The sequence below is a fragment of the Oryctolagus cuniculus genome, chromosome 5 (genome assembly GCF_051225735.1).
Source record: "Oryctolagus cuniculus isolate XC-2025 breed Fujian yellow rabbit chromosome 5, ASM5122573v1, whole genome shotgun sequence".
NCBI classification, from domain to species: Eukaryota; Metazoa; Chordata; class Mammalia; order Lagomorpha; family Leporidae; genus Oryctolagus; species Oryctolagus cuniculus.
The window spans coordinates 133015171-133143529 of record NC_142871.1 but is presented as its reverse complement, the minus strand read 5'-3'; the positions used below and the strand labels follow the sequence as shown (position 1 = coordinate 133143529).

Sequence of the window (128359 nt, the reverse complement as noted above, 5' to 3'; positions counted from 1 at the left end):
GAGAAGCGGCCCCCTGGACGGCTCCGGCACCCGTCTGCCAGGCTTGCTGAGCCTGACTAGGGTGCACGTGCCTCCTTTGCATTGTTGCGCTCCTGTGCTGTGGACAGGAAGCTGGGACACAGGTTTAACATGAGTCTAGCAGTCCCCGTTTGAGCTGAAGGGATCATTGAACCTCCCTGGCCTTCGCTTACAGATAAGAACACGGACCAGCAAGCTCAGACTTGACCGAGGTTGGCCAGCTATGAAACGGTGGCCGAATCCTGGGCCAAGGCTTTCCTTTATTTGAAAGGCAGAGTTACAGAAAGAGAGAGGGAGATGGAGAGAGATCTTCCATCTGCTGTTCACTCCCCAAATGGTAGCAAAGGCCAGGGCTGGGCCAGACCCAAGGTAGGAGCCTGGACTCTATCCAAGTCTCCTACATGGTTGACAGGGGCCCAAGCACTTGGGCCACCCTCTGCTGCTTTCCCAGGCACATTAGCAGGGAACTAGATTGGAAGTGGACTTGAACTGGGGCTCATGTGAGATGCTGGCATCCCAGGCGGCAGCTTTACCTGCTATGCCACAAAGCTGGCCCCTATTCTTTATTCTTTTTAACTTAAATTGGCTTATATGATTCTGAATTCCAAAACTCCTCCCTTTTTGTCTCCAGCCTCACCAGAGGCAACGAGTTTTAGCAACTGCATATCTAAGTTTCCAGATATCTTTGAATATAAGCTGGCACGTGTGTGTGTTTGTGTGTGTGTGTGTCTGTGTGTGTGTGTCCCCTTTTCCTAAGATGAATGGCAGTATACTACTCACATTGTTTTAGGCCTCTTTGAAAAAAAAATTATTAAATATCAAGTAGATACAAAAATAGTGCTTCCCTAGTACACAGAAATTTTAAACACACCCCGATACCATAAACCACCAGGTACTCACCACCTGCTGCAGGTACAGTCATGGGCCTTGGGAAATCTACCACGTGCCCCTCCCCAAGCCCACTCCCCTTCTAAATTTTATCTTCAATGTGATGCCTCGCTCTTTACTCTCTCTTAAGAGCAATATGTTTAATACATCCACAAGATTTCAAATAAAAAATACACATCATTCTTGCTACATGTTTTCAATCTCTGGACAACCAGAAACATGGTACTCAAACTGCATGCTTTAAAAAGAGGAGCCTGAAATCCCATTTTTGACACAAAGATGGGTTAATGTTGAACCACTCCAACCTCAGAGGTCCTCACCGCCCCCCCCCCAAAATGCCTCCGCACCTGCACACCAAACGCTGCCTCCACAGCTCTGCTGCTCTGCTCAGGACTGCCGTGGGGGCCGGTGCTGTGGCAGAGCACATAATGCCGCCACCCGCAGTGCCAGCATCCCATATGGATGCCGGTTCTTGTCCCAGCTGCTCCACTTCCTAACCAGCCCCTTCCTGGAAAGCAGCAGAAGATGGCCTAAGTTCATGAACCACTGCATCCATGTGGGAAACTCAAGATGGAGTTTCAGGCTCCTGGCTTTGGCCTGGCCCAGCCCCAGCTATTATGGCCATTTGGGGAGTGAACCAACAGATAGAAGATTCTCTCTCTCTCTCTTTCTCTCTTTCAAGTAAATAATTAAAAAAAAAAAAAGACTTGATTAAAACAACCCAATATTTAGAGATGTGTCATTGAATGAGAACCACTACAATGTGCTGAAAATTAAGCCCAGCCTGCTTACTTACTGAATGATTTTTTGTAAAGATTTATTTGGAAGAGTTACACAGAGAGAGAAGGAGAGGCAGAGAGCGAGCGAGAGCGAGGTCTTCCATCCACTGGTTCACTCCCCAGTTGTCCATAATGGCTGGAGCTGTGCTGTTTCTGAAGCCAGGGGCTTCTTCCGGGTCCCCCACGTGGGTGCAGGGGCCAAAGCACTTGGGCTATCTTCTACTGCTTTCTCAGGCCACAGCAGAGAGCTAGATCAGAAGTAGAGCAGCCAGGACCTAAACTAGTTCTCATATGGGATGCCGGCACTGCAAGCGGCGGCTTTACCTACGCCACAGCGCCGGCCCCACTGAATGTTGATAGAGGAGAGGCTGCCTCAGTTTCACCCTCATCACTCTGATTTTAGACAGATACCAAGAAGCGCCCCAAACATTAGTCACAGACGGCAGACTCTACCAGTGCTCTGGAGACAAAACCACAGACAAGCACCAGCTGAGAAAGTTAAATGAAAACAGGGCTTAAACCGTACATACAGTATGATTTCAACCTGTGAAAAACAACCAGAATGTGTCCTAAAAAAGACTGAAAGGAGATAGCTCAAATTATTAATAGTGACTATATTTAAGTAGTGGATCTACAGTGATCTTTCTGGTCTTTTCTAGGTTTTTCTCTGAGGGCATTTTAAAACTGTTAATTACTGGGCCAGTGCGCTGCAGTGTGATGGGCTAAGTCACTGCCTACAACACTGGCATCCCATGTGGGCACCAGTTCAATGGCTGCTCCACTTCTAATCCAGCTCCCTGCTAATGTGCCTGAGAAAGCAGTGGAAGATGGCCCCAGTGCTTGAGTCCCTGCACTCATGTGGACACCAGGAAGAAGCTTCTGGCTCCTGGCTCCTGGCTCCTGGCTTTGACCTGGGCCAGCCTGACCCAGCCTGACCCAGCCATTGGGGACATCTGGGGAGTGAACCAGCAGATGGAAGAACACACCTACCCCCACCACACCCCTGTAACTCTGCCTTTCAAATAAATATATTTTTAAAAACCTGTTAGTTACAAAAACATGAATCTGAGAGCAGTACTGAATTTGAAGTAATGAACTGCAGCCGAGCCTATGAGAAAGGATTATGTGCATTTATAAAATCAAGGGCGCATTCCCCCTGTTAGGAGGGGCCGGGCCCTCCTGCAGCCAGGGGGCTGGGCAACAGATTGTGCCCGCGAAAAACGCCACGAGCTCCACGAAGGGACAGGAAGAGAATTAAGCATAAGGTCGGCTCTTTCCTCCTATTTTCTGAGCGTAAGTCAAATGAGGAGGAAGCAAAATGCAGCTGGGTCCTCCTGTTCTCCGACATGCTTCTCGGAACGGCAGGCATTGCCCTTCGTGGTGCGATGCTCGTCCCTGAACCTCCCCAACGCCCAGCGAGGCCAGGGAATGCTCGTGTGCGGGCCCGCGGGGCGCGGCGTAAGGCTGCACCCCTCCCTGCGCGCAGTTCCCCGCGCTCCCGCGCCACCCGCTGCAGACCTCCTCCCCCTGCTGCTGGGGGCCTCCCGGATCTGCGCACACGCCGGCAGCGCTGTCACGGAGACCCCTGGCCCCCAGGGGAACCTTGCGCAGAGTTGGGCTCTCGGCACAGGCTGGGCCGGAGACCTGGGGCGGCGCGCGAGGACTCCCTGCGCCAATCCCGCCTGGACTCTGCCGGGCACTCTTGCCCGTCCCGCTCAGCCTCGTCCGGGTTCCCCGCAGGCCCGGTCGCATCGGGATTCGCCGCGGGCCAGGCGCGGCTACTTTTAAATCCTGCTACTTGATTGTGATGTGCCATAAGAAACATATAGTATCACACATAACATAAGCATTGTCATGAACGATCATACTGGATGGTAGTATATATATATGTGTGTGTGTGTGTGTATATATATATATATATATAGTATATATAACAACATCTTCTTGCGCTTGGAACGGCGTGGTCGGGCTGCGTCCCCAGGCGCGGTGGTGGTTGGTTTGCTTCGCTCTTGTTCAGCAGTGCGCTATACGCAGGTGCCGCGGCTACCTTTTCATCGCACTAACGGCTTTGGGTTGTGTTCAATCTTTTTTGCCTTCTGGAACGGCCCTGGTGTGGATGTCCTTTTATTTCTCCTGGTGTGTGTGGAGTGGGGAGTGGGATTGGGCAAGGATTTCTGTCCCTAGGCAGTGGCCTGTCGTCCCCGGTTGGATAATGCCAGTGTTTTCCATGAGGGAGTGGGGCCGTCCACACCTCCGCCACCCCACCCCCAGGCAGTGTGAGCGCCCCTTGGCCAGTGTTTTAATTTTCCAGACTCACCCGGGTGACACTGCAACCCACTGTGGCTTCTGCGCTCAAACGTGACGGGTATGCGGGGATGGCTCCCGTCCCAGGGCAGAGGACGTGCCCGCCCGCCTTTCCTGGCCGAGGCCGTCCCACGGTGTGGGTGTGGAAGCTCCGGCCCGGCCTCTCCATCTCGACAGACAGACACAGGGATGGCTGCAGTCTGCGGTGAGCGACTTTCTGTGTAGCTAGCTCGGCGCTTCGGCACGTGGGGTGTTTATGTACAAGCAAACCTCGTGAGAACAGTGGGTTAAAAGTTAAGCTGAGAAGCAGGTGATGGGCGCACCGCTAAAGACGCTGCTTGGGATGCCGGGGTCCCCCATCCAGTGCCTGGCTTTCACTCCGGCTCTGCTCCCGATGCCAGCTCCGTTAATGCGCACCCTAGGGGACAGCAGGTGATGGCTGTAGTGCTTGGGTCTCTGCCACGGATGGGGGAGACCTGGATCGAGTTCCCTGCTCCCCCACATTTGAGGAATGAACCAGTGGATGGGTGGTCTCTCTGTGTCTCTCAAATAAGATAAAATTAAAAAAGAAGTCTATTTTGGTACAAAAACTGAAATCCATGCATAAATCACATTTTCCTCGCATTTAAAGCATTTTTATTATGTATTTGAGAGGTGGAAAAGCAGAGACAAGCTGGCGGTCAGACCAGCTCCTGTCCACCAGTTCATTTCCCAAATGCTTGCAAAGGCTGAGGCTGGGCAGGAGCACAATGCAGGCCTCCCATGTGGGCGGCAGGAAGGCCATGGCTTGGCGTCACCACTGCCTTGCCGGGAAGCTGGAGGCAGGAGCTGGAGCTGGGACTTGAAGCCAGACACTCCCTCGTGGGAGGCGCGTGTCCCGACTTCTGGGCTAAATGACCACTCCTGCACGAGATGCTGAGACCAGGGAGTCTGTTGCCCCAGCAATTCTGCTGCACACTTGGGTTTGAGAACTGCTGTTTTCATCTGCGTAAGGAGGCACAGGCCGGGGTACAGGGGTGCGGGGCTCAGCAGGGCGGCACCCCTTCACCAGAGCGGCACCCCTTCACCAGAGCACCCAGCAGCTGGTCTGTGCGGTTTTGCTCTGGGAGGAAGCATGGACCGTGGTTCTACAATACACTCAGGACTCCCTCCTTGCCCGACTCTGCTGGGACCTGACGTGTTGCAGGCGCAGGCACTCCCAGGGGCCACGGGCCTTGGGCGTTGCCTGTCAAAGGAAATGATAAACTTCTCGCAACCTCTGGGAAGTCGGGAAGCTGAACCCGGGGTGTGGGAAGCCATTAGCTGGTTAAACAGCTGCAGAAACCATTTCGAGCTACGTGCTTGAAAGCCATCCGTCTTAACCTCACCCTGGTCCAGGGGTGCTGGAGGCATAATGACACTGCCATGCCCCTTCCACGCACAGGCTGAGCCTCAGAGAGGCTGAGTAACCTGAGCAAGGCCACGCAGCTGGGACATGGTAGGACTGGAATCCGCGAGTCTGTCTGATGCTAGCGCCCACACGCAGTGTCCCTCTCCCTCTTCCTCCCTCCCTCTCTCACTCATACATTCTGCATTTGTGTGGCCCCCAAAAGGATCCACATAACATTCCTCTTCCTCCGAACAGCTAAGGCTATGAGTGTCTTGTAGCTAGCTTTGGAATAGTTTGCACATACATAAAGAAGTACATTCCACAAATATTCTCCTACACTTTTTTTGAACAAAAAATGACAGCATCCTAAATGTATTATTTTGTATCAGATTTTTTTCCCCTTCACTCTGTTATTTCTTGTCAGTCTTTCCATGTGGGTTCTCTCTCTCTCTTTTAAAAAATATGTATGTATGTATTTATTTATTTGAAAGGCAAAGAGTTACAGAGAGGCAGAGAGAGAGAGAGAGAGAGAGAAAGAGAGAATCTTCCATTGCTGGTTCACTCCCCAAATGGCCACAAGGGCTAGAGCTGGGCCGATCTGAAGCCAGGAGCCAGGAGCCAGAAGCCAGGAGCCAGGAGTTTCTTCCGGGTCTCCTACATGGGTGCAGGGGCCCAAGGACTTGGGCCATCTTCTACTGCTTTCCCAGGCTACAACAGAGAACTGGATCAGAAGTGGAGCAGCCGGGACTTGAACCGGCACCCATGTGGGATGCCCGCACTGTAGGCGGCAATTTCACCCTCTAAGCCACAGCACTAGCCTCTCCATGAGGGTTCTCTAAGAGCATCTCATCTCTCTGCTTGGTAATCTGGGTATTCAGGCTGTCCTCTATTTGGTGGACGTTTAGGGGGCTTCTGACTACTTCAGGTAGAAACTGTTCCTGTGACAGCCTTGACCTTGGTCATCTTCGTGAACGGGTGCCTCTGTTCTATAAAGGCTCCTGGAGGGGAACCAGCGAGCCCCATCGGCACTATTCTACATACTCTCCCCAGATCCGCTCCCAGACTTAATCGTAAAAATATCACTTCCTCCTGTAGTCTCACTCCCTCACATGCTCCTCCCACAGACAGGACAGGGCATCCCCCTCTGTGCCCAGCACACAGCATGCCACTCAACATAGGTGAGCGACACACACACACACACACACACACATTTGCCTCTAGGGCACATTTCCTCATTTGGTTCCCAAATTAGCCTGACAGGAGTGATCATACCAAGCCAAGGCTCATCCTGATACCCTTGACCATACCTGACCTTGGACTCAGGCTGGGGAGGAAACCCAGGGTGCCACACTGCCTCCTAGTGGCTACTGTAAAGCAATCGTCCAAGGAAGGGGCGGGCTTTCAGCTTCATTCTGTCACTCCACACATGGAAACACTAAAGGCTCAGGGCCTTTACTTGTTGCTACAAGGATGAAATAGAGAATATCTAGCTGGCGTATCTTTTTTATTTTTTTTTTTACAGGCAGAGTTAGACAGTGAGGGAGAGAGACAGACAGAAAGGTCTTCCTTCCATTGGTTCACTCCCCAAATGGCTGCCACAGCTGGCACTGCACCGATCCAAAGCCAGGAGCCAGGTGCTTCCTCCTGGTCTCCATGCAGGTGCAGGGCCCAAGCACTTGGGCCATCCTCCACTGCCTTCCCGGGCCACAGCAGAGAACTGAACTGGAAGAGGAGCAACCGGGACAGAATCCGGTGCCCTGACCAGGACTAGAATCCGGTGTGCCAGCGCCGCAGGCGGAGGATTAGCCTAGCGAGCCGCGGCACCAGCCTACCTGGCATATCTTGTGTCCTCCCAGCATTGCAGTCAACCCTCTGTACACCTCTGTGCTCACCTGCTTCTCAGGATCAGCCAGGTTGGGGCTGCTATGACCTCGGGCCTACAGTAAGGAGCAGGGCTGTGTTCAACCCTAGGAAGAGCCCATGTTCCAGCCCCTCTACTCCATTGCCTCTCAGTCATTCGCATTCAATACATGACCCTGATAAATGATCATGATCCACATCATTTCAAACCTCTGCTGAGACGGTGGCTCTCTGCCTGATACGGGGCCCGAGATGATACAGGAAGGTCCTTCTGTGCTAAACTAGACTCCATCCTGCCAACTAAGCATTGCTGATACTCCCACCATGACAGCCCTCGGCCTTTGGCTTGCAGCTTTTTCTTTTCTTTTCTCTTCTTTTCTTTTCTTTTTTTAAAAAAAATTTTTTTGACAGGCAGAGTGGACAGTGAGAGAGAGAGACAGAGAGAAAGGTCTTCCTTTGCCGTTGGTTCACCCTCCAATGGCCGCCGCAGCTGGCACACCGCGCTGATCTGAAGGCAGGAGCCAGGTGCTTCTCCTGGTCTCCCATGTAGGTGCAGGGCCCAAGCACTTGGGCCATCCTCCACTGCCCTCCCGGGCCACGGCAGAGAGCTGGACTGGAAGAGGGGCAACCGGGACAGAACCCGGCGCCCATATGGGATGCCGGTGCCGCAGGCAGAGGATTAACCAAGTGAGCACGGCACCGGCCCCACTTTCTGTAGTAGTTATTATTATAAAAACAAAAGGGCTTCCTCAAAATGTAACATTAAGCTGCCCTCTTGAAAACGTCTTTTCAGACTGTACCAACTCCTGCCTCGGTGCCAGCTGGCCTCCCTGTCCCCTTACCCGGCGGGCTCTGCCCTGCTCTGGCCTCCTGCTTCTGTGCCCTCCTCTCCCCCAGGGATCTCCTCTTCCCTGGCTGGACCCCCTCAGCCCAGGGTCACGCCCTGCATAGCATCTACTGTGAACCCTATGTCCTACTTGTTTCTCTGCAACTGCGCTCCGCTTCTCCCCATGGAGCTGCACAAGCCAGTGGCCGCCGCCTTTCCACTGCCCTCTGTCAACCCTCACCCTCCTCCTTGCCCAGCCCCCTCGCACAGTGCCTTCCAACCTCTGTCTTGCCTGGGCCCCACCCCCATCCCGGCCTTGCTGCTGGGACCACTCAGAAAAACCCCAGCGCAGTTAACTCCAACGCTCCACCCACCTGCTGGCTGATTTTGCATCCGGCCATCCGCCCCACTAGAACAGCAGCCCCTGAGCGAGCACAGCAACCATGTCATTGTCCCCTGCCCCATCCCAGCACCTGGAAGAGGGCCTGGTGTACGTTGGTGCCCAGTCATTGCACATGCCTGTTTGTGGAAGGAGTTTCTCTCTGGGCATGGAGAAGGCTCTGAGCACAAAGCAAACCCATGGTCACATCTGGAAAGCAAGTGGGGGGCAGAATTGCTGGGCCCTGGGGCTTTGTGCGGGGCTGGGAGTGGGGGCAGGGAGGCCAAGGCCAGGGGTTCCCGCAGTTGGCCCCAGGACGGTGCTGCTGTTCCTTCCTCACTAGCTCTTCTTGGTCTGGGGGAGGAGCTTGGAAGAGTTCATTCTCAAGTACAGGATTTGACCTTTGCAGACCTGTGGCTTCCCGCCGATCTCAGCCACTTCAGCCTTCCGAGCAGGCATCTGGGTGGCCGTGGGCACTTCGTGCGGCTGAAGCCAGGACTGACCTAACCCGATCATGTCTCCCAACCCAAGAGCGTTCCAGAGGACTGAGGCCCAGGGAGCAGAAGGGCACATGGGCGCTGGTGGTGGAACCAGGACCTGACCCCACAGCCCGGGCTCCTTCGCCACTGTGTGTTGTGCTGTCCCTCCCTGCTATCACATGCAATCTTCTACGGAGGAGGCAGGGGGTCCTCACCCTTAAAGGAAGCAGGAAAAGCCCTGCAGGAGAGATTGAAGATCCGACCAGGCTCCAGTGACCCCACGGGACGTGCTCACCATGGGACAGCACAGTTCTCTGTGCTCTGCCCCAGTGCCTGCTCAAACCCTCCAGCCAGCGCGGGCGGTGGGGCTGCTGCTGGTTCACTCCCCAGATGCCTGCAACAGCCAGAGCTGGGCCAGGACAGGAGCCAGGAGCTTCATCCAGGTCTCCCACGTGGGTAGCAGGCACCCAAGTCCTTGCGCTGTCTTCTGCTGCCTTTCCCAGGCCATTAGCGGGGAGCTGGATTGAAAGCAGTGCAGCCGGGACATGAACCAGTGCCCATAAGGGATGCTAGCATCTCAGGTGGCCACTTCACACACTACACCTCAGCGGCGCCCCCCTCTCTGTGTGTCTTAAACACCACACCAGAGTGACTTTTCAATTAAGGCACACTTCCAGAGTGTTGTGGTGTAGTGCATTAAGCTGCTGCTTGGCACACCTGTATCCTGTATTGGAGTACAGGTTCGAGTCCTGGCTCCTCCACTTCCATTTCCGGTTCCTGCTACTGCCACCTGCACTGAAGACCCAAATGGAGTTCCTGATTCCTGGTTTCAGCCTGATCCAGCCCCAGCCTGTGCAGGTATTTGGGGAGTGAAACAGTGTATGGAAGATTTCCCCCACCCCTCTCCGTCTCCCCCTCCCTCCCCACTGTGTGTGTGTGTGTGTGTGTGTGTATGTGTTTCTGCCACTCTGCCTTTCAAATAAGTAAAAATAAATCTTTTTTTTAAATAAAAGCACACTCCCACACTCTAAAGGTTTGAGTCCTGTGGAGAAGAATTCGATCCTTATGGAACAGGATGACGACGGGCAGGGTAGATCCTGCTTGTAGAATTGGATACTAGGGGGTCCAGTTCAAGACCTGGCTGCTCCACTTCCGATCCAGCTCTCTGCTATGGCCTGGGAAAGCAGTAGAAGATGGCCCAAGTCCTCGGGCCCCTGAACCTCCCTGGAAGACCCAGAAGAAGCTCCTGGCTTCAGATTGGCCCAGCTCCGGCCATTGTGGCCATTTTGGGAGTGAACCAGCAAATGGAAGACATCTCTTTCTGTAATTCTGCCTTTCAAAAAAAAGAAAAAGGATTGGGTGCTGGCTGCATATGTGCCTAGAGAAGCCACAGGGATGGTAGCAGAGGGGAGGGGGAGGGAGCCCAGACAGACCGACCCAGTCCATGTAATGCCCAGTGCGCAGAACCTTCGCTCCGCCTGATTTCCACAGTGGGCCTGGGTCATGGGACCCTGCAGCTCCTGGGTGGTGGAAGCAGGACTGGGACGGACGCTTGCTCCTCCATCAAGGGGTCTCCCAAGGCTTGTGTCACACAGGACGGGATTAAGCACAACAAATCAGGTCCTTTGGGTTAACGATGATCCGTGCGTCCAGCAGAGGTGCTGGCCACCTCCTTCCTCTTATTCCTCGAGACCTGAGAACGGTGTACAGACTGGGCTTTCCACGAGACGGCTAAATGTTTGAACCAACTCATCGCCAAGTTTGGACTAAAAAGAAAACTTGTTCTTAAAAAAAAACCCAGAAGTTTGGCCGGCGCCGCGGCTTACTAAGCTAAACCTCCGCCTTGCGGCGCCGGGACACTGGGTTCTAGTCCCGGTTGCTCCTCTTCCAGGCCAGCTCTCTTCTGTGGCCAGGGAAGGCAGTGGAGCGATGGCCCAAGTGCTTGGGCCCTGCACCCCATGGGAGACCAGGAAAAAGCACCTGGCTCCTGGCTCCTGCCATCGGATCAGCGCGGTGCGCCGGCCGCAGCGCGCCGGCCGCGGCAGCCATTGGAGGGTGAACCAACGGCAAAGGAAAACCTTTCTCTCTGTCTCTGTCTCTCACTGTCCACTCTGCCTGTAAAAAAAAAAAAAACAAAGTTTGACTTTTATTTATTTGAAAGGCAGAGACAGAGAGAGAGAGCGATAAAGAGAGAGAGAGAGAGATCTCCCATCCTCATTCCCATCCCTCTGGGCCAGGTTGAAGCCAGGAACCCGGTTCTCCCACCTGGGCAGGCAGTGGCCCACACACTTGGGTCATCCCCCTGCTGCTTCCCAGTGTGTGCATTACCAGGGAGTTGGATCAGAAGCAGAGGTGGGACTTGGTCCCAGGCACCCCGATATGGCGTGTGGGCATCCCAGGCAGCAGCAGGTTCACCCACTGAGCCACAATGCCCACCACCCAAGAGCCAACTTGCCAAACCTTAAGTGAAACACAACTTTTTAAGCTGAATGTGCTCCAGGATGCCCAGTTTGGCCCTCTTTAATGATCGGAGGACTCACGCGGGCATCTGGACAAAGGCGTCCTGGTGTGACAGAAAGAACCACGGCGTGGGGGGTCAGGCCTCCTGCTTCTGGGCCCAGCTCTGACTTGGGCTTGCTATGTCACCTTGCGCTGGCCACTGCCCAGCTCTGGGCCTGTGATCCAGCACCACTGACAGGAAGGGGTCCAGGCCGGGCAGCTCTTGGGCCCCTCTGTACCTGAAGGCCAAGGACCGGAGCCGACTCGGAGCATGGGCGCTGGAACCCCTAGTCCACTCACTAGCCCGTGAAGGGATAGGTGGGACAAGCTATTTACCTGCTCTGGGATTCAGCCTCTTCATATGCAAAGTGGAGATGGCTCATGGTCCTAAGGTTGCAACACCAGGATAGAAGATTCAGATAAGAGGCTTGGTGGGGAGCCAGCGCAGACAGCAGACGGGATGCACGCGGGACAGCCAGTGCGCCCTTAGGGATGACCAAACAACCAGACAGGCGGAGTCTGAGCCGCCGCCAGCAAGTGCTTACTAAGCGCATGGTCGTCATCTCTTCATTTGTGGTGAACCCTTCCCCCTGGATTCCAAACCATTCCCAGGCCCTTCTGCCGAGACCTTTCCCCTCCCTGCCTTGTTCTGTCACGCGATCAATTTTTTGGCTGTGAAAAGGAAGCTGTTGAGTGGAAAGGCCTTTGTCCCCTGCTAAAAGAGACAGGCATAAGAGGAGAGTCTCTCTGTGGCCCTTGCTGTTTCTTCCTACCCCAGATATGCTATTTGGTGTTGTGGCAGCAATCTTGTGACCATGAGGCACAGTCCTAGGGAAGAAAACTCAAGAGAGCTGAGGACCATTATGGGGAAAGGCTGGAAAGAACCTGGGTCCTGGGTGACACTGCAGAGCTGAGAAACCAACCCCAGCAGGCTGTCTGTGCGGCTTCTTGCTCTGTGAAGAGCCAGCGTCGCCGGCGCTGCGGCTCACTAGGCTAATCCTCTGCCTGCGGCACCGGCACACCGGGTTCTAGTCCCGGTCGGGGCGCTGGATTCTGTCCCAGTTACCCCTCTTCCAGGCCAGCTCTCTGCTGTGGCCAGGGAGTGCAGTGGAGGATGGCCCAAGAGACCAGGAGAAGTACCACCTAGCTCCTGCCTTCAGATCAGCAGCGGCCATTGGAGGGTGAACCAATGGCAAGGGAAGACTTTTCTCTCTGTCTCTCTCTCTCACTGTCCACTCTGTCTGTCAAAAAAAAAAAAAAAAAAAAAAAGCCAGCGTCAGCCTCTGAGTCATGGTAGCTGAGTCCCTCCTGTCTGAGACATCACTCGACCAATGCTCTTACGTTTCTCCTGGTGCCAGGCGCTATGGTGGGTGTTAGGTTTACGAGAAGGGAAGAGGCATCATTAAGGGATTTTACAGTCTCTGCAGCTGTTCTTGTTGTTTTGATGCAATAAAAATGTAACCGATGGTATAATGGAAGTCTTTGCAGTCAGCGTGAGGACATACGTGAGGGAGGGGCCAGACTTCTCCTTCTAGACTGCAGAGACCTTGAGAACAGGTGCTTTGCTTTGTCCAGCACGTAGCCTAGCGCGTAGCCTAGCGCACAGCAGATGCTCTGCCGTTATTTGCTGAATGCGCTGTTCCTGCTGCTCACCGAGCACCAAGGATGGTAGCCCGGTTGGGCCCCTTCGAAGTCAGCTGCGGCTGTGTGACCTACCCTCACCAGAGGGGCGTGGGCACGAGGGAGACGCGCCTGAGCTGGTTGATGCACCTGTCTCGCTTCCCTTCCTCCCTGCTGCTGTGGCCACGGACCGTTCACTTGATACCATGACCTCCAAAATCAACCTTTGTCACTCGAAGCTACTAGGAGCGAAGGCTGTTGGGTACTGCCGTAAAACGTGGCTGCAGCTGACTACTACAGTGAGTGGATGATTGGTTACAGGAATGAATGACTACGGTAGTGTTGGTGATCACTTTAAGGGGCTGCACAGTCTCAAGGGGGCAATTTTGAGGCGGACTCGGCTGGCTCCGTCCTAATGGACCCTGCCCCTTCTCCGCCTCTCCTCCCTCCTGGCACTGCCTGCATCTCGCTACAGAGGTTGGAAACACCAAGTGATGGCTCTCCCAGCCTCCCCTGCAGCTGTGATGGACACGTCGCCCAATCCTAGCCGGAGGACCCCCACGGAAAGTCTTCTAGAAACGATTTTTCTCCCAGATTTAAAGAATACTTCCCCCTCGTGGAAGCTGCTCCCTGCTGAGGTTTCTGTTGCTTGCATCCAAAAGCATCTGACCTACACCATGCCGTCAGCCACACCATGCAGTGGTCCACGTGAGACACAAGGAGGCCTCCAACACAGGCCATGCCCACAGGGGGACAGCCCAGAGACAGAGCTGAGGGGAGCTGGGAACAGGACAGCAAGACTTACTGAGCGACTGGGTTTTGGGGCTGGATGCATCAGGGCTGGACAAACAACGTCTAAAAACTCAGGCACTGATGCCAGGAGCCCAGTGGAAGAGATGGCAAGGTTTACAAAATGCACCTATTTATTTAAGAGAAGGGGAGAGAGAGAGAGTGAGCTTTGCCCTCTGCTAATCTGTTCTCCAGATGCCTGGGGTGGCTGGGGCGGGGCTGAGATGGAAGCCAGCACCCAGAGCTCAACCCAGATCTCCCACGTGGGTGGTGGGGAGCATCCATGCTGCCTCTCAGAGTCTGCACTAGAAGGAAGCTGGAGCCAGGAGCTGGTGCCAGGAAATCAAAGCCAGATCTTCTGGTATGCGACGTGGGCGCCCTAACTCCTGGGCTGAGCGGGACAGGTTTTTAATGCGAAACCAGTCCCACCAGGCAGCCAGTCCAAGGACTGCAGGGTGCTGTAGGAGGTGTGAGGGAGGGAAAGGGGGCAGAGGAGTGAGGGGCGGCCTGTGGAGCGGACCTGGAAGATGGCTGCACTTGGGCTTAGCGTGATAGGGACGCCCCCCCGACCCTGAGTGTCAACCACGCGGCACAGCAGCCACCTCCGAGGGACTTTTGCCTGGCAATTTGTCACCATTCACCATTCACCATTGAGGTTGTGTCACTTCAACATTATGTCACCATTTCACCAGTCGGCTGGAAGGGCAGCAGGTGCACAGCCTAGCTCAGCACAAAATAGGCTTTGAGTGTCAACATTTACTTTTCAGTATGTATTTTAATATTGTGTAAATGCATCTTTTAAATATTTACACTTACAGGATGGCTGCTGAGTACAGAATTAGGTGCCTGTACCCTACAGATGGTGCCAGTGTTCCCCTGCTCTCACACCCGCGTTCCCAGTGCTTGGCTATTCGAAATGGTGCTGTGGTGAGCTCTTTGGTCAGAGTTTCTCCTATGCTTTTAAGTCATTTCTTTTGGATCAATTTCTGGAAATGAGATCACTAATACTGAAAGCAATGAGTCTCAAGACCCGACTGTTGACCGGTGCCGCGGCTCACTAGGCTAATCCTCCGCCTGCGGCGCCGGCACACCAGGTTCTAGTCCCGGTTGGGGCGCTGGATTCTGTCCAGGTTGCCCCTCTTCCAGGCCAGCTCTCTGCTGTGGCCCGGGAAGGCAGTGGAGGATGGCCCAGGTGCTTGGGCCCTGCACCCCATGGGAGACCAGGAGAAGCACCTGGCTCCTGGCTTCGGATCAGCGCGATGTGCCAGCCGCGGCGGCCCTTGGAGGGTGAACCAACGGGAGGAAGACCTTTCTCTCTGTCTCTCTCTCTCTCACTGTCTAACTCTGCCCGTCAAAAAAAAAAAAAAGACTGCTCTTATGTTTCAGAAGCAGCCCCCTGGTTTCCATCATGCACGGGAACGTGTTTTGCTGAACACTTCAAGTGCAAAGCCGAATCACCCAGGACCAAGAGAGTGAGTCTGGGCATCATTTCCATCTGGTGAGCTCGGCTCCCAGCCTGGCCCTTTGTGCTGGGTACTCCCAGCCGGGAACACTGCTCCCATTCCACAGTCACACGGCCTGAATTCAGAGCTTACAACATAGACGCCGCTCACCGAGCTGTAACAAAGCTACATACTCCTGTACTTCTTCTAAAATACAAAATCACAACCCTTTCTATAAACCGCCAAACCCAATAACCATCAGATACCCAAGTAAATAATCCGACGATGTGAATTGTTTTAAAAAGTAGATGCCTGGGTTTAAGTAATACTTCTGCTGCTTGAGAAGTAAGTGCTCCTGTTCTTTCTCCGTGAGTCCTCCTGAATTCTTCTTCCATCACAGCCTATCCCCATGCCCGCCCTGGTCCTTGCACTGATTACAAAGGCTGTTCTACCTGGAGCAGGGCTGACAAGTCTGCAGGGCTGGGGGTGACCACTGGCCTGGCCAGCTTGCTGGAGCAGGAATCCGTTATTACAACCATCGGATCTGCTTAAGCATGACCCTTAAAAGGCAGAGTTTCAGAGAGAGGAGGAAGAGGAGGGAGGGAGGGAGGGAGGGAGAGAGAGAGAGAGAGATCTTCCATCCATTGGTTTACTCCTCAAATGGCCTCAATGGCTGGGGTTGGGCCAGGCCAGAGCCAGGAGCCAGAGCCAGGAGCTTCTTCCAGGTCTCCAAGCACTTGGACCATGTTCTACTGCTTTCCCAGGTGCCTTAGCAGGGAGCTGGATCAGAAATGGGGCAGCCAGGTCTCGAACCAGCATGCACATGGGATGCTGGCATTGCAGGCTGAGGCTTCACCTGCTATGCCACAACATCGGCCCCAACCCTGGCCCAAGGCCTGACCCTTAGGCCTAGGCCTCTCCCAGGGGGCTGAGACCTCTCTGGGCCCTTGGTGAGTGGACAGGAGGGACTGACCATGGGGTCTGTGCCGCCACTTCTGTCTCCATGTGGCACAGGCCAGAATGGTTTGAAACAGATCAGAAGGATAGTCAAGGGGACAGCAGGGGCTTACCTCCCGGGGTGCCTCACTGTCACACAGTGCCCGAACAATGACCTGCCACCTCCCCCAAACCCTGGGGCTCTCTGAGCGCTCTCTGAAAGCGGCTGAAACCGGCAGCCTTTTCATGAAGCGCAGTGCCGGTAACAGCAGCATGGCAGTTGGTGGTAACAAGTGTTCGTCTCAAATGCTGAGGGTCACGTAAAACTCCTGGAGTCTTGCTGAAAGGCAGGTCCTGGCTTCCATGGCCCCGGGGTGGCCGCTGCTCACACACCACACCTTGAGTAACGGAGTTTACCACAATTTGTAAACATGGATATTCCCAATGTGGATTTCAAGGCATCCGTTTGGAGAATCGTCTGTTGTAGCCTGCTTACTTTATGGCCCAAATAACACATGCCTTAAGTGTTGCAGAGATTACATAATTGAGTGGCACACACTTAGAAGGGAGAAACTAGTGTCCACACAAGGTTTTCCTAAGGTGCTTGATGTGACTGGGGTGGGCGTGGTGCTGCAGCAGGTTAAGTTGCTGCCTGGGTTGCTGGCATCACATATGAGTGCTGGTTTGAGTCCTGGCTGCTCTGCTTCTGATCCAGCTCCCTGCTAATATGCCTGAGAAAGTAGCAGAAGATGGCTCAACCATCAAAGAAGGAGGTACCTTTCTCTGAAGGGAGGAGAGAACTTCCCACTTTGATTATGGCCTTGTCTAAATAATGTCAGAGTTTGTGGACTCAAGAGGCTTCCATAGCCTTGGCAGCTCATGACAAGAGCCTCAGGTGATTACTGACGTCATAAATAAGAGTGTCAATTGTTAAATCAACAACAGGAGTCACTGTGCACTTGCTCCCCATGTAGGACCCCTGTCCTTAATGTGCTGTATATTCGAATTAATGGTAAAACTAGTCTTCAAACAGTATTCTATACTTTGTGTGTCTGTGTGGGTGCAATCTGTTGAAATCTTTACTTAGTATATACTAACTTGATGTTCTGTATATAAAGATAATTAAAAATGAATCTTAATGAAGAATGGGATGGGAGAGGGAGTAGGAGACGGGATGGTTTGTGGGTGGGAGGGTGGTTTGGAGGAAAAAACTGCTATAATCCAAAAGTTGTACTTTCAAAATTTATATTTATTAAATAAAAGTTTTCAATAAAGAAAAAAAAAGGTGATGGCCCAAGTGCTTGGGACACCGAGCTGGTGTTCCAGGCCTGTTGTTTGGGGAGCGAACCAGTGATTGGAATCTCTCTCTCTCTCTCTCTCTCTCTCTCTCTCTCTCTCCCTCCCTCCCCTCTCTCTCTACTTCTGCCTGTCAAATAAATAAAATTTTAAAAAGATGTGATCACATAAATTTGGTGAACTTTGGACTTTGGGTTAGACAAATTAAGCCAAGTTTTTAATTTTAGAATGTTATCACTTAAAATGCTTGCTGTCCCATGAGTAACGTAAGAACCCACATTTGAAATTGCTTAAATAAGCACATTTCATTTTTCCAACATGAGCACTCTGGCAGCAGGGAAGTTCCTCACTTAGCTAATCCGAGACGAACGGGTGTGACTGGTGTCTCTGTACTTGATTAACTCCGAGTAACATCATCTCCTGCAGCTCCACCCACTTCGCTGCAAACGACAGAACGTCATTCATTTTTATGGCTGAATGTTACAGCATTGTTTGTGTGTGTGAGGTCCCCACAAAGTTCACAGAAAACGCACATTATGAAAAAAAACTATGCATGCATTTCTTTTTTTTGTAAGATTTATTATTTTATTTATTTGAAAGACAGAGTTACAGAGAGAGGTAGAGACAGAGAGAGAGCGAGAGAGGTCTTCCATCCGCTGGTTTGCTCCCCAGATGGCCGAAACGCTGGAGCTGCGCCGATCCAAAGCCAGGAGCCAGGGTCTTCTTCTGGGTCTCCCGCGTGGGTGCAGGGACCCAAGCACTTGGGCCATCTTCCACTGCTTTCCCCGGTGTGTTAGCAGGGAGCTGGATCAGAAGTGGAGCAGCTGGGACTAGAACTGGCGCCCACATGGGATGCTGGCGCTTCCGGCCAGGACTTTAACCTGCTCTGCCACAGCACCGGCCCCCTGTGTATGCATTTCAACATTTTTGCAACATAAACTCACACTAACTTGTGATCATGTGTCTGAACAGGATCTAGTTTAAGTCATCACCTGCATCCCAGATCAGAGGTCTGGTTGGAGTCCTCACTGCTCTGATTCCAGCCTCTGTGACTGTAGACCCTGGGAGGTAGCAGGTGACGGCTCACGTGGCTGCCTCTCGGCCAGCTATATGGGAAATCTGGATGGAGCTCCTGACTGCTGGCTTCTGCCTGGCCTGGCCCTGGCTGTTGCGGGTATTTGGGGAATGAACCAGCAGATAGGAATTCGCTTTCTTTCATTCTTTCTCCTCTCTGCTTTTCAAATAAATCACAAATAATGTATCATTTTGTCACGTGGGATTTTTGTGTTCCAGTGAGTGCTACTCAGCCATTTGTTAGTCTCTTCTTAAAATGTGACAACAGGGGCCGGCACTGTGGCATAGCGGGTAAAACTGCCGCCTGTGACACCAGCATCTCATATGGGTGCTGGTTCAAGACCCGGCGGCTCCACATCCGAAGCAGCTCCCTGCTTGTGTTTGGGAAAAGCAGCAGAAGATGGACCAAGTGCTTGGGCCCCTGCGCCCACATGGGAGACCTGGATGAAGTTCCTGGCTTCAGATTGGCCCAGCTCTGACCATTATGGCTACTTGGGGAGTGAACCAGTGGCTGGAAGACCTCTCTTTTTTTGTTACTCCTCCTCTCCCTGTAACTCTGCCTTTCCATAAATAAATACACTTTTTTTTTTTTTTTCAAAAAAAATAAAAAAAGCAACAGCAGCATCTCAGAATTCCCCGGCTCACTTCTTCTGTGCCACTGGCCAGCACTGTGGTCCCTGGCGGTCTCTGATTCCCCTTGTGCCGGGGCCTGCTCGCCATGGAGGACACCTGCCCAGCAGAGGGAGAAGGGAAGCAGGGTTTGGAAGCCAGGCCGATGCCTGTCCTCGCCTCACCTGCAGGATTTCTCAAGCGTGCTCATTTGATTAAGGAAGCCTCTCCCCCGCGGGTGGGAGTCAGGGCTGGGCCGGGGTGGGGGTGGTCTGGAGGCTGCTAGGCCAGAGGCCATGTTTGGGTCGCCACTGTGGAGACTCCGGGCTGCGCTGCTGTTCCCAACTCAACAGCTGCTCCCTGAATCACAGCTGCGGTTTGGACTCAAACTCGGGGTCTGGACTCAGCGCTGGAGCACACACCCCTCGGCGGCCAGGTGAGCGTTGTCACAGTTTGGAGAAAACTCCCAGAAAGTGGGTATCTTGTGAGAAATCCAAGGACAGGTTGCTGTCCTTGCGACTACAGCTAAACTGACGGCTCGGGACTTGGCTGTGTCAGTTATCTGCGCTCAACGAGGCCGAGCGAGTGGTGACTTCCTTGGGGGTTGTTGTGTCACTGGTCATCTGAGTCCTGGAAGTAGGAGTCCCCTCCAATGCCATTGATCATCCACTGAAGATAGTGGGCGCTTAAAGAAAAAATATATTGGAAAGATGTATAAGTACGAGGGGGTCTTTAAAGACTTCATGGAAGGTGGGTATTATAGAAAAAGCAACACATGATTTCAAATCTTTTTAGAAAAAGACGTATTTATTTATTTATTTGAAAATCAGAGTTACAGAGAGAGAGATGGAGAGAAAGACAGACAGAGAGAGAGAGAGAGAGAGATCTTCCATCTGTTGGTTCACTCCCCAAACGGCTGCAATGGCCAGGGCTGAGCCAGGTGGAAGCCAGGAGCCAGGAGCTTCTCTCAGGTCTCCCACGAAGATGTCAGGAGCCGAAACACCTGGACCTGCTTTCCCAGGCCATTAGCAGAGAACTGGATCGGAAGTGGAGCAACCAGGACTTGAACCAGCGCCCATATGGGATGCCGGCACTGCAGGCAGCAGCTTTACCCATTACGCCTCAATGCCTGCCATGTGATTTCAAAATGTTTTTGCACAAAAGTAAACTTATCTTTAATTCCATTTTCCATGAACTTTTTGAAGTAAAGACCATTTTGAAGAAGAGCGAGCCACCCCTCCCTCCAGTCACACTGTGGTTTCCATTGGCTGGACCCTCTCCACGTGCCCACGCTTCTATGGTCTGTGTTTCCTGCATTCTAAAGTACCCAAGGTTTAGGACTCAACACTGATTTAGTAAAAGCGTTTTAGAAAGCTAACAAGCAAACACCACAGGAGCCTGTGAAGAACGGCCATTGGTTCTAAGATACTTCCCGATAGCAGAAACCTTTAAACGTGTGGGACTACATACAGGCTTTAGAAGGGAGGACCGGGGCCAACGTTGTGCTGCAGTGGGTAAAGCCACTGCCTGCGATGTCAGCATCCCATATACGGTGCTGGTTCGAGTCCTGGCTGCTCCGCTTCCATGCTTCTCTCTCTCTTTCACTTTGAGTTTCAAATACATAAGTAAATCTTTTTTTTTTTTTTTAAAGGCCAGCAGTAGAAACAAGATGCTTACTTTGCTATGTACAAGAAAGTGTTTTACACTATTTAAGTTTTGGCCCAGAAACATATTCACGTGGCTCAACATTCAGAGGCTACAAAAGGATCATCAGGGACTTGCCTCCCTCCTGCCTGCCACGTGGTCCCCTCCCTCGGGGCCACCGACATCTTTAGTGTCTTGTGTGTCACCCCACATGCTCCTATGGGCAACTGAAGTCTTGCTTTTTTGCTCCCTTTTTTATATAAAGAATAGAATATTCCTCACCCTCTTCAGAGCCTGGCTTCTTTCACTTACAAGTCGTAAAGATGGACTCACATCAAGTCCCGACCTTTTTTCTTTCTTTTGTTTTTCTAGGTTACATCACATGCACTTCTCTCCCGCTGGCTATGAAATGGTTTTTGTTGTTGTTGTTGTTGTTGTTGTTTTTTTTTTTTTTTTTTTTTTTTTGACAGGCAGAGTGGACAGTGAGAGAGAGACAGAGAGAAAGGTCTTCCTTTGCCATTGGTTCACCCTCCAATGGCCGCCGCGACTGGCGTGCTGCGGCCGGCGCACCGCGCTGATCTGAAGCCAGGAGCCAGGTACTTCTGATCTCCCATGGGGTGCAGGGCCCAAGGACTTGGACCATCCTCCACTGCACTCCCTGGCCACAGCAGAGAGCTGGCCTGGAAGAGGGGCAACCGGGACAGAATCCGGCGCCCTGACCGGGACTAGAACCCAGTGTGCCGGCGCCGCAAGGTGGAGGATTAGCCTAGTGAGCCGCGGCGCCAGCTATGAAATGGTTTTAATTATCCGTTTCAATGGCGGCGTTGTGCGTTGGGTGTTGTGAGCTGACGGGACCGCAGCGCACTATGGGCAGCGACACTGTTCCTGGGGTCGTGCAGTGAGAGAGCTCCTCAGTGACCGGAGACCCCTGCTTGGTACCAAGGCGTCTTCCCTCAGGGGCTTACTTACAGTGAGCAGGGGAGAAGCCATGGAAATAACCCAGCCCCCCAGGGAGCCCCAGCACAGCCAGCGCCCACAGCGGGAAAGTGAGAGGGGTGTGGGTGGATGCACACACTGGCCGATGTGAGCGCAGGCGTGGATCCCGATGTCTGCATCGCGCCTGTGAGCCGCCCACGTGCAGCCACCGCAGGCAGACTCAGTCCCCGCTCACTAATCATGCAGGGCCCCTGCTGAACTCACAAAGATGAGAAAGAGACAAAGACAACAACACAACGTGGCTGCTTCCTAAACACTGCCACGTGCATTTTCTAGACGAGAAAAGGAAGGCACAGAGATGGTAAATAACTCACTGCAGGTGCAAACGACAGAGCTGGGGGTGGGACCCTGACGGCGCTCTCGGCTCGCTCCCTCGCCAGCTGGCAGCAGCTTGGGGGCACATTTGCCTCTGCTCTGTGGGTACACGCCCATCCTGCGCCCCTTCTCCTTCTCACTTGTGGGGTGAGCGCCTGGAACCCTTGAGGGTGGGCTCACCCCTCTGGATGGAGGAGCTGAGTTTCGTCCTTTCCTGGCCCACAGTGCAAGGGGCTGAGAGCTGGGGGGAGCCTGGCCTCGGGGCTCACAGAGCTTGATCTTGGGGTTCCAGGGGCCCAGCAGGACCCTCTGGGCTCCACCACCTCCTCCCCTCCCCCACCTCAGCCAACCTTACCTCTGTCCCACAGACATTCCCAGCCCCCAACCTCAGCCCCCAGGCGGCAGCAAACCTGAGTCTCACCAACCAGGCTGACACCTGCAGGTGAGGGACTGTCCCCTAACCCGACTCCCGCCCCCTCACACGATCCAATTCTCCTTTGCTATTGGACAGAAAACGCTCTTCAGTATGCACATGCCAAAGCAAATGGCAACTACAGGAAAACGAAAACATGACTGTCCCAGCAACCCCGCCTCGCCTCCTGGAGTGGTGGTGACAGTGACCACGGCTCGGGACACTGGCGTGGGAAGTGGGCTGCCCTCCACCCTCCAGCCCTGGTCGCCCTCCCCAGAAGTGAGCGCTCTTGGTAATCCGATTTCTGAAGTGGCACCTGCATAGGCACGAGCTGTCTCTGCTCTGGGACAGAAATGCTAGCACACTCTACATACCGTGTGGGGCCAGGCTTGCTCTCCCTGTCCCCCTGCTGATCGGAATCTCCAGGAGAACTTTGCCCACAGGCACATCCGGGTCCGCCCTATTCATTTCAGGGGTGGCCGATGACCCCTCTGCGTGTGGCCAGCTCTCCCCTGATGACACTTCAGATTCTTCTAGATCTTCGCTATCACAGTTGGTGCTGTATTTAAGAACCCTGTGCATCTACTCCTGGGAGACTTGAACCCAGGCCCTCCAATATGAGATGTGAGTATTTCTACAGGATAAATTTCTGCAAGTGCTGATTTTTCAATAGATGGCACAAAATTATCAAATGGTAGCTTTTCAGTAGAGACTGAACAAATATCTTAGGCTTGATGTTTAAAGTACTTACAATTTTTAAACCTTATTTAAAAATTATTTATTTAGGGGCTGGCACCATGGCTCACTTGGCTAATCCTCCACCTGTGGCGCCGACATCCCATATGGGTGCCAGGTTCTAGTCCCAGTTGCTCCTCTTCCAATCCAGCTCTCTTCTGTGGCCCAGGAGGGCAGTGGAGAATGGCCCAAGTGCTTGGCCCCCTGCACCCGCATGGGAGACCAGGAGGAAGCACCTGGCTCCTGGTTTCAGATCAGCGCAACACCGGCCATAGTGACCATTTAGGGGGTGAACCAATGGAAGGAAGACCTTTCTCTCTGTCTCTCTCTCTCTCTCTCTCTCTCACTGTCTAACTCTATCTGTCAAATAAAATTTTTAAAAATTATTTATTTATTTGAGAGGCACAGAGAAAGAGAGACAGACAGGCAGACAGACAGAGAGAGCCTCCATGTACTGGTTCACTTCCCAAATACCAGCAAAGGCCAGGGCTGGGCCAGACTGAAGCCAGGAGCCTAGAACTTCATCTGAGTCTCCCATGTGCGTTACAGGGACCCAACTACTCAAACCATCACTTGCACCTCCCAGAGTCTGCATAAACAGGAAGCTAGAGCCAAGACTTGAACCCAGGCCTCCAATATGAGATGCGGGCAAGGGGTGTTCTAACTGCTGTGCCTGACACGCCTGCACCTGGAGAACATCTTAATGCCTTTCAAACACAAAAACATAAACTGTAGAGGAAAGAACGATACACTTTCTTACTTTACAACCTTAAACTCTTGTACCATGGGAGACCTCACTGAGGTATTTTAACCTCACTGAGGTTAAAAGACAAGCCACAGGGGCCGGCGCTGTGTAAAGCCAGGTAAAGCGGGTAAAGTCACTGTGGCATAACGGGTAAAGCCGCTGCCTGCAGTGCCAGCATCCCATATGGGCACCAGTTCGAGTCCCGGCTGCTCCACTTCCAATCCTCTGCTATGGCCTGGGAAAGCAGTAGAAGATGGCCCAAGTTATGGGGCCCCTGCACCCACATGGGAGACCCAGAAGAAGCTCCTGCCTGGTGGCTTCAGATTGGTGCAGCTCCGGCCATCGTAGCTATCTGGGGAGTGAATCAGCGGTGGAAGACCTCTCTCTCTCTCTCTGCCTCTGCCTCTCTGATAAATAAACCTTAAAAAAAAAAAAAGCCACAGAGCAGGAGAGGGTATGTGTAAGGAGTTCAATGACACTAACGGTTAATGCCAAAATCTCCACGGTTTTTTTTTTTTAATGCCCATGCCCATTTAATTAATACAAATTTATGGAGCCAAGTTAAACAGATAAGTCATTTAAAGTCTCTTTAACATCTATAAAATATTAGAGATTTTTATTTTTATCTCAGTTAAAGACTGCCTTAGAACAGGAAGCTAACAGTCTCTATACAACTGTTCATAAATTTATGAAAAGAGAACTGCTTCCTTAAAATGCCTTTCTCTTTATGAGAAATAAAATATTAAAAATGATTGCCAGTCAAAATCTCCACGTTGTTGACCAAAGACCAATACCCTCCCCACCCCGAACAGGAAAGGGCTCGGAAGGAGCAATCCAGAGAAGAGGCCAGTAGAATAACCCACGCACCCAGGGCTGACGCCGCACCCACAAATACTCGGGAGTACTGGTTAAACATGAGAGAGTCCACACCCCTCAGATAGGCAAAAAGTGTCTCGTGCCAGGAGAGGTGACACAGCCTCTCATTACCTCGCCGTGGGAGTGTCAACTGGCAGAACCACTCCGGCCAGCACAGGGACACCCAGGCACGGCGGCTGCATCCTCCTGTCCCCCACTCTGCTCCGGTGGCCTCGCTGCCTCGGGAGAGACGGCCCCTCCCGGAGAAGAAGCTGCTCGGGTCACCCACATTCTGCGTTCCAGTCCTGGCTCCTCTTCTGATCCTGCTTCCTGCTACTGTATTCTGGGGGGCCAGAGATGATGGCTCAAGTGCTTGGGCCCCTGGGAGACCTGGATGGAGTTTGGGGCTTCTGGCTTCGGACTGGCCCAACCTTGGCTGTTGCGGACACTTAGGGAGTGCCCACGGATGGAAGATCTGCCTGTCTCTGTCTCTGTCTCTTTGCATTTCAAATAAAAATTAATTAATTATAAAAATTTGGGGACCTCTGTTGTGGCACAGCCATCCCCTGCAACTCTGGCATCCTCTATGGGCCCTGGTTCGAGTTCTGGCTGCTCTATTTCCAATCCAGCTTTCTGCTAATGCACCTGGGAAAGCATAAGAGGATGGCCCAGGTGCTTGGGCCCCTGCACCCACATGGGAGACCCAAAGGAGGCTCCTGGCTCCTGGCTTCAGCCTGGCCCAGCCCTGGCTGTTGCAGCCATTTGAGGAGTGACTGAGTGCATAGAAGATCTCTCACTGTCTCTGTCTCTTCCTTTTTTCTCTCTCTCTCTGTAATCTGCCTGTCAAATAAATAAATAAACTTTAAAAAAATTATTTCGAAGAAAAAAATTAAAAAAAATTTTTTTATTTGACAGGTAGAGTCATAGACAGTGAAAGAGAGAGACAGAGACAGAGAGGAAGCTCTTCCCTCCGTTGGTTCACCCCCCAAATGGCCGCCACAGCCGGAACTGCGCCACTACGAAGCCAGGAGCTGTGTGCGGTGCCATCCTCCACTGCCTTCCCGGGCCACAGCAGAGAGCTGGACTGGAAGAGAAGCAACCAGGACTAGAACCCAGCGCCCATATGGGATGCCGGCACCACAGGCGGAGGTTTAACCAAGTGAGCTACACCGCCGGCCCTTGAGGAAAAAACGTTTAAAGGCTGTAGATCATGCCCTCCCCTTGAGCGCTTATTTGGAGGTTTGAGCACGGGAGCGCAGCTACTCCTATACCCTTGATGAAGACCCGTCCTCCTCTAGTGGGGAAGGTCGTCCTCTTCGACCGAGCGCGCAGCTTCGGGAGGGACGCAGCGGGAGCGGTGAGGGTGGAAGGGGACACCCGCCTAGCCAGCCAGCCAGATCCGCCGAATCAACCCTGGCAATCAACGGGGTGACAGGTGTCGCAGCCAGACCACCCTGACATTCCTGCCCTCCCCTTCATCCTGTCTGCCCCATGTTGTCCTGTATGGCATAGAAATGTAAGTAATAGAATCCTTCAAAGGCATTAACCTGTCCACGTCATAACCCCGTCACCTCCACACGTTAAAATTCCACGGGTACGGTTCATACTCCCACGCTATGTGCTGAGAAATTCCCAGCCAGGGCAAAGCGAGGTGTGCCCAGGGTGCTCACTGCAACCCTGCCGGTGGTTACTGCATAACACTGGCAGCATCCCCAGCTGGGAGGGCCATAAATGCGTCATCCCACAGTCTCATAACGCGTTATCAGGAAGCAGTCAGAGTGGAAAAGGCTGGAACCATGTATCATAATGTCAAATAAAAACAGCGCATTGCAAAATGAATGCAATGTGTTTGTTTATGTAGAAGCTTAAGACATTTATAAAATAATGCTATATGTTGTTTACAAAATATATCCATGTAATAAAAGTATGACAACACGGAAAGGAAAGAATCTCACTCATGTGGGACATGGTCTCCCAGGGGAGGGGGCATGAGAGGTAAGATCAGGAGAGGGTCCCTAGGAGGCTCATCTGTTATTTCTTTTCTATAAGACCAAAGAAATATTTGCCTGAAATGTACTAAAACATTAAGAATTGCTCAAGGGGCTGGCGCCATCGCTCACTTGGTTAATCCTCCGCCTGAGGCACAGGCATCCCATATGGGCACCGGATTCTGTCCCGGTTGCTCCTCTTCCAGTCCAGCTCTCTGCTATGGCCCAGGAGTGCAGTGGAGGATGGCCCAAGTACTTGGGCCCCTGCATCCGCATGGGAGACTAGGAGGAAGCACCTGGCTCCTGGCTTCGGATCGGCGCAGTGCGCTGGCCATAGCAACCATTTTGGGGGGTGAACCAATGGAAGGAAGACCTTTCTCTCTGTCTCTCTCTCACTGTCTAACTCTGCCTGTCAAAAAAAAAAAAAAAAAAAAGAATTGCTCATGCTAGCTAAAGGGTGCGTGGGTGCTTGCTGTACTAGTTTTAGTACTTCATTCTCTGAGCCATTTCATAATGAGAGGAAAATCCTATTAGGGTGCATGGATGACCTCAAGGTCATTGGGCAGGTGTGTGGTGCGGTGGTGGACACTGCTTGGGACATCCATATCTCATACTGGAGTTCCTGGGGTCTGCCTGCCATTCCGGCTTCCTGCGAGTGCACAGCCTATGATGGTTCAAGTAGCTGAGTCTCTGTGGTTCACATGGGAGCCCTGGATTGAGTCAGCTCCTGACCCAGCCCCACCTGTTGTTGGGCATTTCGAGAGTAAACCAGCAGGTAGATCTCCCCCCTTCTCTCTGCCTTTCAAATAAATAAAAGCAGTAAGTTAAAAAAATTAAAGATAACATTATAGAAAAACAGCAAGCTCCCTCCCCATCTCAACTTTGTCAGATTTTCTTCTCTCTCCTTGTATCTTCTAAAATTCTCCACTTTTTAGTAGAGGTTTGAACACTTGCATGCCACAGAGGCTTGTTGATGGAGCAGTCACAGCTTCAGCCACACACCTCGAAGGCAAGTGCAATCTTAGGGGCTGTGCAGTTCTCTATCAGGACCCCATTTTATTTTATTTATTTTTTTGACAGACAGAGTTAGACAGTGAGAGAGAGAGACAGAAAGGTTTTCCTTCCATTGGTTCACCCCCCAAATGGCCTCTATGGCCGGCGTGCTGCACCATCTGAAGCCAGGAGCCAGGTGCTTCCTCCTGGTCTCCCATGCGGATACAGGGGCCCAAGCACTTGGGCCATCCTCCACTGCACTCCCTGGCCACAGCAGAGAGCTGGCCTGGAAGAGGAGCAACTGGGACAGAATCTGGCGCCCCAACGGGGACTAGAACCCGGTGTGCCGGCGCCGCAGGCGGAGGATTAGCCAAACGAGCCTCGGCGCCAGCCAAGGACCGCATTTTATTTTCCAGGAAGGGCGGGGAGGAGGGCAGATTCTACTTGTTGGCATCTGACAAAAGCAGTAGTTGGTAAGCTGCTCCTGGAAGGTTCACATGGCATTTTTCAGAGTTTTCATGCATGTCCTGAATTTCATTTCACCTACAGAAACAAAGTATCTATACCTTAAAGTATTTCTTTAGTTTATACTAAAAGCGGATGGCAGGGGTGAGCATTGTCCTAGCAGTTAAGTTGCCTGAGTCCCAGGTTCTGAGTCCCAGCTGCGTCCCACATGCCAGCTGCCTGCTAATGTGCACCCTGGGAGGCAGTGGGTGATGGCTCAAATGCCTGGGCCCCTGCCACCCATGTGGGAGACCCAGACTGGATCTCCAACCCCTGCCCCTGCCCTAGGCCAACCCAGCCCTGGCGGTGGCAGGCATCTGGGGAGTGAGTGGGGGGATGGCAACAATCTTCGTCTGTTAGTCGCTCTGCCTCTCAAATAAATAAAACTCTTGGAAATCAAAGGGCATATTTTATTTGTTCCTTTTGAGATAAAAGCTATACTTTTGCAGAAATGTTTAATAGTTCTTGCACTCAGCAGCAAATATCAAGTGGACAGTGCTTAATAAAGACATGAATTACCAATATTCAAGATATCGTCTATGGGGCCGATGCCGTGGCACACTAGGTTAATCCCTCGCCTGTGGCACCAGCATCCCATATGGGCACCAGTTCTAGTCCCAGTTGCTCCTCTTCCAGGCCAGCTCTCTGCTGTGGCCCAGGAAGGCAGTGGAGGATGGCCCAAGTGCTTGGGCCCTGCACCTGCATGGGAGACCAGGAGGAAGCACCTGGCTCCTGGCTTTGGATCGGCATAGCTCCGGCCGTAGTGGCCATTTAGGGGGTGAACCAATGGAAGGAAGGCCTTTCTCTCTGTCTCATTGTCTGCAACTCTACCTGTCAAATAAATAAATAAAAAAATCTTAAAAAAAATACTGTCTGCAGTAACAGGCAGCACACACACAAGCCATCTGGGGTTTGGTGCAGTCACTGAGCAGGTTCACACAGACTCCTGGCCTTCCTCTTCCATTCCCAGAGCACTAAGCGGCCTGCAATGCAGCTGTCAATCAGTCCCACCTGGTACTCACCCCTCCCATGCTTCACCAGGTTGGTCTGTGTGGTCTTCTGAGATCATGTTATAAACAGACTGTGGCTTCTGCCTTGGGTTCATTCTCTCTCTCTCTCTCTCGCTCTCTCTATTTCGCCTTCTCTCTCTCCCCCTTGCATTTCTCACTCTGAAGAAAGCAAGCGGCTATCTCGTGAGCAGCCTCATGGCTCAGCACATATGGGAAGGCATTGGAGCCTCACTGCCGTTGCTATAGCCGGCTAAGAACTGGCGCCCACCACCAACACCGAGAGTGAGCTTGGCGTGGATTCTCCTGCTCCAGTGAGCATGCCTGCATCCCTGGCTGTCAGCTCGAACCGCATGAGAGACCCTGAGCCACAGGCACCCAGCTGAGCCATTTTAAGGTTCCAGATTCTCCGAATCGTGTGAGATTATATGTGTTGTTGCAAGGTGTTAGGTTTGGGATGATATTTATGCAATGACAGGAAACTAACACACTCTGGGGTGCGCCAACATGGCCATAGTGCCCGGCGCCACGTTCATCAGAAACCACCTGGCCCGCTTGCCTTACTTCTCCTTGCCCGGAAGTGGGTTGCACACTACCCTTAGCCCCAAAGGAGGCTGGGAAATCGAGTGCCAGTCCTGTTCAGCTGCCCCGCAGGGAGGTAGGCAGGAGGCTGTGAGCGACGGTTCCTGCAGGGCCACCCCACGTTCCCTGCTTGTCCCATTGTCTCCGCGTGGCGTCACTGACCTTGTTTCTTTATATGCAGAAGTCAGGTTCAGGGTCAGTGTTATTGGCAAGAACCTTCACGGTGATGTTCTGACCTTCACGCTCACCAGGTCCGTCACTCAATAAAACATTTCAAGGAGGGTGGTACACCGTCAGCGGAAAGCCAGTATGGCTTTGTCCCCAAGAACAGACCTGGCTGGCTTCCCAGCCCTTGCAGGGCTTCCGGGTTCTCCTGCCGTCACTGTGGGTGGTCGAGCTGGAATCCTTCAGGGTGAGTGGGCTCTGATGAGTCACGCGAACTGGGTTAACGTGGGTGAAAAATATCCAAGATGGCTTTAAAAGTCACGAGCAGAAGCACTGGAAAGCGATCCTTCCTCGCGCCGTTCGCCTGCAGGAGGGAGGAAAGGGGGAGGATCTTCCCAACCGTTAGCCCCGAGGCACGGGGCTTGGCAGCCATGGCGCCATGTTGGGGGTCAGCTCCGAGGCGCCGGCGACAGCTCTGCTGGGGCTCCTCGTCCGCAGGCTGGAGTTTCTAGCCCGCTGGCAGAGGGGGAGTCTTGCATGGCTTTGGTGTCCACAGAACTGGGCACTCGCCTGGGAGACAGCCAGGCCTGAGAAGGCGGGGACGCCAGAGCCCGTGGCTGCACAGGTGCCCTCCTGGAGGCAGGGTGGTCCCTGGCGTCCTGAGGCTGCCACAGCCCGTGTGGAGCAGGCGACCTTGCTTCCTATTTCACGGGAACCACAAGATGACCCGGAAGGAGACGCTCGTCCCTAGCCGCCTTCCCATTCCCTCCGTCCCACCTAACCTTCTCTGCTGCCTCGGTGGCAGGGGTCTGTGTCCCCTGCGCCAGAGCCATCCCCGCCCCCCCCCCCCCCCCCCGTGCACAGTGCCAAGCTCCTGCTGTCATCGCAGACACAGCTTGGAAGGAGCACCAGCCCCCACCCCCTTTCTCAGGGCCGGCCCAGTTCCCAGGAGTCTTCCAAAGGCGGCCCCGCCCTCCTCTGGAGCCGTCAGCTGGGACTCACCCTGCCCATCCAACCAGTCCCTGGTGCCGCAAGCCCTCTGTGGCAATGGCTGCATTACCTGTCCTCCTCCAGCTGCCAGCCTGGGCTGGCCACCCCCCGCCTCCTGTCCTGTCCTCTGGGCCCAGCCTCATCCCCCTTGTGAGCTCACATGTATCACACCCATATCAAGCCTTCCTCTGCCGACCCCACCTTCTCCAGGGGGTCCAATGGTTCCAGAACCCTAATGATGAGGGACGCATCCCATGCCAGGCACTCTCAAGCCATTAACTGGCACAACTGCTGTGAAGCAGGGTGATTACTGTCCCTTTCACAGAGGAGGAAAACTGAGGCCCAGAGAGAGTACCAGGTCACAGTGCCTGTAAGCAGCAGAGCCGGGCTTCACACTCAGGCCTGTGTATCCAAAGCCCTTCATCTGTGAACCTGCGAGGCCAGCACACCCCATCCCTCCTCTGCAACGTCCCCAGCTTCCCCATGTCCCCCAGCCCTCAGCCCTGTGGCGTAGCATCTCTGATGGTCCCAGCCCTCACTGCCCACTCTCATCTCTTAACTTCTCTGGCAGGAATCCCAGTCCCACGCCACACAGTCCTGAATCGTGGCTGCCTAGTGCGCCTGCGCTGCTTCCCAGAGTCGCTGGGATCTGAGTGACCGGACTGGGGGAAGGCCTCTGTTGGCACCAAAGCTGCCCAGGCTCCACTCCTGTCACTGCCCACCCCACCCTAGGAGTACACTGTACACACACGGTCCCTGCTACACACACATCCAATCAGAAGCTCTCTTTTCCAGCGGAGACAGTGAGATGCCTGGGACCAGCTACCCAAGACAGAAAACTGCCGCCTACCTGGAACCCCGGGCCCTCCCCACGCAGTGGAATTCCCGTGGGGACTGGCCAGGTCCCCGGCACCGGTGTGAGCTGCCCAGGACCAGTGATGTCAGAGAGGGTGGAGCTGGACCAGGCGTTTGGCTGGGGACTTGGAGCCTGGGTTCTAGTTCTGCCTCGGGTACTGTGTGGGGAGATGTGGTGAGGCTGGGGGGCTGTGGCCAGGACTGCATGGGCAGCTCCCACAGGTGACCCCTGGTCCCAGGTGTCCCCTCCCTCACCAGATGGCTCCCTGCCCTGACCCTCACCCTGTTACGTTCATCCTTGGGCTGAAACAACCGCAGCTGTTCAGCCTAAGGATGAAACATTGCCGTCTCAGAGTGGGGAGCACGGCAGATGTGGGAAGGCCCAGATACTTAGAATGATCTGGATTTCAGGCTGAGCTCTTCCTGGGTGCTTAGGAGAGTGAGTGAGGGCCTGGGCTCAGTGAGAGCCGTGATGAGCAAGAGTTAAAGGGTCAGGGAAGGGGCCAGGAGAAGAGGGGGTGCTGAGCGGGACCTCAGGGCCAAACTTCTCCTGTATGATTTTGCCCTTGGCTGGTCCTGACATGTGTATAGACAAACAAGTGAATAAGCAAAGGGAATTGTGCAAACACATGGTGCACACGGACACGGCCTGGAGGAGCCGGGGAGGGCGTGGCTGTGGGAGGCCCACAGGTGCTGTGTGCTGCCTTTGAGGGCCAAGGCCGCCTCCTCCGGGGGAGTCCCCTCCCCTCAGGGGCTGGGCTGCCTGATCCCAGGCTGCTGCGGCCTTGGCTTCGGATGCCTCTCAGCTGAGGGTTCAGTGGTGCCGGCTGCTCCAGGTACGGCCTGTGCCGGGCGCCACGAGTGCTGCCTGATGTGCCGAGGGCTGAGGAGCCCGCGCCGGAGATGAAGCGAACCAAGCAATGATGCCAGCAGCAGCTTGGGGACCAGGACCCTGCTCACACCCCCGGGGCCTTCTGTGCCGAGCCCACGCCCCGGGACCTGGGGCCCCTCACCAACCTTTGGGGCTGCCTCCCGGAAGAGTTTAGCAGGCCCAGGTGGGCAGCGGCTGCCTGAACCCACTGCGGAGTTCCCAGCAGCCTGGAGACGGCTCCATTCCAGGCTTGGGCTGGCCAGGCAGCTGGGCAGCAAGTTCCAACAGGAGCGGCGGGCCCCAGCTGGGGCAGGCGAGCCTGAAGGGTGCTCCTGCTCCCAGCGGGGGACCAGAGGCGGACGAGATGAATGAACAGGTGTTTAAGGGGGACCCGGACACCCCTCATTCCATCTCCTTCTCGGGTAGCGGGTTCCTGTCCTTCTACCAGGCTGGGGCTGTGGACGCCCTGCGGGACCTGGCCCCCCGGATGCTGGACACAGCCCATCGCTTCGCGGGGACATCGGCAGGGGCCGTGATCGCCGCCCTGGTCATCTGCGGGATTGAAATGGGTAAGACCTTTGTTCTGGGTTCTCTGGGACATCTTGGGGGGGTGGGGCGGGGGGCATCTTCAGAACAGAGCCCCAGGAAGCTTGGGGAGGGGATGCTTGTGGGGCAAAGCCAGGCCTGGGTGGTGGGGAAGGTGGAGGCGGGTCGGTGTCAGAGAGAGCTGCCCTGATCCTAGGCCTAGGAGTCAGAGGGCAGGGTCTCTGCAGAAGTGATACCGGGTCACGGTCAAGGGGCGGGTACAGTCGTGGGCGTTGTGCCTCCTGCCTGTTTTTTTTTTTTTTAACATGCAAATAAATGCCAATGCCTTTGGGCAGGGCAAGGCTTCAGCTCTCCATCAGCTTGGCAGGGTTGGGTCTGTCCACCTGGCTTCCCGGGTGGCTGGAAAGATGAAAGGAGGAAACGAGAAGGGAGGGCCGAGGGTGGGAGACTGGGCCATCCTGGCTCACCTTCCAGCCTCCTGGGCCCGAGGGGGCTGTGGCAGCCTGGGCAGGGGAACAGCAGCCATGGAAGCATCTCTGCTGAGCACCCCATTGGGCGCGATGGCAGGAAGCGGCGGAACTGTGCAGGAAAGGCACCAGGAACCCCGTGGGGCCTGTTTTAGAAGGGTGCTCAGGGAAGCTGTTTCCAAGGTGGCCGGTGGAGACCTCAATAACGTGGGAGGAAAAGCCCCTTGAAGACACAGAGAGAGGCCCTGCCTGGCAGAGGGGCAGCCAGCAAGTCTGGGTCAGGGGCTCCCGAGCCCAGAGATGCCAGCTGAGACTTCAGTCGGAGACGTGGGGGAGGGGAGGGGACGCAGGCGGCGTGGGGAGGTGGGGAAGAGCAATGGCCCCATGGACGGACCTCGGCTCTGTCTTTTCACAACAGGGATGGGACTCCCTGTGCCTTGATTTTTGTTGCTAAAGGGTTATCCGCACCAACACAAGTGAACTGCCAGTGGCACCTGTTGGGCTGGTGGCACCTGTTGGGCGCCCCCCCGCCCCCTGCTGGGCAGAGCGGATGGGGGCGCTGAGCAGGAGGCTGAGGCTTCACACAAGGAGAGCCTGGGAGACTCCCCGCAGGGCCCCTGAGCTCAGCCAGCTTCCCTGCAGGTCCCGTCCTGCCACGATGTCCACACTGCCTGCCAAGTCTTTGTTGTCAAGAGTAACAGTCGGGCCCTCTCGCTGAGCACCTCTTACGTACAAGACGCCTTTTCTTGCTAAACATTTCACAAGTGACGGGGCGGGCATTTACCCCAGCATTTGGAACGCCAGCTGAGATGCCTGCATCCCACGTCGGATGTGCCTGGGTTCCATGCCTGATTCCTGCTCCTGACTCCAGCTCCCTGTAAATGCAGGCCTTGGGAGGCAGCAGGTGGTAGCCCAAGCACTTGAGTCCCCACCACCTATGCAGGAGAGCTGGGTGGAGGCCCTGGCCCAGCCTCAGCCGTGTGGCCTTTCTCTTTCTCTCTGTATGTCTCCTTTCCTCTCAAAGGAAAGGATGGGATTTTTATTTTTTTAATTTAAAAAATATTTCACAAGTAACACATTCTTTCTTGCTCTACAAAATTCAAACAATGTCAAGCACATAGAGTAAAAAGAAAGCCTTCCCCACGCCACCTCCCCAGGCCCTCTCTCCCTCCTGTAGCTCAGGGCTCATCCCGCATCCTTCCAGGTCTTTCTGTGTGCTCAGAGTCCTTTGCCAGTGACACAGCAGTTAATGCCTTCAGCACCCAATGACCTTCGGAACCAGCTGGGGCGAGACCCCCAGTGCTGTCATGGAGTCAGGGAAATCCCACTCTGAGGTGCCTGGCCCCTGGGAGGAGCCCCTTCCCAGGAACCCATGGGGGTCTCCTATTCCATCACTCCCAACTCCTCTGTCTTCAAGGGAAAATTTTTTAAGATTTTTATTTATTTTTTTGAGTGGTAGAGTTTGAGAGAGAGAGAGAGAGGTCTTCCATCTGCTGGTTTACTCCCCAAATGGCCACAATAGCTGGAGTTGGGCCCATCTGAAGCCAGGAGCCAGGAGCTTCTTCCAGGTCTCCCACGTGGGTGCAGTGGCCCAAGGACTTAGGCCATCCTCTATTGCTTTCCCACACCATTAGCAGGGAGCTGGATGGGAAGAGGAGCAGCCGGGACACAAACTGGCGTCCATATGGAATGCTGGTGCCACAGGTGGAGCCTTAGCCGACTACGCCACCGTGCTGACCCCAAGGGAAATTCTTAAGATAGACGACGAAGTCAGTGGTGTCTTCACCCTCTGACATTCAAAGATGTTTCCGAATTAATCCAGTTCGTTCAATTTGGCGGCTGTTCCTGGGAACCTACTTGGCCAGGCTGAGACCAGCATGGATGGTGGGGTGGGGAAGGTGCCCAGAGGGACTCATACCCGTGACAAGGACACCTGACTGCGGAGGCAGGGTGCAGAAATCAGGGCCTAGACTACCAAACAAGTTCAGGGGTGGGGGAGGTGCGTGGGGACTCTGTCCACTCAGCAGCACGTTCATGAGGCTTATCTGTGTCCCTGTCACCTGGTTCAGTCTCGTTAACTCCTGCTAACTAGCACTTCCTTTATATCAGACTCTTTTCTAAGTCCTGGGCGTATTGACTCATTCAGTCCTCACAACAGCATTCCCAGGTGGAAACTGTCATTATTCCCATTTTACAGCGGAAGCAACTGAGTCACGGAAGGCTTGTATAACCTGCCTCCAGTCACGCAAACAGCACACAGGATAGCTGGAGTTTGAACCTAGGCTGGCCAGAGTCTACACTCGTACTCCTCAAACAGCCCTGCTTCTTGACGAAGCAGTGACATGCGCGTGGGGGTGCTGGTGTGTGGTTAGTGGGCTCCGGGAAGTCTCTGTGGAATTGCAAGAGGGGGAGGGGATGAGCTCAAGGTGTCTGGGGGAGAGCGGTCGATGCAGAAGGAGTGGAGACTGCAAAGTCCCTCGTTGTCAGCTGGAAGCAGAACAAGCCCCAGGACCAAGTCTTCTGATGTCCCCAGCTTCTGAATTCCCGTAGGACAGCACCACAGGGCAGACAGCTGTTCCACTGACAGAATTATTAGTCTAAACAATACGGCAGTGAACAGCCATGCCCACTTGGAATACGTAGCCTATCATTCTAGGGTGTGTATGTCGTAAGCATTGCTCAATTAGTCTCCAGAGTGGTTGTACCTCTGGCCCCACCAGCAGCAGGGACAAGCCCCAATTTTCCCACAGTGCCTTCAGCCCCGGGTACGGTCAGACTTGAAAGTTGTATGTCAGTCTGCAAGTACGAAGCTATATCTAATTTATTTTGCTTGCTTAGTCTGCACGGCATTAAGCATCTCTGTAGCTATCTACTGACCGCTCTGTGCCCTCTCTGGGACTGGCCTGCCCAGGGCTCTTGCCTGTCCCCTGCCGAGTTCTCCGTTGTTGGATGATCTTCGTATGTTCTGCACACCACCCATTTGTCAGGTACAGACCTTGCACCTGTCTTCAGCCACTCTAGGGCTTCTCTTTATTTTGTCTAGGAGGTTTTTTGTAACTCAGAACATTTTAAAGTTAATGCAGTCAGATATATCAATTTTTTCTTATGATTTGTGGGTTTAAAAAAAACCTATTGATTTATTTATTTGAAAGCCAGAAGAATATAGAGGGAGAGGCAAAGAAAAAGAGTTTCTACTCGCTCACTCCCCAGATGCCTGCAATGGTCAGGACTGGGCCTAACCAAAGCCAAGAGCAAGAAACTTTATCCCGATCTTCCAGATGAGTGCCAGGAGCTCAGAGGGAACGCAATCCAGGTTTCCAAGTGGGTGGCAGGAGCCCAGTTACATGAAGCATCGCTGTCTGCATGGCGGGAAGCTGGAGTGAGGGGCTGCAGGCAGGAATTGAACCCAGGAACTCCAATGCAGAATGAGGGCATCCTAGCCACTAGGCTAAACGCCCACCCCTAATTTGTGTTCTAAAAATCTGTCTTTATTACAGTGACTTCTTCTGCATGACCTTTCAACAGTTTTAAAGTTTTGTTCTCTCAGAATCAGGTTCACTCCTCTGGAGTTGATTTTGTTGATGGGTTGAGGCAGAGACCTAATATTTTCAGGATTCGCCGTCCAGTAGCCAGTTAGAGGCAGCCCTCTCCATGTTTGCTTGCAACGCTGCTATATTCGAGTTCCTGCCTTCTTAGGAGTCAGTCCTCGGAGTCCCTCTTCTCTTTCGTTGGCAGATGTGTCTATTTCTGCATCACGTCACACCAGTTCAGTCATTATAGCCTTGTAAGGGGGGCACACCATGCATGGAAGCCCTCCTCCCCTTTTTCCTCTTTAATTATTGCCTCTATTATTCTTTTTTTAAAAGATTTATTAATTTACTTGAAAGTCAGAGTTACACAGAGAGAGAAGGAAAGTCAGAGAGAGAGAGAGAGAGAGAGAGAGAGGTCTTCCATCCACTGGTTCACTCCCCAGTTGACTGCAATGGCCAGAGCTGGGCTGATTCAAGGCCAGGAGCCAGGAGCTTCTTCTGGGTCTCCCATGCAGGTGCAGGGGCCCAGGGACTTGGACCATCTCCCACTGCTTTCCCAGGCCATAGCAGAGAGCTGGATCGGAAGTGGAGCAGCTGGGACTTGAACTGGCACCCATATGGGATGCTGGTACTGCAGGCGGCAGCTTTACCCGCTACGCCACAGCACCGGCCCTGCCTCTATTATTCTTAGCTTTCTCTTCCCCCATATGAAGAGTTCTGTTGGGCTTTTGATAAAATGACACCTCCCATTTAGAAGTGCAGTCTCTCTCTTATGGTCTTTTATCAGATGCATTACTGAGGGGCTTACAGTTTTTGTTGCCACAGGGAATGGAATATTCTTTTCCTTGATGTTTTCTAGTCTAATAGATTATCGCTGATACAAAGGAAAGCTTGTGGCTTTGGCATATCGATCTCTTCAAGCAACTTCTCTGAACATTCCTAATAGTTCTAAAAGTTTGTTAGCGGTTCACCTCCTACTTTGTGTGTCTGCATAGAACCAGGGATTTGTCTCTTTAAGGAAAAAACAATCCCCAGGGCCTCTCTCCTCCAGGCCACGCCCTCTCCCTTAGCTGCCTCAGGGCTTTTCTGTCCTAAGGTTGTGTGTTTTATTCTCCCTGAGAGCTGAGGCAGCAGACGAATCATTGTTTACTTTTTTTTTTTTTTTTTTAAGATTTATTTATTTGAGAGGCAGAGTGACAGAGAGAGAAGGAGAGGATCTTCTATTCTCTGGTTCACCCTCCACATGCCCACAGCAGCTGGGCAGGGCCAGACTGAAGCCAGGAGCCAGGAACTCCATCCAAGTCTCCCACCTGGTGGCAGGGGCCCAAGCACTTGGGGCATCATCTGCTGCCTCCCCAGGCACATTAGCAGGGAGCCGGACTGGAAGCAGAACAGCCAAACCCAAACTGTGCTCTGATGTGGCATGCCAGTGTCACAGGCCATGGCTTAACCTGCTGTGCCACGTGGCGGTCCCTCACCTTCTGTAGGTATGCCTGGTTCTGTGAAATGGCCAATTTGGAGGCAGGTGCACGCAAATGTTTATAAAAGCACTTACTACAGTGCCTGATTGCCATTAAAGAAGTGGTAAATGTTTGGAGAGGTGGTCCCCATGACAACCAGTAGGGGATCCAGAATTTTCAATCTGGTTCCAAGTAAGCTTGGAAACTTACCTCAAAGGTATGCTGGGATATTTTGGGAAATAAAATTGTTTCTTACCAAAGAATGGAGATTTGGCAGACTCAAAATGCCATCTCCACTTTCTCCACTGCTTAATACCTTCCGCTAGGAAACGCATGGCAAGTCTGTCCTCCCTCCCTCCCTCCTTTCCTCCCTCCCTCCTTCTCTCCCTCCCTCTCTGGGGTTCACTGAGCACCTACGGGGTCCTGCACAGGACACAAGCACCTGATGCTCCCCTCAGGGAGCGCACAGTCTTCTCAGATTTGAAGGCAGCCACCGAATAGTTACAATGCAAGGAAGCTCCAGTTGCATGCTAGCAGACCAAAAGGCGTAGGAGTGAGCACACCTCGAACCATGGAAGGCCTCTTGGAAGTGGCAGTTAGGCTAGCGCCTGCAAGGTGACTAGAAGTTGGACAGGTAGAGACAGGTTGAGTAGGAACCAAGGTCTCTCGCAAGGATGAGGCAATGACAAGGTGACAAAGCCACATCGACAGCCGAGGGTGGAGGATGATGCAGGCTGACGGATGTCAAGGGCGGATGTGAGAGTCTCGGAGGGGCAGGTGTTGGCTCTGTGAGCTGCTATGTCCAATATGGGGAAGGCTCTTCCTGAAGATGGGGCCTCTGCCCTCGAGCCGGAGTGCACCCCCTGGTTGTCCCTGCCTCAGTTAGTACTTGGATTGCAATGCCCCAGAATCCGAGGTCTCCAGAAACCCACAGTAAGAAAGAGTTGGTGGGGGCAATGCTGTGGTGCTGCAGGTTAAGCCCTGGCCTGCAGCACCGGCATCCCGCATGGGTGCGGGTCTGAGTCCCGGCTGCTCCACTTCCAATCCAGCTCTCTGCTAATGTGTCTGAGAAAGCAGTGGAGGTCACCCAGGTCCTTGGGCCCCTGCACCCATGTGGGAGACCCGGAAGAAGTTCCTGGCTCCTGGCTTCAGATTGGCACAGCTCTGGCCATTGCGGCCATTTGGTAAGTGAACCAGCAAATGGAAGATCTCTCTCTCTGTAACTCTGGCACTCAAATAAAAATAAACATATATTTTTTAACTTTTATTTAATGAATATAAATTTCCAAAGTACAGAATATTGATTACAATGGCTTCCCCCCCCATAACGTCCCTCCAACCCACAACCCTCCCCTTCCATTCACATCAAGATTCATTTTCGATTCTCTTTATATACAGAAGATCAGTTTAGCATACATTAAGTAAAGATTTCAACAGTTTGCTCCCACACAGAAACATAAAGTGAAAAATACTGTTAGAGTACTAGTTATAGCATTAAATCTCAATGTACAGCACACTAAGGACAAAGATCCTACATGAGGAGTAAGTGCACAGTGACTCCTGTTGTTGACGTAACAAATTGACACTCTTGTTTATGGCATCAGTAATCACCCTAGGCTCTTGTCATGAGCTGCCAAGGCTATGGAAGCCCCCTGAGTTCACTGACTCTGATCATTTTTAGACAAGGCCCTGGTCAAAGTGGAAGTTCTCTCCTCCCTTCAGAGAAAAGTACCTCCTTCTTTGATGACCCATTCTTTCCACTGGGATCTCACTCACGGAGATCTTTCATTTAGTTTTTTTTTTTTCCCCCAGAGTGTCTTGGTTTTCCATGCCTGAAATACTCTCATGGGCATTTCAGCTGGATCTGCATGCCTTAAGGGCTGATTATGAGGCCAGAGTGCTGTTAGGACATTTGCCATTCTATGGGTCTGCTGTGTATCTTTTTAAAAAATTTTGTATACTGGGATCCAGAGTTACATAAACCTAAATACAGGTTCTGGGGTAGAACATTTGCCACCCTCTGTGCTGTAATTGGGACTTCTCTTCTTGTCTTTACTCTTTACATTTTTTTTGTTTTATTTTTAAAAGATTTGTTTATTTACCCAAAAGGCAGAGTTAGAGACACACACACACACACACACACAGCACTCTTCCATCCTCTGGTTCACTCTGCAAATGGCCACAAAGGCCAAGGCTGGACCAGGCTGAAACCAGGAGCCAGGAGCTTCATCTAGGTCTCTCACGTGGGTGCCAGGGGACCAAGCACTTGGGCCATTCTCTGCTGCTTTCCCTGGGGCATTAGCACGGAGCTGGATCGGAAGTGGAGCAGCCAGGACTCGAACCAGTGCCCATATGAGATGCTGGCCTCGCAGGCGATAGCTTTACCCACTACGCCGCAGCACCAGCCCCTCTTCTCATCTTTACACAGTGCTCATCGGGAGCTGCTCCATCACAACAGTCCTTAGTCTCGGCTGCAGGGCGGAATCACCGCGGGAAGCTGTTGGAATTGCCACTGCCCTGGTCCCCCCCTCCCCCCAGGTGAATGAATCAGGCTCTCTGGGGTGTCAGACACCAGCGCTTGTTAAAGCTCCCCCAAGGGGTCCCACTGTGCAGCCCAGCGGAAAGCGCACGCTGGAGAACGCAGGTGTTATCATCTCCAAGCTTAGGACCAGGTGGGGCAGCAGGCCGAGCATCCCTGTGGAACCCTGCAGGAGGCCTAACACAGTCCCAGGCCAGCTCTAGCTCTGTGTCTGAGTACGCATGGGCAGTGGTTTGTTTTAGGGTAGAGAAAACCAGTTTCACTGCCGTGATTTCAGGCTGGATCACTTCCTGTGGATTGCTCAGGCTGAGCCACTAACGAGGGAGACCGGCCCGGGGTCAGGGGCTGGTCTCTGCGCCTTCCCCTGAGCCCTCCCCAACACCCAGCTGACTTGTCCACTAGGGAGCACGTGCCCAGAGCCTCTTGTGACTGTCTTTCTTTTCAAATCATTTCTCCTTTCTAAAAAAAAATTTAAATATGCAGCTCAATGGCTTTTGGTATAGTCACCGAGCTGTGGGGCCACTGCACAGTCAGTGGCAGGACATTTCACTGACCCCCCAAAGAAATGCTCCACCCCTTTTTCTGCCATCTTAAGTCCTCCATATCCCCCCCCCCACCCCACCCCCGGTAGCTGCTAATCTACTTTCTGTCACCTCCGATTTACCTATTCTGGACCTTCCTTATAAAGAGACTCACGATGTGTGGGCTGTGCGTGGCCTCTCTCTGAGCACAATGTTTGCCAGGTTCATCTGTTGTGTGATCCGTGCTGCCTCCTTTCCACGGTTTATTGAGGTTCCATTGTGTGAATAGACGCCCGTGGCTTATCCATCCTCTACATCGTGGGTGCTTGCGTTATTTTTATTTGGGGCGGTTATGAATGGTGCTGCTGTGAACATTTGTGTACATTTAAAAGGCATTCTGGGGCCCGCCTTGTGCCTGCATTGCCAGCATCCCATGCGGCTGCCAATTTCAGCCCTGGCTGCTCTATTTCCCATCCAGCTCCCTGCTAATGCTCCTGGGAAAAGCCGTGGAAGATGACCCAAGTCCCTGGGCTCCTGCCAACCGTATGGGAGACCTGGATGAAGCTCCTGGCTTCAGCCTGACCCAGCCCTTGCTGTTGCGGCCATTTGGGAAGTGAGCCAGCAGGTGGAAGACCTCTCTCTCTCTCTCTCTGTAACTCTGCCTTTCAAATAAGTAAGTCTTAACAAACAACTTTAATACTGAAAAACTTCAAGTATATTGCCAAGGGCAATAAAGCCCTGTGTTTTCATGGCACAGCTGTTATCATCAGCACCTCAGTGTGCCAACCAACGTCCACCTGTCTCCTCCCAGCCCCACATCATCAGAGCTGTGTGCTTTGTTAAAAATGTCTATTTATTCACTTACTTTTATTTTAAAAGCAGAGAGACAGAGATCTTCCATCTGCTGGTTCACTCCCCAAATGTCTGCATCAGACAGAGCTGGGCCAGGCTGAAGCCAGGAGCCAGGAACTCCAACCAGGTCTCCCACTTGGTGACAGAGGCCCAAGTACTTGAGCCATCACCCACTGCCTTCCAGGGTGTACATTAGCGGGAAGCTGGATTGGCAGAGGAGTAGCTGGGACTCGAACCACTTACTCTGATGTGGGATGAGGGTGTCCCAAGCAGCAGCTTAACCAGCAGTGCTGTGGCACCCTCTCTGGGTTGTGGGTTTTAAGATGATCTTTACCCTGCAGTCATTTGAAACTCACATGGAAGCTGCACATACCCTTCCCTTGGCGGCCCTCTCGCATCCACTTTCTTTTTTTAAATATTTTATTTATTTATTTATTTATTTGAAAGGTAGAGTCACAGACAGTGAGAGGAGAGAGAAAGGTCTTCCTTCCATTGGTTCACTCTCCAAATGGCAGCAATGGCCGGAGCTGCGCTGATCTGAAGCCAGGAGCCAGGTGCAGGGGCCCAAGGACTCAGGCCATCTTCTACTGCTTTCCCAAGCCATAGCAGGGAGCTAGATGGGAAGTGGAGCAGCCGGGACTTAAACTGGCACCTGTACGGGAGGATTAACCTACTGCGCCACGGCCCCAGCCCCCATCTTCTTTCTACTCTGTGGATGGGAGGGGGCATAGGCTGGTTAGCGTCACAGGGGAGCCAGGGGAGGGGAGGGGCAGAGACAGAGCATCTGCTGGCCGGGCTCAACAGGTGGCTTTGCTGTGCCCTCTGCACGCCGCTCTTTCCCAACACCGCTCACCTTGCCCCTCTGCCCTCAACACCCAGGCCCCACGTGTGAAAGATGCAGGGTTCAGGAGAAGGGCCATGCTGAGGGTTAGGGCAGGGCAGGGGCTCTTCTGCTCACCCCCACGGCAGCCTCGGGATGCATCCGTCTCAGTGCCTTTGCCCAGGCTGTCCCCTCCCCCAGGGATGCCACCCCTGCCTGTGCCCCCCACCCCGAGAGCCCTCCCTGACTGCCACTGGGCACCGACCCTTGACCCTCGGTGCTTCCACAGCCCCTGCCCCAGAGACCAGGGCCCCCCTTGGGGAAGCACAGTGATGAGGAGCCCTGCTCCCTGGGGTCTGAGAACGAAGGCCACAGGAGCCTCCGTCGGCAGTATTCGGAGCCCGGCCTGCCACTGGTGGGCTCCTCCCGTGGTCTCTTAGCGGGTAGGGGTGGGTATGGAGGGTGGTCAGGCCCACACCAAAATCTCTCTCCACCTCTGGTCCCAGGAATCCACTGGGCCAAGTCTGCCACCCAGAGCCACAGCTGAGCTACTGGGCAGAGGGAGAAGTCGGCTGCCCCCCCATCCCACAGCCTCACCCTGGGGCTCAGCGGGGTCCCCCGGGTGTTGCACACACCTAAGGGCTTGTTGAGAGAGTGCATCGGTTGGGATAGCAGAGGCTTTGCCGAGACAAGAGAGGACATCTTGCTCCTCACCATCCTTGGTCCCCTACAGCTGGTGTGGCCCCTCCCTGGTGTCAGGACCCAGGCCCCGCCCATTGTGCTGCTCACAGGCGTGGCCTCTTCCTGTGGTCCCAGAGGGCTCCGCGTCATGTCTGCCTTCCAGCGAGGTCCACCTCTCCCCTTATAGGGGAGGACCTGGAGGTGACCCCCATCCTATGGATGGGAAGCCAGCTGCGTGGCCACGCCAGCCTGTGAAGGAGGCTGGAAGAGGTATGCTTTACTCTGGGAGGCCGTGTGTCCAGCTGCACATCGGAGGCTCCATACCAAGGAAGGAGAGAGTGGATGAGTGGATGCGGCGACCACTTGGGTCTCTGCCTCCATGACCGTATTTGCGGATACAAGGGTGCTGGAGAAGCGACCCCTGGCTTGGGACCGAGACCATGACTCCATGTACACAGGTTGTGTCCAGTCTGTTGGGCGGGGAGGGTCTCGGTGGTGAACCACCAGAAGGCTGCTTTCCTGGCCCCCAGGGACACGGGCATCTCAGTGCCGTGCACCCCAGCACCCACGGGCTCCCTGCCTGCAGGGGCCTTCCCCTCTCCAGAGATTTCACCTCCTCCCAGGAGAGCCTCCGTGTCACCCTGCTCCGTCTCCCTTTCTGTGAGGTCTAGTTTGCCTGTGGAATCTGAGTGCCTGTTCCAGCATGGGGTGTTGTACTGTCTTAATTGTTTCAGATGGTCTGTCTCATGTCATCGATGGGATTGCAGGAAGCATCTGAGATCCTGCGAGTCCGGCGGCCCCCACCAATGGCTCGTAAGACAGGAGTTACTTGATCAACTCCTGATGACGGCCACCTGTCAGCAGGGGTGGTGCTGAATATGTCTGTAGTTTCTATTTGGGGTATTACCTAACTCTTAGATAATTTTCCAAAGCCATGGATGTGACTTGTAACGCTAGAATGTTGCAGAATGGCCTTACTTTAAGCTGATGTCCTTACCTTATTATTTTTTTAAGATTTATTCATTTTACTTGAAAGGCAGAGTTAGAGAGAGGCAGAGGCAGAGGCAGAGAGAGGTCTTCCATCCGCTGGTTCACTCCCCAGATGGCTGCAATGGCTGGAGCTGTGCCAATCCAAAGCCAGGAGTCAGGAGCTTTTTCTGGGTCTCCCACACAGAATGGTGCAGGAGCCCAAGGACTTGGGCCATCTTCTACTGCTTTCCCAGGCCATGGCAGAGAACTGGATCAGAAGTGGAGCAGCCGGGACTTGAACCGGCACCCATACAGGATGCCGGCACTACCGGTGGCTTTACCCACTGCGCCACAGCGCCGGCCCATTTCACTTTAGAGATAATTGTATTTCGCCCCTGGGAGAGGGACTCACTGGTTGGAGGTGGATCTCACTTAAGTTGATGGCTTCCAAACTGTGTTCCAGGGAGCCCCGGGCTCTGTGGCTGTAGAGGGAAGGTACTCTAAGCCCCGGCTTCTGCTAGCCAGCTCTGCTATTGTCTCTCTGATACAGGAAGGATCTTGCTAAAATTCCATTTAAAGAAAGTCTCCCAGAAAGATTAGTCTCCTAATCCCAACAAGCTGCAGACAAAGAGGCGGAGGAGCAGACTCTGGCTGAACAGCTGAGATGCTGATGAAATGGACCGGATCTGGCTGTGAACAGCGCAGCTGGACGTCCAGCCTCGGGGAGCTGACGTCCTCTGGTGCAATCCAGCCAGAGATGCACAGGCACGCAGAGAGGGTCAGCGCGGACGAGCAGGCCGTGCAAGCGCGGGCGAAGCTGTCGTGGGGCAGCTCGGGGTGGGCTGGTCAGGGAAGGCCTCTCTGGCCGTGGATGCAGCCGAAGGAGAGCCACCTGCAGTTCAAGGGAAGCGGGTTCCAGGCTGAGAGGTGTCAGGTGCGTCCGTCCTGGAGTCTCAGAAAAGGAGGCAGCTTTCCTGGACAGGAAAACGGGTTTCCAAAGGACATTGTGAAGCACATGCGAGGGCCAGGGGAGCCCCAGGGGCCCCAGGCCCACAAATGGGGCACAGCAGGAACCAGCATGACTCCTCCTGTGGAGACGGGGGATGCCACAGGTGCCTCCTGTTCTTATCTGACTCCCACACCTGGGACCAGGGCTCCTGCCAGCCCCTTGGGCCCTGGAACCATGGGTCGCTGGAGTTAGTGTCACTGGCAGGTGGCTCAAGGTATGTTCCAGGCAGCAGACCCTCTGGCACTCCTGGAGCTGGCCCTGGGAAGACGAGATAACCTCCTGGGGACCTGGGCTTTGCTAACTCCTTTCCTTGGAGTGTACCCATCTTTGTCGCTCCAATGCGGGCCGACACTGCCAGGACTGGAGGGGAGCACAGTTTCCTGGAAGGTGGGGGGGCTGCACTGCAGTCCCAGCTGTGGGTCCTTAGCTGGGAACCTGCCTTACGCTGCGTTCCCACCTGTAACTTGGGGTGGGAACACACACCGCCAACATGCCGGTGATGGACAAGAGAAGCCATGTGGATGTGTTCCTGGCGCTGGGGCAAAGATTAGTCACAAAATAAGACTTTGATGAATGAATGTTGAGTGGATGAATGACTAAGTGAAAAGAACATTGTCTTGAAATAGAAAAGCAAGGTAATGCGGTGTTTTTCAAACTTTAACTGAAGAACATCCAAGGAACTTATTTTTTTAAAAACATTTATTTATTTGAAAGGCAGAGTTACAGGAAGGCAGGAGAGAGAGAGGGAGAGGGAAATACCATCCATCTGCTGGTTCACTTGCCAGGTGGCCTCAATGGCTGAGGCTGGGCCAATCTGAAACCAGGAGCCAGGAGCTTCTTCTGGGTCTCCCACACAGGTTCAGGGGCCCAAGGACTTGGGCCATCTTCTGCTGCTTTCCTGGGCCATAGCAGAGAGCTGGATAGGAAGTGGAGCATCTGGGACTTGAACCAGTGCCCATATAGAATGCTGGCACTGCAGGCGGTGGCTTTACTAGCAACACTGGCCCAAATCCAAGGAACTTATTAGAACAAACCAACAAAGACGCCCAGCATCCGGGGAATCCAGCCTGGTCTGGTGAGCACTTGCAGTGCTTGACTGTGCGCTCATCTGCAAGAGGACTTGGTTTTCCTGCGGGGACTCTGGTAGCCCAGAGGTGGGAACACCCCTCTGGGCTGGCGTGGTTGACCCCGGCCAGCACCCCAGGGTTATCACCAGCTTGCCTCCAGTTGACTCCAAAGGTTGTTAGTAACCCAAGTTCTAAACTACAAGGAAGGCAGACTTGGGGTGTGGGTTCCTTTTTGGCATGGGAGACTGGGTTTTTCCACCCAGCGTGCCAGGCAGACACGGCCATGGGGATTTTCAGTGGTGCAGCATCCTCCGCGGGGTCCTGATGCTAAGCATCCCAGCCTCCCCTGGCTCCTGGTCGGATAACTGTCCCCATGGCCACCACGACGTCACCAGCTGGACTTCCCCTGGCCCTGGCGGCCAGGCCGCCCCTCATTTCTTCCCTTTCTTTCTTGTGAATTCAACACGTCCTATCCTTTTGCTTTATATTTCACCCCGTGGTTTTGGTTGGTGCATCTGTTCCAGAAGCTGGAGAGCTTCGTCTTCAGCTTGGCCACTGTGTCACTAGAGCCGTGACTGACAGCCTCTGCTTTCTCCCGTGGTGTGTGTGTGTGTGTGTGTGTGTGTACACGTATGCACATGTGTGTATGTGCTACCCAGATGTAACTTGGGTTTCAGTCCTGGCTCCTGGGCACACTTTCAGAATCAAAATAGCTTTATTAAAAATCAGTGCTGGAGCTATTGATCTGCCCGAGGCGGCCGTGTTTTGGGGGAAAAGGCGTTTCGCTTGGATCCACACCCGGCTCTAATGCTAATAATGCTTGCAGCTGTTGGCCAAGCTCTCCCATGTGCCAGGTGTGGGCAAAGAGCTTTACTTCTGTGCGGCGTCTACTTTAATCACCCAGAACCGCAGGAAGTGGATACTATATTTATAGTCATTTTACAGATGAGGAGACAGGGATTTAGAGAGAGCGGATAATTTCCCCCGGTTCATATCACACAGCCAGGACTGGGATTTCTCTACATTTCTACGCTTGTGATTTCAATAGTTGCTTTGCAAGAAGCACAAAGGCTCTCTCCCGACACTCCACAGGCCAAGCAATCGCACATTGATTAGCACAGTGAGATCAAATGGCTTGGCAAATGCAAAGAAGAACTCTTTATAAAATGCTGTCGCAGTGGTGTCACCGTGTGGTCGTTGTAACCCGCGCTACCATGTTGGGCTCCCTGCCGTTCTACTTTCTCAATGGAACTTGTGTTGTACATGCTTAAACTTCCCCAGCAAGTGGATAAAGATTTATTTCCCAGAATAATCCTTTGGGCTTAAAATATTTAAGGGTCTGGGCTGGACGGAAGCTGGGAGCCAGGAACTCAATCCAGGTCTCCCACAGGAGTGGCAGGAACCCAACTGCTTGAGCCGTCACCACTGCCTCCCAGGGTCTGCACTGTTAGGAAGCAGGTGTCAGGAACCAGGAATCAAACCCAGGTGCTCCAGTGGGGAACACAGGCAGTTAAAGTCTAGGCTAAACACATCCTCCTCCTTTGGACATTTAGGTGAAGGAGCACTGATAAAGCCCAGATGTGCTGGTTCCTAGGGAGGAAAGTCTCTTTGCCAAACAGCTCACGTAGGTGTAGGTGACGTGCACTAATCCATCCCCCTAGCACCAGCAGGGGTTCACAGAGCCCCTCCTACGTCCTAAATGCCTTGCCTCATCTGTGTTTTCATTTAACAGCAAGCTTCTAACTTTGGAGTGACGTGAGCTTTACAGGAAAGTGGCTCAGTGGATACAGTCACTTCTGTACTTCCTGCACCAGGTTTCCCCTGAGGCTAACACTGACAAGACCAACGCTGAAACGTCGGCATGGCTCCATCACTGTGAATTAATTCAGACATAATTAGAATTCACCTGTTTGTCTTTTTGTTTTGTTTTGTTTTTAAAAAAGAAGACATATTTATTTACTTATTTGAAAGACCTTTAGAGAGGTCTTCCATCCACTAATTCACTCCCCAGATGGCCGTGACAGCCAGGGCTGAGCCAGGCTGAAGCCGGGAGCTTCTTCTAGGTCTCCCATGTGGGTGCAGAGGCCAAACACTTGGGCCATCCTCCACTGCTTTCCCAGGCCACTAGCAGGGAGCTGGATGGGAAGACGAGCAGCCGAGATCCAAACCTGCACGGAGAGGGGATGCCAGCATTGTAGGCAGTGGCTTTACCCGCTACGCCACAGCGCTGGGGAACTCATCCATCTTTCTAATGTCCTTTCTCTGCCTCAGAATCCAACTCAGGTGCCCACACTGCATTTGGTGGACCCATGTTTAAGCTTTGTTTCTTTGCTTCACTTTGGAATTAAGTTCAGGAGAGACAGTTGAGCCCTGTTCCTGATTCTATAAGGAAAGCTCGCAAAGTGCAGCCACATGTGGCTCCCAGTGCTCTCCGAGAGTGCCCCTCTGCACCCTGCGGGGACCCCCAACCACCCTTGTGAAACCACCACGCAGGGAAGCTTTCGGCTCAGTCCCAGCCCGGGAGCTCAGGACATCCACGCGGGGCAAGCGCAAGAGAAAGGGCGGAGGCAGCAAACTGCCCTGCGGTTTGCCCACCAGACTCAAGTGTGGCTGGGCCATGGAAGAATCCCACGTTCCCGATTAGAAAGACTCCCGCCAGCCCAGCAGAGTGGAGGGTCCTCCTCGGTCCCAGCTTCAGGTTATTCCTTCTCTCCATTCATTCCTTGTTGGCTTATTTAAAAATTTATCAAGTCCCTACAGGTGCTAAGTTACGTGCTGGAAAACAAGATGGAAATAGTCTTGGCTTTGGGAGGATGAAATGGCTCATTTATGCATTCTTAAATAGCTTCTCAGCATTCGACACTGGGATAGGCAATAGCGGGGCGGGGAGGATGTATTTTTCATGCATAAGGTCTCTGAGTTAGCGTTTTCCCACTTCACAGTGCTACAGAAGCACCACCATTCGGTTTTTCGCTTTCAGCACAATACTCCATAAATTACCTGAGGTATTCAACACGTTATTATAAAATTCACTTTGTGTCAGGTGATTTTGCCCCTTCATAGGCTTAATGTAAGTGTTCTGAGCACATGTAACGTAGGCTGTAAGTAAGCTATGATGTGCACCAGGTTAGGGGAATGGTTTAATGCATTTTTTAAAGATTTATTAATTTATCTGAAAGTCAGAGTTACACAGAGAGAGAAGGAGAGGCAGAGAGAAAGAGAGGTCTTCCATCCACTGGTTCACTCCCCAGTTGGCTGCAATGGCCAGAGCTGCGCTGATTGGAGGCAGGAGCCAGGAGCTTCTTCCGGGTCTCCCATGTGGGTGCAGGGGCCCAAGGACTTGGGCCATCCTCTACTGCTTTCCCAGGCCATAGCAGAGAGCTGGATTGGAAGTGGAGCAGCCAGGACTTGAATCGGCACCCATATGGGATGCTGGCATTGCATGCAGCAGCTTTACCTGCATTTTTGACTTTGAATATTTTCAGCTTTCAATGGGTCTATAGGAAGCTGACCCCATCATAGGTTGAGCAGCATCTGGGGCCCTGTCCTGAAGGTGCGCATCAAGCAGAGGCAGGCAGTTGGCTTGGGGCAGCCTGGGTAACTCATGAGCCAGTGTCACAGGCAGTTATTCAGGGGCTGGGGTGACCTAAGAGCAGGGTGAGCAGGTCTGGCTTCCTGGAGGAGGCAGCTCTTATACTAGGCTTTAGGATAAGGTCTGGAAAGGTGGCAAAATTAATAAATACATAAAAATAGAGGAGGGGAGGCAGAAGTTTTCAGGATGCGTTTATGGGCCAAGACGGGACTGGCCTGGCTGGAGCAAGGCCTGGGGGACAGGGGAGGCTCCATCTGGAGATGATTTGGGTCTGCTGGCGTCTCCCAGGGGTAACTGAGCCCTCAGGAGGGAGCGGGGAGGAGCCAACTGACCCTGCCCTGTCGCCCGAGACCAGGGGTGTGTCCCTGGAAGCAGACTGGCTTGGGCGTCCTGGGGCTTGGAGCCACCTCTGCTGTGGACCTTGGACTAGTGACTGAGCAGGCCTCAGTGCCTCAGTCTGTGAGGTTGAACCTGCAAGACGGGGAGGCACCAGGCAGGTGCAGAGCCATCATGACTGTTAGGGGCAGGAGACAGCTGGGGCGGGCCCAGCTCCCAGGGCTGTCACGGGGCCCTGGAGCTGCCCGTGACAGACAGAGGCCTCTGTAACAGGTCTAACCGACTGAAGCCTCAGACAGCGGCGGGCCGGAGCCTCGGTCTTCGATAGAGGTGCAGGTCTGGCTGGACACGCAGTGTGCCCTAATTAGAGCGGGTCCCCAGGGAGGAGCTGCTGCCCGACAACCTTGTCTCCTTGTCAGCTGGGGTTCACCTGGAGCCCCCCCACCACAACTCCCAGGCCTTGGGGTGGCTGGTTCTTTGCTGCAGCCTGACCCCAGGGTCCCCTTGCTGCACAGGGAGAGGCTAGGGGGGTGGCATTGCCCGTGGCCTTGAAGCAGGATCGCAAAAGAACCTTCTGGGCCCTCCAAAGGAAACAGAGGGGCAAGAGCCGGAGCAGTGGCTCTGTGGACATTGTGAGTTTTCAAAGAACTTTCTAGACACACTGCCTCTGCTTGTTTTATGTCAGGGTGATCAGTACAGGGCTCTGGGGGAGAGGCACACAGGGCACACAGGGCAGGTGGGGGCTGGGCTCTGGGGGCCTGGGCCTGATGTGGGGGGGGGGGTGGCTTGTCAGCTCTGGCGATGGGTGGGCAGGAGCACTTGTGTTCCCACAGCAACTCGGATCCTACAACCCAGCCTTTTAAGCCTGAGTCTGCAGTGAACTCTTGGGGTTAGAGGAGGTGTGTGTAGCCTGGTTACTCTCCATCAAAAATTACCATTTGGTTTGGTTTGAAGTGCAAACTAGGTCAGGGTTTCTTGCTGTTGGCTAAAGCCTGGAGTGCATTCAGACCAGAGCAGACGCATGGTGGGGGGGGGGGGGGGTTGCGGCACGCTCGGGTTCTGCCCCCGCGGACCGTGTGGCCTGTGCTACACCCCAGCCTGCTTTCACTCCCAGCCCAGTGGTCTGCGGGCCACTGTGCCTGAGCCTGCCCTTTTCCCCAGGCAAGTGTCTGTCTGGGCTGCTGTCTCTGACCTAGCCTCCCACAACCCCAGCAGCTTTAGGGCGGTGAGCTGAGAGGCTCCTTCCTAAGCTAGAGGGAGGCAATGGGCCCCCACCTGGCTTTACCTCGGAACAGCCATGCTCTTAGCTGTGTCATAGACTAGGTTTCCATTTAAGATTCCTTCTGCGGCCAGCATTGTGGTGCAGTGCGTGAAGCTGCTGCCTGCCATGCTGGCATCCCACATGGGCACTGCTTTGGGTCCTGGCTGTTCCACTTCCAATCCAGCTCCCTGCTAATGCACCTGGGAAAGCAGTGGAAGATGACCCAAGTGCTTGGGTCCCTTCGCCAGCGTGGGAAACCCTGATGGATCTCCAGGTCCCTGGCTTCAACCTGGCCCAGCCCCAGCTGCTGCAGCCACTTGGGGAGTGAGCCAGAAGGTGGAAGATCTCTCTGTCTCCCTCTCACTCTGCCTTTCCAATAAACGAGAGCCCCAGAGGGCCTCTGTGGATCTTCCAGTGACAACACTGTAGCGTCCAGCCAATGGCGCTGTGGCATGGGGCACACAAATAAAATGACTAAATCGGGGGTCACTGCCCCCTCAGGGGCTTGCTGCCACTGTGAGGATAAACTGAGATTATAGATAGGAAAGACTTTCTTGAGGAAGCCACTGTTGTCATGATAATAATATTAATCACCATTATTATTATGGTGGGGCTGGGTTGTCAAGATATACCCACGGGAAAGCGCAGCCTAGGATGCAGCCTGCAACCTGGGGCCAGGCAGGAGCGGCAGGCTCCCACGTGCTCCATGCAGGGATTCCCAGGGTTGCCAGGGCTTTCCTGGGAATGCTGAGCTCCCCAGCCCCGGTGCCCCGCCCCTCCACTACCCCCAGGAGCTGCTGCGCCCGCCCGGAGTTCCCAAAGCAGGGCCGCCCGCGGTGGTGCCGTGTGGTGATTGGAGGAGCTGGAGGCTGTTGCTAGGCTACCAGTCGGTGGGAGACCGGGCCATCACATCCCTGGTGACAGATCCATCCCACACGGCAGCGGACCTAATTCCATGCTGGATCCCAGCAGCTTAAACTGTCAGCCTCCAAGGGCCCATCTTTCTAGGACTTCTCACATAGCAGGAGGCCGTGGGGGGGTGGGGTGGGGGGAGAGCTGCTGTTTTCACCTGGCTGCTCCTCTCCCTGAGCCTCCGTGTCCCCCTCGACGTCTGCAGTTCCTCGGTGTGTTCATTATTCACGCATGCATTTGTGTTTATCACAAGCCTATGTGTTCCAGGCTCCATACTGAACGCTAGGGACGAAGGCAGGAATAAGACAGAGACCACGCTGGCCTCCCTCCGAGTGGGGGAACATGCGCATTTAAACAAATGAGATAAGCGCATCGCCCTTTCCTCCTCCCTCTCCTTCAGGGTTCTGCCAGCTCCCTCTCTCCTCCAGAGCCTGTTGACAGGAGAGGCAGCGTGGGGCCAAACAGATCAGCACTGCAGCCTGGGGGCGCCCTCCCACACAGGCCCTGCCCCTTTGCACGCACCTGTGAGCCCACATCTCGGTCAGAAGGCGGGCAGGGACCATGTGCCCTGTTCAGATGAGGAAGCCCACCCTGGTCACATAGGGCACTGCTGGCAAAACCGAGGTCGGGCGCTTGTTATACGCAGGCGTTTCTGAAACTGTCTGCCTCATGACGACACAGCAAGGTGGATGCTCTTTTCCCCTTTCTTTCTTTTTTATTTGTAAGATTTATTTATTTATCTGAAAGTCAGAGTTACACAGTAGAGAGAAGGAGAGGCAGAGAGAGAGGTCTTCTATCCACTGGTTCACTCCCCAGTTGGCCTCAATGGCTGGAGCTGCACCAATCAGAAGCTGGGATACAGGAGCTTCTTCTGGTCTCCCATGCAGGTGCAGGGGCCCCAGGACTTGGTCCATCTTCTACTGCTTTCCCAGGCCACAGCAGAGAGCTAGATTGGAAGTGGAGCAGCTGAGACTCGAACCGGTGCCCATTTGGGATGCTGGCGCTGCAGGTGGCGGCTTTACCCACTACACCATAGTGCTGGCCCCTCTTTTCCCCTTTTCTACAGGTGGAATAATAAAAGCTAACAAAGGTCATGGAGTCAGCCCTTGATGATCCAGATAGCATGCGGTACAGCTGGGATTTGAACCCGGCTCTGCAACGGACACAACCACAGATGAAACTTTCTCTGAGTAGCTTAAGCGGAGAGGCGACTTCCAAATGCCCTTCAAAGTCTCAGCCCCGGCATCCTATTCACTGAGGTTGCTGCTCAGGTTCTTGGCACAATAGGCTCATAAAACGCGGTCAGTTAGCCAGGGTAATCCACATATATAACCTGCTTACCTATCCATCCAGGGGCACCTCTGTCTTTCTCGGGTTTTTATTTTCCTTTGTTCACACACAGAGCAAACACTGAGCGCTCCCACTAAGTGCTGGGGAGGCTTGGTGGAGGTGGGGAGGGTGGTCCATCTCCTACAGGGGAGTTCTCTGAAGACCCTTCTGTGGGCAAAGCGCAGCAAGAGCGGAGGAGGGGACCAAAACCTGGCCACCAGAGAGCCTCCCTGAGGCACACGACACTTTGAGCCTGTGGTGCAATTTTTTTTTTTTAAAGTTTTTATTTATCCTAAAGTCAGAATTACAGAGAGAGGGAGAGACGGAGAGAGAGATTGTCTAACCACTGGTTCACTCCCCAGATGGCCACAATGGCTAAGGCTGGGCCAGGTCGAAGCCAGGAGCCAGGATCTCCTTCCAGGTCTCCCACATGGGTGCAGGGGCCCAAGCGCTTGAGCCATCCTCCACTGCTTTTCCAGGCCATCGGCAGGGAGCTGGGTCAGAAGTGGAGCAGCTGGGACTCGAACCAGCATCTAAGTAGGAGGTCACATCGTGGGCTGTGGCTTTACGTGCTGTGCCACGATGCTGGCCCTGTGGTGCCTTTTTAGAGTTCCACCTTGTGGTGGTCCCTGTGGGTCTAGTACCACACAACCTGGCGGTCTTCATGCAGCTTGGAAGGAGGCCTTTGATGGGAGAAGGTGCTGGGAGAACAGAGATGCGTAAAGAAGGAACTAGATTTATCCCTCCTCGCACACCCAGCAGCTACTGTCCTTGACGCTCGACTGTCCTCCAATGACGACTTGTTTAACCAGAATATTCTCCTGAGGGTGGCCAAAGAGAGAGAAAGGATGAGAAGCGAGAGACAGAGACTCAGGGAGACAGAATCTGCATGCAAAGATGCACACAGAGACCCAGAGATGCAGACACAATGTCACCCCGTGCTCTGCAGCCCCAGGACAGCAGGGATTGAGTTTTGCATGAGGCCTGAGACTGGGAGGAGTCAGACATCCCCTGCCTCCTCCTTCGCTGGCCACACGATGCTGGCGGAAGCACGGCCCGTTTCCAGGGCAGATGTGAGCACCTTGTGGGAATGGCCACATGATTCCCATGATTGTGGCTGCCGCTCTGTCCCGGTTACTCATCACCACCCTGGAGACTTGAGAGTCAACCATAAATGAGTAATACACAAAAGCCACACGTAAAGGCAGCATCGCCAGATCCTACGTACGCGTGCCTTGGCCTCTGGCACGCCCGCTTCTAGGAATCCACTCTAAGAAAAACAGTTAAGGACATGGGCAAAGAATTTAGAGGGAGTCTTTCCACAGCCGCATTCCTTTAAAAAGCGAGCAAGGAAGCACAATTTTTGCCCCATCCCTATAGAGGACCTCTAATAAATAATGATATCCCCTAACAATAATCTCAAATTCTACTTTGAAAATTAGCTTGTGAAGGGGGATTTATTGACTGTGCAAGACACATTAGGTGAAAACAGTAAGTCACACATATTGTATAAATAGGATTCCCTCTAAGTAAGAATAAAAAAAAATAAAGTCTAAAAAAGAAAATACATATATAAAGTCGAAAAAGATCAAATGATAACCTTCGGGTGGAAGACATCCAAGCCGGTTTTTTTCTCTTTTTGCTTATCTGCATCTTTAAAACTTACTTCCTTCACGATGTGCGTGTGTAATAAGAACAGATGTCCGTGCCTCCATCCCCACGGGCCTCCTGGTGGAAGTGCAGGTGCTTCGGGGAGGCTGAATCCTGTGCTCCCCGCCCGAGGCACGGGGAGAGGCCCCCGCCCTTTGCCAGGCTCAGGCTGCTCGTTAAGAATTGCAAAAACTGCGAGTCGGTGCCCCAGTTCAACTCCTCTTCCCAGCTGCTCTTGCAGGCGGGACCTTGGTGACCCAACACCTTGGTATTCATCACTCGGTTGCTTCAGCGCCTGCTAGTAGGCTGGCCGCCACCCTCCCTGGAGGGCAAGCACTGTCTACACACCTGGGCCGATGCGAAAGCTGACCTTGCTGAAACTGCAGGGCCTTCCCGCCTCCCAGGGGCACCTGCCTGCCAGCAGGGTCAGGTTGGGCCCCTCTACTCAGAGGCAGGTGCAATCCTGAATGCTGGTGAGAAGAGGCCGTCACCATGGCAACCCAGGCTCGCTCAGCCTCTTCAGCCCCGGGCTCAAGTCCAAACCTCAGGGAAAGAAAGTGATGGCTGGAGCCACAGAAAGGGCTGCCTGGCCCTCTGATGTCAGATGACGCCCTGAGCTTTTCTCTGCCGGAGTTTCCACATCTGTACAATGTCCTGAAATGGCTTGTCTCCACCCCACCCCCACGCCCGACCAGGACCAGTGTAGAATCATCTGTGAACTGTAAAAATGAGAGGAAGAGAGTATTCCACACCAGCTTGCTGGTGTGCGATTTTGGGGCAAATCACATGGCGTGAGGATGGCCTCGGTGGCTGTTTTGAAAGGGAGAATAAGGCACACAGGGATCTCTTCCCAGATACGCAGCAAGGCGCTGTGAGAATCCCAGAACCTCAGAGATGGGAGGGCATGCTAGTCCCAACCACCCATGCAGAATCCCTTTAATAAACCCGGGGCCGGGCACCTGTCCACCCTCTGCTTGTTTAAACCGCACCTCCTCTTCCCCACGGCGGCTCCCAATGACACAACTTCCCCATGGCTCCACGACACCAGCTGTAAGAAAGCTCTTCCACACAGGATGTTTTGCAGTCAACGACGTCCGTGTCTAAGAATTTAGCCATCCTTTCCAGAGCCACTTCCACTCCGGAGTTTTCCCGACGGCTTGTGTAGGGCAGAAATTCGCATGGTCAGCAAGAAGCGGGCTCAGGCCCCAGCTCTGGAAGAAGCTCTTGGCTTAGCATAGTAGAAGCAGCGTGGGTTCTGGGGTCACACACCCTAGGTTACATCTCACCTGCTCCATTCACTTCCAGCATGGCGAGAACTAAGCAAGACAGCTCTTCTTGCTAAGATTACAGCCCAAACCTCCCCGGTGGGCTGCTGGGGGCTTGGGGAAGGCCTAGGCGTTATGCCCTGCTCTGCCCCCTCCCTGAGCTGCTCATCTGCCCGCCAAGGCTCTGGCACCTGTGAGCCCTGACATGCTCCGGATGCCAAGGTCACCTTCCTCTTGGGCCGACACCGGGGCCATAAAGGAAAAATGATGCAATGGCTCCGGGTCAAGGTTCAGCTCCTCCTAAGCCTCGCAGCCAGCGCACCCCTCCGCGGGCCCCGACTCTTGGTACAAACCCGCAGCTGCTTCCGTGTGTGGCAGGAGTCTCTGGGAGACCCTGGGAGAATGTGCTCTGGGGTGGGGGGGCCCTCCAGACACGGCCACGGAAAGTAGGGTTGGGAAAATGACCGTATCCTGTGTCCACTGGCGGCCAGGGAGTCTGGAAGCCCGGGGCCAGCTGTGCCATCGCCCGGCGGGGTCCTCTGAGCCGGTGACTTCCTGCGTCGGTACCCTGCTCTCCTCGGGGGCGGGTGCTGAGTGAGGTGGCAGTCACCATTGCCCTGGTGGCGCCGACACCCCTGCCCTCTGTCTGCTCTGCAGATGAGTACCTCCGAGTCCTCAATGTGGGCGTGGCCGAGGTGAAGAAGTCCTTCCTGGGGCCGCTGTCCCCGTCCTGCAAGATGGTGCAGATGATGAGGCAGTTCCTGTACCGCGTGCTGCCCGAGGACTCCTACAAGGCGGCCACCGGGAGGCTGCACGTGAGCCTCACCCGCTTCACGGACGGAGAGAGCGTGGTTGTATCGGAGTACACGTCCAAGGAGGAGCTCATCGAGGCGAGGGGGCTGGGCTGGGGTGGGCAGGGGCCAGGGGTGCAGGCTGGCAGCGGGGCTTGGGGGCTGCCCCTGCTGTGTCTCCACAGCTCCCGGATGGGCCCCAGGTTGCCCCTCAGCCTGCTTCGTGCCCACAGTCTCCCTGTGCTGGGTGCAGAGTAGACCAGGAGGGGTTGCAGAAACTCGGGAGGAGTCAGAGGTGGCCGCCATCCTCACACTTCAGCCCCTCCCTCCACTCTGTCTTGCTGGCCTCTGGACCAGTCCTGGAGCTTCTCAGGGGCCCGGGGCTGCTCACAGGGGTCCCACAGCTCCTGGAGAGCCTCCGAGCCTGGGCAGCAGTGGCTGCTCCCCACCCCCTCCCTGGCCCTGAATTACTCCCAGTCTGTGGCGGGGTGAGGGGAGAGCCCCCCCCCCCCCCGGCCCTGACAAAGGCCTGCATGATTTCGCCCAGCCAGTCTGTGCACAGCTGGAAGCTTGAGCCACGGGTCACTGTCGCTGCCGGGGTGGGTCTGATTAAGCTGCCCTGCTTCCAGTCTCCTCCCCACCCCCAAACAGGGCCTCGTCCCATCCTCACAGCCCCAGCACTTGGCCTGAGCAGGCTGCGGACATGCGCTCAGGGACCCTTCCTCTCCTCCCACCTGCTGCCCTCCTCGGTTTATTAGCTCCCAGTTCTTCACCATCCACCTCCTCCCGCCCACCCCATGTTGCCACTCCACTTCCACTGCTGCAATGTTCTCTCCCCACACCTCTCCCTCCCATCAGGGCAGCCACAGCAAACCCTACCCAAACTGGACCCAGGCCGTCCGCACCTGCTGTGCCCTCGGCCAGGGTCCCCTCCCCCCTTCCCATCCTACTTCCTCTGCCTGACTCCTGCCCCAGGACCTCCTGTATCACTGCCCGCCCTGCTGCCCTGCACCCTCCTTTGGGGTCACAATGCCCATGCTCTCCTGCACCTCCAAAGCACCTGCCACCCTCTGTACTGACACCCACTGCATCTCACCCCTCCTTCATGTCCAGAGCCTGCCCAGGACAGATCCCAAGAATGGTTGCTGGATCACTCTGGATTTGCAGAAATTAGGGGTCTGAAGGGACCGTGGGATACTGAGGCCCTGTCTCTCCTCAAAGCTGGGGCATCAGACCCAGATGAACCATGCAGTTACCAAGCACCCACCTAGTTAGGGCCAGCTCCCAAACTGGACTTGGGACACTGCTTCCAGGGTGAAGGCCTGGGCTGGTGGCTGGGCTTGGGGTCGGCAGTCTCAGTCTTGCTCTGTCTCCCACAGGCCTTGTACTGCAGCTGCTTTGTCCCCGTGTACTGCGGCTTCATCCCCCCGACTTACCGCGGTGTGGTGAGTGCTGGGGGAGGAGGACAAGCCGGAACCAGGACCACCTGGGGATCCCCAGGACCCACATCCCGGACAGTGGAGGGGAGGGTCTTGGGTTGGAAAGTTGCATGCTTGTCTACTCAGAATTCCCACTGTGGGTAGACTTCCGGGGCTGTTGGATGAATGCCCCTCCCCACCCCGGCGCGGTGGGGGAGTGGGCTTCTCTCTGAACCCATTACTGAGCCTGGGAATCAAGGCTGCACAAGCGCACAAGGTTTTTCAGACTGGACACCAAGAGCAGAACACGAACCCTGGGCTTAGACCAGCGCCACCCAATCATTCCTGTGCCCTTGAACTCCTGGGGGTCTGGTGCAGTAATGCAGACCTGAGCCAGTGGATCCCGGGGTATCTGTGATTCCAGGCCGCCAGCCCACCCCCCACCCCGGCGTGGGGAAGGATCCGCATGTGCTGGTCCCCAGGCCACTCTCTGAGCCCGGCTGCCCAGCCCATGCCCCTCCTCTTGTCTACCTAGAGAAGATAAGCTCCAGGAGGAGGATTTGGGTGGAAGAGCCCCTATTGTGCATGAGCTGGGTCCGTGGCGGCTGAGCAGGGGCCTGGGCACCATCTTCTGCCGTACCTGGGGCAGCCCCAGGTCCAGGGCCTGAGGGTCCCCGTCTGGGCACCACGACCTGGCTGAGGGGGCAGAGTGAGGACAGAGCAGGGAGGGCCTCGGGCTCACACTCGCAGGCTCTCCGGGGGCCTCAGCAGACACGCCTCGCTCCGCCCACAGAGGTACATCGACGGCGGCTTCACCGACATGCAGCCCTGCTCCTTCTGGACGGACTCCATCACCATCTCCACCTTCAGTGGGCAGCAGGACATCTGTCCCCGCGACTGCCCCGCCATCTTCAACGACTTCCGCCTGTTCAACTACTCCTTCCAGTTCTCCCTGGAGAACCTCGCCCGGATGACCCACGCACTCTTCCCACCGGACCTGGTGGTGAGAGTGGGAGGGGCGCGGGCGGGGGGCGGGGCCGAGCTCCTTCCACGCCCCTCCCCTCACCCGGCCCTCCCTGCTCCGGCTCCCCCAGCGTTTTAAAATGGTTTGCTGGCGGAATGCCTCGGCTCTGACAGCCGATGCACCAGGCCGCGGCCCAGGGACTGAACCCAGCTTGTGGCTTGGTTTTGTACAGCCTGGAGCTAACAGTGGGTTTTCCATTTTTAAACAGTTGTTAAAAAAGGGGGGGAGGGCAGAGACTACATGTGGCCAGCAAAGCCCCAAATATTTATTCTCTGGCCCTTTTACGGGCCCCTTCCACTGGCCCCTTCCACGGGCAATATCTCATGTGATCCAGCAGCTGCCACTGCCATACACCCTGTGACTATGCCCATTTTACAGATGATGTTGAGGCGCTGAGAGGTTACAACCAGTAGGTGGCAGCACTAAGATTTGAACCCAGACTCCAAACTGCTACTTGTTTGGTCCAAATGTGCCTTCTCTGGTTCCACCATGAACATCTCACCCTCCCACGGTGGTGATCACCGTGAGTGATGTCACACGCTAACGCAGCCTTCCTGGGACGTGGAAGCAGAAACGGTCCCCAGCCCGTCTGAGCAGATAGCGAGGGCTGGGACACTGCGTGGGTTGGGAGAGCCTCATCAGAGTTCAAGGGCAATGAAAAGTGCTGCCCTGGTGGGGAGGGGGCTGTTCCTCTCGGTTAAACTTTCCCTGTGTTCCCTACGCCCAGATCCTGCACGACTACTACTACCGAGGGTACGACGATGCGGTTTTATACCTGAGGCGGCTGAGTGAGTTCCCGTGGGGACCCTGGGAGGGGGAGGGCAGGAAGTGGAAGGGCCCAGTGTTGGGCGGCTGCCCCCCAGATTTGCCACCTGGAGAGCTGGACATGGGGGTGGGCACCTGGCAGCCTGCATTGTCTCAGGTAGGCCGCAGAGGGCAGAAATTAGGATGTCCGTGGAGAGGGGGCTTTTGGAGGTGGGCCGGCGTGCAGGGCATCGCCATGCACATATCTGTGTTTTTTGTTTTTTGTTTTTTGTTTTTGACAGGCAGAGTGGACAGTGAGAGAGAGAGACAGAGATAGGTCTTCCTTTTGCCATTGGTTCACCCTCCAATGGCCACTGCGGCAGGCGCCCTGTGGCTGGCGCAACGCGCTGATCCGAAGGCAGGAGCCAGGTACTTATCCTGGTCTCCCATGGGGTGCAGGGCCCAAGCACTTGGGCCATCCTCCACTGCACTCCCGGGCCACAGCAGAGAGCTGGCCTGGAAGAGGGGCAACTGGGACAGAATCTGGTGCCCCGACCGGGACTAGAACCCGGTGTGCCGGCACCGCTAGGCAGAGGATTAGCCTAGTGAGCCGTGGCGCCAGCCATATCTGTGTTTTAAAGCCATGTTGAGAAAGTACCTAGTTCAGAGCCCCCTGGTGAAGTCCATTCTGTGTCATCCCATTCTCTTCCATTGTAGTCTCTCTCTAATAAGACCGTGTTATTGATGTAGAACAATATGTGATTAGTTTGTATTTGCATAAGACTTTGAGTGACATACAATTCAGCCAGCTAGAGAAGGGGGCTCCTTGCCCAGTGCTAGGTCAGCAGGTGGGCGTTGCCTGGCATCCCCTCTGTGCCCCATGGCAGGGGAGGGAGAGAGGGAGGGCTTTGGTGGCACTTGTCACGTGCTCTGGGCCACAGAGGCCAGGGCCACAGCTTGGTTAGAAGAAATGAAAAAATCCATTTTCCATATTTAGAATTTGAATTCCATAGGACTGCCGGGGCGGCGGATGTTTGGCTGAGGTTACGTGGCACACTGTTTCCCACGGGGCCACGCGCATGGGTGCCCTTCCTGGCAGCTCTGCAGTGTTCCATCGCGGCCGCCCATCAATCCCAGCCTGCCCGCTGCTTTGCGTTTCCGGGGGTTTGCTCACCTGAGTGAGGCTGGGGTGACTGCTTGGTGCTCGCAGCGTTAGCAGCCACTTTGGGGGCGAGGGTAGGAGTGGAGTGAGATTCTCTCCCTAGCACAGGTTCACACATGACTTCAAAATCACTTCCTGCTTCCCCCAGCTCCCAGGTCCCACCCCTTGACTTTTCTCCAGGCCCTTTCTCCCAGGCACCCCACCTCCCTGAGCTGTGTGACCTTGGGGAAGTCACTTCACCTCTCTGAGCTCTGGCTTCCTAGTGATTAAATAAGGACTGGCTCCTAACACTGACTAACCCTGTGAGCTCGGGCAGGAAATTAACCTGCTGGCGCCTCCATTTCCTGATCCGTAGAAGGGGCTCATCGTGCACCTGCCTCACTGCTTCCTGATGAAGACTAAAGCGCAAAGCCTTGGTGCAATGCGCTAGCAAACGGTGGCCTTCTGGGGAGTGCCAGCCTGCTGCGCCTAACCCACCACCCCTCCAACCCCAGCACGCACCTGTGGGCAAGACAGAGCCCTCCCAACCCCAACGCTGGAATCTCCCCCATCCCCCACAGCCGCAGGGGTGGAAGCTGTAGGAACCCAGCCCCAAGTGTCTAGCAGGTGGACCCCCTGAGTGGAGCACTAGGAACGGGGTCCTTTTGGCCATTGGCTGGGTGTTAGGAAAAGAGTTGCAGATTGGTGCCTCCTCGCACGGGGCTCTGTACATGTTAGGAAAAGAGGTGCATAATAGAGAGGAGGCAGTGTATGAATTTACAGCCAGGCTGAATTTATTCAGAGGAAATAAATCCGTAGAGGTGGGTGACCAACTGCCCGAGTGCACGCTGATGGAGCGCGTGGCAGAAGGAAGGCCCTGAGCCCAAGGACTGGGCCTTTTTATATCTTAGGAGGGCTAGGGCTGGGGGTGGGGGTAGGGGACAGCAGGCGGAGGGGAATTCCTGGAACTGGTCTTTCAGGTGGCCGTGGGGGCGGGTAGGGTAGGAAGGCAATAGGGTGTGGGACCCAACTGAGAGTCAAGGGCAAGACATACATTCCAATGTTTATCTCTTCTGGGCAGTGAGCAAGAGTGGCTGAGGCTCTTGTCTTTGTTCCATCACTGGGAAGCCCCCCTTCCTCCTCATGGGTGGGGTGGGCTCTGCAGGACCCCCTGACCTGAGACTTGGGTCTTGGGGCGGACGTCCATTCCCTGGCCCAGGAGGGCCCTCTACAACTAGGGGTGTGGAGGGAGGCCCCTCTACACTGTCTCCCCTGTATCCCTTGGCTCTCCTCTGGAACATTTTTCTCTTGGGGCAGGTCCTGGGGAGAGGTACAGAGTGGGGTTAAAGGTCACTCATCCCAGCAGGGGGCGGCGCAGCCAGAGCCCTCTCCCCCTCCCCCACAGCACACGGCACGGCGGCGTGGGTGGCTGCCCTATGCTCCAAGCCTCGTGGTGGCAGCTACTCCCGCTGTTGGTCCTTTCTCTCCTGCACTGCCCTCACCCCTACCACGCAGACACTTGGGGGCTTGATGGATGGAGTTTTTCTCCCGGCACCAGACAGGAGCAGGAAGCCCCACCCCGAGAGGTCTCCCTCCCGAAGGGATCTCCTGCACCTCACTACTCCTGCGTGCCCGGCCGCCCCTGGCAGCGGGAAGGGCATGCAGAGGTGCCTGAAAGTCCACATTCCCCACGCTGCTGCTCCGGGAGCCGGGGCGCTGGGGGAGGCTGCAGCTCCGAGCAGCTAACGCATCCTTCTGACAGCAGGTGTGCCCAGCCACGCCTGCCTTCCCTGCCTCCCGCCCTCCGCCCTGGGCAGACAGCCTGTCGCCCCCTCCCACCTCCCCTTGTCCCCTGTTCCCAGGCAACCCGGACCTGCTCCCCTTTGTTCTCATAAATTAATTTACATTATCTAGAGTTTTTGCTAAGTAGACTTTTTTGTAGCAAGGATTATTTCCCTCGTTTTTTTTAAAGATTTATTTTTATTAATTCGAAAGACAGAGTTACAGAGAGAGGTGGAGACAGAGAGAGTGTGAGGTCTTCCATCAGCTGGTTCACTCCCCAAATGAGCCGATCTGAAGCCAGGAGCCAGCAGCTTCTTTGGGTCTCCCACAGGGGTGCAGGGGCCCAAGGACTTGGCCATCTTCTACTGCTTTCCCAGGCACATTAGCAGGGAGCTGGGTTGGAAGTGGAGCAGCTGGGACTCGAACCAGCACCCATATAGGATGCCGGTGCTTCAGGCCAGGCCTTTAACTCACCAAGCCACAGCACCAGCCCCATTAAGTAGACTCTTAAAGGTACAGACTCTTTGGCTATCTGGTCTCCGACTCCATGTAGCTATGCTGAGGCTGGTCCAGGCTGTTGCGTACAGAACTCGTCCATGCCTTTGCACTCCCATCCCGCTGCGGGAGCAGCCGCTGCTCATGTAGCTGCCCACCTGTGCAGGGCCACACAGGCTGCCTCCGGACTGGGGCTATGACCGGTAAAGCTGTCGAGGGCACTCATGACTTAGGTCCATGTAGGCGCATGTGCTGTCCTTTCTCTTGGACAAATAGAACACTATGACCGCGTTGTATGGGACGTGTGTGTTCCACACACAGAAACAACCAGTACATATTTCAGTTGTGTTATCACATGAAGGTTACCAGCGCAGCCATCTGTAAGTGGGCAGCTCCCTGGTGCTGTCTCTACCGGTGTTACTGTGCCACCAACCTCTAGAACTCTCATCTCGCAAAACACACTCTACCCATCAAAGGACGTCTCCCCCTTCCTCCTCCTTTTCCTCCACTTCCTCCTCCTCCTCCTCCTCCGCCTCCGGCCCCTGGCAACCAGCATTCCGCTTCCTGTTTCTGTGAGTGTCACTGCTTCAGATACCTCGTATCGGTGGAGTCACACACCACTGGCTCCGGTTGTGGATGGCTTATTTCACTTAGCAGAGCATCCTCAGGGCCCACTCAGGCCGGGCCACATCGTGTGGCCGGATTGCCCTCCTTCGAAGGCTGACCAGGATTCCCCACGTGCAGATGCCTCATCGCCTTTCTCCATTCGCTGGCGCCTTGGGGGCTTCCACCTTTTGACTATTGTGAATAACGGCTGTGGTGACCCTGGGGGTGTAAATCTCTTTGAGAGCCTCTTTTCAATTCTTTTGGACCTACAGCCAGGATGTATGTTTGACTTTTTAAGAAACTGGCAGATTGCTTGTGCCATCCACACTCCCACTAGCAGCGGATGCTGGTTCCAGTTTCTCTGGATTCTCACGAGCACGTGCTATGCTTGGCTGTCTCATCCCAGCCACCCTGTCGCTCCCCGTCTTCATGGAGGAACGACACTAAACCCTGCCTAGGCTTCATATCCGAGTCACGGCACCATTATGTCGCTCCCCCTCTTCGTGGAGGAACGACACAGGACCCTGCACTGTTCTTTCATCTGCTCGGCCCTTCCCGGGTTTGCTGCTGGTTCTTCCCGGGTTGTCTGCCGTCCCTTCCACCTCCGTGGAAGGGCGGTTCCCCCTGCCACTTTCCCCACTTCCACGGGGGAGTGGCACACCGCCGGCCGGCTCTCTCGGGGGCTGCACAGGTGTTCCTTCAGATAGATGTTCCCCTTAGATGTTCCTGGTGCATGTTGTCTCTCTCCTCCTTTATAGTCCTCTTCCACCAATCCCAACTCTGCTACCCACACGCCGAGTACGCTGCTCTCCTCCAATCAGGAGTAGGTCCTACAGTTTATTGGTTGAACTGGAGGCAGCTGTGTAGAAGCTGTTTCTCCCTTCTCAGCGCCATATTGTGGGAGAGCAGATGCATAGAATAAGTCTTGATTCCAGTAACTTAGTCTAGTCCGAGTTGCTCCCCACACACCCTTGCAGGCATGTGGTGGTTTTAGCTTGCTTTTCCCTAGCGATCGATGGTGTTGAGCCTCTTTGCCGGTGGTCACCCTCTGTCGTCAAGTCTCTCGCCCATGTCTCACTCCCCAAACCTTTAATATGACACTAGTTTTAGATTCCCAGGGGAGTTGTGGAACAACACAGGGAGTTCCTGTGTGCTCCACACCCACTTCTCCCTATCGCTGGTGTCTCACGTGGGTCAGGGGTTGTAGGGCGGCACAGGTGTAACGCGGCACACAGGATGGTGCATCTGTGACGTTGATGATGTGGCCCACTGCTGCTGACTGCGGGCCATAGTTCATTAGCTGGAATTCTCTAGATTACTTGTGCAGACAATGCCAGCCTCCCCCATGGCATGCTCCAAGAGTACAAGAAACATCACAGTCATTTTTCCTCACTGTTAATTCAAGTAAAGAAAGACCACTAAATAGCACCAGTCTTGTTTATGACAGTCGCCGGGGAATCCGTGTTTTAGCAAGTGCCAAGCTGGTGCCAGGAGCCAGCAAGGCCACCTGTGACCCCTGCAATTGTCTTTCCTAGATGCTGCCTACCTCAGTTCTCCCTCCAAGAGAGTGATTTTTCCCCGGGTGGAAGTATACTGCCAGATCGAACTTGCCCTTGGCAATGAGTGTCCCGAGCGCAGTCAGCTGGACCTCCAAACACAGCAGGTCCGTCTGGAGGAACCCGTACGTCACACACAGTGGGCTCCCAAAGGAGACGGGACGGGTGGCCCCAGCCCGGCCGCGTCCCCACCTCTGCAGACTTCCGAATCCACGTGTGGGTGTCCTGTGGAGTCGCCTGTTTCCCCAACCGTGTCTTCATTGGAGCAGTCACCTGCATCCCCGCTGGTCTCATCACTGGCATGTTCTCCAACTGACTTGCTCCCTGAGCCACCCACGTCACCTCCAGATGTGCACCTGAACTCCAGCTCAGCCCCTGGCTTGTCACCGCCCATCACACCACCAGGGCTGCAACCCATGTCACCTCAGCGGCAGGTCCACATGCCTGGATCACCACTCAGAGCCCCTCCCTCCCAGTCATCCACATCACCCTGTCTAGCCCCAGGGCCCCCAGCTGTGGGGCCATCTCAACCACCGCCCCGCGATTCCTCTCCAGAACCACCTGCACAGCCACGTGTGGAGGAACTGGGACCAGAGAAGCCCCCAGGTAGGCCGTTTTCTGGGTTCTCCCGGCGTCCCCCATCTGGAGTCCCCTAGTCCAGTGTGCAACAGCATGGTGCAGACCCTTGTTGCTTTAGAGGAATGGAACAATTAGCCGGCAGCTCTCGCAGCTCTGCCTGCTATGAGAAAGGGCACCACAAGGGGGCAGTGCAACTGAGGTTTATTCATCCCTTAGCTCACGCCGAAGTGTGGTCCCCACCAGCAACAGCAGCCTGACTTGGGAACTCGCTAGAATGACAGCTCCCAGGCCCCACCACAGACTGAACAAAACACAAGCTCTGGGGCTGGGGCCCAGCTGCCCCGGGCCAGCCTCCTGCTGTCACTCACCCACGTTTCAGAGCCACTGTTGCCGTAGGCTCGCTGTGACAGCCGCGGTGTGGGCAGTGCTACTCAGACTGGGCCTGCGCGGGGCACATCTGGCCTGTGCTCTCAGCCCAGGGGGATTTTGCTCCAAGGACATGTTTCGCAACAACTGCAGACACTTCTGATTGTCCGTCTCCTGGTGGGTAGAGGCCGGGCATGCTGCTAAATATCCTCTAGTACGCGGGGCAGCTCCCCCCGCCCCATTCCGCAAAAGAGTTATCCGACCCTTGATGCCAACAGACGTGAGGCTGCTGCCAGCCTGCAGCGGAGCCGCAGCAGCAACACTCCAAGCCACTCCCCAAGGTGGGAGATGGGCAGCAGAGGGAGGGGTGTCAGTCATTTAATGATGCCCTGGGCAGTGCATGGGGGTGGGGGTGGGGATTGCCAAAGCCCTGACTTGGGCCTGAGTGTGCAAACTGAGAAACAGAGAGAGAGAGAGAGAGAAACAGCTCCTATTCACTGGTTCATTCCCACAGTGCCCACCCAGGCTGGGGCTGCACCCAGGCTACTGTCAGGAGCCAACAGCTAGAATCTTGGCCACTTGGGTGCCACCTGCTGGCGACTGGAATGAGGGGCTGGAGCGGGCGCTGAACCCAGGCACTCTGGCGTGGGATGCAGGCTGCCCATCCGGTACCTAACTGGCCCCTCTGCTGTTTTTAACCGCTATGCTCGATGTACTGTTGTGATCTCGAATATGCACGAAGTCTCAGGTCGCCTCTCTTTTCACCTGCAGCTTCCCCTGCCTCTTCTAGTCCCAAAGGCACAGCGCTGCGGGTTCAGCCGAAGGAAACCATCAGCAAGGCATCAGCACCGTACGTCTCCTTCTCTGGCTGGGGCGAGGTGGCCCAGCTCAGCTCAGCCGGCCTGGGAACCCTGGACTGCTTCCCCAGTTTGTGTGATGAAGTCCACCTTGTGACATCTCACAAGCCATGGGGTGGGAAGGAGCCTGCTGGGGTGACATCTCGTTCTCAGGCTCCCTCCCGTGCATGCTGGGAAGGCACCTCTGAGTGCAGTGGGAGAGCGTGCGTGCTTGCCCGGTGTCGCTCTGTGGGGCTGGGGGGCCATCTGCTTCCTGGCCTGCAATAGCTCCTGCCTGCCAGGTTAAGGGAGACTATGGAAGATCTTCCTTCATCCAAGTTATTTCCACTAGCAGGGCAAGAGGCTGGTGGTCCCGCACTCTCGGTTAGCCCCAGAAAACCACTGCTGTGATGCCCATCTGTTGTCTGGCTGTGTGATGTATATCCATGGTCATCTTTGCAGGAATACGAACGGCCTGAGGATGGCTATTTCTTTCAAGTTCCCTGGCTCACTCGCAGGCTGGAGGCCATTGGTTTAGCAGTGGAAGGCGCCAGCAGAGATCAGAGCACGGGTCGCCGGCTTGTCTCCCCCATTCCTTGCCTTGCCACACTGCGGCACCAGGAGGGCAGGGCTGGGGGCAGTCCCACTCCGGGGACCTGCACTCCAGCTCATATCAAACTTATTAAAATGCGCCCACTTTCCACGTGACCTCCGATTTGAACTATAAAACTTTTTGAAAGAGTTTGTATAAAGTTGATGCTTTTTTGTTCACATGGTTTGAGCTTTTTTGCTTTTTTGTACATGTGACTGTGAGTTTCAGCTCCTACCTGGCGTGATGTTACTAAGATCGATTATCCACTGATTACCAAACAAGCCCACATAGTAGGGGAGCATGGACCCCCAGCCAGGGCCGAGCATCGCGGTGTTCCCGTATCTGCCTTCTGGGCAGGAGCAGGGCCCTGATCCTGAGGACAGAGGACGGCCAGTAACAAAGCTTTCTCCCTCCCTAGGGACCACCCTGCCGGGGACTCCTGCTGGGTGACCAAGGTATTCAAGAAGAGCAAACCAAAGACAAGCAGCCCCAGAAGAGGCTTCCCAAGACCTCCCAAAAAGCCAAGCGGCGACATGCAGTGAGCATGACCTTCTGGGGGAAGTGGGGCTGGCAGGGAGGCTCCCAGGAGAATAAGGGGCACCAGGAAGGAGGGAACTTGGGCTTTGGAGCCAGACACACGCGTGGCCGGGGCACCTGGTCTCTCCAAGCCTCCGTTTCCTGATCTGTAAAGTGGGGAGGATCCCAGTTCGGAAGGTTGGGAGAGGTGAATGCCACTGACTACACGGATTGATAGCTGTATCGCAGCACTCAATAGTTAGCAAGTCTAATGGTTCTACAACTCTTGCGGCTTGGCCAGCTACCTCTCAGCTTCTGAGTAGCCACTCCTTAAGAGCTAAACTAGCGGGATGGGTGCTTGGCCAGGAGGGTAAGAGGACCTGGGCTCCAGCTCTTGGTTCCAGCCCCCTGCTGATGTGCACGTTGGGAGGCAGCGATCAGGGCCCAAGTAGTTTCCATTACTGCTGCTCCCGTGGGAGACGTGGATTTCACACACACCCAGCTTCAGCACCCTGGCCTTCGCAGGGTTTGGGAGAATGAACCAGAGGATGGGACAACTCAAGCGCTCTCTCTCTCTCTCTCTCTCTCTCTCTCTGTCTCCCCTCTCAAATAAAAAACTAAAACCTGCAAACTAGGCGTGTGGGTACCTACATGCCTACTAGAAATCTCACCTCCCAGAAGTTCATATTTTGGTAAACATCATTCCATATTTTTTAAGCACACACAGACATATTTTTAAAAATGTTTTAAAGATTTATTTATTTAATTGAAAGTCAGAGTTACACAGAAAGAGGAGAGGCAGAGGGAGAGAAGAGAGGTCTTCCATCCACTGGCTCACTCCCCTGTTGGCCGCAACACCCGGAGTTGCACTGATCCAATGCCAGGAGCCAGGAGCTTCTTCTGGGTCTCCCACATGTGTGCAGGGGCCCAAGGATTTGGGCCATCTTCTACTGCTTTCCCAGGCCACAGCAGAGAACTGGATTGGAAGTGGAGCAGCCGGGTCTCGAACCGGCACCCATATGGGATGCCGGTGCCTCAGGCCAGGGCATTAGCCCACTGCACCACAGCGCCAGCCCCATATTTTTAAATTTTTATGATGGGACCTTGTGCTGTGGTGCGGTGGGTTAAAGCCCCCGCCTGCAGTGCTGGCATCCCATATGGTACCGGTTCAAGTCCCGGCTGTTCCACTTCTGATCCAGCTCCCTACTAATGCACCTGGGAAAGCAGTAGAAGATGGCCCAAGTCCTTGGACCCCTGCACCCACGTGGGAGACCAGGAAGAAGCTCCTGGATCCTGGCTTTGGATCGGCGCAGCTCTGGCTGTCGAAGTCATCTGGGGAGTGAACCAGTAGATGAAAGACCTCTCTATCTATCTCTACCTCTCTCTGTAACTGTCTTTCAAATAAGTAAAAAAAAAAAAAAAAAAAAAAAAAAACAACTTTAAAAATTTTTTATGAAAATGGTATCTTGTGCTACAGACTGTTTTGTAGCCCAGTTTTTTTTTTTTTAAAGGAGCAATCTGGTTTTCTTTTTTAAAACATTTGTATTAATTTACTTTCATTTTCTATGAAGGGTAGACAGAGATCTTTCATCCACTGGTTGACTCCCCAAATGCCTGCAACAGCCAGGGCAGGCCTAGGGCTGGGCCATGCTGCAACCAGGAGCCCAGAGCTTAATGCAGGTGGCAGGGACCCAGGAATGTTTGCAGTCACCTGTTGCTTCCCAGGATACACCTTAGCAGGAAGCTGGATGGGAAGTGAGGGAGCCAGGACTCAAACCAGGCTCTCTAAGTTGGGATGTCGGCATCCCAAGCTGGCACCTAACCACGGCGCCAAATGTCCACCCGCTGTAGCCGGCTTTTTAACTGCAGACTAATGGCATAACTCCCCTCCATGTCATATCTACACTGTAATAGCCATGGGTGGTAATAGATCCACCCTATCTCCTCGGTGTGGATATACTATTTACTGCCTCAATCCCCTACTGACGAACATTTAGTCTGTCCCCCACGTTTTTGCTATTATCAACGTTACTGTGACAAACACTCCCCAAAATGCATCCTTGTAGACACACCCCAAGTGTCGTTCATTCGGCATTCTTTTCCAGAACTGGCATCGCCGGACCAGGTCTGGTGCTTGGTGCCAAACCGCCCTGCAGGGGGACTGCGGTGCCCTATACCCCAGCAGCAAATGAACGGCGAGAGACCCCCGCCCGCACCACTCCCCGACAGCGGGCAGTTCAGCGCCCCCCCAACACACCCGCAATTCTGAGATCGAGGAAGCTCTGAAAAACAAACAAACAAACAAACAAACAAGGCAAAAGCCTCTTCGAGGCAGGCATGGAGTTATTTATGGCCATTAGTACCCCTGTGGCACACATTTCCATGTCCTTGCCGAAAGTCAGGCTGGTGTTGCATTATGGGGTGTTTCTCACTGGGGAAGTTACAGACATATGATAAATGCACTGCATTTTTCTAAAATCTGAAAAATTCTGAATTCCACAGCACACCAGTCCTCAAGGGCTTCGGATAAGAAACTGGGGGCCTGTCTCATCTTTTAATTTTTTTAAGATGTATTTATTTATTTATTTGGAAGTCAGAGTTATAGAGAAGGAGAGGCAGAGAAAGAGACAGAGAGAAAGTGTTCCATCTATTGGTTCACGCCCCAAATGGCCACAACAGCCAAGGCTGGGCCAGGCTGAAGCCAGGAGCTTCATCCAAGTCTCCCATGTAAATGCAGGGGCCCAAGGACCCGGGCCATCTTCCACTGCTTTCCCAGGTGCATTAGCAGGAAGCTGAATCAGAAGTGGAGCAGTCAGGACTCAAACCAGCGCTCATATGGATGCTGGCGCTGCAGGTGGCAGCTTTACCTGCTAGGCCATAGCATCAGCCCCTCACCTTCTCATTCATTGCAAACTGATGGGTGACAACTAACATTTCCATAAAATAGGTGGCCAGTTATCACAATGCCATGTATTAAGTAAACCTTTTCCTGCTGACTTGAAATAGCACCTGTTTTATGCAAAATTTCTCATCATTGTTGGGCCTGCTCCATTGCCTATCCATTCCTGAGTAGGAGCAAAGTGTTTATTTGTTTTAAAGATTATTTATTTGATTATTTATTTGAAAGGCAGAGTAAAGACAAAAATCTTCCATCTGCTGATCCATTCCCCAAATGACCACAACAGTCAGCTATGGGCCAGGCTGAAGCCATGAACCAGGAACTCCATCCAGGTCTCCCATGTGGGTGGCAGCGCCCTAAGCACTTGGGACATCTTCTGCTGCTTTCCTGGGTGCATTCGCAGAGAGCTGGATCAGAAGTGGAGCAGCCAGGACTCGAGTGAGCACTCCAATATCATATAAGCGGCGGCTTAACCTGCTGCGCCGTAACATCGGCCCCAGTACAGTGTTTTAACTGCTGAGCTTTTCACTGGGTTGAATGTCTGGGGGGGTGGGGGGAGCAATGTATTTCTGGTAAGATTAGGATTCCAAAAAAGCTTTTGATTGGCTTAATATCATGCGCCAGGACTGCACTTAATAGTCTTTAGCCCTCTGGGCTTAGAGAAGTGAAGGCACCATCAAAATCACACAGCAGAGCTGCACGTGCAAGACGAGATTCCAGGGCATTGCTTCACTCTGGCCTAGCTTAGATGGCACCTGGAGTACAAAACCCAACCTTGAACTTGACACTTGTAAGATGTTTGCTCAGGTAGAAAGGCTGACTTTATATTTAATACATGTCTGTATCAATTATACTGTATAATGCCTTATGTTCCTATATGTAGTTATTTTCCTTACATAGCACCCTTGGATTCAGTCACCAATGTCCAGTTCATCGCTGGACCCTGGGGATACAGCAGCCTTCTGTTTGCCCTTGGATCCCGGGGAACAATCTCAAAGGGGCTGCCAGGCTCAGCAACTGCAGCATCGCCTGGGAGCCTGCTGGGATCCAAGTTCTTAGGCCCACTCGGAGCTACAGAATAAGAAGCCGAGGCTGAGGCCCGGTGGTCTGTGCCTCCCCTTGCCCACTGGGGGACTTTGCTGCTCACTGGAGATGACCAGCACTGGCTTGGGATGGGACAAGAGCCAGAGGAGAGAGGGCCGACGCATCCTGTTAGTGGGAGGGTCTCCAGGAAGGCTCCCTGGAGGAGCAGGAGCTAGGCAGACTGGGGGTGGGGGTACAGGAGGGTGTTCCAGGTGCACCTGTCACAGGGAGGTGCTGGGGTGAGCCTAGAGCCGTGGCTGGCGTGGGTGCCCGGTTCCTCTGTGGTGCCACAGATTCCATAACCGTGGAGATTTGAAAATAATCCAAGAAGGTGTCAGGCCCCGTCCCAGCAGAGGTGGGTTCTTCCTCCACTTGCCCAGAGAGGCAAGGGATGTGCCAGAGTCACACAGCAGGTGGAGGTGGAGGGTGGAGGTGGAGGTGGGCCTTGCAAGTCCCAGGTCCCACCTGCGTGTCCTTTCCCCTCACGTGTGTGTCCTCATTCAGGTCTGCGCCCTGCCCACTCAACCTCTCCCTCCTCTCCACCTCCAAGATGGTGTGGATCTCCTACAGACCCCACCCCAGCCGGACCCAGGAACACAGCTGCCCAGAGGTGTGGGACTCCCCTGCGGTGTCCTGGGGGTGCTGCGGGGACCCCTGGGCCTGTCCACCCACCTGCCACTTCCTGGTCACAATCAAGGTCAACTCGAGCGCCTGCCAGCTGCTGGAGTATTTCCTAATGTGTCAGAACAGGGGCCGCGACTGCCAACTCCACTCTAAGACGTGTCTGGTTGTGTGGCACCGTGCCCTTGGACAGTGCGTAATCTGTACAACCGTCCTCAGCGACCTGGAGGCCACTGCACCCTTGGCTCCTTCCCCAACAGCCAGGAATCCTTTGAACTCTTCTAAACTCCGTAATGTTTCAGACACCTTTCAGCAGGTCCCAGCAGAGAATGCCACGTGCAGGACCCTCGTCTAAGAAAGCAAGTCCTGGATAGGCCTTTGGTGTAAATTGAGATTTGCCACTCCCACACCTAGGGTTGGCTGTGGCAGGGGGGCCGCCCGAGGTGTCTGAGTTTGTAAGGGAAGCCCTCCGTGGGGACCCACACGTGATGCATCTGTGTCCCACTCCTTAGGAAGCCGGGAGCCGAGAGCGGAAACCTGAGCTGCCTGCGGTCGGGGCCGAGCCTGCTGCCTGCGCCTGTCTGATGCCGTCCCTGACCCCGGGCGTCTGAGTGCCAAGGGTGACGCCCACCACCCTTTCTGAGGTGCAGAGGACCTGCGTGGCCCGGACTCCTTCAGCCGCTTGCACTGCCCTGCTCTGGACGCCCACACGCTGCGCAGCCCCCCAGCGCCGGTCCACGGGCACTGCCTCTGTATGGCCCACGTCTCCCCGGTACCCCGGACACGGGCTAGCCCAGGACACCCCCTGCCGTGTCCTGTGCTGTCAAGAGACCAGGTTCTTCCTTCGTCCTCCTCAGCGTGTGCTCAGGGCTCCCCTGGGAAGGGGGGGGCCCGTAGGCGCTGGGGGGCCTGCTGCCCGAGGACAGGTGCCTTCATGCGCGGCCGACGGCCCGAGCCTCTGCGAACACCCCGCAGGAGCGTCACCTCCGTTTTTCCAGTCCGTCCAGCAAAACGAACCAGCTCCACTGCTCCGCAGAGAGCCGACAACCTCCCAGCCCCAGCCAGGCCCAGCTGCATTTGTTTAGCAAATTCTAGAAGGCAAAGCACAGAGCGCATGGGCGGCGGAGGAGGGCAGTGGTGGACTGGACACGGGAGTCGGAGGGGCTGGGCTGGGACTGTGGCAACGCAGCCCCCGGGGGAGCCCATGCGGAGCCCCAGGGTATCAGGGCGGAGGGGGGTGCAAACCATACCTTGCGGGCCCTGAGAAGGATCGGTGCGGGGCTGGGGTGGGGGGTGGGGTGCACCCTCTGCTGTTCTGCGAGCTCTTGTCCCCAGGTCCGGCCAGGGAAGCCTCTGGGCGTTTGCGGGGTGGGGAAAGAGAGGGGTTCAGGAGCGCCCCTCCCTGGGGGCGGGCCCAGAAGTCCAAGCCCATCCAACCAGGAGCTGGGCTTCCCTTCTGCGCGGGTCCACAATGCTCACTCCCTGGCTTCGGGGGACTTCCCAACAATCATGTCTTTTGACGCAAAGCCCCCGCTGAGCTCCGGGGCTGCCCACACCAACTGTAAGCGCCGGGCACGGCTTGACCTCCCTTCTCTTCAAGGTCATGAAGAGGATTGTTCTCGCCGCCGGTGGAGGCTAAGACGGAGGACACTGGACACCTTGTTAATCTGACGTTCAGATAAACAGCGAATAATCACTTAGCAGAAGCATGTCCCCCAGCCTGTGCTGCCATTATTTGCTGTTTCTCTGAAATTCAAATTTCACTGGACTTCCTGTATTTTTGTTGGGTCCATCAGACAATCCCAACTTGTTCTTGCCAATTTATCTTTTTGTATTATTGTTATCCTGTTTGTTTATTTGAAAGGCAGCGAGGCAGGGCGAAATCCCCTATCTGCTGGTTCACTTCCCGAATGCCTGCAATGACCAGACCAGGGCCGGGAGCCAGGAGCTCCATCGAGGTCTCCCATGTTGGAGGCAGGGACCCAAGCCCTGGGCCGTCACCAGGGTGCGCAGTGGCAGGAGGCGGGGTCGGGCGCAGAGTCTCAAGCCCAGGCACCGTGCTAGGGCAGGCGAGTCCTAACCGGCATTTTCACCGGGCTCGGACCGAACACCTGGCTGCTGTGTAGCCTTTTTTTTAAGCAACACTGATGGATCGTTTTTCAGGAGCCGGCCACTGTGCTTTGAAATTGGGAGGCTCACTGGTGCCAAGGGCAAGGCCGAGGCCGGGACACTCTTGTCTTCCAAATGAGCAGCTTTGGATGCCAGCCCCTCAACACCCCGCTCCCACTTCTCTGCTGAACCCACTGTGTCTGACTCACCCTGAGCCTCCTGACTTCTCAGAGGGAGGAAATTGGGTTAATACATCAGGATGTCCCTTGCCCGCCTTTTTTTTTTTTTTTTTAAGATTTATTTTATTTATTTGAAAGACAGAATTACAGAGAGGTAGAGAGGGAGAGAGGTCTTCCATCTGCTGGTTCACTCCCCAGTTGGCCGTGATGGCTGGAGCTGCGCCGATCCGAAGCCAGGAGCCAGGAGCTTCTTCCGGGTTTCCTACGCGGGTAAAGGGGCCCAAGGATCGGAAGTGGAGCAGCCGGGACTAGAACCGGCACCCATATGGGATGCTGGAGCTTCAGGCCAGGGCTTTAACCCGCTGCGCCACAGTGCTGGCCCCTGCCCGCCTTTTAAAGCAACAGGATCTCCCAGGCGCCTCAGACAAGCCTCTGTACAAGCACTCGTGGTGGTCCCCTCACATGGCGTCCCAGCCCACCATGTTCCTACGGGGGCAGAGTCCCCACAGCCACTAGGACTCCTGGGCATCCAGAGGGCAGGGCCAAGGGCTCTTGAGTCAGAGTTAGGGTCATACCTGGCACATAGTAAGTGCTCAGTGCAGTTGAATAAATGAGCTGATGGATTAGAGAGTTGGGAGCGAGCACTGAAACAGGAGTCCTCGGAGCCTGCTAGCCAGGGTCTATCTGTAGCTGGCCCCGTGACCTTGGACGAGGCGATTCCCATCTCTGAGCCTCAGTTTCCCCTCTGTGAGGAGAGGGTGATGATGCCACCTTCTCCTGTGCCCTCCTGTGCCGGATGTAGAAATGTGCTTTGAAAAAAAAAGACGCCTGAGAGCCCTCTACAAGATGGGAGAGGAGTCCAGTGCCTTTCCATGGAGAGCATGTTGTCTGAACCAAAACCTCGCCCCGTATCGGGACAGCTTGTGCTCTGCTTCCTAGGGGCAGCATTTGGGTACCAGAGGCCAGGGGCCAGTAAGAGATGATGTTGAATCCAGCTTTTCCTGGACGTCTGTCACCTCAATGTCACACCATTGTAGAATGAATGGCAGGTCTGGAGGGCAGGTGTCCAGTCCCCAGGGTTACCCAGACTGAGTCCTGGACTAAACCCCAGGACTCCTGCCGCCACGCCCAGGGTGCTGGCACCCAAGGACAGGACCCCTGGAGAGGACCCAGAGAGCCCCAGGCAGGGATGAGGAGGCTGAGCCCACCGCCCTGCAGGCACCAGACTGACAGCCGGGGCAGGTGCACGGCCCTGTCCCCGCCATTGTGAAGAGACATATCATGCCTTGTGCAAGTCTTTATTTGCTCCGACAGCACAGCACACGATTGAGGCTCAGATACCAGCCTGGGGAACCTGTGCCAACTCCTCACACCACTGGAAGAACACCAGTCCCAGGAGCACACCGAGTACCGAAGGTTCCCGCAAGCCAATCCACGGCCTGTGTCCTGCCTGCTGCCTGGAGGCCGTCCACCAATCACCCTCCTCTCTCCCTCCCCTTGCACAGAAGCAATAATCAAACGGAATGACTTTCAGAAACCCAGCTTTGCTGGGGTCTGAGGCCAGTCCTGTGGAAGTGCCTCAGGCCTCTCCCCGCCTGGCCCCAGGCTCAACTGGCCATCCGTGTGCCTGGTGGTAATAAGATTTTGTTGGCCATCCCTCTCCCCTGCAGCCTCGTGTTCCAGGCTGTGTCCAAGGGCGTCGGACACCTGGGGGCAGCACCGCCGGCCCTGCCCCGGGGATATGGCCTGGCTGACTCCAGCTTTTGAAACCTTCAGCTGTGTAGAAGGCACAGCTTCTTAGACCCCACCTCAACCTTTGTGCTAATACAAAAGGAAGTCGGCTTTTCAAGATCTATACTGCCATCTGCTGGAAAATGATCGTCATAACTCTACCAAGCCCGCAATGCCCTGGGTAGGACTAGCACCTCCAGGGCTATGGTGCTCTTGAGCAGTGCACGCCTGTGTAGCTGTCCGGGTGGTCACCTGGAAATCGTCCTCCACTTCCTGAAAATTACTCTGATGTCACTACAATAACAGCAGACATGGGTGTGGCATCATGGAACTTGCATTTTTTCTGAAAATAGATGGGAGAGGTGCAAGGCGGCAGCTTCATTTCTCTGATCGTAGAATTGTAGGACACAGGATGCTGAGCTCAGGGGTCCCAGGCCTATAGGTCTTCCCCCATCCGGGGGCCGCGGAGTCTCTGCGAGGCATCAACAGAGCATGAAGCAGTATTGGCCATTATCTGTTTGAATGCACACAGATATGCTGGCTGGAGATTAAACCAGAAATTATTTTTTATGACTAAGATTCATTAAAAACTACCCACGAGGAAGGATGTCAGCGAAGACAAATCTGCAGGCTGGCCTGGAATGCAAGATCCGGAGAGGAAGGGGGCACATGCTGGGTGCAGCGGCAGGCTGGGGGCAGGCGCTGCAGGGGGCGCCATGCTCCCCTAGCCCCCGGGGGCCCGTGTGGATGTCCCCAAACACAGCCTCCGCGGGTAGCTTCGCGGGAGGCGCCTGCGCGTGTTTGCCCACAGCTCCGGTCTCCTGTCCTCTCCGTGAAGCCTGGGGTTGGGACAGCAGGAAGCAACTTCGGGGGCCCTGGCTCACACCGTGAGCTGTGTGGCTGAGTGTCAGGAGCTCTTTTTTTTTTTTTTTTTTTTTTTTTTTTTAATTTGAAAGTCAGAGTTACACAGAGAGAGGAGAGGCAGAGAGAGAGAGAGAGAGAGAGGGGTCTTCCATTCAATGGTTCACTCCCCAGTTGGCCGCAATGGCTGGAATTGAGCTGATCTGAAGCCAGGATCCAGGAGCTTCCTCCGGGTCATCCCACATGGATGCAGGGGCCCAAGGCCTTGGGCCATCTTCTACCGCTTTCCTAGGCCACAGCACAGAGCTGGATTGGAAGTGAAGCAGCCGGGTCTCGAACCGGATGCTGACACTTCTGGCCAGGGTGTTAACCTGCTGTGCCACAGGGCCAGCCCCGAGGCAGGGCTCTCAATCTGGACTTTGGCTCTCAGGACTCGTGATGTTCTGGGAGAAGAAAGAGAACGTAGGTTTCAGCCCCAGCCACACCCCACACCCGCTGCACCTCTGCCTGGGCTCACACGCCACCTCCTGCCCCTCCTTTCTCTGCAGCTGCAGCCCCTCCCCCAAAGGTCACACTCCATGCCCACCTCCTCCTGGAAGCCTCCCAGGATCACAGAGCCTTCTCATCTACCTCAGCCACACGTTATTTTGAGATAGATCCTCGCTATGTGTGTGTGATTTCAATTTCACGACAGCTGGAGCTGGGAGCCACGCAGCAGGAGCCGTGAAACCATAACCAAAAAAACGTGAGTGCACGTGGACCACAGAATCTACCAGATTCGACCTTTTCATTCCATTTCCACGGACTTTTTGAAGTTCCCCTGTAGTAGCCCATCCAATGTTCCGTGACATCCCAAAATGGGATACTGTACATAGATTTTGGAGACCAGAGTCAAATAAAGAAGTGCTAATTGTCATAAGGTACGTGTGAAGCCAGCGAGGGTTCAGACAGGAAAAGGGCCCTGGTGGCTTAGGGTTGTGTCTCAAGGCCTGCAGGGAGGTAGCGTTTGAGCTGGACTCTGAACTTTCTGACTCAGCCGGGGAGGGGCGAGGACAGTGGATCCCACTGGAAGCTGCCTACCAGTCGTGTCACACCCTCCCCTGTGCCACCGGCTCTCCCACCCTCTCTTACCAGCTGGCCCTCCGTGTGCGGGAAGTGGGCATAACTGTGTTGGCAGCAGTGGCCCCTGGAGCCCATGAGTCTGCAGCTGGCGTGGCTGTGGTTGCCAGCAAATTTGTTAGCCAAGCTCAAGGCAAACGGGTAGGGTTTCCCGACGAGGCTCCGAGCCGAGCCGGGGGAGGGGGCCTCCTGGCTGCGCAGGGTGGCCACCAGCGTCCTGAGAGAAGAATCTGGAAACTCATAAAAAACCATCTTGAGGCTAGGGTGCCGCCTGATCTGGAAGCAGAAATAAAGACGGCCCATCAGGGTTGCTGGCAGGGGCCCCACCCCCTGGGCACCCGCTGGTCCCCAGGATGGGCTCCGCTTGTTAGCAGAGGCCTCCCCCAGGGGCCTGAGCTGCTCTCTGTGGAGGGCTCAGCATAGAACAGCCCTGGGTGGGTTCTAGTTCCCCCCGAACGTGCCAGGTGGGCTTGTCCCCGGGGCAGCCCCACAGACGAGGCCCTGGCATGCTTAGTCTGCTTTTGTTAAGTGACCCTAGGAAGGGCACAGGTGGAGCTTACACACGGGGAGCCAGCACAGAGCCCCTACCTTGGAGTGACACTGCCCAAGGGCTAGGGAGCTGGGGTCTTTATGCAGGGGAGGGCGGTGGCCCAAGAGCTCTAGGGCCCCAGGCAAAAGGATGCAGGGGCTGGCGGGTGGGAGTTGGGCTGCACTGGTGAGCGGGCAGCACACCCCCTGCTGGCGGCTCTGGGTGTGTCTCGCCAAGGGGCAGGCAGCCTTCTCTGGCAGGCAGGGGAACACCTCCAGCCATCAGAGAGCTGAGGTGTGTGGCTGGCAGAGAGGAGGGAAGAGGAAAGGCCGGGCGGGACGGGGTGGGGCCAGGCCTAGGCTTCCAAGGAGGCGGGCTAAGCTGCAGTGGGGGATTTGGAGGGAAGGGGTCCTGGCTGGCTGCGGATGCCACCTGCGCATTACATCATTTGAAGCCAACATTTGCCTTATCTGCCACGTATCCAGCATTCTCTGTGCATGCACTAAGTAGGCCGTGAGTCCCCCTTTTGCCAAAGAGGAAGCTGAAGTTCAAGGAGGTGCAGCGGCCCCCAGAGAGGCAGATGTCTGAGCTCAGATGCGGGGTCTGGACAGATGAGGCCCTGGGCGGGGCTGGGCAGGAGGGGGCGCCACTCACCTGCTTCCCCAGCTGGCCATCCCACGCTTGGAGAAGGGCCACCAGCTCCCGGACCAGGAGCTCCTCTACGGCAGAGAAGACGGAGTTAAGGGACTGAGTGATGCCCCGGTCCACCCCCGCGACACCTGCTACAACCGCACAGGACGGCCTGCAGCCACACTCAGCTGCCTGTGGCAGATGGGGACCTCCGTGCCAGGACTGAGACGAGGAACAGCAGACCTGCCATGGCTACTGACACAGCAGAATGTGCCCGCCCCGCCCCCTGGGTTGGACTTGGCCAAGGTAGAAATATGTATGCTCCAGCATTCTGCACACCCTATGTGTGGGGCCTTCCTCCCTCTGCACACCCCCAGCCTGCCTGCCAGCACACCACTGCCCTGGAGACCAGGGCCAGCCAGGATGTCACTGGAAACCTTCAACACGCCAGTGGGGTGGCCAGCACACTGGTGATTTGCAACCCTTGAGCAAGCCACTGCCGCCCCATCCAGCGACAGCCCACGGAAGGCACAGGTGCGAGCTGCCCACGAAGGAGCCCCCACTCACAACTCTGCTCCCACAGCCCCCATCCAGAGGCCAGGCCCAGGGCCCCGCCCCTATTCTAGAGTCTTCTGGGGTACTGGCCAGCGGCCCTCCCAGCTGCCCCCTTGGAAATGTTCCCCGTCCACCCTGGGAAAGCACCCAGGAACTGTCCTAAGCAGAGCAGGCGGGACTCACTGGATCCATGCGTTTCGTCCAGCGGATGTCCCCCTTCGGCCTTGTGGCTTCCGGCCTGGGGAGCTGCTTCTGAGAAGCTAGCTGGAGCCCTTGCTGCAGGCGAGCGTGCCTGGAACTCGGGGTCTTCGGAATCTGATGAAAACAAAGGTTGGGTGAGTGTTTCGTGCTGGTCTCCAATGCACACGTGCAGAGCTGCGTCTGGGCCGGAGCAGCTGCTGTTGGGGGCACGGGCAGGAGAGGGCTCCAGGCTTACGGGCCCCACACAGAGGGGCCACGGTGCTCTCTTTTCTCCTCTTCAGAAATCTGGCTTTCGTCCAGCGCCCCCTCTGCCTCCCACAGCCCGAGAGTGGGGCAGTGAGAAAAGCAAGCAGGGGGCAATGGGTCCCACCAAGTAGCCCGTTCCCCCGTCCCTCCTCAATGCTTGCTGAGCCTGTCCGAGCCTCACTTCCTCCATCTGTCTAATGGGAGTCATGAGATGGACCTCACAGGGTTGTGAGCCGGTCAGATGTGACAACATGTGTCAAAGGGGCCCGGAGCCAAGTGTCAGGGGGACCGTGGACGCCAGTGGTTCTCACGCTTTGATGCAGTAGAAAAAGCAAGCAAACAAAAGCATCAGAGAGAGAGGCCCAGGTCTTGTCGGCTGCTTTAGTTTCCCTGCTAGCTTCCCAGGGGGTTCTCTCTAAAAAAAATATTTTTTTCATTCATTCATTCATTTGAAAAAATTACAGAGAGAAAGGGGAAGACAGAGAGCTCTTCCATCTGCTGTTCACTCAATGGCTGCAGCGGCCAGGGCTGGGCCAGACTGAAGCCAGGAGCAATCACCCAGGTGTCCCACGTGGATGCAGGGACCCAAGCACTTGGGCCAGTCTCTGCTGCTTTCCCAGACCATTAGCCGGGAGCTGACTCGGAAGTGGAGCAGCCGGGACTCAAACCAGCACCCGTGTGCTGGTTAGGCACCAGCTTAACCCACTGTGCCACAGCGCCTTCCCTCCAGGGGGTTCTGACAGGTGCGGGGATCTCACACCAGGTGTGTGGAGGGAGGGAGGAGGACGTGTGTGGGGAGCCCTGGGTCCTGCCTTCAGCAGAACCTTCTCTTCTCCCTCTCTCTCTCCTCTGCCTCGCTCTCCCCGCGCTGCCCACAGCTCAAGGCAGAAGTCAAGACTCAGCCACCCTGGGGCCACCCCTGCCCTGGAGGAAGCCTCCGTTACCATGGCAATGCCCTTCTCACCCTCCCCCCGCCTGCTCACCAAAGCTGCCGGACACGGAGGGCCGGTGGCCTCCAACACACAGGGGCAGAAAGCCGGGCCTCTTGGGCGGCCGGGGGTCCGGGCTGCTGGCAGCTGCGGCCCCTGCCCTCTTGGGCTCCTTGGAGCCATGCCTCTTCTGAGCGAAGGCCTTCTTGCGTGTGGACTTTTTCTCGTGAGATGTGCTCCTGCAGGGCGGGGCCTCTTGGACTTGAAACCGCTGTGGGGAGATGCGAGAGGCTGAGTCAGGGCCCCACCTGGAGGCTGCAGGTGAGCTGGGGGAAGAGAACACTTCGGGCTGGAGGGTGCGACCCAGAGAGGAGAGTGGCAGGTGCTCGGTGCCCGGGGGGGAAACCAGTGCAGCCTTCAGGGAGCTGGGATGGAGGCTGGCTCGGGCGGGGCACCGAGCAGAAGGGGGCAGGGGAGCTATTCTGCCAGGCAGGGAGGGGGCTCCTCACCTCTGCCCCCTGCCCCTCCACGTCTTGAAGGAGGGCAGTGATCTTCCGGATGAATTCCTCTACAAAAGACCAAAGAACTCGCTTAGTTGCAGCGCTTGGGAAAGCTTTGCAGCCGGCCGTCTTCGTGCGGAAGGACAAATCGCCTCCATGGGTGGGTCTCCCAGGCCGTGACCCCTGCCCTCCTGGGCGCTGAGGTCCTGCAGCTGGCTCTCTGGGAGCTGACTGGGGGCGGCCGCTAGGGGCGCCACTCCGGCTGTGCGATGAGCAACGTTAGCCTCCCGTTCACATTACAGGAAACCAAAGCCAGAGAAAAAGTGAGTTGCCCCAAGTTCGCACAGCTCCCAGTGGCCAGATGCAAACCCAGACCTCCAAGGTGGCCGCATGCAGCGAGCTCTGTGCGGCCAGCACCTTCACCAACGGCCTCGTGACTGGCTCAGCAAGGCCGGCGCCGTCACCAATGTTGCACGCCGTTTGAGGCTCAGGCTGAGACAGACGGGCGGGGAGGGGATGCTCTGGGCCCGTGTTGCTTCCCGCCCGAGGCTCTCAGGAGAAGGTGAGGACAGTGCAGGAGCCAGGCATGCAGTTTCGGGGGCGGGGGAGGCTCTGAGCAGAGGAGGGCGGTACTGACTGGATTCTGAGGCTCTGTCCAGCTGCAGCGCCGCTTCGGGTCCCTGAAGTCCTGCCGGGGTGGGAAGCGCAGACGGGCTCGGACTTCCGCCACCTGCAGGCTGTGCCTCGGGTTCTTGCAGGCCTGAGAAGCAAAATGAGACCGCCGGTGGTGTCGGGGTCAGACTGCAGCGGGGGCCTGGCTGAGCTACCCGGGAGCCGGGGCGGGGCGACCTACCGGCCCACAAGCTCCCAGTGCATTCGCGCTCCTGTAGAACCAGCTCTGGGAAACTTGCTGCCCTCTCCTCCCTCCCCAGGCACCCCCAGTCTTCACTATTTTGGCTTTGTCCACAAGGTGAAGAGCAGGTGCCTGATTCTGTGGCTTCAAGTAGGATTATGGCCAGAGTCCTCTGCAGGACATCTGTCCCCAGGTGGCATGAGCCCTGCCACTGGGGACAGACTCTGGTCCCCTCTTTCGCCCAGCCAGGAAGGCCTGTTATTGTCCCTCCTGACACCCTGGAAGAAGCAGGTGGATCCTGTCTCCCTGTGGCCGGATACTGATGAGCCACGTGACCTTGGACACATCAGCCTCAGTCTCCCCACATGTAAGATGGGGTGATAATTGGACTTTCTGAGATGGTTGTGAGAACTGGTTGAGATACAGATATGCAGTGGGAAATGTCTTCTTTCACAGGCAGGGAAACTGAGGCACGGAGATAGGGAGGAAGTGGGACGTGCAGCTGGGATCCAGGTCCTAGCTTCTTCCTGCACACAATGCCCCCCCCACCAGGGGTCAAAGGTGAGTCTGTGGGGGGGTGAGAGGTGGGACTTATCCAGGCTGTCAGGATCACAGAGGGGCTGTGCTTGGAGGAGCCCTGCTGGCCATCATCCTCTCCTTCCCCTCCCCTCCCCATGCAGCTCAGGGCCCCCTGCAAAAGTCAGAACGGGAATGGCCACCCTTCTGGGGGCCAGTTCCAGCCCTGGGGATGTTGCTATGGCCACCGCGAGCCTGCTCACCTGGGCTGCCAGACACCGAGGGCCGGTGGCCACCAACGCACAGGAGCAGAAAGCTGGGCCTCTTGGGCGGCCGGGCGTCTGAGCTGGAGCCGTCTGCAGGCCCCGCCGCCCTGGGCGCCTCGGAGCTGGGCTTCCTGGGAGAGAAAGTGCTCTTGAGGCTGGACTTCTGCTTCCTGAGAGCGCGGGCCTGGGGGAGAGGAGAGAACCTGAGTCAGGCCCCTCACCTGGGAAAAACCCGAGGAGCGGCCAGGGCTGCAGGGCGGCCCCAGGCTGGGGCGGGGTGAGCTGGGCTTGAAGGACAGGACAGGAGGGGCCGGAAGCGGGGCGCGGAGGAGGCAGGGAGCCGCGGGGGTCCCCCCGCACCCCGCCCTCACCTCCTCTTCCAACTGGTCTCCCACTCTTCTGAGCAGCCGCACGATCATCTGGATCACCGCCTCCTCTGTAAGACAGCACACGCCCGTCACCCTTCCAAAGGATGGCCTCGGCCTGCACCTGCGGCGGCTCCCAAGGCCATGGGAAGCGGGGACAGCATGGCTCCCGGGGGCCGGTCCTTTCAAGAGCAGATTGGGAGACCCTCAGCGAAAGTGGAACGTTTGATGCAGGCACTAGCAGGCCAACCATGCCGGCACTCAGCTTGAGCCTGCTACTTCGTCACACTCCGCAGATGCCTTTTGGCAAGCTGTGTGACCTTAGGTAAGTCTGTCAGCCTCTCTGGGCCTTTATCTCTTTCCCTTCTGAAAGGAGGCTCATCATCCCTGTCCTGGCACCATCAGCAGGCTGCCAGGGGCCGGGCCTGGCAACACGTAGCAAGGCCAGTGCTGACTGCCCAACCTGCACATTTCCAGTGGGGACATGGTGGGTACCCGGCCTAGCTCAGGTGGAGGACACAGGGACATCAGCAGACGGGGCACAGAGAGCGCGGCTGTGCCACCTCCACCGCGTTGCCAAGCCTTCGAGCAGAGGCCACGAACCATGGAACAGGGTCCTTTCATGCCCTGGCCGACCCGCTCCGGGGCTGCTGCCCACTGTCCTCTGGCACTGCGAGCATTTGTGCTTACACCGGGAGAGGCAAACACGGTTCCCAAAGACCCCCAGGCTGTCCGCAGCGTTCTCTGCACCCTCACTGCCCTCCTTCAGCTCCCTCTCACTTGTGCGTGCTGTCTGGCTTATTACAAAATGGTTCTATGATTTTTTTAAAAAAGATTTATTTTATTTGAAAGTCAGAGTTACACAGAGAGAGAGGCAGAGAGAGAGAGAGAGAGGTCTTCCATCCACTGGTTCACTCCCCAGATGGCTGCAATGGCCAGAGCTGGGCTGATCTGAAGCCAGGAGCCAGGAGCTTCTTCCGGGTCTCCCATGCAGGTACAGGGGCCCAAGGACTTAGGCCATCCTCCACTGCCTTCCCAGGCTGTAACAAAGAGCTGGATTGGAAGTGGAGCAGCCAGGTCTCAAACCGGCGCCCATATGGGATGCTGGCACAGCAGGGGCTAGGGCATTTACCCACTGCGCCACAGTGCCGGCCCCAGTTCTATGATTAAAACGATACCCATACAAGGGATTTCATAAAGCTCATGGAAAAAAACGGAATTAAAAGTTCATTTTGGCCGGCGCCGCAGGCTAATCCTCCGCCTAGCGGCACCAGCACACCAGGTTCTAGTCCCGGTCGGGGCACCAGATTCTGTCCCGGTTGCCCCTCTTCCAGGCCAGCTCTCTGCTACGGCCCGGGAGTGCAGTGGAGGATGGCCCAGGTGCTTGGGCCCTGCACCCCATGGGAGACCAGGAGAAGCACCTGGCTCCTGCCTTTGGATCAGCACAGTGCGCCGGCAGCGGTGGCCATTGGAGGATTGGAGGGTGAACCAACGGCAAAAGGAAGACCTTTCTCTCTGTCTCTCTCACTGTCCACTCTGCCTGTCAAAAAAAAAAAAAAATAGTTCATTTTAGGGCTGCCGTTATGGCGTAGTGGGTAAAGCCGCCACCTGCGGTGCTGGCATCCCATATGGGTCCAAGTTCATGTCCTGGCTGCTCCACTTCTGATCCAGCTCCCTGCTAATGGCCTGGGAAAGCAGCAGAGGATGACCCAAGTGCTTGGGCCCCTGTACCCACGTGGGAGTCCAGGAAGAAGTTCCTGGCTCAGACCGGCTTAGAAGACTAAACTGAAAAGTCTCATTGGGCCTGCGCTGTGGCGCTGTGGGTTAAAGCCCTGGTCTGAAGTGCTGGCATCCCATATGGGCGCCAGTTCTAGTCCCAGCTGCTCCTCTTCCAATCCAGCTCTCTGGTATGGCCTGGGATAGCAGTAGAAGATGGCCCAAGTCCTTGGGCCCCTGCACCCGTGTGGGAGACCCAGAAGAAGCTCCTGGCTCCTGGCTTCAAATTGGCACAGCTCCAGCGGCCATCTGGGGAGTGAACCATCAGATGGAAGGCCTCTCTCTCTCTCTGGTTCTACCTCTCTCTGTAACTCTTTCAAGTAAATAAAATAAATCTTAAAAAAAAAAAAAAAAAAAAAAAAAGTCCCGTTACTACCTAAGGCAGAAGCATCTGCCAGCAGTCTTTCCAAACCGAGAGACTCCCTCCTGGGAAACCCTAAAATAAGTCAGCGTGGCCACAGCACGGGGAGAGGCGAGAGGGACCAGCGGCCCGGGCTCAGCGACCATTCTGAGTGATCGGCTCATCCCAGCACTGCCCTGGCCGCAGGGACAAGGACTCACGGTCGGGCTTCGTGAGCGCCTCTTCTTGCCGGTGATCTGTGGCTTGGGGACAGACGTCTGCGGCTCCAGCACCTTCCCCTTCGGTGAGCAAGGACTGATGGAGTTGGTCATCTTCCCCACCTGGAACCCAGAGGACAGCAGGTGGCGGTGTGCGCGGGGCGGGGACATGCTCCTGGACTGTTCATCTCCGGGAGCGCAGAACCCCAGCACCCCGGGGGCATGGCCAAAGCTGGCATTTGAAAAGCAGCAGCCCCCGCTCAGGCATCCTTCTCACTGCCCCTCTCCCTAGTCCTGGAGCTTCCTGAGCTCGCCTCAGGGAAGCTCCATCTTCCTGCAGCTGCGGTGGGATTTCAGCTCCAGGGCCCAGGAGTCAGGCCAGGGAGGCACCCTGGGGACCGGCTGTCTCACTGGGGGGGTCAGCCACTTTCTCAAGGTCACACAGCAAGTTCACTCCTGATGGAGCCAACTCTAGGACCAGGGTCTGCAGCCAGCTGGGTGATGGCGTTCTCCTCTCTCCCCCTTCCCATTTCTCCTGGGTCTGTTGCTGGCCCCAGGCCACACAGCTGGAGAAGGGAGGCCCTGCCAGCCATCAGCCCTGGTGCTGAAAATGTCACAGCAGTGCTGTCCCCAGCAGTCCCCCTTTCCCTGTCCCCCCTGGTGCTGGGCAGGGTGGTGGAGCCGCCAGGCGCAGTATGCTCACCTCCGTGAGCCGGGCTCAGCCTGGGCCGCCCTGCCTGTTGGTCTCCAGCCTCCATGTCTTGAGTCCCGTTGGTTTCCTCAGGGCTGGGTTTCTTAGAGCCAGATTTCCTGCGGCTGGCCTTCGTGTCCTGGACTTTCTTCCTGCAGGCTGGTTCCCCTGCAGCCTCTGGGGGCTCTGAGGCCTGGGGGAAGCCCTCCTTCCCTCTTGGCCTCCTGCTGGCCTTTTCTTTGGGCTCCTCGGACGCCCTCAGCAGGAAGCTCAGGAGTGTCTTTAATCATCTCGGCTGGGCCCACCACCTCGGGGCCTTGTCTCTCTTGGCGTCTTGTGGGGGCCTCTGCTCTCCCATGTCTTCCGGAGGCAGGGCTGCTGACCCCACAGACAGAGCCGGGCTCTCAGGACCCCTGGCGCCATCGCTGGCCGTCCGGCGGAGCGCCCTCCTGGGCGAGGCGGCCAGGGAGAGGTTCCCTGATGTGCAGCCCCTCGGCGGGGCCTTCGGCCTGTCCAGAGACCGGGTTCTCCTGGCTGCCGGGGGCTTCCTCGGGCCCCTCTGGTTCTCCATGGGCTGCAACAAAAGCAAAGAGCCGCTTCAGGAGAGGCCCACTGGACACGGGCGTGGGGCCCTCCCGGAAGGGGGTGTCCCCGTCCCCGCTCTCGGTGGGGGAGATGGGACCACGGGGAGACAGTGCCCCCATCTCACAGAGACTTGGCAGCCCCTCCTGGGATGCCAGCAGGACGCCAGCCCCGGCCACGCCTGGGTTCAGTCCTCAGACACTGATGCGGACTGGGGCCCCCAGAACTGCACGGTGCCTCTTTCCTGTTGCTCTGAGGCGCCGAGTGTGTGCGATTCTGTGCCCGCGCAGCCTCGGGAAACAGACCCCTTCCCCGCCCTGGGGAGCTCTGGCACCTCTGCGGGCTCACGTCCTCATCGGAAACGTGCCCCACCCCTGTCCTGTGCGTCTCCCGGGCTGCCGGGGGCATTTTACGGCTGGGCTCGGGCCACGCCAGCTCTGCACCTGCAACTGAAAACCTGCCATCTGCCCTGACTCTGTTCTCTCCCTTCCACGGCTGAGCCAGCCGTAGGGCTTCCCGCCTCACTCCAATGCCCGTCTCCAGCTGTGCTCACCTGGGCGATCACACTGGCTCCTGCGGGGTCTCCCTCCTCTCCTCTTGCCCTCCTCCCAGGAGCCCCTCCCTCCAGCAGCCCCAGGGGCTCCCTCCCTTCTGGGAGCTCCTGCACTGGCCATGGCCCCCTGGGCCATCACCTCCCCCTCCCCTCTCCCTTAGCCACCCCACCATGCCTGCTTGCTGTCGCTCAGTCCCGCTCCACCTCCTGGCCTTTCTTCTGGCCAGTCCCTCTTTCTAGAACGTTCTTCTCTCAGAAGCCAAGGATATGTTCAATTGTCTCCTGCTCCTGGAGGCCCTCCCTGGCCACTGCCTCTGAGCGCTCCCTCTGCCCGCCCCCCACCTGCCGCGGTGCGAGATGGGGCACTGAAGCCCCCCTGCCTTTGGTCCGTTCTGCCAGGTCTTGCATCCTCAGCGCCCACAACAACGTCCCCGGCAGACTCCTTGCTCCATGAACAGGTACATGTGTAACGCTGAAGCGTTCAGTAACCCGTGCGACCCACTGTGCGTCCGGGCTGGGCCCATGTGAGAGGCCCTTCTGCTCCCCACGAGGAGCCAAGCGGCTTCCAGGGGAACCGGGGAGAGAACCGCCTGTTCCGGCGGCGTCTCCTGCAGGCCTGGGTGTGGGCGGCGCCCTGGGGTGCGTGTCTTTTGTCCCCCAGGCTGCTCAGAAACCTTTGCTCCTTAATGGGCCATAAAAGAAAAACAGGATGTGGGTTAGAATCCCTAACCTGTGCTCCCAGGCAGCCGTGCAGTTAGGCCAGGGGGTCATCTACGCTGATTCCCCACTGTGGTTTTTCCTGTGTTGATGAAGGTGATTTAGTGGTAGGGGCCGTAAATGTTTTTACGTCATATCCCCTGCCTGTGCGAGGTGATTCATCTACTCTGAAATGTACCCCCTTGTTATGTCCAGCACAGAGGTGTGAAGCGGGCTTCCCATATGAACCCTGGCTTGAATCCTGGCCGTACCACTTCCCATCCAGCTCTCTGCTCATGTACCTGGGGAGGCAGCAGAAGGTGGCCCAACTGCTTGGACCACTGCTACCCTCAGGGAGACCTGGAGGATGCTCCTGGCTTCTGGCAGATGGAAGACCTCTCTCTATATATTTCTGCCTTTCAAATAAATAAATATTTTTTTAGAAAAGCTGCCATCACTATGGAGATGGTTTGCAGCATGGCTGATGGCCGCAGTGTCCCCTGCCCCATTCCAGGAACACCTGTGCCTCCTAATCCGAGCATCATGCAGCTGCACCAGAAAATGCTCTTCCTTCTTTGTGTTTTTTCCAGAAAACGGACTGATTTGCCCACCGCCTCCCTCGAAGAACCCAGATCCTCGGCCCAGAGGAAGGCGAAGGCCATTGCAGCTCCATTGCTCACCCTGAAGGTGCCCTGTCCGATTCCCCTTCCTGCTGTGACCAGCGCAGCCCAGCTCCGCCCACCTCTCTGAATGCCCCACCCCCTAGCTGCCCTCATGGAAGCCAGGAGAAGCACCGGTTTCCATAGCAACACCTCCCCGTGCACACAAGCCACAGCGACGTCTTCCTAGGCTTTCTGAACGACCATTTCCAGAATTCATCAAAGCAAGGCTTTCCTTTCCTTTCCTTGTTGTCTGTCTGTGCCTCACGGGGACTCCCTCCTGTTGGAAACAGTCCCCCACCACCACCTGGGCTGATACACCTAGGCAGCAGCACAGCCTCACTGCCTGGGCTCCCAGCTGCTCTCGGGAAATTGTGGATGGCCTTGACAGAGAGTGGTTTTCAGAGCAAAGTCCACACTGGCTCAGAAACACCCCAGGGACTTCTGATAAGACAGGGCAAGTCCCATCAGCAGTCAGCAGAGAGAAAGCTGACCCCGAGCAGGAAGCCGGCCTGTTTTCCTTGTCACGCAGCTGTTTGGTTTGCTTCTGAATTGCACGTTGACCTCATCCCTGTACTGGTTTCTAATGGGTGCACCTGGCTGGGTTCCCCTCTCTGACCTCACAGAGATCCTTCACCGCGCCCCTCCCAGCCCTGTCCCTCATTCAGTAAATATAACAGCCGGCTGGCTACACACCCACCAGCTGCGCCAAGGGACCGTGCGTGTGGCACTCATGTGTGGACCCACAGCCCACACCCAGCCGTGTGTGCACAGTCTCAGAAACCCAGGGCTGGGGCCGGCATTGTGGTGCAGCAGGTAAAGCCACTGCCTGCAAAGCCACTGCCTGCAAAGTCGGCATCCCATACAGGTGCCGGTTTGTGTCCTGGCTGCTCCACTTCCCATCCAGCTCCCTGCTAATGGCCTGGGAAAGCAGTGGAAGATGGCCCAAGTGCTTGGGGCCCTGCACCCACGAGGGAGACCTGGAAGAAGCTCCTGGCTTCCTCCTGGTCCAACCCCAGCCATTGTAGCCATCTGGGGAGTGAACCAACAGAAGGAAAACTCTCTCTCTCTCTCTCTCTTACACACACACACACACACACACATCTCCATCATTCTTTCAAAAAAAAAATCTTAAAAAGGAAAGAAGCCCAGAGTTTCTCCCCCAAATCAATGGGTGACCGCCACCACCTTTCTGCTTGCCACTTGCCCCCCTGTCCGTGTTCTGTTCTGTGACAGCAGATCCAGGTCTTGTGGCTCTTCACTGCGGCCTGCGCCTGGGAGGCCTTCAGCATCTGTGGAATGTGTAAGCGATACACAGACACAGAGCAGCCCAACTCCGCGAGCCCTTTCCTCTCCATTGACTCACTGAAACTTTGCTGTGAGACAAGAGGCCCTAAGCTATACAAGACTCCCCCAAGGTCCCACAGAAAGCCAGCAAAGGGTTGGGACTGGAATCCACCTATCTAAGATTTTAAGCCTATCTTTTTGCTCCTACCCCAATTAGCTTCCTGTAAACGCAGACACGTGCACACAGGTGAGCAAATCTGCTGTCTCATGCCACCCGAGAGAGCCACACCCACACACCCACTGTGACCTGTGGCTGTGGAACCACACGTGCACACACGCGCACATGAATGCAGGGTGAGGCTCCCCGATCCCTGGGCAGGAAGCCAGGTGGAGGGCCAAGGGCTGTGCCCTGAGCTCAGGTTCTACTTCTCACGGCCACACTCAGGAGCCCGGGGGGACAGCTGTACCACTTGGAGTAGAACCAGACTCCTGTCCTGGTGTGGCTCCGTCCATAGCCCTCGCTTCCTTGCATACCGGGCTGGCCTGGGGGACAAGTGGTCACCTCCGCCCTCAACGCTGGACCCCTTCTGCTCCTGCACCTCCTACGAGAACATTGTATTCCAGCAGGCAGCCGTACGACATCTGTTGCATCATTTGCAACAGGGGGAATTCGCCCCCTTCCCAGGTAGAGCATGCCACTGTGGCCAGCCTGGACTTTAAGGAAAATCCACCTCGGGCTGAGACAAAGTCGGCAGTGGTCCCCTCATCGTTACTCCTCCCTGCTCCAGCCCAACACCTGGTTGCCTAGGACTCTTGGCGGCTCCTAAACCAGGTTGCTTCTAGACCCATCACCCTCCCCTACCCCCAAGCCCTCATCTGAGAGCAATGGAGTCTCCATGAGATCTGCTGTCTTTAGACTGCTTCCAAGGACCTTAACCACCCCAGAACCTAATCCTCCCTCTAGCTGGATGATTCCTTTGCTACGCACCGCCACCCAAAGCCTGCGACAGAATCCCTACAACAGCCCACGGGAAACCCACAGGAGCCACGTGGAATGCTGTCCCCATTCTGCAGCTGAACAAACTAAGGCCCGAGGAAGTGAAGTGTCTTGCTCACGGCGGGGGGGGGGGGGGGGGAGTTGGGGGGGGTTGGGCAGCTGATGGGCCAGGCTGGGATTTGGTTCAGAGCTTTCAAGGACAAGCTACTCTGGGGTTCTCTGAGCGACCCCTGTTTGAGATCACATCCATGAACTCTGCTCCGTCTTTCTAGAAAAAAAGCAAACTGAGGCTTGGGGGTGGGGGGCCCAGCAAGCTGGCAGCAGAATTGGAATGGGATTCAGAGCCCGACCCCTTCCTTCTAGAACAGCAGCGAACCCACTCACAGCCCATCCCCAGAGAAGCAGGCGTTGTTCAGCCAACCTTAGATAACAGAAGCCGCTCAGGTCCTCGATGCTGGGGGCTGGGGCCTCTAGACCAGGGCCCTCTGTGTCAGGCAATGCTCCTTGTCGGCTGCAAGTGGTGTCCGGCGCGGGCTCGGGAGCAGCTCTTGCCGGGAGAAGGTGCTGGTGATTTTCAGAGAAGACGCTCTGGCCGTATATATCCTAGCTCCCAGGAGCTGAGGTCACAGGCAACCAATCCTGGGAGCCAGGGGCCAGCCCGGCCGCCTCCACCTGTCGCCGCCCAGCCCAGGGCTGCCTCCCGCTTCTCTGGGGACGAGAGGCTGAGCTCAGCTACCCTGGAAAACAGCAGTTTCACTCCACGACTTCCTTATTGTCCCCAGGCCCCAGAAAGCAAGCAAAGCTCAGACAACAACCTCGTGCCTGGCTGGGGAAGGCCCAGCCTGTGGTATTGAAACCCGGGTGGGGGCGGGGAGCCAGGGCTGCCTCCTCACCGCCACACCCTCCCTCAGTTCTCCCTGAACATCAGCGGGGACGGATGGATCTAGAAAGAAAGGTTGTTGGTGGAAAAATACATTTCATGACCTGAAGACAAAACCTGGAAGGGCTGATAAGGATCCTGCCACCCCTGGATAGGGTGGCTGTGAATCTTGGGCAACCACTATACGTTTTTGTTTTGTTTTGTTTTTTAAAGGTTTTGTTTATTTATTTGAGAGGTAGAGTTACAGTGAGAGGAAGAGGAGGCCGAGAGAGAGGTCTTCCATCTGCTGGTTCACTCCCTAGATGGACACCATGGCCAGAGCTGCGCCGATCCAAAGCCAGGAGCCAGGAGTTTCCTCTGGGTCTCCCACACAGGTACAGGGGCCCAAGGACTTGGGCCATCTTCTACTGCTTTCCCAGGCCACAGCAGAGAGCTGGATCAGAAGAGGAGCAGCCGGGACCAACTGGCGCCCATATGGGATGCTGATGCTTCAGGCCAGGGCGTTAACCCGCTGCGCCACAGCGCTGGGCCTGATTTTGTTTTATAGAGAGCACTTGCATGTTTATAATCAGAAAAGGAACATGGGCTTTACCTAAATGAAAGCAAAAAATAGTTAGACATCTCATTTTGGTGATTGACAGGGAAGGCATTGCAAAATAAATATGGTAGCCCTGCGGTCGGGAGCTGCCCGTACCTGGGACCCTCTGCTGGCTGTGTGACCTCAGGCAGGGGCCACAGAGTCTCTGAACGTTCTCACTTACCAAACCAGCAGTCACGTTGGAGATCACGTGCCATCACGCTTGTAAGGAGAAGAAACTGTGCTGAGTGCCAGACACTTTTCTGTGCGCTCCCAGCACTTGGCAAATCCGCACCAGCAGGTGATGGTTCTATGGCGTGGAGCAGAGTTATCCAAGCTTCACTCACTCCGCCACCCAGCAGCCTTGGGATCCAGCTCTGGGCAAAGCGCTGTCTCAGCAATGCATTTAGGGAAGGCCTTAGCCCAAGGGTGACCCGGGCTTCGGCCTTGGGTTAGGTAATCTTATGCTGGTGAGCCAAGCCCTCCTCCCGTTCTCTCGAATCCTGTGTGTTCGTGTGAGGTTCTCTTTCTTATTCAGAGGGGAAGAAACCTGGCCTAGTTCTGCCTTGGTGGAGTCCACAGGGCGGTGAGAAGAGAGAAAGGCACAGAAATATCACCCAGGCAAGGAAGGGAAGGGTCACTGCTTCATGGCAGGAGAATGGCAAGTGCCAGAAACAGACACACTCAACACCCCTGCCCGGGCCAGGCTCATCAAAACTTTCATGCAAAATGCAGATTATTATTAAAAAAAAAACTTTTTGCACCTAAATAAACTTCTCTTTGAATCCTATTTCCCATTATCCTCATACTCTTAAACATGGCTGGCACAGCTGACTTTATGTCGTGAGTGTTTTTCACATACAGTAACAAAACAAATGAACAAAAAAAACAGACAGAGGGCGGTGAGAGCGAGCCGGGGGGTGGGGTGGGGAGAATTGTGCAGGCGCCTGCCCTCTGAGCCAGAGTTGCCTGCCTAGCCTCCTGCAGGACCGAGAGGCTGCCCTGAGCTTTCTCTGCCTCCTCGCACAGGGGCAGTCCAGCTCTGTCCTCGGTGCCTGGGATCTGGGAACAGACTGTGGCAGCTGCCAGCCGAGGGGGTCGGAGCCAGCTACACCACATGTGAAGTGGAAGTGAGGGATCCCTTGTGTTGAGAGTTTCAAGACGGGGCTGGCGCTGAGGCTCAGCAGGTTAAAGCCGCCGCCTGCAGTGCCTGCATCCCATAGGGGCGCCAGTTCAAGGCCTGGCTGCTCCACTTCCGATCCAGCTCTCTGCTATGGCCTGGGAAAGCAGTAGAAGATGGCCCAAGCCCTTGGGCCCCTGAACCTGTGTGGGAGACCCAGAAGAAGCTCCTGGCTCCTGGCTTTGGATCAGCGCAGCTCCAGCTGTTGTGGCCAACTGGGGAGTGAACCAGCGGATGGAAGACCTCTCTTGCTCGCTCTCTCTCTCTCTGCCTCTCCTCCTCTCTCTGTGTAACTCTGACTTTCAAATAAATAAATAAGTAAGTCTTAAAAGAAAAGTTTCAAGACAGACACCATGGAGCGTAAAGCCAAGCCCCGGGCACTTGTGCAGGTCGCACACTGCGAAGGGGATTCTGGGGATTCAGGGGACAGCACCCCATTGAGTGCCGTGAGGAGGGACGGCAGGAGACTGAGAGAGCGTTTCGTTTCTTTAAGTGTGCCATACAGAACAGAGCCCACGTCACAGGCGCACAGCCCCGTGAACGTCACAGATGCAGCAGCACCCTTGTAACCACCCCCAGACAAAGCTTTCTCGGCACCCCAGAGTCCCCCGTGTGCCCCCCACGGCTACCACTGTCCTAATGTTCTAGGTGTATATATCTATTTGAAAGGCAGAGTGACAGAGAGAGAGACACTCAGACAGACGGAGATCTTCCATCCACTGTTTCCCTCCCAAAATGTCCCCAGCAGCCGGGCAAGACCAGGCCAGAGCCGGGAGCCAGGAGTTCCATCCGGGTCCCCCACATGAGCAGCAGGGACTCAAGTACTCACTGCCTCCCAGGGCGTGCATTAGCAGGAAACTGGGTCCCAATCAGAGACAAGATTGATCCAGGGCACTCTGATAGGGGATGCCTGTGGGATCTGGGGACAGACTGGTTTATCTTGCTGCACCACAGTGCCCTCCCCCCCAGCTCCCACCCCCGCCAGCTGAGCTGCACGCTGCCTTTTTTTTTTTTTTTTTTTTTTTTTTTTTGACAGGCAGAGTTAGACAGTGAGAGAGAGACAGAGAGAAAGGTCTTCCCTCCGTTGGTTCACCCCCCAAATGTCCACCACGGCCTGTGTGCTGCACCGATCCGAAGCCAGGAGCCAGGTGCTTCTTCTTGGTCTCCCATGTGGGCGCAGGGCCCAAGGACTTGAGCCATCCTCCACTGCCTTCCCAGGCCACAGCAGAGAGCTAGCCTGGAAGAGGAGCAACCGGGACAGAATCCAGCACCCCAACCAGGATTAGAACCTGCGGTGCCGGCGCCAGAGGCGGAGGGTTAGCCTAGTGAGCCGCAGTGCCAGCCACACTCTGCTTATTTTTAGCACTGTGTAAATAGGCACGGGACTGTGCACTTTCTCTCCCGCCCGGCTTCTTTCACTCGACTCTGAGCTGGTGAGATTCACCCGTCTGCTGTCTGTGGCTGGAGCTCTCCCTCTGATAGTGACAATGTCAGATGTCACTGTGAGAGGGCTTCCATCCACAGGCTTAGCAATTAGTCAGTAAGGACCCCAATGCCCAGGAGCAGGGGAATGGCTAGGTGAGAGGTGGGCTAGACACAAATCGAGACAAATCGAGGCTGTTCTCTCCCGTTTACCTTCCAGTGTGGCCTGGGAGTGCCACACGGGGCACAGGAGATAAACCTGCAATTAGCGGGTGGGCGGGCGAGCAGCTCCTGCCCCTGGGATGGCGTCAGGCGGTTCTGAGCAACAGCTCTAAGCATTTCCACGAGGGACGTGCAAATCTCCCGGATGGCGGAACCCCGCTTCCCAGAAGTCTGCCTGTACCTGGGCAGCAGACTTTGCCCTGGGACTCCCCGGGGTGCAGAGCCAAGTGCAGAGCTGTGAGCAAGCTCTCCTCTCCAGAGCCATACCCCTGCCTGGAGTCTGCCCCCACCTGGGTGTGAGCCCCCAGCCCACCCAGCTCCCTGGGACGCCTTGCCTGCTCCGGCCTCAGGGACACCGGAGGACCACAACCACACGCCGCCTCCAGCCCCGTCAGGATGGAGGACAAAGCTCTGTTGGGTGGAAGGACTGGGTTAGGGCTTGTCGGGCTACCCCGACACTCAGTTTTCACAGCCATATAATGGGAATAAATGGTACCAGCTGTGCAGGACTGCTGGGAAACTGCAGAGAGGGGATTGGCGTGGGCACTAGCAGGCCCCTGGGTGGGGGCAGCCCTCGCTGTCGAGGTGCCCACAGTGAGACCTCCCCTGTGAGTCAGGGTCCTCAGCCGGAGGAACTCCCCCAGCTTTTCTTCCCTGCACCCCCAAGGGGACGTGGGGCCCTAACTGGTCTTTCATACCTCCTACCAGCAAACAAAGCCAGTGTTTTCTTTGGACCAGATAGATATTTGTAGGCGGGCAGAGGGTGGAGGGCCGTGCTAGGCATTGTGGGGTGTCTATCAGCAAACCGGGCCTCTAACTGCTGGGTGACAGTACCAGGAGTGAAAAGCAGAGATGTTCCCAGGCATTGTCAACTGTCCAGCCCGGTCATGCGTCCACAGGTGGCTCCAGGCTTGGTGCAGCAGCCTGGGGATGTCCTGATGCTCTTTCCTCCTGATCACAAGGTGGCTGCCACTTATCCCACTATGCCGCCATTGCAATCCCATTCAAATGCAGAGGAGAGGGAGAAAGTGATGGTGTCACTTGTGCCTTAAGGGCCCAAACATGCAGCCCCAGATGAAAGGGAGCCTGGAAAGTCAGTGGCAGTGGAGAAGGGGACTGGGATGGAGTGCCCCCCTCCCCCAGGACCTGACATGGCAGTGCTGGCCCTCCTCATCCTTAGGGGAATCTCTCCTTTCAACTTATTTGTTTGAAAGGCACAGTTACAGAGAGACAGAGGAAGAAACAGAGAGAGAGACACACACATGCAGAGAGGAATTTTCCATGCACTGGTTCACTCCCCAAATGGCTGCAACAGCCAGGGCTGAACCAGGGTGAAGCCAGGAGCCAGGAACTCCATCTGGGTCTCTCCCATGGGTGCAGGGGCCCAAGGACTCGGACCATCTTCCATTGTGTTCCCAGGCACATCAGCAGGGAGCTGGATTGGAAGAGGAGCAGCCAGGACTTGGACCCGCACCCATATGGGATGCCGGTGGCATAGGTGGCTTTACCCTCTGCACCATGCGCCGGGTCCATGGGGCTCACTTCCCTCCCCATCTGCTTTCCTCATTAGACCGTGCGCATGCTCAGCACAAGGGTCCTCATGCTTTCCTCTGTGTGCTCAGCCCCGTGCACCACACTTGGAAGGTGCTCCATCCACGCTCGCTGGATGCATGGATCAGTCGGTGAGCTGACTGCCCTGCTTCTACCTCTCAGAGCCCAGAACCCGCAACTCTGCATTCCTCTGCAGACGCAACAGCATCCAAGCACAAGTCAGCCTGTGATGCAAGTGACCACGCGAACAGAGTTGAACATCCTCCGACCTCGGCCACCCCTCCCCGCCTGGCCAGCTCCCTCTCACCCAGGTCTCGGCTGCCATGGCCCTGCCTCTGGGGAGCCTTGGCCGGTGTCCCCAGGGCGGCTGAGCCCAGCCCCTGCTCCCTGTGTGTGGTCTCTGCCTGGCGGCCCGCTCCTCACCTGCAGGCTTCCCGTCACCCCAGGGTCTGGGAGCGCTTCTCTGCGGAGGGCTGGCCCCTGGGTGTGTTCCTCTAGTGGCCATCCTACCTCTGCCGCACCTGCTCAGCTCTGTGGCCGGGTGAGAAAGTGGCCTGGATGACGTGAACGCAAGTGAGCTTAACGGTGCCCAGTAAACTCTCTTTACGGCCCGAGAATTCGCATCTCGTGTCAATGGTATGGGTCACGAAATCGCATTCTTTACAGAAAGCGTCTTCCAACCATCTGAAGCTGCAGAAGCCATCCTGCGAGCATCTGGGGCCGCATGAAGACAGGTGAGAGGCCACCGTCTGCGGGCCCGTGAGGCCCGAGGGGCACCTGCTTTGGGTTTCCCAGGCCATTCTCAGCAGTTAATAGCCAGCATTTCTTAACATCAAGCAGCAAATTTACATGAAACTCTATTAATTGACTCAGCCATCACAACCCAGGAGACTATTTCCTGGAAAATAAAAGACCGGGGCTGGCGCTGTGGTGTAGCGGGTAAAGCCGCTGCCTGAGGCACTGGTGTCCCATATAGACACTGGCGTCCTAGAGAGCGCCTGCTCAAGTCCCGACTGCTCCTCTTCCTATCCAGCTCCCTGCTTATGGCCTAGGAAAGCAACAGAAGATGGCCCAGGTGCTTGGGCCGCTGTACCAATTGCACCCATGTGGGAGACCTAGCTGACACTCTTGGCTCCTGACTTTGGTCTGGCCCAGCCCTGGCCATTGCAGCCACTTGGGGAGTGAACCAGCAAATGGAAGATCTCTTTCTCTCTCTCTGTCACTCTGCCTTTCAAATAAACAAAATTTTAACAAGTTTTTAAAATTTAAAAAAATAAAAATACATCAAATAGCCCTAAAATTAATGTGTGAGATCTATGAGATATGAAAGAATTGAGGAAATATAGAGAAATCCATCTTTTGGAATGGAAAGCTTATGAAAAAAATTTAGATCCTCCCTGATTAATATATAGTTACCACACTTCTAAACTAAAATTCTAGAAGAATTTGGAAATTGACAAAATTTCCCTGGCTATATTTTACCTGGGAGATCAATAGGTAAGATTACTATGAGATTTTTGGAAAGAAAAATAATTGAGATGCAGAAAGGATTTCTTTCTCTGTTGTTTATTAAAGGAAGCACAAAGCTTAGGAAGTAAAACGTCTGGATGAACTTTTGTTTCATTAATGGAAAAAAAATTTAATATGCACCCTGGGAGCAGAAGTTGATAACTTACGTGTTTGGGTCCCTGCCACCTGCATAGGAGACCTGACTGGGGTCCCCAGCGCCTGGCCTTGGCCTGACTGAGCACCAGCTGTGTGAGCATTTGGGGAGTGAACTTCCAGCAGGTGGAAGACCTCTGTTTATTTATCTACCTACCTACCTACCTATCTATCCATCCATCCATCCATCCGTCCATCATCTCCCTATCTATCTATCCGTCATCTATCTTTCAAATAAGTAAATTATTCTTAAAAAGAACTGATGAGCTAACCAAAGTGGGAAAAGCTCTGAAGCCATCGTGTCTAACCCAGAAATTGCACACGCGAGGCAGGAATCTCACCAAGAAGGAAGCGAGCGTTGGAGAGCCCTGTGGGAGGCTGGGGGATCAGCTAGCATCCACGCGTTGTCCTGTGCCAAAAAAGTAACTTCAGCTAGACTAATGCATCACATGTAAAACTAATACCACTTTTAAAAACTCCCCAAATGGCCAGACGACTAAATTTGGATGCAGAGCTTCCTAAGAAGAAACACCATCATGGGAGGAATCCTAGAAGGAACGAATGAAAGGCTTGACTCCATCAAAATCACAAACTTGTGCACATAAAACATCATAAAATTGAAAAGGCAGACACACTAGAGCAAATCATTTGCAACAAATAATACAGGCAAAGCGTCACTCCTTTAAAAAGGATTCAAAAGTAAATACACGAAAGTAAATTGTGAAAATAACGCACCAATGCATAATAAGTGCGTTCAGTGTCACTGTTTGATGTACAGCTGTACCTCGTATACCTGGTTACTTCTGTGGATAGAGGCTTGACACAATATTAGACAGAAACTTTGGGATTGAAATTGCATATGCAGAATCAATCAAATATATTAAAACGCATACATTTATTTATTTATAAATTTATTTTATTTATTAAAGATGTATTTATTTATTTGAAAGTCAGAGTTACACAGAGAAGGACAGGTAGAGAGAGAGAGAGAGAGAGGTCTTCCATCTGCTGGTTCACTCCCCAATTGGCCGTAGCGGTCGGAGCTGTGCCGATCCGAAGCCAGGAGCCAGGAGCTTATTCTGGGTCTTCCAAGTGGGTTCAGGGGCCTAAGGACTTGGGCCATCCTCCACTGCCTTCCCAGACCATAGCAGAGAGCTGGATCGGAAGTGGAGCAGCTGGGACTCGAACCCATGCCCACATGGGATGCTGGCACTGTACCAGCCCCTGTTCTTTTTTTAATGGAAATATAATTGCCTAAATATTTTAATGATTTCCCTTTGGAATAGAATCAATATGATTTTTACTTTCTTTTTTATTCTTTGTCAAGTGCTCAAAACGTGTGTGTGAGTATTATTTATGCAGCCAGTTGAAAATGAGTTAACAGTTTCTCTGGGTTGGACCCCCAAGAGGAGAATCACAGAAACAGATCCTGTTGAGGGGAGGGCATTTGGCTGAGCAATTAGGACACCACTTGGAATTCCCATATCCCACACTGGAGGGCCCAGGGTTCAAGTCTAGCTCCACCCCCAATTCCAGCTTCTCGCTGATGCAGGCTCGAGGAGTCAGCTCAAGCAGTTGGGTCTCTGCTATGTGTATGGGAGGCTTGGGTTGAGTTCCCGGCTCCTGGCTCGGACAAGAAGCAGGGAGGGGAGAGAGGGCTCTAGAAGGCCCGTGGTCCTCTGGAGCTAACTATCTTGCCCAAACGCCCTCCACGTCGCCTTCCATGGAGAGCCTCGCTCTCTCCTGCAGATGGGCCCAGGCCAGATCGGAATGGACTTAAAGGATGCAATGGAGGCTTCAGGAGCTGGGGCCTCTTTTACAGATGTGAGGTTGTGCAGATGACAGGGCAGAGAGCCCCGCGGCCACGCCAGCAACGTGCTGCCGTGGCGTAGTTGCTGTGGCTTAGACAGCAAGGAGCGCAGCCAGCGTCAGCGGTGGCCTTGGGTCCCTCGCAGTACAATTTGGCTCCCAAAAGATATGTTCCAATGCTGATGCCCAGAACATGTCTGTGTGAAACTGATTCGGAAAAAGGCTATTGCAGAGGTGAGGAAGTTAGGGATCCCAAGCTGAGATCATCCTGGCTTTACAATGGGTCTTAAAATCCAATGATGGGGCCAGCGCTATGGTGTAGCAGGTGAAGCTGCCACCTGCGGTGCTGGCTCCTGGCTCCTGGCTTCGGATCGGCACCGTTCTGGCCGTTGTAGCCATCTGGAGAGTGAACCAGCGGATGGAAGACCTCTCTCTCTCTCTCTGCCTCTCCTTCTGTGTAGCTCTGACTTTCAGGTAAATAAATAAATCTTTAAAAAAAGAAAATCCAACAGTAGGGGCTGGCACTGTGGCGTAGTGGATAAAGCTGCCTCCTGCAGTGCTAGCATCCCATATGGGTGCTGGTTCAAGTCCCGACTGCTCCTCTTCCAATCCAGCTCTCTGCTATGGCCTTGGATAGCAGTGGAAGATGGCTCAAGTCCTTGGGCCCCTGTACCCATGTGGGAGACCCAGAAGAAGCTCCTGGCTCCTGGCATTGGATCGGTGCAACTCCGGGTGTTGCGGCCAACAGGGGAGTGAACCAGTGGATGGAAGACCTTGCTCTCTCTCTCTCTCTCTGTAACTCTGTCTTTCAAATAAAAATAAAAAATCTAAAAAAAGAAGAAGACGACGACGACGAAGAAGCACATAAAGGACATATAAGGGCAATCGTTAACACCGAACACCCATGTCGAGGGAATTGAAGCCCAAACTCACAGCCTATGCAGCGCCTCGTGATGACCTCTGCTGGTAGGGACTTTCCTTCTCAGCCAGCGCAGACGTGGCAGAGGGCCCACGTAGCCACCAGCAGAGGTTTCCGAAAGGCGAGAGCAGAGCCCAGCCCAGGCGGCCCAGCAGCCTGTGAATCCCCGGCCGGCGTAACCTGGAAGCAGCTGGGTTTCGGGAAGGGGCGGGCCCTCGTGTAGCAGGTGACTCTGAACTGATTAGAAAGGACACCCCAGGAACCAGAAAACAAGTTCAGGAGAAACCATAAAATTCTTATCAACGCAATAGTCCAGCAACGTCTTGGTTTATGCTGTTCCATAACTGGCTCTATTTTTTTTTTTTTTTTTGAGAATGAAAGAGACAACGGCAGATGGAGTTCCCATTCACAATTCACTCTCCCCAATGCCTACGATGGCCTGGGCTGAGGAGGGCTGAAGCCCGAAGGTGGGAACCCAACGCAGCTCTTCCTGTGGACGACAAGGACTCAATTACTTGAGCCATCAGCTGCTGCCTCCTGGGGCTGCCACAGCAGGGAGCTGCAGGCAGGAGCTGGCATGCCCCTGGGGAATGAGGGTGTCCCATCAGGCGCTTAATCACTGGCCCAAATGCCCGCCTCCGGCTCTACAATAAACATTGCCCCAAGGAGTTTTTGGCCACAGAGCGGGAGGGGCTTCCTTCTCCTTTCCCACACCCCTAGCAGTCTCCTTTTTAAACTGAGTGGGCAAAAGACCTCAGAGCTCCAAGACAGATGGGTGGTGGGGTACTGTGGGTTAGGCCACTGCTTGGGACACCACATCCCATATCCGAGTGCCAGTTTGGGTCCAGGCTGCTCCACTTCCCATCCAGCTTCCTGCTAATGTGCCCTGGAAGGCAATAGGTGCTGGCTCAAGTGCTTGGGTCCCTGTCACCCACATCAGAGACCTGGATGGGGTTCTGGGCTCCTGGCTTCAGCCTGGTGCAACCCTTGCTGTTGTGGGCTTTTGGGGAGTGAATGAACAGGTGAAAATGTGTGTGTGTGTGTGTGAGAGAGAGAGAGAGAGAGAGTGTGTGTGTGTGTGTGTGTGTGTGTCTTTCTCTGTCACTCTGTCTTTCAAGTAGATGAGAATAAACATTAGAGAAAAGGGAACCCGGAGATCATTCGATGCTCGGGAGGCTGCTTGGCACATGAGATGTCACCGAGGAGTTTGCTTTTTACCCAACTTGCTCAGCCTTTAGTCCATGACCCTCCCTCTGGACGCCACTGTCCATCACGTGGGTCACTCTGGTTTCCATTTGGTCTTTATTTAATTATTAGGGAAGCTAACCATGTTTTATTTATTTATTTTTAGTTTTTGACAAATTCAATGTAGTTCATAGATATGGTTCTAAGAATATAATGATATTTCCTTCCTCTCTCCTTTTCTTTCTTTCAAGGTTTACTTACTTATTTGAAGAGTGGAGTTATAGAGAGAGAGGGAGAGACAGACACAGAGAGGTCTTCCATCCACTGGTTCTCTCCCCAGATGGCACAACGGCTGGAGCTGAACCTGTCCCAACCCGGGAGCCAGAAGCTTCTTCCAGATCTCCTACTCGGGTGCAGGGGCCCACGCACTTGGGCCACCTCCTGCTGCTTTCCCAGGCCATCAGCAGGGAGCTGGATCAGAAGTGGAGCAGCCAGGACTGGAACCAGTGCCCATATGAGATGCTGGCAAATGCTTAACCTACTACACCACAACACTGGCCCCCGTTAAGCATCTTCTTAAGTGCTTATTGGCCTCTGAGTTTGTTTTTGAGCTGATTCATAACTGAAAAAATAACATTCCACTTGGAAGTCATACTGCTTCCTCCAGAAAGCGCTCATCATGCTTGAGAGAATTTGTGGACGCCCTTTCTCCCCAAAACACACAGGTCTCGCCCTGGGGAGGGGGAGACCGCTCACGGCCCCCACAGCCACAGGCAGAGCCTGGGAGACCCGGGAGCCAGCACTCAAGGGCTGGGTGTCCACAGACAGGCCTCCCACGTGAATTCATAGGGGCCAGAGACAAATATTACTACGTATCGCAAAGGTGATTTTCATGCCGACAACATAGAAGTGTCCGATGTCTCCGGTACGAGTTGAACCACAATCAACGCTTCAGTCCTGGGGTGAGGAGGTGTCCTGTGGGGCCGGCCTCTCACGTCCATTCTAACCTCTCTCAAGGGCCCCTCGGTCACCTCAGAGTCTGCGAAGCGGAGAAGTGTACTTCCCAGACTTCCTTGCGGGTGGAGTTTCTCATGGGGATTGGGATCTGAACACTGGACGCTCCAGCCCGAGACTGGGGAGGAGGAAGCAAGAGGCTTCCTGTGGCTCCCAGCTACTGCGGGCATAAGCCAAGGTTTCCAGTAATGTTCCTGCACTTCCTCATGGGGTCACAGTGGCTGCCGCTGCCATGGTGGTGGTGACCAGCTCATCCTCGGAGGCCTCACCCCGAACCCACTCCTGCAGTCTCCCCAGGGAATCAGAAACCCCTAACTCTTTCTGTCTGCCCAAACTGGCTGCAATGGTTTCTGTTTACTGCAGCTGAACCCCCACAGCTCACAAATCACTCTTCCTCTCCACGGAGCCACGTGAGAGATGAGAGAGAAAAGTCTAGACAAAGGGATACACAGTCACGAGTCATGCTTATTATGATTTTCGTAAAAGCATTGTAATCAGATCCCGTGTCCCTGGAGAGAATTAGAAAAGTACACAAAGACACAAAGAGCTACAGAAAAACCAAGTTGTTAGCCCATAAGTATCAATCATTGACGAGAAGAAAATAATCAGCCCCACTGAGATGCTGGCCCTGATTGGCCCGTGGCTGCCACTCATTTGCATATGGGAGTACTGGTTTAGTCCCCCGGGAGCTGGAGCTGACAGGGCTCACGTAGTAGCCCGGGAGTAAGGGGGAGGAACTGTGGTGATGATCACTTACCCTGGCCACCACCCTCTAGTGCCCAGGGATCTAATTCCACCTGTAGCATGAGGGTGAACCTTAGTATCTTCACCCTGCTCGCCTCTGGCCTCCCTCCATGGAGCTGCACTGACCACCCCGTGGCGGCAGGGCGTCCTCCGCACCCCTCCAGCTCCAGCTAGAACGAGCATCCGCTGGAGCTTTGACAGCGGGACTTGGCGAGGGCGCGGCCGTCTCCCGTCTCCTGATCCGAGAACAGGAACTGTCCCTTTATTTAGATCTTTGTTTCTTTCAACCATGCTTTCTGGTCCTCAGAGTGCATACGTTGTACTTTCTGTTTATTCTTAAGTGTTTTTTTTCCTTCTTTATGTTATGATTTATAGAATAGTTTCTTAATTTTATTTTGATTGCTCATGGTTAGTTTTTTAGAACAAGTGATGACTTTCTTTTTTTAAAAAAGGATTATTCATTTATTTGAAAGAGAGGGATTAAAAAAATAAAAAAGAGAGGGGGAGAGAGAGAGAGAGGGAGAGAGAAATCTTCCATCCGCTGGTTCACGCCCCAGATGGCTGCAACAGCCAGGATTGGGTCAGACTGAAACCTGGAGCCAGGACTCTGATGCAGGGTCACGCATGAACAGATTCCCCACACAAAGGCCGAGAGAGCATGGAGGAGTCAGAGCAAATGGGAGACGCCCCTGCCCGGTGGGACCCTGTGGCAAGGGGCCAGCGGAGGCTGTGGGAGCCCCAGTAACCACGGTGCCAACCCCCTGCCTGTGACTTCCCCACCAAGACCGGAGGCTGGCAGTCAAGGCTGCCCATTGGTGCCAGCTGCACCAGCTGGCATTCCAGCCACACGGCAGGGGGAGGACAGGTAGGGAGGGGTGTGAAAGGGCGTGTGAAAGGGCAGCCGGACACTGGACCGGAATGAGAGACATGCTCTGTTCGCTATACACTGAAGTGCCGGCAATGAGTGTGGACATAAAGTGTGGGTGCCTCCGCAGGGCCCTGGTCATGAAAAACACCCCCCGCCCCTGCCTTCCCCCACCTGCTGCCTGCTCCCCAGATGGACAGCGTATGAAAAAGGCAGCCCAGGTCCTGGGTCCCCAGTGATCCCTCCCACTCTGCCAGGAAAACGACCCAAGATGGAGAAACAAATCACATCAAGATGTCCATTTCCATGCCACACCCAGCGTTAGCGGAACGAGTGTGGTGGGAACAGACCCGCCAGGGCTGACTTCCTTGGATGTGGGCGGGGGGGTGTTGATCTGCGTCTCTCTGACTCTCAAATTAAAGAGAAAAATCTTCAAAGGCTGTTCTCACTTGACATTACATCTCACAGTGCTTATCACCACCTGACATTGTATCCTGCATTTATTTGTTTACCTGTCTGTGTGGTCACCGTGGTCCTTCCCAGCTTCTGGACTCCTATCTTGTGTGGAGCAAGTGCTCAATAAGTACTTGTTAGAAAATGAATACGTGGCCGGTGCCACAGCTCACTAGGCTAATCCTCCGCCTTGCAGCGCCAGCACACCGGATTCTAGTCCCGGTCGGGGCGCCAGATTCTGTCCCGGTTGCCCCTCTTCCAGGCCAGCTCTCTGCTGTGGCCCAGGAGTGCAGTGGAGGATGGCCCAAGTGCTTGGGCCCTGCACCTGCATGGGAGACCGGGGAAGCACCTGACTCCTGGCTTCGGATCAGCGTGGTGCACTGGTCGCAGAGCCCAGCTGCAGTAGCCATTGGGGGGTGAACCAACAGAAAAGGAAGACTTTTCTGTCTCTCTCTCTCTCTCACTGTTCACTCTGCCTGTCAAAAAAAAAAAAGAAAAGAAAATGAATACATTATTTTACTAGAAACTTCTCAAGAGTGTCACATGGCAAGCAGGGCAGAGGGAAAGCCACTGGCTCTGCAGAAGCAGGAAGCAAGCCCTGGAGGGTGACTTCAGCAAAGCCACTGGGGATCCAGGGAGCCTGGGTCCTTCGGTTCCTGACCAGGGGTAGAGCAGCTTTTTTTAAAAAAAATAATTATTTATTTATTTGAAAGTCAGAGTTATACAGAGAGAGGAGAGGCAGAGAGAGAGGTCTTCCATCCACTGGTTTACTCCCCAGTTGGCTGCCATGGCCAGAGCTGTGTCAATCCGAAGCCAGGAGCCAGGAGCCAGGAGTTTCTTCTGCGTCTCCCATGCGGTGCAGGGGCCCAAGGACTCGGGCCATCTTCTACTGCTTTCCCAGGCCATAGCAGAGAGCTGGATTAGAAGTGGAATAGTTGGGTCTCGAACCGGTACCCATATGGGATGCCGGCGCTTCAGGCCAGGGCGTTAACCCGCTGTGCCACAGTGCAGGCCCCTAGAGCAGCTTTTGACACAGCCCTGGCACATGCCCCAGACCTGTAAATGGTCACATCTAGGCCCTGCCCAGAAATGTGACAAGGTGATGAGGAGAGAAGTCATCCCCAACAAAGAATTCTAGAAATGATTGGGAGAGAAAGGCGACACAACTGTGCACGGAGGCTTTTGGTGCCTTAGTTCTCACCCACCCCGACTACTTACTCAGATGGTGGGCTCTCCGTCCTTGGGGGGTGTTCAATTAGGGGCTGACAACCACTTACACAGCATGCCTGAGTTGGAGTGTTTTACGCACCTCCCAGCAGGTGGCAGGTGCACTGGGAAGCTCCGCCCCAAAACCAACACAAAAGAGGCTTTGCGCCACCTGGTGGACGTGGTATCAAACTGCAGGTCTCTCCCCGGAGAGCAGCCTTCTGCTGCTGTCTACATAATCCCACTTGCCCTGGGTTCTCTCAGACCCCTCAAGGATGGTAAGGCCACAACCCATCCATACCTCCAGACCCCCACCTCCCAAAGGGAAGCAGAAGGGGATCAGAAGCCTGAGGGACTCTGTGTTGCCTTCCAGGCACCGCTTTGTGCGTGCTGTCCCCGGGCACCCTCCCTAAATATGGCGATAGTCAGCTTCACCCCCCTGCCCCTCACGTATATGCAGACTTGCCAAGGCCAAGGCCCATCCCCCTCTGCATGCTCACCACCCCCAGGCCTCCATATGCGAGCCACTGATCTACAAGGGGCTTGGAAACCTTAAAAATGGAGATGGTGAGGACAACGTTTCTTTTTTCTTTTTTTTTTTTTTTTTTTGACAGGCAGAGTGGACAGTGAGAGACAGAGACAGAGAGAAAGGTCTTCCTTTGCCGTTGGTTCACCCTCCAATGGCCGCCGTGGCCGGCGCGCTGCGGCCGGCGCACCGCGCTGATCCGATGGCAGGAGCCAGGAGCCAGGTGCTTTTCCTGGTCTCCCATGGGGTGCAGGGCCCAAGCACCTGGGCCATCCTCCACTGCACTCCCTGGCCACAGCAGAGAGCTGGCCTGGAAGAGGGGCAACCGGGATAGAATCCGGCGCCCCAACCGGGACTAGAACCCGGTGTGCCGGCACCGCTAGGCGGAGGATTAGCCTAGTGAGCCGCGGCGCCGGCAGGACAACGTTTCTTAAACACGCACATTCTGATCTCAGAACCACCCACTTTAAATTCCCACCCAAACTAGGGGGCTGTCCCACTGGGCCTTAGTTCAGAGGGGCCACAGTGAGCCAGCCAGTGGGGAAGGCTCCCGTGCACAATGCCAGCTTCCCACAGAACCTGGTGCTGGCATTTCAGGGGTGCTGAGCCCTCGCGCTGCGCATGTGTGCTTTCTGCCTTTCTCCAGGAAACCTCTGAGCCAACACAGCAGTAGAAAATGCACCAGGGCCAGTGTCATAGCCTAACGGGTAGAGCCACCCCCTAGACGCCAGCATCCCATATGGACATCAGTGCAAGTCCCAGCTGTTCCACTTCCGATCCAGCTCCCTGCTAAAATACCGCGGAAAGCAGTGGAAGATGGCCCAAGTGCTTGGGCTCCTGCACCCATGTAGGAGACCTGGAAGAAGCTCCTGGCTCCTGACTTTGGCCTGGCCCAGCTCTGGCTGTTGCAGTCATTTGGGGAGTGAACCAGCAGATGGAGCAGCTCTGTCTCTCTCTCTCTCTCTCTCTCTCTCTCTCTCTGCCTTTCAGATAAATAAAATAAATCTTTTTTAAAAAGTATCATCTAACTAAAATAAAGTGTGAACCAGGCTCCTGCCCAAGACGGGGACTGAAGCCAGTGCTGGAGCAAAGGGAAGACATGAGACAGGGCAGCCGGGACAAGGGAGCGGCGCCCAGGGTTCCCAGCAAGGGACAGGGGCTGCGCCATCCGTCTCGCTAATGGACTTCCCAACACGCTCACTTTTCTCCAAAGCTCTTTATTTGCTGCCGACACTGAAGTCAGGTGTCAACAGCAGAAGAGGCTGGGACTGGCGGCGACTTTTCCAGCCCTGGCCATCTGTCTCCTGGTTCCGACACCTGCTGTGGGAATCCCCCCCCCCCATTCTCACACCGGGAGCTTTCCCGCCCCACCCTCCCCCACCCAGTGGAAAACAATGGACGTCTGCTTGAAGCTTGGTGCCAGGTCCACAGCAGGTGTTCAGTCTTCGAGATCCATCCCCAGACCAGGGCCCACGCCCCTGGGCAAATGGAGAAAAGGGTGGAGCCCCGCCCCCCATGGGGAGGGCAAGGGGAAAGTTCCAGAATCTGGGGCCCCTGACCCTGTGGTGCCAGTGCAGGTGCGGCACACGGTTCCCGGCCACTGACAGCCATCAACACACTGGCCAGCAAATGTACCCGGTGCAAGTGATCTGGGCACAGTGCCGAGACTGTGAGAAATGGGGCTTCAGCGGCAGCTGCGCGCCTGGCCAGGGCTGGGGCTCGGCGGGGGTGGGGAGAGTAGCAGCGCCTCCCTTTCCAGCTCCGTGGCTGGGGGGGGCTAGGCGTGGTGGGGGGTCAGGGGGCCACCCTGGAGCCTGGCCAACGGGCTGGGAGGGTGCAGCCTTTTCCAGCAGGCGCCAGACAGAACAGCCTGGAGCTCCCCTGGCCTGAGCCTCCCCAGCCCCGAGACCCAAAGGCTGGGAGTCCCCGGGGGCCCACACACGCTCACAGGGCAGTAAGAGCACCCCTCCCCCATTGCCCCCACACTGCATCCCTTCCTCCGGGCTGGCAGGGACGGGGGCTGGGGGGGCGGGGGCTGTCCATCACTGGGACTGGGGAGGAGCCGTGTCCCTGCTGTGGAGCGGCTGAAGGTCCCTCCCAGCCAGCAGCCAGGTCCCAAGCACGTCACAAACGCGGCCTGGTCCCAGCCTCCTGGAGTGGCAGCCTCACTTTCGAGGTTAGAGACCGTGGACTCCAGAGAGGTGCAGCAGCCTGTCCAAGGTCACACAGCACACAGGAGGGCGAGGGATGCCAGGAGCATGAGGGGAGGGGTGGTCCTCATCCCCAAGGCACCAATGAGCTGAAAACTGCGGAGGAGGGCGGGGGCCAGGCAAACCGGACTGCTAAGGAGCTCAGAGCAGAGAAGTCGGGCCCAAGTGCATCCAGGGGCCCTGGAGGAAACGGGGCTCCGGCTGGGCAAGCCTCTGCCTGGTCTCTTCATCTCTAACCTCTGGGGGGCGGGAGGCAGGGGGCGTGAATTAAACAAGGTAAACCAGAGGCAAGGCCTGTCGCCCAGGCTGGGCCCCCGGCGAGCACCTCGCCGCGGTCATTACTGTGCTGGAGGCTGGCGTGGTCCTGAGCCTCCCTCCCAGGCGTGCCTCAGCGCCTCTGACGGGGGTTTATAAGCGCGCCCCTTTTGTGGATGGGGAACGATGAGTCTCAATGAGGCACTGCCATCCCCTTCCTGTGTAACACGCAGGGCTGGGCCTTGATGCCCGGCAGAGTGCAGACAGGTCGCCAGCCGGGCCAGGAGGACGGTCCAGCCTCGTCCTCCACTTAGCTCCATCCCTCCCGCCATGTCCTGGGTGTGGGCCGGAGGCTCCGAGCAACGGGCAGCCCTGAAGCCCCCCAACCCCGTGACGTCAGATGCCATCTTCCAAGTATAGAAGCCACCCTGGGAGAGCGGCGCAGCCTCTAGGGGACGCTCCGTGCCCCCTGCCCAGCCCCAGGTGCCTGCACCCAGCCAGCCCTCATGGAGAGACTTCCGGCATCTCGTCCTCGCGTGCCGTTCCATCCTGCTCCTGGCAGATGCCCTTGGCCCGGGCCGCCTTCCCTGGAGTCTTTAGAAACCTAGAATTCAGGCCCCAGGGGCAAATTATCAGCTCCCCCCCCCCCCCGCCCAGCTGCAGGGGGCTTCTGGCCCGCCCAGCCCCAGCCCTGCTCCTCACCTGAACACGAGTTTCTGACCGGGTTCCTTCCTGATGATGTTGAGCTTATAATAGTGGCGCAGGGCTCGGGACAGCTTCTCGTAGGTCATATTCACTCGGTTCTGGAAGGTGAAGCGGCCCGTGTCAGGCCCCTGGCCCAGGCCCAGCCGTACCGGGCATGTGTGTCTGTGTGTGTGTGTGTGTGCGTGTGTGTGTGTGTGTGTGTCTCCCTCTCTGCTGCTCTGCCTTTTGAATCAACAAACCTTTTATTTATTTTTTTTAAAGATTTATCTATTTGAGGCCAGCGCCGTGGCTAACTAGGCTAATCCTCTGCCTACTGCGCCGGTACCCAGGGTTCTAGTCTCGGTTGGGGCGCCGGATTTTGTCCCGGTTGCTCCTCTTCCAGTCCAGCTCTCTGCTGTGGCCCGGGAAGGCAGTGGAGGATGGCCCAAGTGCTTGGGCCCTGCACCCGCATAGGAGACCAGGAGGAAGTGCGCCGGCTGCAGCGGCCATTTGGGGGAGTGAACCAATAGAAGGAAGACCTTTCTCTTTCTCTCTAACTCTGCCTGTCAAAAAAAAAAAAAAAAAAAAAAGATTTCTCTATTTGAAAGAGTTACACAGAGCGAGAAGAGGCAGAGAGGTGCTGGCCCCAACAAACCTTTTATAAAATTCCTAAGTTAAAAAAAAAATGATAGGAGCCAGCGCTGTGGCCTAATGGTAAAGCAGCTGCCCGCAGCGCTGGCATCCCATATGGGTGCCGGTTCAAGTACCGGCTGCTCCATTTCTGATCCAGCTCTCTGCTATGGCCTGGGAAAGCAGTAGAAGATGGCCCAAGTCATCTTGAGCCCCTGCACCCTCGTGGGAGACCTGGAAAAAGCTCCAGGCTCCTGGCTTCAGATTGGCGCAGCTCCAGTCGCTGTGGCCATTTGGAGAGTGAACCAGTGGATGGAAGACTTCTCGCGCGCGCGCTCTCTCTCTGCCTCTGCCCCTCTGTGTAACTCTGACTTTCAAATAAATAAATAGAAATTAAAAAAAAAAAAAGATAAGAATGCGGGGCCAACCACCCAAGATCACCTGCCGCCGCCCCGTGGGTCCCGGCATCCCCCTCGATGGGAATTCGGCCTTCCCAGCCCAGACACCCGGCGCTCCCGCGGGCCAAGACACGGAGCGCTGCACACAGACTGTGAAAGCCGCCGAGCTGGCCAAGGCCGGGAAGAAGCAACGGACGACGGCGCCGGAGCTTCAGCAGTGCTGGCCATCCACCAGAGGCCCCTGCCGGTCCCCAAGCCAAGGGTGAAGGCCCCATCCGTGGAGGGCCGTCCCCCGGTGCTGGGGGTCCACGCTGGCCCCCGGGGCCGCCCGCGCCTGGGTATGCTACGCCCCCTGCCGGCCGGCTGGACTTCACCTTGTGCTTCCCCCAGAGTCCGGCGAGCCCGTTGGGATCCACAACGCGAAAGATCTTGGCGTCCTTGTCCTCCCACCTGATGTAGGGCTCGTACCGGGGATCGAGGAGCAGCTGGTACACGAAATCCCACAGCAGCCGGCAGTCTGCAACGCAGAACAGGGGTGAGGTGGGGGCAGGCGGACTCGAGGTCAAGGCGTGGGAGCGCAAGCGTGAGGATGAGGGTCATGGTGGGAGCAGGACCCCTGCCGTCCTCCCCACTCCAGCGGGGGGCTGGAGCCCGCAGCTCCCAGTGGCAAGCGGAGCTGGCATTCTCGCCCAACCTGCACGCTCCGTCGGGGGTCCACGGTGGGGCTGCGCCCCTGCCTCCAGATCCCCCAGTGCCCCGGGCTTCTGTGGGTCCCAACACGCACCCTCCCTCCTGCGCTGCTAACTGTGGGGCCCCTGCACCCACGTGGGAGACCCGGAAGAAGCTCCTGGCTCTTAGCTTGAGCCTGGACCAGCCCCAGCTGTTGTGGCCATTTGGGGAGTGAACCAAGAGATGGAAGATTTTCCTCTCTTTCTCTCTCCTTCTCTCTGTCACTCTGCCTTTCAAGTAGATAAATAAATAACCTTTAAAACAATCCAATACTTGGGTTTTTAGTGACTTCAATAATTCCCTAGCCCAAAGCCAAGCTGCGCCCCGAGGTCCTTCCAAGGCTGCAAAACAGCTCCCCGCACCCAGCCAGCTTCTCTGCCCATCTGGTGGCCTATTAGTCATTCAACAACGAATGCAAACAGAAGTCACTGGATCTTGGAGAAGGCCCTGAACTCCTCCGTGCCTCAGTTTCCCTATCTGTGAAATGGGGCTAACAACAGGGCCAACCTCAAACTCTGCTATGGAATTAAGGAAATGGGCTGGAACGTTGCCCGGCACTAGGAAGCACTTGACAATTTGTGAACAAAGTTTTAAAAGGGAGGCTACCCCATGCCAACCAAACGCCTGCCTGTGGCTGCAGAATTGTGCCTGCCCTAGAGACGGGCTGGGCTTGGCAACCCAGACAGCCACCTGGGAGCCTGCACAGACCCCAGGTCGACACAGCCCTGGTCCTTATCACCCTGGCCCCTCTGCCCATCCCCTCCTGCCCTGGAGCAGCTCCCACTCACCAGCTGTCCTGCCGTCCCTGGGGGCCCGTGGCACCCTGGGGAGGGGGCAGAGCCTGGAGGTCCTGGAGCCCAGCCCTGCACAGCGAAACACGTTGAGGGTCTTCTCCCAGCCCAGGGGCCACTTAGCCAGGCAGAGGGCGTCCAGATGGCTGAGGGAGCCAGCAAGCCCGGGGTGTGGTGGCTGCTGCAGGAGGCCCCTGTAGGGGGCTGTCCGGGGGGGCGTGGTTCCCTCTGTGAGCAGATCTGAGCCTGGGGGTGCAACACGCTTCCTGCTAGAAGGTCGGGGGGGGGGGCTGCAGAGAGCAGTGGGGCAGGGCCTGGCGGGCTGGTGGGAATGAAGCCTGCTCTCAGACCAGCTCCCTGTCTGTTAAATGTCCTACAAGGCTAAGCGGGTGGGGGGTGGGGGGAGGCAGGTGCTGTGGCACAGTGGGTGAAGCCACCCTCTGTGACGCCACCACCCTCTGTGACGTCAGCATCCCCTGTGAGTGGGCATCCTGGGTCCCAGCTGCTCCACTGCTGTGACCTGGGGAAGCAGCAGAAGATGGTCCAAGTGCTTGGGCCCCTGCACTCACGTGGGAGACCCAGAAGAAGCTCCTGGCTCCTGGCTTTGGATTGGCCCAGTGAACCAGCAGATGGAAGACCTTTCTCTCTGTCTCTCCCTCTCTCGCTTAACTACAGTGCCAGGTCTAGAAGCCAGCTGTCCTCTGCCCAGTGCCCACTCCACTGGGAATATTTATGGGGAATCCAGGCACTGGTCTAAGGATTTTGGCAGTACATCTCTGAAACCACCCCATCCCATGCCCCCGACCAAAAAAAAAAAAAAAAAAGCCCCTGCCCTCATGGAGCTTATACTCTAGCAGGTGGGGGTCTGGGGGGGGTGGAGAAAAGATGATTCATATAAAAGGAGGGCGGGCATTGTGGCACAGCAGGCTAGGCTGCTGCTTTGGGTGCCCGCAGCCCACATCACAGAGCCAGGTCAAGTCCCGGCTCCAGTCCTGGCTGCTCAGCTTCTGCTTTTTTTTTTTTTTAAGATTTATTTATTTATTTATGTATGTATTTGAAAGTCAGAGTTACACAGAGAGAGAAGGAGAGGCGGGGGGGGGGGGGGCTTCCATCTGCTGGTTCACTCCCCAGATGGCTGCAATGGCTGGAGCTGCGCTGATCTGAAGCTGGGAGCCAGGAGCTTCCCCTGTGTCTCCCACGCGAGTGGAGGGGCCCAGGACTTGGGCCATCTTCCACTGTTTTCCCAGGCCATTGGCTGCTCTGCGTCTAATCCACCTTCCTACCAAAGTATCCTGGAAAGGCAGCAGATGACAGCCCAGGTGCCTGAGTCCCTGCCACCGACGTGGGAGACTCTGATGGAGCTCCTGGCTCCTGGCTTTAGTCTGACCCAGCCCTGGCTGTCATGGGCATTTGGGGAGTGAACCAGTGGATAGAAGATCTCTCTCTCTCTCTCTCTCTCTTTCTGTATGTGTGTGTATCTTTCTTTGTCACCATGCCTTTCAAGTGGGTGAAAAGGAAACATTTAAAAAATTTAAAAGATAAAGAAAATAGAGGCAATATACAATATGGGAATTAAACACCATAAAGCATATGGGAGCCAGAGGGCAGTTTCAGAGAAGCTGGTCAGGGAAGGCCTCACTGACAAGCTAGCCAGAGACTTGAGGAGATAGAGGACAAAGTGGCTCATGCAAAGGTCCTGTGGCAGGGTGGGTCTGGCTCCTCTGCTGAGGAAGGAGGCCTGCAGTTCCAGCGACATGACGGCAGGGGGCGCCAGAGGAGGCGGGCATTTGATGCGGTGCAAAGGGAGCCCAGGAAGATTTGAGGGAGAATGACACCACCTGGCTCTGGCCTCTCTGTGAGAACAGGTCACAGGACGCCAAGAGCTGCAGCAAGGAGACCAGCAAGACGGCGGGTCTCCCAGAGGGCTGGCCAAGCAGCTGTGGATGGTGGGAAGGGGCTGCATGCAGCAGGGGGCGGCAGGATTTGCTGACCTCCAGCGTCTGGGTGTGAGCACAGCAGGGGTGGGGCTGGGCTGGGGAAGACGGCAGGGGCTCCTGGGGTCGAAGCGCCTGCTGGGCAGCCCAGTGCAGGCGTGGGGCAGGCAGCGTGGGGCGCGTAAGGCTGGGATCCAGAGCCACCGAGGCCCGAGTGGGAATCATGGGCCCAGGAACGCATCCCACCCGTCCAGCACGAAGTGTGGCGAGGAGAGGAGAGAAGAGGCCCCGGGCCTGTGCTCTGCCCCCAGTGATGTGCAAAAGGGGACAGCAAAGGAGTGGTGAGGGTGGGTGGAAGTCCAGTGAGGCAGGGGGCCCGCAGGCAAAGCAAGGAAGGGCTCAGGGGTGCAGCCCAAGGACCCTGGGGTCCCTGCAGCCGCGTCCCATGGGGCCAGCGGGAGGACAGGAAGTAGGGACAGGCGGCAGGCTGGACAGGAGAGGGGCCAGGGGGAGGGGGAGAGGGCCCTCCAGATGAGGCAGATTTAGGGGAGGGGGCTCAGGGCTCCCCGAGGAGCGTCCTCACCTGCCAGGGGCCGTGGGGAGGGCCGCGCGGACAGCTGCCTCCACGCCCCTCCAAACCAGGGCCCGCGCGCCAGGGCTCGCCGCTGGGTCTTGATGCACTGGAGCAGCTCATACAGGACGTCGCCTGGGGTGGGAGGGGGCAGGACGGCAGGCTGCGGTCACTGCCTCCCAGGGTGAGGGCGGGAACACCTGGAGGCAAGCTTTGTGCTCACCGGGGGGGGGGGGGGGGGGGGGGGGGGGGCAGGCTCCCACGGCTGCTGGCGGAAGTCCCGGCCTGGCAATGGGCAGAGCCCCCTGGTGAACCAACTTCTAAAAAAAACCTCTCTCCCCGCTGGGGATGCAGCTGCCCCCCGGGCCTGTCCTTCACAAGGTCAGGCTGCTTCCCAGGCCCACTCTGTTGGCTGAGAACCCGTGGGCAGTGCACACACTGCACAACCGTACCTCACATCCCTAGGAGCAGAGGCAACTCTCCTAACGCCCATGGGATTCTCCAGGCTTTATGAAGACTGTCCCTGCCTTCCAAGGCACAAAGCAATGGCAGCCTCTTCTTGCAAGGCGGGAACGGGGCCCTGGCCATGGTCCCAGCGAGAGGACAAGAAAGAGAGCAGTTGGCTGAGAGAGGCGTCCTGGGACCCCCCAGCGGCGGTGGTCACTGGGGGCTGGGGCTCATCTGGCTTCCTTGGCCAAAGGCCAGGCCCCGTGGAACACACGGGTGTGTTTTTTTAAACATGCCAACTCAGCCTAAACACGAAGAGGTGAGTAAACAGGGACAGGTGGGAGCCCGGCAGCTGAGGGCGGGGCCAGCCGGCGCGGGAGCCCGGAGCAGGGCGCCTGCAGGGCCCCCAGAGACCAGAGGGAAGCCTGACCTGAGCCGGGAGCGCGAAGCCGGAAATCGTCCTTGGTGAGGAAGCAGAGCGCGCGGCCGTTCATCTGGAAGCCGAGCTCGCTGGGACTCCGCAGCGCGTACTCCCGCTCCGCCCAGCGCAGCCAGTGCAGGACGTCTTCCCGGCTCCACAGGGCGGGCTGCAGGCCTGCAGGGGCAGCGTGGGCTGGGGAAGCCGGGGCGGACCCCTGGGCAGAGCCGGGCCTCGCCGCTGCCGCTTCAACCTCTGGCTTGTAGGCCACCTCCCCAAAGAAGCCCATCGGGATGGCTGCATGCACGCAGACGCTCTCCGGTCCTGCCCGGCAACCCCGTGGTCACCTCCCCTGTTACTGAGTTACTTGCCCCTCCCGGCACCTTACTTTGCAATTGCATTGTACATTTGATAAAACTTTTATTTGCATGTGTTTATCATTGCATATGTATCCACTTATTGCTGGTACTCCTGCCTGCTTCCCAATCATTCACTTGGCAAATGTTTACTGAGGACTTACTACATGCTGGGCCCTGGATGGGTCTGCTGGGGCACAGCAGGTGCTCACTAAACACAACTTGAACCATTGCCGGCAATACCCAGACGAGTGGCTATTTTATTTCTCCTGTTTTGCCACTCTCCTGGGCTTGTTATGCTCCTATGCCAATTAAAAAAAAAAAAGTTTTATGTATTTATTTGATAGCAGAGTGACAGAGAGAGAGAGAGAGAGGGAGGTCTTGCATCCTCTGGTTCACTCCTCAAAATAGCCTGGAGCCAGGTCTGAAGCCAGGAGCCGGGAACTCCGTCCTGGTCTCCCACAGGGATGACAGGGATCCAAGTATGTGGGCATCATTTGCTTTCGCAGAAGCATTAGCAGGGAGCTAGCGGATCACGAGTGGAGCAGCTGGGACTCAAACCAGCACTTCCCCGTGGGATGTGGGCGTGGCAAGCAGCGCTTAACCTGCCGCACCGCAACACCGGCCCCTCGGACACAATTATTGGCTTCCTTGGTTTGGGTGAGGGTGAGCATGGCTGTGTTATGACTTCTGTGGGCCCTCTGTGCTTTTGCCTTTATGGGCTCCTTCCTCCACTAAAAAATAAATAGCTAGGGAATGGTGTTTGGCACTGCGATTAAGACACTGCTTGGGACACCTGCGCCCCATATCAGAGCTCCGGGGTTTGAGCCCTGACTCCTCCTCTTCCGGTAGAGCCGATCTGCTAATGTGTGCCCCCGGGGGCCAACAGACTCTGCTCATCCAGTCCAGTTTCTGCAGCTAAGCAGACTGAGGCAGAAGAGAGAGGAAACTGTCCAAAGCTGCACCTCTGTAATGACAAAGACTAAACCAACCTCTGCCTGCCTCATGCCCAAACAGCACAAGAAATCAAATTGGGTTCCATGTTCAAAGCGGGAAAAGCGTATCTGCCCCATCACTGCTCCACTCACTCAGCAATAGCTGATGCGCTAATGCACACGGGCCACCTGCCAGGCAGGCTCAGTGCTGGGGACGAGGCTGGGGAGAGGCCGGCAGGAGGAGGGTCCCACATGGGAACCAGCCAGGGGCGGGGTTGATACTGCCCAGCAGGCAGGGGCAGGGGCAGAGCGGCGGGAAAGTGAGAGATGCAGCCGGTTTGGGAGGACGGAGAAGTTGCCCTTCTATGTGAAAAGAAAGAAGAATAAATGTCTGAAGCCAGCCGGAATATGAATTTTAAGGGGAAAATAAAAAGAGTAGAAGCAAGAATTAGCCTTATACAGCATTCCCTACCACAAAGCCTCGGGATTACGATCTAGTGGTCACACACTATGGTGGACAGGTGTCGCTGGGAGAAAAGACGGAACTCCAGAATAAGAGTGTGTGTGTGTGTGTGTGTGTGTGTGTGTGTGTGTGTGTGTGTGTGTGATGTTAATAGATGACTGAGGCAGGATTTCTGTTTTGAGAGGCAGAGAGAGACAAATGGAGACTGGGCTGTCAGCTGCTGGTCCATTCTCCATATACCCCCAACAGCTGAGGCCAGGCCAGGGCCAAAGCCAGGGGCCAGGAACACATCCAGGTCTCCCACACGGGGGGCAGGGACCCACATACTTGAGGCATCACTACTGCCTCCCAGGGCGTGCATCAGCAGGAAGCTGGAGTCAGGAGCCAGACCCAGGACTCCGAGCCAGGAGCTCCAGTGGGGGACGTGAGGGTCTTAACCATGAGGCTAAATGCCCATCCCCTTTATTTTGTTTTTATTATTATTTTTTTTATTTCTCTGGACCCACTCCATTGCTTTCCTCTCCCCGCTGAGCCTTGATGAGTGCTGTGACAATTGCAGAAGGTGGTCCTCAGACCTCCAGCAGCGGCATTCCCGTGAGCTTGCCAGAAATGCAGTCTCGGGCCCCTCCCAGACCTGCTGAGCCAGGTTCCCAGGAGATTTGCCCTGGGAACCAGCTGGCCCAGGAAGGCAGAGCAGCCCAGGTGGCTCCTGTGCCCAGTCTCTGTCACTGAATGAGGCTGCGGGGGTGGTCACACAGGGGGTCCTGGGGCCTGCACTGTAGCCGCATCCCTGCCTCCTGCCCCACTCACCAGCCACGGGTAGACCTGCGTGGATGTGCACCAGGGCGGGGGCACAGTGGGAAGCCTCTACCCTTTCCCAATCCTGCATGAGGGTCACTCTGCCGGAGCCCCCAGGGATCCCTCTCCCCACACATCCTCCTAGTGGACTTCCCCCTGCTCTGCTGCTGATGGTCTTTGTTTACCAAGCAAATGCACACACACCCCCAGGGAGCTCCATGGAAGATGGCCTGTGTGCTGCGCTGAGCACCGACTCCCAAAGCTAAGCACCATCCCTTGGGTGCATTCACTTCCTGCAGAGGCAAAAATCTGCCCTGATTAAGGGGGTAGAAGTCGGGGGTGGGGAACAAGTGTCAGAGAGGTGTCCCGAGGTGCACATCTGGGACAGAGAAGGTGGGGCACGAAGGGCTGAGTCAGCCCCGCCTCCCGGGTCGCCTGGCAATGGTTTGCTTATCAGGGATGCTGTTGTCAGGGAAAATGGGTCACCTGGTGTTAGACAAGAACTGAGGGCCAGCACTGGGCTGTCTGAATACTTCCAGAAGTTTCATTAAAGACGAGTCACGGAATCTAAGATGACAGATACAGAAGATGTGGCTGTCACCCCTGCACTCCAGCCCCGGGCTCTGTCTGGGGACATTTTTTCTGGCTGCAGGAGCTCCCCTGAGCTGATAAATACAGGGGAGCGTGGGCATGCTGGAGAGTCCATTTTCAGAGAACCAGCCCTCACCCCATCACCGCTGGGCAGGGGGTGGTAAGGCCCCAGCTTCCTTACTGTGTAGCTGGAGAACTTCGGGTGTGTGCCATGTGCTCCCCGGAGGTCTGCAGTGGGCACGAGGTCCATGCGCCCACGGGGATGACGGCCCCAAGAACAATTTATGCTTTTTCTTTTCTCCCCCCCCCCCCCCACTGCTCCCTGGTGTTCTAGGATCTGCTCCGGGGAAGTCTCAGCAGAGGAGCAGGAGAAGTGTCATAGGAGCGCTAGTCTAGGATGCAATGGGCCACAGCCTCTGCTGTGCTACCAGGGACGAGGACGCCCTGGAGGGGAGGAATGCCACCACTGGGTGTGCGGGGAGACTGGCAACCCCTCCCCAGGCCTCCCACATTCTTGGGAGGTCTTGGTGTCCCTGAGGAAGGCCCCTGGTCTCTCATTTGTTCAACAAACGCTGAGTGAGCTTCCTAGCTTGGGGAGGTTGGTCTTTCAGAAATTTGACCTCCCAGTGCTTGGAGGAGAGTTGTAGGTCTTGTGTTTGAACCTCACTATGGGGAAGTGCGGCTCAGAAGTTGTGTTCAAATTTCCACCCTCAGGGCTGATGCTGTGGCATAGCGGGTAAAGCCGCTTCCTGAAGCACCAGCATCCCATATGGGTACAGGTTCTAGTCCCAGCTGCTCCACTTCTGATCCAACTCTCTGCTATGGCCTGGGAAGCAGTAGAAAATGGCCCAAATCCTTGGGCCCCTGCACCACAATGGGAGACCTGGAAGAAATTCCTGGCTCCTGGCTTCAGATCAGCGCAGCTCTGGCCGTTGCAGCCAATTGGAGAGTCAACCAGCAGATGGAAGACCTCTCTCTTTCTGCCTCTCCTTCTCTCTGTGTGTAACTCTAACTTTCAAATAAATAAATAAATCTTTAAAAAAAATTTCTGTCCTTGGGGCTGGTGTTGTGATGCAGCAGGTAAAGCTGTGGCCTGTGATGCCGGCATCCCATAGGAGACCCAATTCAAGTCTCAGCTGCTCCACTTTCAATCCAGCTCCCTGCTAACGCACCTGAGAAAGCAGCGGAAGATGGCCCAAAGTCCCTGGGCCCCTGAACCCATATGGGAGATGTGGAAGAAGCCCCTGCTCCTCTCAAGATGGGTGAAGTCATACCCGACGTTCCACTTCGCTCTCAGCTCTGTCCTCTCAGCGGCTCCAACAGCTGGCTGTGGCCAGGAAATCAGACAGGTGTGAAATCGCGAAGGCATGTTCCAGCTCCTGGGCCGGCTGAGCCAGAAGCAGCCCGGATGCTCCATAACCAGGCTAGTCCGCAGCTGCCCAAAAAGCCCACCTAGACCACAGAACACAGCCAGCAGGCAGCCGGCACCTGTCCGCTGATTTGCACGACTGACAAAGCGCATGTTAAAATCTCTTGGAAGACCATCAGCAGGACCAAGGTTTGCCTTCGCCTCCATGGAGTCCCTGTGTGATCTGAGCATGCGCATTCATCTGCGGCCAGCTCCATGGTGACGCGCGAGCTCGGGAGGGAGCACAGCCTTGGGGAGGAAGGCTCTGACCACCGACTCTCCCCCGGTCATCTTTGGGTGAATTTGGCTGTTCTATATGTCTTGCTTATGCTTCTCTGTCCTTGCCCAGATTTTGACAATAAGCACATGCGATTTGGTAACAATTGAAATTAAACAGAAGTATTTCCAAGCAGACTCCGCGTGTATGTTACAAGTGTTCACGGTTTAGCTTCCCCACTGGCAATGTCCCCGACTCTGTCTTTAAGTTGGAAGAGATGCGGTCACTCACTCAACTCCAACCCTCATCTCTCCAGGGAGCACTGGCGCCCTTCCGTGTTTGCTGTATGCCTTCTCTGATCCCTCACCAAGGAAAAACTGAAACCCAGCACAGGAGTAGCAAACGACAGAAGGCAACTCCTTAGGTGAGAAGAGCTCTTCTGCACCCCTCTACTTACGGAGTCTCCCGGGCAGCTTGCAGATGCCCGCCCCGCCCGGTAGGTTCACTTGAGCGTCACATGGGGCTCGGCCGTGGGCTCCCGGGGGTGGTCGAGCTGCTGGCGGGCGGAGGGGAGAGCCAGCTGCTGTGGGCTCCTAGTGAGAGCGAAAGCGAGGGCATCAAAGGAGAGCATCCTGGGAAGGCTCGGTCTCACTTACGGTGGCAAGAATTATTTCAGAGGGGAAGAGAGGGAGAACGGCTCGGGGGACCCCAGGGGCTGGAGAAGTGTCTGAACCCAGGGTCCGGCCAGTGGAGGACGGGGCTGCACAGTCCCACCGTCAGCCGTGGCCACCTGAGAGTGACTGACTCACCAGGCTGGGGGAGGAAACCCGTGGCAGGATTTGGTGGAAACAGGAAGTTGCCCCAAGGTGCAAAGGAGAAAACCCGGCATTTCCCCACTGTGGGAGCTCCCAGAGCTGTGTGCTCAGCTCCTGAGTCCGGGAATCAGGCTGCAGGGAGAGACTTTGGGATCTGCTGCCAGCAAAGCAAACAAAAAATCACAGTGCTGCAGAGCAGGGTTCAACCCTTTTGGGGTAGTTCCCAATCACTGCTGGTGGGCCCCTAGCCCCCCTCCCCAGGTTGGTGCTGTTTCCCAGGCAACCAAGCCTGAGAACCTGAGGGGTGGGGCCAAGGGAGGGGTTACTCAAGGCCTGGTCTTGCCTGGGACTCGCAGGAGGTGCCTTGTCTACTCCTCCTGGGCTCCAGCGAGGGATGTGGGTTTGGAGAGAGGGCAGAGAGGGGAAAGCTCTCGGAGGGGGTGACAGGGGCCCCGTCTGGGGAAGTTCTGAGGCTCCTAGGGGAAACAGCAGATCTTATAGGGGTCGCTCCGGAGGGGACGGGGTGTCGTTGCCCACTGCATTTGCAGGCTGCGAGGATATGGCTTGTGGGGGGACTTCACATGTCGTCGGTGTACGGTGACAAGGAGGCAAAGGGACAGCAGTGGGGGGGCCTTCAGGGGCCGTGCGTGCGCCTTCGGAGCCGCACTTAGCACCGAGGGGGTGTGACCAGCGTCTGCGGATGCGGGGACCGCGGGGGGGGGGGGGTGCATGGAAGGTGAGGTCTTGGACTGCGTTGGAAGGTGAGGTCCCAGCCAGCAGGAAAGTCAGCGAAAAACAGGTGGAGGAGAAAGGATCAGGGCCGGGTGGCTCCGAGTGCGCGCTGTGCGGTTCGGTCGCGGGGCTCTTACCTGCATTACAGGTGGAGGCTAGGGAGTCCCCGGCTTTCTGTCGTCAGCGCTCCCCTTGCCGAGCCCCTGAGGCCCTCGGCCTCCTCTCCAGAAGCTCCTCACTGGGCGTGGAGAAATGGGAAGCTCGCGAAGCAGGAAACTCCTGGCGAGAAGCGCCCGGGCGAGTGCGTGGGTGCCCCCTCGAGCAGGCGCGCACGGAGCTCGGGTAATCGCTATCCTTCCGGGAAACGAAATCGAAAGAGCCGGATCGGGCATCCTCGGGGCAGGCTAGGGGCGGCCCCTTGCGGGCAGAACCCGGGGATGCTGCACGCTGGCCGGTGCGGGAGGCAGGGAGCCCGGCTCGCGGTCTCCTGCCGGCGGCACTCAGCGCCTCGGGCAGCCTGGCCACGACTCCCAGGGGGGACTGAGGCGGGACTCGGCGGGATCCGATCGGTTGGGACGCTGCCCCTGACCACCAGAGGAGCTGTCTGACACCTTTCCCAGACAGCATCCACAGTGTGCGCCGAGACCGGAGGATCAGGAGGCTCTGAAGTGCGGAGTGGGCACCCCACGGAGGGCAGCGTGGCAGGGTCCAAAGCAAAGCCACAGACCACTTACTCCTGGCCCGGCAGTCCTGCCTCCAGAAATTTGTTCAACAACTATCCCAGATGCAGGTGGCTGTTTATCGCGGTTTATAATAGGAAGTGATTAGAAGCAACTCAGATGTCTCTAAGAAGGGGCTGTGGGTCATGGCAAGCTCTCCAAGAGGCAGGATGGCACAGTGGCTCCATTGAGAATCTGGGCGTTGGGCCATGGCGGAGTGGGTTAAGCCCCTGCCTGCAATGCCAGAATCCCATATGGGTGCCAGTTCGAGTCCCAGCTGCTACACTTTTGATCTTGCTCCCTGTCAATGCACCTGGGAAAGCAGCAGATGTCTCAAGTCCTTGGGCCCCTGCACCCATTTGAGGAAGCTGGATGAAGCTCTTGGCTCCTGAACTCAGCCTGGACCAGCCTCAGCTTTTGAAGCCATTTGGGGAGTGAACCAGAGGATGGAAGAACCCTTTCTCTCCCTCTTTCTCTGTGATTCTGCCTTTCAAATAAATAAAATAAATTTGTTTAAAGATTTATTTACTCATTTGAAAGGCAGAATTTACAGAGAGAGAAAGAGACAGAAAGAGAGAGAGATCTTCCATCTGCTGGTTCACTCCCTAAATGACTTCAACAGCCAGAGCTGGGCCAGGCTGAAATCAGGAGCCAGGAGCTTCTTGCAGGTCTCCCAAGTGGGTACAAAGGGCCCAAGTTCTTGGGCCATCCTCCACTGTCTTCCCAGGCCATATAGCAGGAAGCTGGATCGGAAGTGGAGCAGTCGGGACTTGAACTGGTGCCCATATGGGATGCTGGCATTGTAAGAGGCAGTCTTATCTGCTATGCCACAATGCTAGCCCCTAAAATAAATCTTTAAAAAAAAAAGGAATCTGGGCCTGCAGAGCATGCGTTTGGTACAGCAGTTAACTCAGCTTGGGACCCTGGCGCGTCATATGTGAGCGCTTGGTTTTAGTTCCAGCTGCTTTGCCTTCCATCCAGCTTCCTGGTAATGCTCACCCTGGGAGGCAGCAGGTCATACTCAAGCACCTGCTCCCTGCCACCCACGTGGAAGACTGAGATGGAGTTTCAGGCTCCCGGCTTCGCCTGACCCAGCCCCAGCTGTTGCAGGCATTTAGGGAATGAACCAGCAGATGGAAGATCTCACTTTGTCTGGCTGTCTCTCTCTCTTTCTCCAAACAAAATGAAAATAAACTAAAAAAAAAAAATCTGGGCTCAGGACAGCCTCTGTGGCTTGGAATCCCAGCCGTGCCTCCCGCTGGCTGTGAGCCCTTGAGCCTGCTGCTCCGTCTCTCCACCTTCTCTGTACCAACCGCTGCCTCTGTCAGCATCAGCAGAGCAGCCAGACAGAGCAGTTTACTGGCTGCCACGAACAGTGACTGACGTAACATCTGCAAAGCACCCGCAGCAGTGCTGGGCTGGAAAGTCAACATACACAGCAGCGGGTGCTGCTCCCTTCCTGTGCGTGTGTGCACACACACTCGCAATACACACATTCACACATCCACACTATACACACATCCACACTATACACACATCCACACTATACACACACTCACAATATACACTAAACACACACACTCACAATATACACTATACACACACGCTCACAATATACACTATACACACACATCCACACTATACACACACTCATAATACACACTATACACACACTCACAATATACACTATATACACATCCACACTATACACACACTCACAATACACACTGTACACACATCCACACTGTACACACACTCACAATGTACACTATACACACATCCACACTATACACACATCCACACTATACACTGTTCACACACATCCACACTATACACACACTCACAATACACACAGTACACACACATCCACACTATACACACACTCACAATATACACTAAACACACACACTCACAATATACACTATACACACACATCCACACTATACACACACACTCACAATATACACTGTTCACAC

At 55.6% G+C, this 128359-nt stretch overlaps 3 protein-coding genes across 8 annotated transcripts; 1 reads left to right on the top strand and 2 right to left on the bottom strand.

The window, feature by feature from the left end:
- The first annotated feature begins 32685 nt into the window (after window positions 1–32685).
- On the top strand, window positions 32686–75928 carry PNPLA1 (patatin like domain 1, omega-hydroxyceramide transacylase). 3 transcript variants are annotated; one of them, XM_008262834.5, is made up of 10 exons: window positions 32686–33393; window positions 58288–58520; window positions 59801–59866; window positions 60633–60842; window positions 61591–61651; window positions 67167–67793; window positions 68904–68982; window positions 69979–70098; window positions 74563–74668; window positions 75192–75928. In XM_008262834.5, the coding sequence occupies exons 1-10, from the start codon at window positions 33189–33191 to the stop codon at window positions 75288–75290; spliced, it is 1806 nt and encodes a 601-aa protein (XP_008261056.3). In that variant the 5' UTR covers window positions 32686–33188; the 3' UTR covers window positions 75291–75928. The 3 variants fall into 3 exon arrangements, with proteins under 3 accessions (XP_008261056.3, XP_089190138.1, XP_089190139.1); XM_089334012.1 differs by lacking the exon at window positions 74563–74668; XM_089334013.1 differs by lacking the exons at window positions 74563–74668; window positions 75192–75928 and having other exon boundaries at window positions 69979–70102.
- Window positions 75929–79615: 3687 nt separating this feature from the next.
- Window positions 79616–90995, bottom strand: BNIP5 (BCL2 interacting protein 5). Its single transcript, XM_089334011.1, is given in 12 exon segments — window positions 79616–80002; window positions 80691–80954; window positions 81862–81926; window positions 82576–82707; window positions 83823–84039; window positions 84278–84336; window positions 84906–85028; window positions 85901–86087; window positions 86275–86339; window positions 88606–88725; window positions 89306–89867; window positions 90771–90995. Coding segments are annotated over 12 exon segments (1896 nt in total). The 5' UTR covers window positions 90837–90995; the 3' UTR covers window positions 79616–79966.
- A 20497-nt stretch (window positions 90996–111492) lies between these two features.
- On the bottom strand, window positions 111493–126168 carry ETV7 (ETS variant transcription factor 7). 4 transcript variants are annotated; one of them, XR_016234636.1, is made up of 9 exons: window positions 125802–126168; window positions 124575–124710; window positions 119362–119526; window positions 118497–118619; window positions 115977–116051; window positions 114834–114976; window positions 114503–114700; window positions 113450–113550; window positions 113325–113351 (listed from the first exon to the last, which is right to left on the bottom strand). XR_016234636.1 is itself a non-coding variant. In XM_070074149.2 (8 exons), the coding sequence occupies exons 1-8, from the start codon at window positions 125805–125807 to the stop codon at window positions 113252–113254; spliced, it is 849 nt and encodes a 282-aa protein (XP_069930250.2). In that variant the 5' UTR covers window positions 125808–126158; the 3' UTR covers window positions 111493–113251. The 4 variants fall into 4 exon arrangements, 3 of the variants coding, with proteins under 3 accessions (XP_069930250.2, XP_089190134.1, XP_089190135.1); XM_070074149.2 differs by lacking the exon at window positions 114503–114700 and having other exon boundaries at window positions 111493–113351; window positions 125802–126158; XM_089334008.1 differs by lacking the exons at window positions 114503–114700; window positions 115977–116051 and having other exon boundaries at window positions 111493–113351; window positions 125802–126152.
- Between the last annotated feature and the right edge of the window lie 2191 nt (window positions 126169–128359).

Bases quoted from the DNA above. Each gene is read 5' to 3' on its own strand.
- PNPLA1 (XM_008262834.5), top strand. From the start codon at position 33,189: ATGAATGAACAGGTGTTTAAGGGGGACCCGGACACCCCTCATTCCATC. The intron at 58,521-59,800 runs GCGAGGGGGCTG...TGTCTCCCACAG, and splicing joins CCAAGGAGGAGCTCATCGAG to GCCTTGTACTGCAGCTGCTT. The intron at 61,652-67,166 runs GTGAGTTCCCGT...TGTCTTTCCTAG, and splicing joins TTTATACCTGAGGCGGCTGA to ATGCTGCCTACCTCAGTTCT.
- ETV7 (XM_070074149.2), bottom strand. The intron at 116,052-118,496 runs GTGAGGACGCTC...TTCGCTGTGCAG, and splicing joins CTCCCCACGGCCCCTGGCAG to GGCTGGGCTCCAGGACCTCC. The intron at 113,352-113,449 runs GTGAGGAGCAGG...CCTGAATTCTAG, and splicing joins GGTCAGAAACTCGTGTTCAG to GTTTCTAAAGACTCCAGGGA.